We start from the raw sequence: 144179 nt of genomic DNA, 5'->3' as shown, positions 1-144179 counted from the left end.
AAAATATGCAGTTTTGCAGGCCCGAGGGGAACATTTCTAATGTTTCAAGTGGTGATTTATCAAGGCCCTAAAATTAGGGAACCAGGAAGGGGAGGACTCAAACATATCTACTGGAAGCGAGGGTGCCCGTATTATACCAGGACAATATTTCCCAGCAAAGTTCCCCAAACTGCAAATGTACAGTGTGTGGACCAAAAGGGGGATAAGAAAGGACACCATTTATCAGTGCGACACTGGCCTGTGTAGGAAGGATTGCTTCACAGCGTAACACTCATTTATGGATCATTTTACCCCATTATTATACCACCTGACTATGCCCCTGATGTACTCTGCCCAGCTTACATATGCCCCCACATTATAAACTGAAATACCAGTAATACTCAAAACTACTACCAAGCAAAATCCATGCTCCAAAAGCTAAATGGCGCTCCCTCCCTTCTGAGTGTGTGCCAAACAGCAGTTTACTTCCACATATATGGCATCGCCATACCCGGGAGAACCCTTTTAACAATTTTTGGGGTGTGTCTCCAGTGGCACAAGGTGGGCATGACATATTTCCCACTGAAATGTCACATCTAGGGAAAAATGGAAATTTTTACTTTTCACCAACAGCAGCGCAATCATTTATGGAAAAGACATCTGGGTGAAAATGCTCACTACACTCCTTAACCCCTTCCCGCCGCAGCCCTCTTTCAGATTTTCATTTTCGTTTTTTCCTCCCCACCTTCCAAAAGCCATAACGTCTTTATTTTTCCGTCTATATAGTACTATGAGGGCTTGATTTTTGCGGGACGAGTTTTCGTTTTTCTTAGCACCATTTATTTTGCCATATAATGTACTAGGAAACGGGGGAAAAATTATTTGTGGGGTAGAAATTGAAAAAAACAGCGATTCCTCCATGGTTTTTTGCGTGCCGTTTTCACGGAATTCACTGCAATTAAGACAACATGTTAACTTTATTCTGTGGGTCAATACGATTACGGCGATACCAAATATATATCGTTTTTTCTATATTTTACTACTTTTAGGCTGGAATCACACGAGCACATTACGTCCGTAATGGACGGAACGTATTTCGGCCACTAATCCCGGACCGAACACACTGCAGGGAGCCGAGCTCCTACCATCACAGTTATGTACGATGCTAGGAGTCCCTGCCTCGCTGCAGGACAACTGTCCCGTACTGAAAACATGATTACAGTACGGGACAGTTGTCCTGCAGCGAGGTAGGGACTCCTAGCATCGTACATAACTATGATGCTAGGAGCCCGGCTCCCTGCAAGTGTGTTCGGTCCGGGATTAGTGGCCGAAATACGTTCCGTCCATTACGGACGTAATGTGCTCGTGTGATTCCAGCCTTACAAGTAAAAAAACCTAAGAGAGAAAATTTATTGTGTCGCCAAATTCCGTGAGCCACAACTTTTTTATTTTTCCGTCGATTAAGTGGTATGAGGGCTTATTTTTTGCAGGATAAGCTGTAGTTTTTAATAATACCATTTTGGTGTATATGAGACGGTTTGATCACTTTTTATTTCATTTTTGTGGGAGATTAGGTGACCAAAAAATAGAGATGCTGGCGTTGACAATTGTAATTTTTTTTACGCCGTTCACCGTGCGGGTTAAATAATGATATATTGTAATAGTTCAGACTTTTACGGACGCGGCGATACCAATTATGTTTATTTATTTTTTTACTATGCTCTAGGTGTAAAATGGGAATAGGGGGGTTTTCTGAACTTATAATATTCTTTTTTTTTTTTTTTTTTTTTTTTTTTTTACACAAAAAAAAACTTTAACTCATTTTTACTTTTTTTTATTTTTTATTAGTCCCCCTAGGGGACTTCAACCAGCGATCGTTAGATCGTTTGCACGATATACTGCAATACTAATGTATTGCAGTATATCGTGATTCTGACAGGCATCTATTAAGCCCCGCCGGAGGCAGGGCTTAATAGGTGCACAAAGATGGTGCACCTGGGGTCCTTCATTAAGCCCCCAGGCAGGGAAAGCAACAATCGCCCCCCCCCCCCCCCCCCCCCCCCGCGATTGCGTTGCGGGGGGCGCCCCCCTCGTTCTAACGATTTAAATGCTGCGGTCACTATTGACCGCAGCATTTAATGAGTTAAATGAGGGGGATCGCGCTTGAGCGCGATGCCGCTCGTTACTCTGAAGTGTCGGCTGTAACAAACAGCCGACACCCGCATCGTATAGAGCGGGTTCACTCCGTGATTCCGCTCCATCCTTCCCCTACCCGACTTTGGCGTATGGATACGTCAAATGTCGTGAAGGGGTTAATAAATGCCTTGAGGGGTGTAGTTTCCCAAATGAGGTCACTTCTCAGGGGTTTCTATTATTATTTCACATCAGAGCCTCTGCAATTATGAAACAATAATGTGCAAGTTGCCAAATTAGGCCTCAACTTCGCATGGTAGTCTTTCACTCCTGAGCCTGGTCGATCGTCCAGGCAAAAGATTAGGGCCACATGTAGGGTGTTTCTAAAACCGGGAAACACAGCATAATAATTAGAGAGCTGTCTTGTTATGGTGGCACAAGCTGGGCACCACATATTGTCATATATATGGAAAAAATCCCATTTTCACTCTGCAACATCAAGTGCACACTAATTTCTGCAAAACACCTGCGGTGTTAACATGCTCACTACACCCCTAGGTGAATACTTTGAGGGGTGTAGTTTCCAAAATGGGGGTCACTTCTCGGGAGTTTCTACGGTTTTGGTCCCACAGGGACTTTGCAAATGCGACATAGCGCCCAGAAACCAATCTAGCAAAATCTGTACTCCAAAAGTCAAATGGCGCTCCTTTCCTTCTGAGCTCTGCCGTGTGCCCAAACTGCAGTTTATGACCACATATGGGGTATTGCCGTACGCGGGAGAAATTGCTTTACAAATGTTATTGTTCTTTTTTTTCCTTTATTTGTGGAGAAAATTAAAAATTTTGAGCTAAAGCTACGTCTTATTGAAGAAAAAGGCTTATTTTTTTTATTTTCACTGCCCAATTCTAATAAAATCTATGAAACATCTGTGGGGTCACAATGCTCACTACACCCGTAGATGAATTCTTCACGGGGTTTAGTTTCCTAAATGGAGTCACTTTTGGGGAAGTTTCCACTGTACTGGTACCTTAGGGGGTTTGCAAAAGCGATATGGTGCCAAGAGATCAATCCAGCAAAATCAGTACGCCAAAAGCCAAATGGCGCTCCTCCTCTTCTGATCCTTGCCGTGTGCCCAAACAGCAGTTTATGACCACATATGGGGTATTTCCGTACTCCAGAGGAGTTGCTTTACAAATGTTGGGGTTCTTTTTTTCCTTTATTTGTTGAGAAAATGAAAAATTTTGAGCTAAATCTACGTCTTATTGAAGAAAAAGGATTGTTTTTATTTTCACTGCCCAATTCTAATAAAATTGTATTAAACCCCTGTGGGGTCAAAATGCTCATTGCACCCGTAGATAAATTCCTCAAGGGGGTGTAGTTTCCTAAATGGAGTCACTTTTTGGGTGTTTTCTCTCTTTTGGTCCTTCAGGGGCTTTGCAAATGTGACATTGCCTCTCCAAAACATTCCTGCTAAATTTGAGCTCCAAAAGCCAAATGGCGCTCTTTCCCTTCTAAGCCCTGCCGTGTGTCCAAACAGCCATTTAGGACCACATGTGGGGTATTGTTTTACTCAGGAGAAATTGCTTTAAAACTGTGGTTGTGCTTTTTCTCCTTTAGTCCTTGTGGAAATGAGAAAAAATTAGCTAAACCTACATTTTCTTTGAATGAATGTAGATTTTAATTTTCACGGCCTACTTCCAATAATTTCTGCACTAAAACTGTGGGGTCAAAGTGCTCACTATACCCCTAGATCATTTCCTTGAGTTAGTTTCTCAAATTGGGTCACTTTTGGGGGATTTCCACTGTTTTGGCACCGCAAGAGCCCTTTAAACCTGACATGGTGCCTAAAATATTTTCTAATAAAAAGGAGGCCCAAAATCCACTAGGTGCTTCTTTGCTTCTGAGGCCTGTGCTTCAGTCCATAAGCACACTAGGGCACATGTGGGATATTTCCTAAAACTGCAGAACCTGTGAAATAAATTTAGAGTTACATTTCTCTGGTAAAACTTTCTGTGTTACAAAAAAAAATGGATTAAAAATTAATTTCTGCAAAAAAAAATGAAATTTGTAAATTTCACCTCTACTTTGCTTTAATTCCTGTGAAATGTCTAAAGGATTGATCAATTTTCTAAATGCTGTTTTGAATACTTTGAGGGGTGAAGTTTTTAAAATGGGGTGACTTATTGGGGGTTTCTAATATATAAGGCCCTCAAAGCCACTTCACAACTGAACTAATCCCTGTAAAAATAGCCTTTTTAAATTTTCTTGAAAAATGTGAGAAATTGCTGCTAAAGTTTTAAGCCTTGTAATATCCTAGAAAAATAAAACAATATTCAAAAAACAATGCCAATCTAAAGTAGACATATGGGGGATGTTAATTAGCAACAATTTTGTGTGCTTTAACTGCCTGTCTTACAAGCAGATACATTTAAATTTTGAAAAATGCTAATTATTGCAATTTTTCGCTAAATTTTGATGTTTTTCACAATTAAATACTGAATGTATTGAGCAAATTTTGCCAGTAACATAAAGTCCAATGTGTCACGAGAAAACAATCTCAGAATCGCTTGGATAGGTAAAAGCATTCCAAAGTTATTACCACATAAAGTGAAACATGTCAGATTTGAAAAATGAGGCTCTGTCAGGAAGGTCAAAAGTGGCCAAAGCAGGAAGGGGTTAAATAATAACGAAAAAAAAATGATAAACTCTCAGACAACCCATTTAACTTATTGTCAATTATTACAATTATAGGAAGTGTATTTATGCAATTAAAATCATGACCTCCTTGGTAGCTTGTCCATGAAGAACTCTGCACCCCAATAAATTATGCTTCAATATCGCTTATTAGAATGGGCAATCACAATGTAACGTTTTGGTCCACATACACACACAATGAAGGGCCACTTTATTAGAAACACCCATCCAGTAGCTCTTTGGAGTTCAGAACCACAGCAATTCAAGGCAAATATTCCAGTAGGTGTTGAAATTGTTATATTGGTCCATGTATACAGGTTATCTTCTCGCAGTTGCCACATAAGTCTCCTTCTGCCATAGGGTAAGCAACTGCCATGAAGGGATGAACTTGGTCAGCCACAATGCTTAAGATAAGTCTAGTGCCGCACCGGCCATGGGGCAAGGTGAGCCGACAGCCTCAGGCGGCGCCACCTAGACGAAAATGGGGGGAGGCATTTTATGCCAGGGACGGACTGGACCGGGGGGAGGGGGCATGCCTTATTTTACTGAGCAGACGTGCCGCATGATGGGCATGTCTGCTACTTTTTGTTTTGCAGGTTCCGCTGGACCTTTTGGACTACTTCGTCGATTCATTGGACTACTTCGCTGATTTAAGCTTTTTTTCTTAATAAAGTGGATTATGTGGAAGAGTTGTTATTTCAATAAAACATATTTTTTTATGTCTGTTTTTTTGATACTTCATTACCGCCTTAGTAATGGCAGTTGTCTGATTGAGAGCGTCCATTACTAAGAAGGGACTTAGTGTTAGCCAGTAAAAGGGCTAGCACTAACCCCCTATTATTACCCTGGTACCCACCGCCCCCAGGAGTACTGGGAAGAGCCGAGTACGATCCAGTACCCGACCATCTGAAGTGAAGGGCAGGTACTGGGGTGGCCGCAGACTGGTACAATCAGGCTGGGAAGGGACAAAAAACTTGGCCCTTCCCACCCTGGTAATGCTAGGCTGCTGCTGCTTTATTGTATCTGGCTGGTTATGAAAAATGGAGGGGACATCACGTTATATTTTTTCAATTATATATTTTTCAAAATGACGTGCGTTTCCCCCTATTATTCATAACTAGCCAGACACAATAAAGCAGCTGCAGCCTAGCATTATCAGGGTGGGAAGGGCCACCGTTTTTGTCCCTTCCCGGCCTGATAAAACCAGCCTGCGGCAGCCCCGCTGCCTGCCTGTCGCTTCAGATGGTTGGGTACTGGATCGTACTCTGCTCTTCCCGGTATCCCTGGCGGCAGTGGGAACCGGGGTAATAATAGGGGTTAGTGATCGCCTTTTTACTGGCTAATGCTAAGCCCCAGTCTAAAGGATCTGCCAGACACAGCTTCTGTGTCGACGCCCGTGAGTAATCAGTCTGCACCTGCTCCTAAGTCTGAGAGAGTGAAACGATCTTCTACCAGTCAGGCTGGGAGGCTGAGGAGTGGGAGAGCCTATCACAGCCTGGCCAGACGGAGCCAGCTCCCGCCCTCTGTCTATTTATACCTGCATTTCCTGCTCCTCCTTTGCCTGTGATTCTTTTCTGTTTCCTGGCTCTGCTGCTCCTGCTATGATTATTGACCTTGCTTCATTTTTGACCCTGGCTTTACTGACTACGCTCCTGCTCTGTGATTTGTACCTCGTGCACTTCTGGTTTGACTCGACTCGTTCACTACTCTTGTTGCTCACTGTGTTGCTGTGGGCAACTGCCCCATTTCCCTTAGCTTCTGTGTACCCTTGTCTGTTTGTCTGTCGTGCACTTATTGAGCGTAGGGACCGTCGCCCAGTTGTACGCCGTCGCCTAGGACGGGCCGTTGCAAGTAGGCAGGGACTGAGTGGCAGGTAGATTAGGGCTCACCTGTCTGTCTCCCTACCCCGTCATTACACCCAGCCTTAGTGATTGAACACTGTCAATCAGATAGCAGCCATTACTAAGGCCATAATAAAGTATTAAAAAAACAGACATAAGAATTTATTTTTTTATTGAAATCAAAATCATGCAACCCTTTTTCACCATTTAAAAAAAAAAAAAAAGTAGATCATCGAAGTAGTCCACTGAATCTACGACGTAGTCCAAACAGTCCAGCGAAAATTACCAAAAAAAAGTTCGCTGTATAAAAATTTTAAAAACGTACATTTTCCACAATAGAAACAACAGGTCAAGGAAAAATAATTCCCCTTCATGTAACTCTGCTACCTATCACCTGAAAAGTTATCCGCCAGAGGGAAAAATGTTTCCCCATGGCGGAGTACAAGAAAGTCTAATTCCCAGGTGAGGCTTTCTTGTACTCCGCCATCATGAAACATTTTTCCTCCTGGCGGATGATTTTTCCATTGACAGGTAGCAGAGTTCTTCGCAGCGGTGTTAGGGGGGGCAAACTCGCCAATTACCCAGTGCCCCCAGAATGGGCCGCTACTCTTGGGCCAGTGCTGTGTGCTCGCCCCCGAGACTAAAATTTGCCAGCCATTGGCTCCCTGCTCTGCCGTTTGCTCTTGTAGGCCACAGCCTGGTTTAGGCCAGAGGCCTACAAGAGATCTGGAGCATGCTGATGTCAACTGCCCGACACGATGACGTCACTGCATCATGCCATCCACGCCGGGCCACGGAACTCCGTTAAAATTCATAAGTCTATTAGGTAATAAAAAGGGGGATTAAAAAAGTGGCATACAAAAGGGGGCATCCTTATTGTGGGGGTATAAAGCAGGCATTTATACTGAGTGGGGGTATAAGGAGGCAAAATTACTGTGGGGGCATTATTACGGAGTGTGGCAGAAAAAGTGGCATTAGTACTGAATGGGGGCATAAAAGGCCGCATTACTACTGAGTGGAGACATTATCACTGTGGGGACATAAAGGGGATATTAGTACTGAGTGGGAATTCTATTACTGGGCGAGGGCCCTAAAAGTGTCTCTATCACTGGGTAAGGTATAAAGGGGACACTAACAGGGGAATAAAAGCTGCACTTACTGAGTGGGGCCTTTGGGGGAACAAAAGGGTGTGTGTACTATTACTGTGTGGGGCACCTAGTATAGTATGTATAGGGAGTTTGTGTAGAGGTAGGGAATAGTTAGGTAGTGTGCTAGAAAAGCAAGGAGCCAAAGACATCTGTGTCATATTCTGCAGGGCTTAGGAAATCGTGACGGGAGAAGTTGTCATTGCGGTCTTGGGTGGATGAAGAAGAAAAGGTGAAAGTGAGCGACTCCAATCTGAGAAGACATCACTTATGAGCCATTGGCTATAACTATACTGTAATCACTTATATGGTCTGCAGATCTCCTGTGTATAACTGTCATCTACCTCTATAAGGTCACTGTATGGTGGTAATATTGGTCTATATATAGTGTGTTTTATTCACTAACAGTATGGTGTTTTTTTTCTGACACTATGTTGTAGTAATATCTGATCTTGGTTTGGTAGTTTTATTCAGTAAAGTATGAAGGTATTATTCAGTAACCGTATGGGGGTATTATTGTCATGGTGGTAGTATGTTGTCATGATGTGGAGGTATTATTCAGTCACTATGTGGTGAGGGTGTGGTACTATTATTCAGTAACAGTATGGGGGTATTATTCAGTCACTATGTGGTTATGGTGTGGCGGTATTATTCAGTATAGGGGTATTATTCAGCCACTATGTGGTTATGGTGTGGAGGTATTATTCAGTAGCAGTATGGGGTATTATTCAGACACTATATGGTCATGATGTGGAGGTATTATTCAGTAATAGTATGGGGGTATTATTCAGTCACTATGTGGTTATGGTGTGGCGGTATTATTCAGTATAGGGGTATTATTCAGTCACTATGTGGTGAGGGTGTGGTACTATTATTCAGTAACAGTATGGGGGTATTATTCAGACACTATGTGGTTATGGTGTAGTGGTATTATTCAGTAACAGTATGGGGGTATTATTCAGTCACTATATGGTCATGATGTGGAAGTATCATTCAGTAACAGTATGGCGGTATTATTGGTAATGTTGGTCTTACAATCTATATAAATTACTGTGGTGGGGGCTGTGGGGAAGTGTGAGTGAGGCAGCAGATGATTAGGCTAAGAGACAGTCTGCAGAGTGGCATGTGATGTACTTTGACATGTAGGTGAGGCTTACGTGTAGGGTGTGGGCCCATAACTTATGTACAGCCCAGGGCCTAAGATCATATTAATCCACCACTGGCATTGAGCCAGCACAAGCAGACCACTACAATACAGCAGGTAGAGCAAAGAAACCAGCCCAGGCTGGCCGCTTCAAAACAGGGCTAAGTGCGAACCGTCCTGGGCCGGCTTGAATGTCATTTCAGAGAGTCACGCAGCAGAGGAGATTGGCTGCCGAGGAGAGATATGGGGCAGTGCAGTGCAGCCGACTATTTGCACTGCACTGATTGGCACAGCACACTTAGTTACCGGGGGGGTCAGTCTCGCTCTGTCATTTCGTCCCCGCCAGGTCACTTGATGACATTGAGGTCAGAAGGGAGCATGGTCAAAGCTTCTTTTCCTCACCCTCCCACCCGTGAAACTGTTTTCTTTCACTCCCCACCCAGCTCAAGGCAGGGCCTAGGCTCCGCTGTGGATTAGTTTAGCCTGTCTTGAGTGTCAGACCAGAGAGACCACCAAGACCACAAGTCACAGTCTCTGTATCACAGGCACAGCTAGTAATTGTCCCCAGAGATTCAACCAGGCTCTAGTCTTAGCAGGCAAGCATTAGTTTGTGACCCAGACACCCAGTCCCCTGCCAGTGCTCTTGTGCAATAAATTATATATATTATTTTTTATATATATTGTAATGTGGTGTTACATCATAGTGGGGATAAACAGCTCTCTAAGAACATAGTAAAAACTTGATATACAGATGTAGATTGTTTCTTTCCCTAGAAAATTACGCATACCAGAAAATGTAATAATGTCTGATGGACAGAAACGACTTTCTGGAGCAGCATACAAAAAGAAGAGGGAAGCCAGGGAGGCTGCTCTTTCAAAACAGAATGGAGCGATTGAGAAGTTCTTTATTTCGGAAACACAAGAATCCTCTGAAGGCCAAAAAGAGAGTGAAACCATTGGTTCTGATGTTGTAGCAAGTACTAGCATTCCTTCTAGCAGTCAGGCAGTAACTGAAGAATTGTCTAGACCTACATCTCCATTTTCACCGGTTTCATGTGCACCTGAAGTACACATCACAGCAGCAGCAAGTGTCGAATTGCTGGTTACTGCAGCTATACCAGAAAGTGATGTGAAAGTCACAGAAAGGACAGTTTCAACACCAACATTAGAAATGGATATGGAAGTTGAAGAATATAGAAGCGATGATGATGTCACAGAGGGGGGGGGGCAAACACCAAATGAAGCAGCCTCAGAATTCAGCAATTCACTTCTTCATGATCCTGGTTTGTGGTCAAATATAAGCAAGAAGTTAAGAGAATTCCTTGTTTTGAATGGTCCACAGCAGATTATGTCCTTTAGATTTCCAAAGGACAAATACAATAGAAGGTTTGACTGGAGACATTATTGCAGAGAATTGCCTAACCGTGAGATATCAGAAAGGCAATGACTGATATACTCAACAACCAACAATTCTGTATATTGCTTTTGCTGCAAATTGTTTCCACATAGATCTGTTGTATCTATGCTTTGCACGAAATTTGGCTAGTCATGAAAAGACGGAATACCATGAGAGACCTTTCCTCAAATGGAAGGACTTGGAGAGTAGACTAAGGCTAAATTTAACAATTGAGGATACAAACAAATAACTTATGGCATCTGAAACTCAGCATTGGCAAAATGTCTTAACCCCTTAGGGACGCAGCCTAGTTTGGGCCTTAAGGCTCAGAGCCCATTTTTCAAATCTGACATATTTCAGTTTATGTGGTAATAACGTCGGAATGCTTAAACCTATCCAAGCAATTCTGAGATTGTTTTCTCGTGACACATTGGGCTTTATGTTAGTGGTGAAATTTGGACGATATATTCAGTGTTTATTGGTGAAAAATTGCAAAATTTAGAGAAAATGTATAAAAAATTGAATTTTTCAGAATTTAAATGCATCTGCTTGTAAAACAGATGGTTATACCACCCAAAATAGTTACTAGTTCACATTTTCCATATGTCTACTTTAGATTGGCATAATTTTTTGAACATTCTTTTATTTTTCTTGGATGTTACAAGGCTTAGAACATAAACAGCAATTTCTCATATTTTTAAGAAAATTTCAAAAGCCTTTTTTTAAGGTACCTGTTCGGTTCCGAAGTGGCTTTGAGTTGCCTATGTATTAGAAACCCCCATAAAACACCCCATTTTGAAAACTAGACCCCTCAATGTATTCAAAACAGCATTTAGAAAGTTTATTTAACCCTTTAGGCATTTCACATGAATTAAAGCAAATGGAGGTGAAATTTGCAAATTTCATTTTTCTTGCTGAATTTCAATTGTATTAATTTTTTTTCTGTAACACAAAAGGTTTTACCAGAGAAACACTACAAATTATGTATTGTCCAGATTCTGCAGTTTTTAGAAATGTCCCACATGTGTCTCTAGTGTCTCGTGGACTAAAACACAAGCCCCAGAAGCAAAGAAGCACCTAGTGCATTTTGAGGCCTCTTTTTTTATTAGAATATATTTTAGGCAGCATGCCAGGTTTGAAGAGGTGTTGAGGTGCCAAAACAGTAGGAATCCCCCAAAAGTTACCCCATTTCGGAAACTACACCCCTCAGGGAATTAATTTATGGTTGATGTTACCATTTTGACCCCACAGTTTTTATACGGCACTTATTTGAATTGGGCTGTGAAATTTAAAAAATGACATTTTTTCCAATAAAATGTCATTTTTCATCAGAATTTCTTATTTTCACAGAGAAAAAAATACCCAATTTTGTTGCCCAATTTCTCCTAAGTGCAGCAATTACCCATTTGTGGTGATAAACTGCCGTTTTGGCCCATGGGAGGCCTCAGAAGGGAAGGAGCGTTGTGTGTTCTTTGGAGTGCAGATTTTGCTGGATTGTTTTTTGGGTGCCATGTCGCATTTGCAGAGCCCCAGAGGTATCAAAGCAATGGAAACCCACCAGAAGTGACCCCATTTTGGAAACTACACCCCTCAAGGAATTCATTTATGGGTGTTGTGACCATTTTGACCCCATAGTTTTTTCACAGAACTTATTTGAATTGGGCTAGGAATTAAAACAAAATTAATTTTTTCCAATAATATGTCGTTTTAGCTCAAAATTTCTTATTTTCACAAGAAATAAAATGCTCCATTTTGTTGCCCAATTTGTTCTGAGTGCCGCAATACCCCATTTGTGGTGAAAAACTGCCGTTTGGGCCCATGGGAGGGCTCAGGAGGAAAGGACCACCATTTGGCCTACTCCGGATTTTCTGGTGCGAAGTCATGTATGCAGAAGCCCCTGAGGTACCAGTACAGTTCAAATCCCCGAGAAGTGACCCGTTTTAAAACTACACCCCTTAAGGCATTCATCTAGAGGTGTAGTGAGCATTTTGACCGGAGACATACACCCCATAAACTGTAATGTGGGTTCTCACGGGTATGGCAATACCTTACATGTGGCTGTTATGAGCTGCCTGGGCACACAGCAGGGCTCAGAAGGGAAAGATGAGGGGGATAAGCTGTGCGGAGTGCATCAGGGTAAGTAAAAATGGGGTAGATTAAAAATCAAGGGATGTATGATACATTTTAAAACACTCTTTCATACAGAGCCCTGGTTTTTCGGGACACGTGTCACATTGATATATTGTGTCCTCCCTTATCCCCCTCTTATAGCAGACTTTGCACCTCTTTTGACTTTTTCCTTTCTTGCCAGTTTGGGGAACTTCTCCTGGAAAGTGTTGCCCTGGTGCAATGCGTGTGGCCTCGCTTCCAGAAGTACTGGGTGCCCCCCCTTCCTGGTCCCTAAAAATTAGGTTCTTGATAACCACCTCTTGAAATTCCAGGAAAGTTCCCGTCTGGCCTGTACATCGACGTAGCACGTACGCATTGTACAATGCCATCTGTATGATGTGCACAGACAGCTTCTTATACCACACCGCATGGCGCTGTAGGGCTTCAGGGCTTGATCTGACAAGTCCACCACTCCCATGTACCTATTTTAGTCCAGGATGCAGTCTGGTTTGGGGGCCTCTGTACTGGTACCTCGTACAGGTACATGGGTACTGATGTGGGCATGTATTGTTGTCATTACAAGGACATCTCTCTTGGCCTTGCACTTGACACACAATATGTTGCTGCTAGAAAGTGCCCTGCTCTCACTCCTTCTTGTTTGCCCAAGTAGAGTCTTAGGGAGGCCTCTCAGATTTCTTCTAGCAGTGCCGCATGCCGCAGTACTTCTGGAAGCGAGGCAGTTGAAGAGTGGGACGTTGGTATAAAAATGATTCAGGTAGAGGTGGTAACCCTGGTCCAGCAGTGGGTGCACAAAATCCCAAAAATTTTTGCATTAACTCCCAGTAAGTGGGGGGGGGGGGCATTATGGTGTTCTTTCCTTCATATATCCTAAATTTGTAGGTACACCCTGATGCACTCTCGCACAGCTTATACATCTTCACACCATTCCTTGCCCTCTTACCCGGCAGGTACTCGCGGAATTGAAGCCTCCCTTTAAAATGTACCAAGGACTCATCAATAGAAATACAATTCTCGGGGGTGTATGCTTCGGAAAACCGGGCACTGAAAAGGTCAAATAGGGGTCTCTGTTTATACAAATGGTCAAAACTGGGGTCATCTCAGGGAGGGCACGGCTCATTATCAGTATAATGTAAGAAGCGAAGTATTGCCTAATTTTTGTTATCTTTTTTTAGGTTCCAGTTCAGTTCTGAAGTTGCTTTGAGGGGCCTATATATTAGAAACCCCTATGAAACACCCCATTTTAGAAACTAGACCCCTCAAAGTATTCACAACAGCATTTAGAAAGTTTATGAACCCTTTAGGTGTTTCACGGGAATTTAGAGCAAAGTAGAGGTGAAATTTACATTTATTTTTTTTTGTCAGAAAATCCTTTTTATACCATTTATTTTTATAACACAAAAGGTTTTACCACAGAAACGCCACTCAATACTTATTGCTCAGGTTCTTCAGTTTTGAGAAATATCCCACATGTGGCCCTAATGCGCTAATGGACTGAAGCACCGGCCTCCGAAGCAAAGGAGCACCTAGTGGATTTTGAGGCCTCCTTTTTATTAGGCACCATGTCCGGTTTGAAGAGGTCTTGTGGTGCCAAAACAGTGGAAACCCCCCAAAAGTGACCCTATTTTTGAAACTTGACCCCTTGAGGAATTCATTGTAGTTTTCATGGGGTGCATGCAACTTTTTCATCAGTTTTTATTCTATTTTTAAGTGACGTGGTGACTAAAAAACAGCAATTCTACTATTGTTTTTTTATTCTATTTTTTTTACAGTGTTCACCGTACGCTATAAATGACATATTTACTTTATTCTGCGGGGCGATACGATTACGGCAATACCAGATGTTTATAGTTTTTTTTTTATGTCTTATGGCGTTTGCACAATAAAATACTTTTTGTAAAAAATCATTTACTTTTTGTTACCTTATTCTAAGAGCCATAACTTTTTTATTTTTACATCAATAAAGCTGTGCGAGGACTTATTTTTTGCGTAACGAACTGTAGTTTCGATCAGTACCATTTTTAGGTACATGCGACTTTTTGATCTCTTTTTGTTCCATTTTTTGGGAGGTGAAGTGACCAAACATTTGTGATTGTGGTACGGTTTATTATTATTTTCTTTTACGACGTTCACTGCGTGGGATAAATAACAAAATAATTTTGTAGTTCAGGCCGTTACGGACGCGGCGATACCAATTATGTATAGTTTATTTGTTTGTTTATATATTTTTATTAATAATAAAGGACTGATAAGGGAAAAAGGGAGATTTTTAGTTTTATTACTTTTAAAACTTTTATTTTCTTATTTTGACACATTTTTTGAAACTTTTTTTTTACTTTATTACTTTGTCCCACTAGGGGACTTGAGGGCAGGAGGCCCTGATCTCAATTCTAATACACAGCACTACATGCATAGTGCAGTGTATTAGAACTGTCAGCTACTCACTGACAGCAAGCATAGTGGGTCCTGACATAGCCGGACGCCATTGTTAGGTGCCCGATTGCCATAGTCACCATCGCCGGCCGCTATCGTGTAGCAGGCCGGCGATGGTTGCTTAAGCCCTAAAAAGCCAAGATCGGTATTGAACGCGGCTTTTAAGGAGTTAATCAGCGGGGACACAGCGATCGGTCCCTGCTATAGGAGCTGCGGCAACCGCTGTACAAGACAGCAGCTGTCACAGCTCCTGCATGTGTCGGGAAGACGGACGAAATGGCCGTTACTCCCCCAACGTACTATTCCGTCACTGAGCGCGAACGGGGCGGTCAGCAAGATGGAATAGTACATCGCTGAGCGTTAAGGGGTTAAAAAGGTTGATTGTTCTGATCAGAACAATGGCAGTTCAAAACGTTGCATTTCGTGGGAGATCTCAAAAGCTTTATAAAGCGAACAATGGCAACTTCCTCAAATTTGTGGAGGCAATAGCAGAGTTTGATGCGGTTCTTGAAAAACACATCAAGTGAATAACCAACCATAGCATTCACACTCACCACCTCGGAAGTGGCACTCAAAATGAGATTATCCAATTATTAGCTACACAAATCAAGCAGAAAATTCTTGTACGGTTATATGCAGCCAAATACTATTCTGTAAGGGTATGTTCACGCGGCTTATTTACGGACGTAATTCGGGCGTTTTACGCCTCTATTTACATCCAAAAATGCGCCTCGATAGCGTTGCCAAACATCTGCCCATTCATTAGAATGGGTCTTACGATGTTCTGTGCACACGGTCACTTTTTTTACGCCCCGCTGTCAAAAGGCAGGGCGTAAAAAAGACGCCCGCGTCAAAGAAGTGCCTGTCAATTCTTCAGACGTAAATGGAGCCGTTTTCCATTGACTCCATGGAAAAACAGCTACATTTACGTCCGTAATTGACGCAGCAAAAAAGCGCCTCAACATGCCATTACGGCTGAAATTACAGTGCTGTTTTCTCCTGAAAACAGCCCCGTAATTTCAGCCGTTACGGACGCTGCCGTGTGAACATACCCTAATTCTAGACTGCACTCCTGATATAAGTCATAAGGAGCAAATTACTTTGATGGTACGTTTCGTTACAGTCAAGGAAAGCTACGGAAATGAACAACCTGAGGTGAAAATAAAAGAACACAACACTTTTTAGGGTTCATCGAAAATAGATGACTCAACAGGAACAGGCATTAAAAAAGTACCCTTGCAAAGCCTTCAAGAAAATGGTATTGATATTAAAGGGATCCTGTCATCAACATCTTACCTGTCAAACTCGCCTGACCCCTCAATGGCCGCAGCTGTCCAGAGTGCGTTCCTGTTCTCTTCTTTCCTGAAGTCCTCCTCTGTCAGTAAATGTAGTCGTTTAAACTCTTCCCGCCTTTTATGGTAGTTAGTTTTACCTCTAGGACTCAGCTTCTTAACCCCGCCCACCGCCGGCATCTGTCCGGCCCTGACTGGCTAAGGAGCTGTCAATCAAAAAGAAGGAGGTGGAGTCCACTCTGAGATGCTGGAGGAATGAAAATCTGACTCTTTTCAGATGAAGATTTGACTCTTTTCTGCTCATTTGCATACGGCGTGGGACCACTGAAAAACGGAATACTAAAGCTACAGAGCTTACTTAGAACATATTTATAGCTTAGATGACAATGATTTTTCACCCACTTTCACCAGATATTGCTGGCTTTATAGCTAAAATGCTGGTGACAGGTTCCCTTTAAGGACATGTGAGGGCAAGGTTACGACAATGGCTCCAACATGAAGGGTAGAATTAATGGGGTACAAGCTCGTGTACGACAAATAAACCCACGGGCCTTCTATGTTCCTTGCAACTCTCATACTTTAAACCTTGTTGTCAGTGATGCAGCATCTGCCTGTGTTGAAGCTGTGGAGTTTTTCAACATTATTCAAAGCCTTTATGTCTTTTTTTTTGGTTTCCGCTCACCAATGGGCTATTCTTAAATATAACCTTGCGGTTAGGGCTATCCACAACCAAATCCCAAAGATAGATAATGCCCTTACAGATGTTATGGAGGACAGCACTCTAGAAGGAGCTACTCTTGCAAAAACAGTTGCGGAGATTAGGGGCATCCAGAAAAACATCTGTAACTTCAAATTTGTGTGTGGACTTGTTATGTGGTATGACATTTTATTTGAAATTAACATCACAAGTAAAAAAAACTTCAGGAGATTGACTTGGATATTTCTGGTGCAATGAAACAATTAGCGACATCTAAATTATGCAAAGCTACCGTTCAGATGAACAATTTGAAAATATTATCAGAGAAGCACAGAGCCTGCAGCAGAATTGGAAATTGAAGGAAACTTTACACCTGTGGAAAAAGGTAGAATGCGTTGCAAAAAGAGACACTTTGATTATGAATCACAAGATGAATAGATAAGAGATCCTAAACAATTATTCAAAGTAGGGTTCTTAAACCAGATTCTTGATTGTGCTATGCAGCCTGTTGAAAATCGCTTCTTGCAATTGAGAGAACACAGCAACGTGTTTGGAGTAATGTATAATTTAGAACAAACGTAAGTTTCCAGAGTTCGAAAGTTCCAAGGTTTCTTTTCAAATTAGTTTTATACAGAAGAAAGTTTGACTTCCAGTTTAAAGAAATTGATAAGTAGAGATGCTATACTTAAAAACCTTGTTCTACTACCCTGGTAAGTCTGTCTTAACATTTCCTCCAAGGTGCAGATTGTTAGCTATTTTTCCATAGAGGGACCTCTTTACCAGCAATAAGTGTAAGACCTGGGCATTTGTAGGGGTTTTCCAGTTTAGAAATCAAATTTTTATATACCCTAATAGGGAGTTGTGAGTAAATCGGAGAAGTCCTCTGTTCAGGATCCTTATCTCTTGGAGAGGGGTATCACGATCTGTGGGTATGTGGACCCACTATGCCGCACAGCCTTAGCGGAGTAACAGCTGACCAAACAACAGTGTATTAAGTCTATACAAAGTCCAAGCACAAGGGTACCTGTAATAGTCCAGACAGTAGCAGAGGCTTAGGCAGCAGGTACCAGGTGTGGCAGATGACACCAGACGTGGTGTAACACAGCAGGCGTAGTACACGGCACAACACGACTCCAACACTAGAGAGGGCACAGGAACAAATACAGCACGGGATACAGGATACAGGTAGCAGGGCACGGGAACACTGGGAACAGGATACGACTAAGGGACCATTTGCAAGACTAACATGGGAATACACAACGCTGTAACGTCCGTGGTCGCTGACAACAAACTCCTTCCATCCAGTCGAAGCCCTTCTCTCCAGAGATGTCTGCACATATGGCCGTCCTGTTCCACAGTGACCACTAGGGTGCGCTCGTGAGCTCAGTCCAGACTAAGCAGCCAAAGCGCACGCAGGTGGGAGATTGTGCTGATTGCTCTCAGAGCACCCTGGTGCGGGCGGATATGCTGGACCTCTGTTCTCGACAGGACCAACTCCTCCAGGCCTTGAACATTCTCGCACCTCGGCAGGAGGCACAAGCAGCCGTTCCTCCTACTACACCTCCTGGCAGTGTTGATCCTCAGACTACACCTCCTGGCAGTGTTGATCCCCGTTTTTCTTTGCCACTTCCTGACCGCTATGATGGAGATGCAGGTACCTGTCGTGGATTTTTGAACCAGTGCCAGATCCACTTCAGCCTGTATGGAAGGGAATTTTCATCTGATGGCGCAAGGGTCGCTTTCATCATCTCTCTCCTCACTGGCAAAACTCTTGCATGGGCGAATCCTATCTGGGAGAGACAAGGACCAGAGACCCGTGACTTCCAGGGCTTCCTCCGGACTTTTCGCATGGTGTTTGAGGAGCCTGGACGAGTCACATCTGCAGCGGCTTCCTTGCTAAACCTACGCCAAGGAGACACCTCCTTGGGCAAGTACACCATCCACTTCCGCACCCTGGCGGGAGAACTGTTGTGGAACAATGAGACCCTGGTGGCTACATTCTGGCAGGGACTGTCTCCTAAGATTAAGGACGAACTTGCTGCTCGAGTTGTACCGTCTACCCTGGATGACCTAATCCTTCTGTCCGCCCGGATTGATATGAGGATCCGAGAACGGCTCCAAGAAGCTCGTCGGGAGGGAGGCCTTCCTAGTCCGGTCCCACTCTTGCAGCAACCTCTGCTGTCCTCAGGTGCCGATCCTCCTAAGGAGTCTGTGAGGATGGACCAGTGTAAGCTATCCACCTAGGAGAAACAACGCAGACGCATTTCGGGACTGTCTATCTTGCGGCCTCGGAGGCCATTTGGTGCGTCTGTGTCCCCAAAAGTCCCAAAGCCTAGGGTTGCTAGGAGAGACAACCTTGAGTAAAAAAGGACTTCCGTCTAAATTGTCCATACCCGTGACCATAGTGTCCGGCGAGAAAACGCATTGGGTCTCTGCGTATCTGGACTCTGGATCCCCTGCTAATTTCATTTGTAGAGACCTCATGGATCTTCTTCAATTACCCACTGCCCCTCTGGAGAGGCCGTTGACGGTTGCATCTGTAAATGGACTAAATCTGCCAGACCCAGTTATAGCTGTGACCAAGCCACTGAGGCTCCAAGTGGGAGCTCTCCACTCAGAGCTGTAATCGTTCTTTGTCTTGTCCAAGGCCGTTAACCCCATGCTGCTAGGCCTGCCTTGGCTTCGATTACATGCCCCAATCCTGGACTGGAACTCTGTAGAGGTTCTCCTGTGGGGCACCGAGTGTCACAACCGTTGCCTGGGACAGATTAGTTCGGCTCAGCCTCCTCTGCCTCAGTTATTGGCAGGATTGCCTGGTCATTATGCTGCATTTTTGAACGTCTTCAGCAAGAGGGAGGCGGAGACTCTGCCTCCAAAGCGGGCGTATGACTGCCCTATCGAGCTGATTCCTGGTGCATCCCTTCCCCATGGTAGGGTATATCCTCTCTCCTTACCAGAGACTCTGTCCATGTTCGCCTATGATAAAAAGAGAACTTGGAGCGGGGCTTCATATGGAAGTCTTCCTCCCCGGCAGGAGCCGGGTTCTTCTTCGTCAAGAAAAAGGATGGTTCTCTGCGTCCCTGTATCGACTGCCGGGGTCTCAACCAGATCACGGGGAAAAATAAGTATCCATTGCCATTGATCTCAGAACTATTTGATCATATACGTAGTGCCAAGATTTTTTCCAAACTAGACCTGCGTGGGGCTTACAACCAAATCCGGATTCGCTGGGGTGACGAATGGAAGACTGCATTTAAAACCCGTGATGGACACTATGAATATCAATTAATGCCCTTCGGCCTGTGTAATGCTCCCGCGGTCTTCCAGGAGTTCGTTAATGACATCTTCTGTGACCTCCTCTATGTTTGTGTAGTAGTCTATCTTGATGACATCTTGATTTTTTCTTCAGATCCTTTGACTCATCAGAGACATGTCCGTCAAGTTTTGCTGCGGTTAAGGGAGAAATGTCTGTACGCTAAGTTGGAGAAGTACGTGTTTGAGAGAGATGCTCTACCCTTCCTGGGCTACATTGTCTCGAATCAAGGTCTTGAGATGGATTCTGAAAAGGTAAAGTTCGTCCTTGAATGGCCACGTCCTCAAGGCTTGAGGGCCATACAGCGCTTTCTGGGATTCACCAATTTTTACAGACAGTTTATGTGAAACTTCTCCTCACTGACATCTCCTATCTCTAACCTCACCAAGAAGGGCATGAACGCCAAGGTGTGGACTCCAGAAGCAGAGTCCGCATTCAATAGCCTGAAGAGTGCCTTCACGTCAGCGTCTATCCTCCATCATCCAGATGTTTCTCTACATTTCTCGTTGGAGGTGGACGCCTCCTCTGTCGGTGCTGCTGCACTCCTGTTCCAGAGAGTGCAAGTCAATGGTATGTGGATATTTCTCTAAGCTCTTCTCTTTCGCAGAACGCAACTACTCGATTGGGGATCGGGAGTTACTGGCCATCAAATTGGCTCTAGAGGAGTGGAGACATCTACTACAGGGCGCAGCTCATCCCATCCTAATTTTTACGGACCACAAGAATCTCACCTATCTCCAGACGGCCCAACGGCCGATCGTGTCTGTCGCCTACAAGCTTCGGCTGCCTCATAAAAGTAAGAACCTTTTATTTAGTAGATTGGAAGGGGTTTGGTCCAGAAGAGAGGCCCTGGGAGCCAGAATAGAATCTCAATGCTCCTACCCTCATAAGAGGTTTCTCTCTCGTTCTGGTCCCAAGAGGAGGGGGCGTAAGAGGGGGGATACTGTAACGTCCGTGGTTGCTGACCACGAACTCCTTCCATCCAGTCAACGCCCTTCTCTCCAGAGATGTCTGCACATACGGCCGCCCTGTTCCACAGTGACCACCAGGGTGCGCTCGCGAGTTCAGTCCAGACTTAAGAAGCCAAAGCGCACCCAGGTGGGAGATTGAGCTGATGGCTCCCAGAGCACCCTGGGCTATAAGGGCCCAGACCCTTCCTCCCATGCCTGAGTGTTGTTGTCGTAACCAAAGTTTGTCTATGCAAATGGTCTCCTAGTGTCTTCCAGTTCCCAGTGTTTCCCGTACCTGTATCCTGTATCAGACTTGAAAATGCCTTCATAGAGGAGGTAAAACGTTGTGGTTCCATGTTGGATGAATAAATTCACTTTATTTGAGTGCTGCTTCACGTTCTCTTTTTTGGATATCTAACACATAAGGAGAGGTCCAATCCTTTGCTTTTTTCTGTATCCTGTATCCCGTGCTATCCTGGTGAAGTGCCGTGCTGAGCTGTAGTCGTGCTGTGCTGCATACCACGCCTGTCCTGCTACACCACGCCTGACGTCTGCCTGCTGCCTAGTCCCAGCCGAGCCTGCCTTGCTACTGTCCGAGCTGACACAGGTACCCTATACGAACTATAGACTGTTACCTGAGCCCTGTTGGCCAGCTGCCATACCGCCAAGGCGGTATGGCACATGGGTACACGAACCCACCGTGACAAACGCTCAGGCAAGGAGTGAAAGGGTAGAGCCCTTTTCATAGTCCATGGTGATTAGGGCTAATTAACAACATTTTACATGTGCGGGACACTGCCGAGCAAAGCGGAAGTGAGTGCTGGCATCCTAGGAAGGAGATGCCGGCCAGCATTTACAAGTCCATGGCCGCCGCAGTCGAGGGGTGAGTAGGAACGACGGGAATGTGGACGTTACAAGGGTAAAGTTTTTAGCTCTGGAGGACCTGTCTGGTCTGGAATTTAACATATAACCTATTGAGGCAAAGTTTCCCCAGAGATTACAGCTTAACAGGGGGACACTTTGTCATCTGCCTATAGTTAGTTGCACCTTTAACAAGCATGGTTGTCCAAAACTGAAAACCCTTTCAAGAGTCGAACTTAAAAGCTTTTAGGAATTAGGATGATGTATTCATTTTAAATATGCATTGCAATGATTTTTAGTTGTGTATTTATTTTTTTTCATGCCGATTGTAGTTATTTAAGAGTTTGGCCAAAGACCTTGAAGTTTCACCTGGCAAGAAGATTTTTTAAACCATTTTCAGTGTTAATGCTGCGTTGTTGATCTATGATACTAAAGTAATACAGTAAGAAGAATTCTTAAAATCTTTTCTATACTTCAAACAGCACTTTAACACATAAACAACAAATGTTTTCCTATTTAATTTTTTTTATATATTGCGTGTTTGTTGTGTAAAGCTAGTAATGAGAAAACTCGGATAGATTGGGGAGGGGCGTCTTTTTATAGTTTGTCTCAGGCAGCAGAGGGGCTAGGTTCACCCCTGGTTAAGTCCTACTGTGCAATCGTCCATCCACAGGTATCAAAGGGTGTGCCAAGAAAACATTCCCCACACCATTACTCCACCTCCACCAGCCTGAACTGTTGACACCTGACAGGAAGGATTCATGCTGCTTGCGCAGAATTCTGACCCTCCCATCAGCATGGTGAGAAATCTGGATTCATCTGACCAGGCAATGTTTTTCCACACTCAGTGATCGGATTTTTGTGTTCTTTAGCCCATTGGCGTCTAGTAGCAAACTGGTTATCTGCTGTAATAGCTGCTATATCTGTGCTAAGGAATGACGAGTAGTGAGTTTGGACACCTTAGCTGGAGCACCAGCGGTTTATGCATCTGAAAGTTGCTTCACTATGCATCGACTATTCGTCAGAACAACTCTTGACGTTCTCCTCTGATCCCTTTCATCGAAGAGTTGTTGACGTCCTCAGAATACCCTTACGCTGGATGTTTTTCCTCGGTCACACCAGCCTCGGTATACTCCATTGCACAAAAAAAACAAAAACCCACAAGTTGGTCAGTTTTTGAGATCCTGCCCCCGGCTAGTCTAGCACCAGTGACCATGCCTCGTTTGAGGTAGCTGAGATCGCTTGATTTTTTTATTCAAATGTGACTGTCACAATCTGTGGGTATGTGGACCCACCGGGCCATACCACCATAGCGGGATAGCAGCTGGCCAAACAGTGTACCAAGTAAAGTCTATAGTCCGAGCAAGGGTACCTGTGGTAGTACAGAAAGTAGCGATGGCTAGGCTCAGATGGGACCTTGGCAGCAGACACCAGGCATGGTAACACAACATGACTCCAACTCTTTTAAGGCACAGGAACAAGGTAGCACGGGATACAGGAAGTAGGAACGGGAACACTGGGAACAGGAAAATACTACGGAACCATTTGCTAGACTGACACGGGAAAACACAACAATGCTCAGGCAATGAATGAAGGGGCAGGGCCCTTCTAATAGTCCAGGGTGATAATGGGTGATTAGACAATTCTAAACATGTGTGCACACTGGCCCTTTAGGGCTGGGACTGAGCTCACGCACGCACCCTAGTGGTCACTGCAGGCCAAGATGGCCGCATGTGCTGGCATTTCCGGGAAGGAAGGCGTCGGCAGGATGAGAGGAGTCTGCGGCCGTGGACGTTACAGTGGTTTCACACTGAGACAGATCCGCGGAAAACTTGCTCATTTGATTTTATGCTGCATTTCGAGGTTACGTGTTTCATTTCCATACAGGGAACATCTTGAAAGGGCAGAAGTCTCTAATAAAGTGGACATTCAGTGTAGGATCTTTGTAAAACTATAATTGCAAAAAAGCAAATATAGAACATGCTTCATGTACGATTGTCATACATTTATATAGTCACAAATTATATGACAAATCATTTTAAATATATAGAGAAAATTTTTACAATTGTATATATGAACTGCAGTGTTATGTGTTTTGTTTTAATACACATATATAACCCATAAGAGAAACAACATAATCACAGCTTGATCATACTTAATACATAGGTGTAAAATGATTTTATAGAGGCATTAACTAAGATTTTCTCGCTATTATGTTTATTCCATCAGCAAAGGACATTTAAATGTCGTCCAATATACAGCAAAATAGAACACATAATGAACGAGAAAACGTTACAAGACAAGGAGAAATAGGAAACAATTAGTAGTATTACACAAATCCAAATTATTATGCAAATGTTATTTTTCGTTGATTTTCCTAAATAGTCGATGCAAATGACAGTCAGTATAATCTTCAAGCCATCAACCAGTGAAGTATAATGCGAATTTAAAAGTAAAAAACTCAAAATGCACTGTTTCAAATTATTATGCACAACAGAGATCAAAACATTTTAAAGGTTGTAAAGAGAACTAAAATGGTAATTTGTTGAATTTGCAGTATCAGGAGGTCATATTTACCGAAATCAAAAGCTCTTTCAGTCAAAAAAAACTTAGCAGGCCAAGTTACATGTTAACATAGGAGCCCTTCTTTGATATCACCTTCACAATTCTTGCATCCATTTAATTTGTGAGTATTTGGACAGTTTCTGCTTGAATATCTTTGCAGGATGTCAGAATAGCCTCCCAGAGCTTCTGTTTTGATGTGAACTGCCTCCCACCCTCATAGATATTTTGCTTCAGGATGCTCCAAAGGTTCTCAATAGGGTTGAGGTCAGGGGAACATGGGGGCCACACCATGAGTTTCTCTCTTTTTATGCCCATAGCAGCCAATGACACAGAGGTATTCTTTGCAGCATGAGATGGTGCATTGTCATGCATGAAGATAATTTTGCTACGGAAGGCACGGTTCTTCTTTTTGTACCATGGAAGAAAGTGGTCAGTCATAAACTCTACGTACTTTGCAGAGCTCATTTTCACACCTTCAGGGACCCTAAAGGGGCCTACCAGCTTTCTCCCGATGATTCCAGCCCAAAACATGACTCCGCCACCTCCTTGCTGACGTCGCAGCCTTGTTGGGACATGGTGGCCATTCACCAACCATCCACTACTCCATCCATCTGGACCATCCAGGGTTGCACGGCACTCATCAGTAAACAACACGGTTTGAAAATTAGTCTTCATGTATTTCTGAGCCCACTGCAACCGTTTCTGCTTGTGAGCATTGTTTAGGGGTGGCCGAATAATAGCTTTATGCACACTCGCAAACCTCTGGAGGATCCTACACCTTGAGGTTCGCGGGACTCCAGAGGCACCAGCGGCTTCAAATACCTGTTTGGTGCTTTGCAATGGCATTTTAGCAGCTGCTCTCCTAATCCTATTAATTTGTCTGGCAGAAACCTTCCTGATTATGCCTTTATCTGAATGAACCCGTCTGTGCTTTGAATCAGCCACAAATCTTTTCACAGTACGATGATCACGCTTACGTTTTCTTGAAATATCCAATGTTTTCATACCTTGTCCAAGGTATTGCACTATTTCACGCTTTTCGGCAGCAGAGAGATCCTTTTTCTTTCCCATATTGCTTGAAACCTGTGGCCTGCTTAATAATGTGGAACGTCCTTCTTAAGTAGTTTTCCTTTGATTGGGCACACCTGGAAAACTAATTATAACAGGTGTCTGAGATTGATTACAATGATCCAAAGAGCCCTAAGACACAATACCATCCATGAGTTTAATTGAAAAACTAATAATTAAATGTTTATGACACTTAAATCCAATGTGCATAATAATTTGGAACATGGTGTAGTCCCTTATTGATTGTTGTAATAGTCAAGGGGAATCAAAATATGAAAATCCAAATAGGACAGTTCGTATCACGCTGGTTGTGGTGCTACAAGTTAGGCTTCGTTAACATCTGCGTTCGGTATTAACGTTTTTCTGCTCCTATGACAGAGCAATGAAAATACTGGAAGCACTGGATTCGTTGTATGACGAATACCATCAGCACCTGACTGAACTCATTGACTTTAATGGCTTCAGTTCAGTTTCCGCCATGATGTCCGTTGTTTTACCGGACAAAATAGCGCAGCATGCTGCGTATATTTGTCGGTAATTTTTGACTGGATCTGTGATGGAGGCCCCTAACAGAGCATCTAATACAGATGTGAATGAAGCTCAAGCAGGAACCTGTTCTATCAATGTGAATGTTTGTGGGTAGTCACATAATTACAACGCCAAGCGCTGTTATGTTAGGTCTGATGTAGATGAACAAGGCAGTAAAACAGATGAAAAGAACGGGCTCAATAAGTCACATGAGCAGCCCGGTGTGATGTACTTCCACAGGAACCAGCCTATTTTAGGCCTTAGGCCTTTATTCACAGGAACATGTATTACGTCTGTGATACGCGCGTGAAAATCACGCGCGTCGCACGGACCTATGTTAGTGAATGGGGCCGTTCAGACAGTCCGTGATTTTCACGCAGCGTATGTCCACTGCGTAAAACTCATGACATGTCCTATACTTGGTCGTTTTTCACGCATCACGCACCCATTGAAGTCAATGGGTGCGTGAAAATCACACACGGCACACGGAAGCACTTCCGTGTGATGCACGTGATTCACACAATAGTAGATAAAGAAATGAAGGAAAAAATAAAAGCACAAAATTATATAGATATTTTAGAAATGAAGGAAAAAATAAAAGCACAAAATTATATAGATATTTTAGATTTTAATACTTTTACACAGTAAAAACACTTTTTTTTAAAAAAAAATGTGTTTTTGTGTCTCCATATTACAAGAGCCATACATTTTTTATTTTTCCGTCGATGCAGCTGTATGAGGGCTTTTTTGCGGCTAGATCTTGTGCATCTAACCGCTGTGCAATGGAATTCACTGCCAGGAGGAGTTGGTCTTGTCGTGAACGCAGATCTCGTAGGTCTGCCTGCATCGCTTGAGACAACGACATAGTTTTAGGCGGACCAGCGGGGTCCATGGCCTGAGCTTACGGTCACGTAGGGTACGTGGACCCACTGGACCATACCGCCTTGACGGTACAGCTGCTGGCTAACAGGACACAGTTGAAAGTCTATAGTTCAATAGGTGTACCTGTGGTAACTCTCAGACAGTAGCAGACAAGCTCAGACGGGACTTTGGAAGCAGGGAGGCACCAGGCTTGGTGTAGCGGAGCAGGCGTAGACTCAGCGCAGCACAACTCCAATACTTCATGACACTTAGACCAGGATAACATGGGATACAGGTTACAGGTAGCAGGAATGGGGAACACTGGGATCTGGAAGACACTTAGGAGACCATTTGCATAGATGAACATAGGTTAACGACAACAAAGCTCAGGCAATGCAGGGAGGGGCAGAGCCCTTCTTATAGTCCACAGTAATCTGGGAGCAATCAGCTCAATCTCACACGTGTGCGCTCTGGCTCCTTAAGGCTGAACTGAGCTCGCGAGCGCACCCTAGTGGTGGCTGCTGAAAAGGACGGCCGCATGTGCAGACATCTCTGGAGAGAAGGGCGTCGACAGGATGGGAGGAGTTTGTGGTCAGCGACCACGGACGTTACAGGCAGGTTTCACAGAAAACCAGCAATTATTGCTTTGTTTTTCATTTTATTTTTTACAGGGTTCGCCGAGCGGGTTAATTAATGTAATAACTTTATAGTTGGGGTAGTTACGAACCAAATATGTGTAACTTTTTTTTTTTAATAATCAAGCATTTTGTATGGGGAAAAAGGTGGGTTTTTCATTTTTTTTTTCACTTATTCTTTTTATTATTAACTTTATTAAACTTTTTTTTTTAACTTTCTTACTAGTCCCACTAGGGGAGCCATGGCATAGCAGGCATTAACTAAAGGCAGACCCGGGGGCATCAAAAACACCGGCACCCTGCGATCTAATCGCAGGATGCCGGTGGGGTTAGAGGCAGCTCCCTCTCTCTCTCCAAAACCAGTCAGATGCGGCGCTCGCTATTGAGCGCCGCATCTGAGGGGTTAAACGAGCGAGATCGATACTGTTATCGAAACTCGCCTGTACGAGCAGGTCTGCTCCCTGCTCTCAATTACCTCTGTTAGCTGAGAACAGGGAGATTTAACTGCTCCCGGCGCTGTTTATTTATTCCGAGGCAGCGCTGTGAAAAGGCATATGCATTGGAATAAAGCATGTTAATGCCCGCCATGAAAAGACGTATTGGCGGTCACTAACGGGTTTAAAGTGTACTAATCACCAAGGTAAAAAACCCAAAGTCAATATATATTTAGTAGGCCAGATTAAATACAACTATGGATTTCATATTCCCTACTCACACCGCGTGGTTCAAGTGATTTCAATTAAATGGCTCTCTAATTTTAAGTCTCTTAGGGCCCTGTTCACAATTCTGCCTCCCATTCATTTCAATGGGAGTCGGACGTTTCTTTTTCCAGCTAGCTGATTTTTTTCAGCTAGTGGGAAAAAGAAGCTTCCTGCTCAATCTTTGGGCGGATTCCACCCGAACCTCCCATTGAAGTCAATAGGAGGAGGAATCTTCCTGCCGATTGCATAAATAATTCTGCGGTGGATTCTGCAACGGATCCCGCCACGCAAAGTCCACCGTGTGAACAGGAACTAAGTCTACCACCACCCTTATTTTAACTCAGGTACGGTATGTTGGAAATTGTAAAAGTGAGTAGGAACAGGTAAGAAAAGGTTTTTAGAGTGAATGGTGGATTTATGTTGCGACAAGTGGTTTCAAATATCGTGTTGTGGTTTCCTCAACATATATGAGACTGCATGGTCATTTAAAGACGTACGCCACGTAGCTACTATCACAGGTGAAAAAGCCTACTAAAGGGAAGCTTTCCCGTGTAGGGTGGAAGCCATTGTCGCGCTTTTGTACATTTGAACACTGCAAGCAGTGTAGGCAAGGGAAAGTACTTTTCCTCTGAGTACATAAAAAAGGCTGTTTGGGTAATTTAAATGTTGAACCTTCTTCGGCTTCCATCAACATTTCAAAGATTCTTGGGACATCTAGTACATGGTAGAAAAGGGGTCTTAAACTCCTCTAGTCTGAAATACGCCTTGCCCAATAGATGCCAATGACTATGTATGATATTGTAATGATAGGGGTAGAGAAACGGACAAGTGAGCCCTAATCTACTCGCCACTCTGTCCCTGCCTACTTGCAACGACCCGCCCTAGGCGACGGGGTACAACTGGGCGGCGGTCCCTACGCTCAGTAAGTGCACGAGACAAAACATACAAGGGAATATAAAGCAAAGGGAAAGGGGCAGTTGCCCACGGCAACACCGTGAGCAACAGAGTGGTGAACGAGCCAAGTCAAACCAGGAGAGCACGAGGTACCAAACGCAGAGCAGAAGAGTAGTCAGAAAGCCAGGGTCAGAATGGAGCAGGATCAAATTGTTAGGAGCTGTAGCTGGGCCAGGAAACCACACGGAAAGAATCACAAGCAAGGAGGAACAGGAAATGCAGGTATAAATAGACAGAGGGCGGGAGCTAGCTGAGTCTGGCCAGGCTGCGATAGGCTCTCACACTCCTAAGCCTGCCAGCCTGAGTGGTGGAAGCTGGAGTCAGTCTCAGAGAGATAGACTCAGGTGAAGACTGATTACCTAAGGAAGTTAACCCCGAAGCTGTGCCTGGCAGATCCTTTACAGATATGTTGAACTTTATTAGCAAATGGGTGATATCTATGGACGAATGGAATTATTTTCCCCTAATCTTTCTTGTAATGATGTTCAGTAGTCTGGCAGTCTTTTATTGTGCTAGGGGGGATACCCTCTTTCTGTGAATTTTTTATTAATTTCCTGTAGTCTCACCTGTTTGATTGGTTTACTATCAACAATCCCAGCCATGCGCTCAAATTGTGAGCGGGGAAGTGACCTTTTTGTGGCTAGAAAATGAAAACTAGAAAAAGATAAATGTAAGAGATTATTATGTCCATACTAAAAAAAGATTAGTAGATAGAAGGCCAGACAAATTGTAAAGGATCTACCAGACACAGCTTCTGTGTCAACGCCCATAGGTAATCAGTCTGCACCTGCTTCTATGTCTGTGAGACTGACTCCATCTTCCACCACTCAGGATGGCAGGTTTAGGAGTGGGAGAGCCTATCACAGCCTGGCCAGACGGAGCTAGCTCCTGCCCTCTGTCTATTTATACCTGCCTTTCCTGTTCCTCCTTTGCTTGTGATTCTTCTCTGCTGGTTTCCTGGCCCTGCTGCAGCTTTTGAACTACTGACCCTCTGCTTGTTATTGACCTTGGCTTTACTGACCACTCTTCTGCTCTGCGTTTTGTACCTCGTTCACTCCAGGTTTGACTCGGCTCGTTCACCTCGCTTGTTGCTCACGGTGTTCCCGTGGGCAACTTCCCCATTTCCCCGGCTTCTGTGTACCCCTGTCTGTTTGTCTGTCGTGCACCTATCGAGTGTAGGGACCGTCGCCCAGTTGTACCCCGTCGCCTAGGGCGGGTCGTTGCAAGTAGGCAGGGACTGAGTGGCGGGTAGATTAGGGCTCACCTGTCTGTCTCCCTACCCCATCATTACATAATCACAAGCCCATATACCTAGTCTACCCTTGTCCCTGACACTCTATGGACCCCCTTGAGACCCTGGCTCAGCAAATGCAGGGCCTCTCCCTACAGGTCCAGGCCCTGGCTCAGAGGGACAACCAGCCTGATGCTACCCTGATAGTGCCCCTCACCTCACCTCTTGAACCCCACCTCAAGTTGCCTGACCGGTTCTCAGGGGACCGGAAGACTTTTTTCTCCTTTCGAGAGAGTTGTAGGCTCTATTTTCGCTAAAAGCCCCACTCCTTAGGTTCTGAGAGCCAGCGGGTGGGTATAATTATGTCCCGGCTCCAGGACGGGCCCCAAGAATGGGCCTTCTCCTTGGTTCCTGACGCCCCTGAACTTTCCTCCGTTGATCTTTTATTTTCTGCTCTCGTGCTCATTTATGACGAGACTGACAAGACTGCCTTTGCAGAGAGTCAGCTGGTGACCTTACGTCAGGGTAAGAGACCTGTTGAGGAGTATTGTTCTGACTTTAGGAAGTGGTGTGTAGCTTTTCGGTGGAACGACCCTGCCTTAAGGTGCCAGTTTAGATTGGGTCTGTCGAACGCCCTGAAAGACCTGCTAGTTAGCTATCCCTCTTCTGACTCCCTAGATCAGGTTATGGCTTTAGCGGTACGACTTGACCGACGTCTCAGGGAACGACGACTTGAACGTTTTTGTGTTTTCTCTTCTGACTCCCCCATGATGCCTCCCGAGGTTCCGTTGCTTTGTTCTTCCACGGAAGACTCGGAGGTACCTATGCAACTCGGGGCCTCCGTGTACCCCCAACAACGTAGAGAGTTCCGCAGGAAGAATGGTCTCTGCTTCTACTGTGGGGATGACAAGCATCAAGTGAACAAATGTCCTAGGCGTAAGAATAACCAGTCGGAGGACCTTCCACGCCTAAGTGATCATCGGGCAGGTCACTTGGGCGCACAGGTATTTCCCGTAAAGATGAAACATAATAAAATCTTGCTTCCCTTTCAGGTCTCTTTTGGTGGTAGGTTTGCTACCGGCAGTGCCTTCGTGGATTCAGGGTCTTCTGCTAATATTATGTCTGTGGAATTTGCTTTGTCTCTAGCTATGGCATTGATTGATTTGCCTAAACCTGTCCCGGTAGTGGGTATCGACTCCACTCCTCTTGCTAATGGTTATTTTACACAGCATACCTGTAATGACGGGGGTAGGGAAACGGACAAGTGAGCCCTAATCTACCCGCCACTCTGTCCCTTCCTACTTGCAACGACCCGCCCTAGGCGACAGGGTACAACTGGGCGGCGGTCCCTATGCTCAGTAAGTGCAAGAGACAAACAGACAAGGGAACACAAAGCAAAGGGAAATGGGGCAGTTGCCCACGGCAACACCGTGAGCAACAAGAGTGGTGAACGAGCCGAGTCAAACCAGGAGTGCACGAGGTACCAAACGCAGAGCAGGAGAGTAGTCAGAAAGCCAGGGTCAGTATGGAGCAGGATCAAATAGTCAGAAGCTGTAGCTGGGCCAGGAAACCACACGAGAAGAATCACAAGCAAAGGAGGAACAGGAAAGGCAGGTATAAATAGACAGAGGGCGGGAGCTAGCTCCGTCTGGCCAGGCTGCGATAGGCTCTCCCACTCCTAAGCCTGCCATCCTGAGTGGTGGAAGCTGGAGTCAGTCTCAGAGACATAGACTCAGGTGCAGACTGATTACCTATGGGCGTATACACAGAAGTTGTGCCTGGCAGATCCTTTACAGTACCCCCCCTTTTATGAGGGGCCACCGGACCCTTTCTAAGTGGACCTGGTTTATTGGGGAAACGAAGGTGGAACCTCCTGACCAATACCCCAGACACTAGGTATATGGGCTTGTGATTATGTAATAACGGGGGTAGGGAAACGGACAAGTGAGCCCTAATCTACCCGCCACTCTGTCCCTGCCTAGTTGCAACGACCCGCCCTAGGCGACGGGGTACAACTGGGCGGCGGTCCCTACGCTCAGTAAGTGCAAGAGACAAACAGACAAGGGAACACAAAGCAAAGGGAAATGGGGCAGTTGCCCACGGCAACACCGTGAGCAATAAGAGTGGTGAACGAGCCGAGTCAAACCAGGAGTGCACGAGGTACCAAACGCAGGGCAGGAGAGTAGTCAGAAAGCCAGGGTCAGTATGGAGCAGGATCAAATAGTCAGAAGCTGTAGCTGGGCCAGGAAACCACACGAGAAGAATCACAAGCAAAGGAGGAACAGGAAAGGCAGGTATAAATAGACAGATGGCGGGAGCTAGCTCCGTCTGGCCAGGCTGCGATAGGCTCTCCCACTCCTAAGTCTGCAATCCTGAGTGGTGGAAGCTGGAGTCAGTTTCAGAGACATAGACTCAGGTGCAGACTGATTACCTATGGGCGTATACACAGAAGTTGTGCCTGGCAGATCCTTTACAATACCCCTGTTTTTGAACTCCTTGTTGGCTCCATGCATTTGGAGCAGTGCTCTGTACTGGTGAGGCAGGGATTATCGTCCGATTTGGTTTTAGGCCTTCCCTGGTTGCAGTTGCATAATCCCACGTTTGACTGGAATACTGGGGATCTTACCAAATGGGGTAATAAATGCATGACGTCATGTTTTTCTGTTAATTCTATTTCTCCCCCTGAGGAGGTGAACACTCTACCTGAGTTTGTTCAGGACTTTGCTGATGTTTTCTCTAAAGAGGCCTCCGAAGTGTTACCTCCTCATAGAGAATACGATCACGCAATTGATTTGGTACCAGGAGCTAAGCTCCCTAAGGGTAGGGCTGGGTCTAAAAATATTAAGGCTGATGCACTGTCGCGTAGCTTCATGGCCAGCCCTCCTTTGGAGGAAGATCCTGCTTGTGTTTTGCCTCCAGGTATAATAATTTCCTCTATTGATTCTGATTTAGTCTCTGAAATTGCGGCTGATCAAGGTTCAGCTCCCGGGAACCTTCCTGAGAACAAGTTGTTTGTTCCCCTGCAATTCCGGCTAAGGGTACTTAGGGAAAATCATGACTCCACACTATCTGGTCATCCAGGCATCCTGGGTACCAAGCACCTCATTGCCAGAAACTATTGGTGGCCTGGGTTGCCTAAAGACGTTAAGGCCTACGTCGCCGCTTGTGAAGTTTGTGCTAGGTCCAAGACTCCCAGGCCCCGACCAGCGGGCTTACTATGTTCTTTGCCCATTCCCCAGAGACCTTGGACCCATATCTCCATGGATTTTATTACCGATTTGCCTCCATCTCAAGGCAAGTCGGTGGTGTGGGTTGTAGTAGACCGCTTCAGTAAGATGTGCCACTTTGTGCCCCTCAAGAAACTACCCAATGCCAAGACATTAGCTACCTTGTTTGTCAAACACATCCTGCGTCTCCATGGGGTCCCTGTCAATATTGTTTCTGACAGAGGGGTACAATTTGTTTCATTGTTTTGGAGAGCCTTCTGTAAAAAGTTGGAGATTGATCTGTCCTTCTCCTCTGCCTTCCATCCTGAAACTAATGGCCAAACTGAGAGGACTAATCAGTCTCTAGAACAATATTTAAGGTGCTTTATCTCTGACTGTCAATATGATTGGGTCTCATTCATTCCCCTCGCCGAATTTTCCCTTAATAACCGGGTCAGTAACTCGTCAGGGGTCTCCCCCTTTTTCTGTAATTTTGGATTTAATCCACGGTTCTCCTCCGTTTCACCTGGTAGTTCCAACAATCCCGAGGTAGAGGTCGTTCATCGGGAACTGTGCACAGTCTGGGCCCAGGTTCAGAAGAACCTAGAGGCGTCCCAGAACATACAAAAGACTCAGGCAGATAGAAGACGTTCTGCTAACCCCTTGTTTGTGGTCGGGGATCTGGTGTGGCTATCGTCAAAGAACTTGCGCCTTAAAGTCCCGTCCAAGAAGTTTGCTCCCCGGTTTATAGGGCCGTACAAGGTCATTGAAGTCCTCAACCCTGTCTCCTTCCGACTGGAGTTGCCCCCGTCTTTTCGAGTACACGACATGTTTCATGCCTCCCTCCTTAAACGCTGCTCCCCATCCTTGGCTCCCTCGAGGAAACCTCCGGTCCCTGTTCTCACCCCTGAGGGGGTAGAATTCGAGGTGGCCAAGATTGTGGACAGCAGGATGGTCCAAGGCTCCCTCCAGTACCTGGTCCATTGGAGAGGATACGGGCCGGAGGAGAGGACTTGGGTACCCGCCCGGTATGTTCACGCTGGGGTATTGGTCAGGAGGTTCCACCTTCATTTCCCCAATAAACCAGGTCCACCTAGAAAGCATCCGGTGGCCCCTCATAAAAGGGGGGTACTGTAAAGGATCTGCCAGACACAGCTTCTGTGTCAACGCCCATAGGTAATCAGTCTGCACCTGCTTCTATGTCTGTGAGACTGACTCCATCTTCCACCACTCAGGATGGCAGGCTTAGGAGTGGGAGAGCCTATCACAGCCTGGCCAGACGGAGCTAGCTCCTGCCCTCTGTCTATTTATACCTGCCTTTCCTGTTCCTCCTTTGCTTGTGATTCTTCTCTGCTGGTTTCTTGGCCCTGCTGCAGCTTCTTGAACTACTGACCCTCTGCTTGTTATTGACCTTGGCTTTACTGACCACTCTTCTGCTCTGCGTTTTGTACCTCGTTCACTCCAGGTTTGACTCGGCTCGTTCACCTCGCTTGTTGCTCTGTTCCCGTGGGCAACTTCCCCATTTCACCGGCTTCTGTGTACCCCTGTCTGTTTGTCTGTCATGCACCTATTGAGTGTAGGGACCGTCGCCCAGTTGTACCCCGTCGCCTAGGGCGGGTCGTTGCAAGTAGGCAGGGACTGAGTGGCGGGTAGATTAGGGCTCACCTGTCTGTCTCCCTACCCCATCATTACACAAATCCTTGGACACCTGTGTATCTAAAAAAAATAATTCTAATTGTAAAGGATCTGCCAGGCACAACTTCTGTGGATACGCCCATAGGTAATAAGTCTGCACCTGAGTCTATGTCTCTGAGACTGACTCCATCTTCCACCACTCAGGATGGCAGGCTTAGGAGTGGGAGAGCCTATTGCAGCCTGGCCAGACGGAGCTAGCTCCCGCCCTCTGTCTATTTATACCTGCCTTTCCTGTTCCTCCTTTGCTTGTGATTCTTCTCGTGTGGTTTCCTGGCCCAGCTACAGCTTCTTACTATTTGATCCTGCTCCAAACTGACCCTGGCTTACTGACTACTCTCCAGCTCTGCGTTTGGTACCTCGTGCACTCCTGGTTTGACTCGGCTCGTTCACCACTCTTGTTGCTCACGGTGTTGCCGTGGGCAACTGCCCCATTTCCCTTAGATTTGTGTACCCTTGTCTGTTTGTCTCGTGCACTTACTGAGCGTAGGGACCGCCGCCCAGTTGTACCCCGTCGCCTAGGGCGGGTCGTTGCAAGTAGGCAGGGACAGAGTGGCGGGTAGATTAGGGCTCACTTGTCCGTTTCCCTACCCCCATCATTACATAATCACAAGCCCATATACCTAGTCTACCCTGGTCCCTGTCACTACTATGGACCCCCTTGAGACCCTGGCCCAGCAAATGCAGGGTGTCTCTCTCTACAGGTCCAGGCCCTGGCTCAGAGGGTCAACCAGCCTGACGCTACCATGGTAGTGCCCATCACCTCACCTCTTGAACCCCACCTCAAGTTGCCTGACCGGTTCTCAGGGGACCGGAGGACTTTTCTCTCCTTGCGGGAGAGTTCTAGGCTCTACTTTCGCTTAAAGCCTCACTCCTCAGGTTCTGAGAGCCAGCGGGTGGATATAATTATGTCCCGGCTCCAGGAAGGGCCCCAAGAGTGGGCCTTCTCCTTGGCTCCTGACGCCCCTGAACTTTCCTCCGTTGATTGTTTCTTTTCTGCTCTCGGACTCATTTATGACGAGACTGACAGGACTGCCTTTGCCGAGAGTCAGCTGGTGACCTTACGTCAGGGTAAGAGACCTGTTGAGGAGTATTGTTCTGACTTTAGGAAGTGGTGCGTAGCTTCTCGGTGGAATGACCCTGCCTTAAGATGCCAGTTTAGGTTGGGTCTGTCGAACGCCCTGAAAGACCTGCTAGTTAGTTATCCCTCTTCTGACTCCCTAGACCAGGTTATGGCTTTAGCGGTACGACTTGACCGACGTCTCAGGGAACGACAACTTGAACGTTTTTGTGTTTTCCCCTCTGACTCCCCCATGATGCCTCCTGAGGTCCCGTTGCTTCGCTCTTCCACGGAAGACTCGGAGGTACCTATGCAACTCGGGGCCACCTTGTCCCCCCGACAACGTAGAGAGTTCCGCAGGAAGAATGGTCTCTGCTTCTATTGTGAGGATGACAAGCATCAAGTGAACACCTGTCCTAGGCGTAAGAATAAGCAGCCGGAAAACTTCCGCGCCTAAGTGATCATCGGGGAGGTCACTTGGGCGCACAGGTATTTCCCGTAAATATGAAACGTAATAAAATCTTGCTTCCCTTTCAGGTCTCTTTTGGTGGTAGGTCTGCTACCGGCAGTGCCTTCGTGGATTCAGGGTCTTCTGCTAATATCATGTCTGTGGAATTTGCTATGTCTCTAGCTATGCCTTTGATTGATTTGCCTAAACCTGTCCCGGTAGTGGGTATCGACTCCACTCCTCTTGCTAATGGTTATTTTACACAGCATACCCCTGTTTTTGAACTCCTTGTTGGCTCCATGCATTTGGAGCAGTGCTCTGTACTGTTGATGCAGGGATTATCGTCCGATTTGGTTTTAGGCCTTCCCTGGTTGCAGTTGCATAATCCCATGTTTGACTGGAATACTGGGGAGCTCACCAAATGGGGTAATGAATGCTTGACGTCATGTTTTTCTGTTAATTCTATTTCTCCCCCTAAGGAGGTGAACACACTACCTGAGTTTGTTCAGGACTTCGCTGATGTTTTCTCTAAGGAGGCCTCCGAAGTGTTACCTCCTCATAGAGAATATGATTGCGCTATCGAATTGGTACCAGGAGCTAAGCTCCCTAAGGGTAGGATATTTAATCTTTCTTGTCCCGAACGTGAAGCCATGAGAGAGTATATCCAGGAATGCCTGGCCAAGGGTTACATTCGCCCCTCTACTTCTCCGGTAGGTGCTGGCTTCTTCTTCGTAGGGAAGAAGGATGGTGGTCTTAGGCCATGCATTGACTACCGTAACTTGAATAAGTTCACTGTAAGGAACCAGTATCCCCTTCCTTTGATTCCTGATCTCTTTAATCAGGTTCAGGGGGCCCAATGGTTCTCTAAGTTTGATCTACGGGGGGCGTATAACCTTATCCGCATCAAAGAGGGGGATGAGTGGAAGACTGCGTTTAACACGCCCGAAGGTCATTTCGAATACCTCGTCATGCCCTTTGGGTTGTGTAATGCTCCTGCGGTCTTCCAGAATTTCATAAATGAGATTTTAAGAGATTACCTGGGGGTATTTCTTGTAGTGTACCTTGATGACATACTGGTGTTTTCCAAGGACTGGTCCTCCCACATTGAGCATGTCAGGAAGGTGCTCCAGGTCCTTCGGGAAAACAAACTGTTTGCGAAAACCGAAAAATGTGTGTTTGGCGAACAGGAGATACCATTTTTGGGTCAAATCCTCACTCCTCATGAATTCCGCATGGACCCCGCCAAGGTCCAGGCTGTGGCGGAATGGGTCCAACCTGCCTCCCTGAAGGCGTTACAGTGTTTCTTGGGGTTCGCTAATTATTACAGATTTATTGCTAACTTCTCGGTCATCGCTAAGCCTCTTACGGACCTCACTCGCAAGGGTGCTGATCTCCTCCACTGGCCTCCTGAGGCTGTCCAGGCTTTTGAGGTCCATAAGAAGTGCTTTATCTTGGCCCCGGTGTTAGTTCAGCCCAACCAAATGGAGCCATTTATCGTGGAAGTTGACGCATCCGAGGTGGGAGTGGGGGCTGTCTTGTCCCAGGGTACCAGGTCCCTCACCCATCTCCGTCCCTGTGCCTACTTCTCCAGGAAGTTTTCGCCCACTGAGAGTAACTATGATATTGGCAACCGCAAACTCTTAGCCATTAAATGGGTATTTGAAGAGTGGCGCCACTTCCTGGAGTGGGCTAGACACCAGGTAACGGTCCTTACCGACCACAAGAATCTGGTTTTCCTAGAATCTGCCCGGAGGCTAAACCCGAGACAAGCTCGATGGGCGCTATTTTTTACCAGATTCAACTTTTTGGTTACTTATAGGGCTGGGTCTAAAAATATTAAGGCCGATGCACTGTCGCGTAGCTTCATGGCCAGCCCTCCTTCGGAGGAAGATCCTGCTTGTATTTTGCCTCCTGGTATAATCATTTCTTCTATTGATTCTGATTTAGTCTCTGAAATTGCGGCTGATCAAGGTTCAGCTCCCGGGAACCTTCCTGAGGATAAGCTGTTTGTTCCCCTGCAATTCCGGCTAAGGGTACTTAGGGAAAATCATGACTCCGCACTATCTGGTCATCCAGGCGTCCTGGGTACCAAACACCTCATTGCCAGAAACTATTGGTGGCCTGGGTTGCCTAAAGACGTTAAGGCCTACGTCGCTGCTTGTGAGGTTTGTGCTAGGTCCAAGACTCCCAGGTCCCGACCAGCGGGCTTACTACGTTCTTTGCCCATTCCCCAGAGACCTTGGACCCATATCTCCATGGATTTTATCACCGATTTGCCTCCATCTCAAGGCAAGTCGGTGGTGTGGGTTGTAGTAGACCGCTTCAGTAAGATGTGCCACTTTGTGCCCCTCAAGAAACTACCCAATGCCAAGACGTTAGCTACCTTGTTTGTCAAACACATCCTGCGTCTCCATGGGGTCCCTGTCAATATTGTTTCGGACAGAGGGGTACAATTTGTTTCATTGTTTTGGAGAGCCTTCTGTAAAAAGTTGGAGATTGATCTGTCCTTCTCCTCTGCCTTCCATCCTGAAACTAATGGCCAAACTGAGAGGACTAATCAATCTCTAGAACAATATTTAAGGTGTTTTATCTCTGACTGTCAATATGATTGGGTCTCATTCATTCCCCTCGCCGAATTTTCCCTTAATAACCGGGTCAGTAATTCGTCAGGGGTCTCCCCCTTTTTCTGTAATTTTGGGTTTAATCCACGGTTCTCCTCCGTTTCACCTGGTAGTTCCAACAATCCCGAGGTAGAGGTCGTTCATCGGGAACTGTGCACAGTCTGGGCCCAGGTTCAGAAGAACCTAGAGGCGTCCCAGAGCATTCAAAAAACTCAGGCTGATAGAAGACGTTCTGCTAACCCCTTGTTTATGGTCGGGGATCTGGTGTGGTTATCGTCTAGGAACTTGCGCCTTAAGGTCCCGTCCAAGAAGTTTGCTCCCCGGTTTATTGGGCCGTATAAGGTCATTGAAGTCCTCAATCCTGTCTCCTACCGACTGGAGTTGCCCCCATCTTTTCGAATACACGACGTGTTTCATGCCTCCCTCCTTAAACGCTGCTCCCTGTCCTTGGCTCCCTCGAGGAAACCTCCTGTTCCTGTTCTCACCCCTGAGGGGGTGGAATTCGAGGTGGCCAAGATTGTGGACAGCAATATGGTCCAAGGCTCCCTTCAGTACCTGGTCCATTGGAGAGGATACAAGCCTGAGGAGAGGACTTGGGTACCCGCCCGGGATGTTCACGCTGGGGTATTTGTCAGGAAGTTCCACCTTCGTTTCCCCAATAAACCAGGTCCACTTAGAAAGGGTCCGGTGGCCCCTCATAAAAGGGGGGGTACTGTAAAGGATCTGCCAGGCACAACTTCTGTGGATACGCCCATAGGTAATCAGTCTGCACCTGAGTCTATGTCTCTGAGACTGACTCCATCTTCCACCACTCAGGATGGCAGGCTTAGGAGTGGGAGAGCCTATCGCAGCCTGGCCAGACGGAGCTAGCTCCCGCCCTCTGTCTATTTATACCTGCCTTTCCTGTTCCTCCTTTGCTTGTGATTCTTCTCGTGTGGTTTCCTGGCCCAGCTACAGCTTCTTACTATTTGATCCTGCTCCATACTGACACTGGCTTACTGACTACTCTCCTGCTCTGCGTTTGGTACCTCGTGCACTCCTGGTTTGACTCGGCTCGTTCACCACTCTTGTTGCTCACGGTGTTGCCGTGGGCAACTGCCCCATTTCCCTTAGCTTTGTGTACCCTTGTCTGTTTGTCTCGTGCACTTACTGAGCGTAGGGACCGCCGCCCAGTTGTACCCCGTTGCCTAGGGCGGGTCATTGCAAGTAGGCAGGGACAGAGTGGCGGGTAGATTAGGGCTCACTTGTCCGTTTCCCTACCCCCATCATTACACTAATAGTATGGATATCGAAATGGATCACAAATTACAGTTTGGGCCAAATAGCCTCCAAGGAGTCCTGTGTAGCCTCCCCCCTTCCATATGCAATAGACATAATCAATATAGCAATTCCAAACCTTTGAATACTGCATAAAAAATGCATTTGTAAAGATATTCCTCTTCAAAGTTTACCATATAGAAGTTTGAATATGGTGCATATTGGCGGCCAAATTTGACCCCATTGCAGTATCTTGCCTTTGTAAATAAAAGTCATCCTGAAATAAAAAAGTTCTCCTTCAAAACTAGTGTCAGTTAATCAATACAAAGGGAAATGACCTTATCATCCGTATCACCCAAAGACAACATCTTTTGGACTGCATTGAAACCCTACTGATGTTCAGTGGGCGTATATAAACTCATCACATCAAATGCAACTATAATATCTCCTGGTGCGACAATATTAATATCCCTAATTACTTTAAAAAAAATAAAACACGTCAAGTAGGAATGATTTTATACATTTAACCAGGGGGGTGAGAATCTACTCCAGTAGCAGGAAAAGGGGTGACAATACGGAGTCTGTCGATGCCACCATAGGGCGTCCCAGAGGTTTGTGAAGTCTCTTGTGGACCTTGGGCAACGTGTAAAATACTAGAATAATTGGATTGTCAGGAAGGTGACTACTTTGTCATCAATGGTGCCCTCAGCCCAACAATGTGAAAGTCATTGAGCTGTTGTTCAGCGCCATTTTTCTGAATGGCAATCATAAATCATTCACAATTGGTGCGACTGAGAAGCTATTCTCCTGTCTGTAATTACATTAGTCCATTTCTTCCAATGTATGAATGACCCACTTTTTATGCATCTACAGTATGAGAATATGTGCTAGTATGCAGTTATCAATAAGACAGACACTCCCTGGAGCAAGTTACTAGATTTATTAAAGAGTTTTTTTCACTATGAATTTAATTTATAGACAAAAAAATAGTCCAACCACAGGGAACTTCCACCTATCCCAAAACTGGAGTTGCCCTGTTCCCCATGAAGATGTAGCCATGTGAGTACACTCACTAGTCATTGAAATAAATGGGATATGGAAAAATCCCAGTGAGTTTGGTTGGACCCCCAGGTCCCCTGTATAGAGTGTCTGATTAGAATGCCATAAAATGTCATTGTGGGAGCAGCGTCTCTCCGGCTGCTTCACAACTACAACTCTAAGCATGCCCTAAAACTAGGGCTGGGCGATTTTGCCCAAAAATAAAATCTAGATTTTTTTTTCTTCAACACTTTGAGTGATTTTTGATTTGAATCTCGATTTTCTTATTTTTTTCTGTTTATTTAACAGTAATACCAAGAGATAATTTAAGAAATTTTCTTTATATAAATAACGTTTTAACATATATTGCTATAATTATTGTACGTAACTCACAACTTTTAACCTCTGCTCTTTTTTATCATAAATACATTTGGAGAAATGTCCGTGTGTCCTCCGGATTTCCCAGCCCGACCACGGTACATGTGAACGAGACTCCTGGCATCATAGTCATTTAGGCTACAGCTACACGACAGTGAAAAAAAATGGCCACAAAAAAACTCATCAATTGTCAGTTTTTCATGTCTATTTTGCATCAGTGTCTCCAAATGCTCATCCATTTCCAGTCCGATTTTCCGCTTTTCATGGCCGTTAACAAAAAAAAAAGATGAATTTCATTTGTCAGGGTTTTTTGTCCCAATCCCCTGAGAACACCACAGTGCCCATGTATATAGTGCCACAATGTCCCTGTGGATAGTGCCACAGTGCCCACATATAGTGCCACAGTGCCCATGTAGATAGTGCTGCAATGTCCCTGTAGTTAGTGCCACAGTGCTCACATATAGTGACATAGTGCCACAGTGCCCATGTAGATAGTGCCATAATGTCCCAATAGATAGTGCCCACATAATGCCACAGTGCCCACATATAGTGCCAGTGCCCACATATAGTGCCACAGTGCCCTCATGCAGTGCCACAGTGCCCACATGTAATGACAGTGCCAGTGCCCACATGTAATGACAGTGCCCACATAGTGCCACCCCCCAATATAGTGCCACAGTGCCCATGTAGATAGTGCCCTCATGCAGTGCCACAGTGCCCACATGTAATGACAGTGCCAGTGCCCACATGTAATGATAGTGCCCACATAGTGCCACCCCCCAATATAGTGCCACAGTGCCCATGTAGATAGTGCCACACCCCTAGCAGATAGCACCCCACCCCCCTAGTAGATCGCAGCACCTCCTCCCTTGTAGATCGAAACCCCCTCCCTTCTGGATCGCAACCCCCCTTCCTTCTTGATCACGCCGCTGTAGCTGCCACTAGGAGCTGAATCTCCAGCCAGAGATTGCCGACGCTTTGGCCGGGGATTCAGCTCCTAGTGGGAGCTACAGCAGCGCAATCAACAAGAGGGGGGTGCTGCGATCTACAAGGGAGGGGGTACTGCGATCTACAAGGAGGGGGGTGGGATATGCAAGGTGGGTTGTATCTACAGCGGGTCGGTGTGGCTATATACTAGGAGTCTCTACTTCTCCATGGAACTGCTGTTCCGTACTGTATCATTGTGTTCACTACAGAACAGCAGTTCCATGGGGAAGCAGAGACAGAACGGGGAGGACCAGGAAGTGGCGGGACGGAGCTTCCTTCTGCAGCTCGGTGCGACGGCGCCACTACAGAATCGATTCAACGATTCTGTTAAAAAACGGAATTGTGAGAGCTCTTGGGGGCGAATTGAACTAATTAATTTGATCAATCGCCCAGCCCTACCTAAAACCTATAATCTGCCAGGGCATGCTGGGAGTTGTAGTTTTGCAAAATCTGGAGGGCCACAGCTCTGTTCACACTTGAGTCGTGGTTTTTGTTTATAACGGAAACTACGACGCATAGCTGGATTTTTCACCCAACGGATGACACTGGTGCTGGGCGGACTCCATTGACTAATGGGCTCCGTCGGGTTCTGCCAAGGTGTCCGAGCTTTTGACTAGAAAAACAGCACTATTTTTCCTGTCAAATCTGATGGAATCTGTGGTAGAGGAACCTCCAGCACAGATGTGAACATAGCCTTAGACACCTGCGTTGGTGTTTTCGTTGTTCTGTTCCGTCAGAGGAGCAGAACTAAAACGCCGGTACCGTTGTATGACAGACACGAATGTGAACATAGTCTTAGACCCGGTTCACACCTGCGTTGGTGTTTTCGTTGTTCTGCCCTGTCAGAGGAACAGAATAACTAAAACGCTGGTACCGTTGTATGACAGACACGAGTGTGAACATAGCTTTAGACCCGGTTCACACCTTTTGCGGTCCGTATATAACGGATCTGTAAAACATGGACAGAACATGGATGGCTTCTGTGTACTATCTGTGGTTGTTATGTCGCCATGCACTTGAATGAATGAGACTGAGTTGTAAACACAGACAGTAATAGTACCTGCTCTGAGTTTTGCCATTCGGTCTCAAGTCCCCCACATGGATCCATGAAAACCACAGTGGTTTGCATGGGGACATAGAAATGAATGGGTCAGTGAGCTGTGCATTAAAAAAAAACGGATAGCGGAAAACGGATAGCGCACAGACGAAAACAACGGTCGTGTGCATGTAGCCTTAGAAGAATATACTGATTTGGATTTGGAAACAGGAACTGCACCCAAAAAAAGGGACACTAAGGAGGCATGCACTGCTATGTAATGACAATTAATATTTGATGCTGGACATGTCAATATTTTACAAAATAATACCACTTATTAATGGAACTGAACATTGTAAGGAGCCGTGTATAACAGTGGCACTCAGTGCATATCTATCTGCGGCTTTTATAGAGTAAAGTGTAGATAGATAGATAGATAGATAGATAGTGAAACAAATATATCCAGCAGCACCAGTATACGGTGGGTGCAACTCCTCAGGAACAGACCACGTTCTAATTCCAATAATATCCAAAAAAGAGGCAGCACTCCGCAGAAAATATAGTAAAGGGTGTATTTATTGCCCCCTGTGCGTGCAACGTTTCAGCTCTATCCTCTGCTTGAGAAAGGCTCTAGAGGATAGAGCTGAAACGTTGCACGCACAGGGGGCAATAAATACACCCTTTACTATATTTTCTGCGGAGTGCTGCCTCTTTTTTGGATATTATTAGATAGATAGATAGATAGATAGATAGATAGATAGATAGATAGATTAGATAGATAGACATATAGTAGATAGATAGATAGATAGATAGATAGATAGATAGATAGATAGATAGATAGATAGATAGATAGATAGATAGATAGATAGATAGACATATAGTAGATAGAGAGATAGATAGATAGATAGATAGATAGATAGATAGATAGATAGATAGATAGATAGATAGATAGATAGATTAGATAGATAGATTTTGTTTTTTAAATATATCAGTGTTGGGGTGAGAATTCTACCCTGCAGCTAAACTGCAATGTAAACTATATACAGTGTTCCCTATAGAAGACGCAAATACAAAGCCCGCTCAGTTATACAGCTCAGCTGATAATAACCACACGTCCACACACTATTCACCGGGTACGAACCGCTTTCCCACAATCCCGTGCGAAGTAAAGTGCAGGAATCACAGGAAGACACAGCCAAAACGTGACTTCCGTGTCGCCATAGGAACTCAGTGTAGTTTACTGTTTGGTTGCTAGGTAACGCTCCTGGAGGCTGGTGTGCGGGCTGTTCCTTGCTGTAAGTAGGTTGTATAGGGGAGATATGTAATAATATTATTATTATTGTGATGAGTGGCTGAGCTCTCAGGGCTGCGTGCTGTACAGTATCTTCTTTAGAATGGGATCTGCCGTTTTCCTCTGTACAGACGATTATGATTGTTACGTTTATGGGACTAAAATGATCAGTTCTGACCAGTGGAAATATCTACTGGTTACTGATAAAATACTATGTAAATACCAATGGATTTGCAGCGATCTGAACGATTTTCTGTCCTAAATATTAGTCTGATTATTGTAGATATCTCACAATATTTCACTACCAGTGTGCTGAAAATTAGCAGAACTATGGTCAGATCGATATTTTTTCTCTATGTCCTATAAGAGTTTAGTGATTTTTAGTATGCATGTCTATATGTATAATGGCTATAATTCTTTATCTATTAGTCCAGGGCTCCACAGCGATTGAATGTGATCAATGATCAAACATGTGTGTGGCCCTTTAAATTGCATTGCAATATCGCATGTTATGTTAGTCTATAGGATCACATGACATAGCATGTGTACGGATGATGCTATGTGTCTGCGATTGTAAAACATTTAACACTGTTGCATTTTTTGAGATTATCGCCCAACTTCTTACTATGGGTATGTGCACACACACTAGTTACGGACGTAAATCGGGCGTATTAACCCCCGAATTACGTCCGAAATTACGGCTTGAATGCGTTGACAAACATGTGCCCATTGAAAGCAATGGGCAGACGTTTGTTTGTTCACACGAGGCGTATATTTACGCGCCGCTGTCAAATGACGGGGCGTAAATAGACGCCCGCGTCAAAGAAGTGACCTGTCACTTTTTGGGGCGTAATTGGAGCCGTTATTCATTGACTCCAATGAAAAGCAGCGCCAATTACGTCCGTAATGGACGCGGCGTTCAAGCGCCTGCACATGCCGTTACGGCTGAAATTACGGGGATGTTTTCTCCTGAAAACATCCCCGTAATTTCAGCCGTTACGGAGGCTGCCGTGTGAACATACCCTATCGCATATCGCATGTAAATTTGTGTTGAAATCTCATACGAGAGTACAATGCAACACATGGCATGCGGTATGTCGCTGTGGCCCTCTTGTTTTAGGCTATGTGTGTCAGTTTTTTGTCTTTTGTTCCTGACAGACAAGTCTTTACATCCAAGCAATTTTAGTGATGACCTTTTAGAGCTATTAGCATATAAAAAGAAATAAATATTTAAATGTAACTAAAATTATTTAGTAAACTAGGTTTGCCTGTGTCTTTACGCTATTTTTATATATATTATGTGTAGTTTAGGGGATTGGAGGTAAGGCTAAAAGGGTTATCTCAACAAGAGAAATAAGCCACCCCCATGATCAGGTGATAGCTACAGATCCGGAAACCCCCAGCGATTAGTTGATATGTTCGAGGGAAGTTGTGGCCATGGTGTCCATTCAAATTAATGAGAAACCATAATATAAATGGCTCTCCTCTCTGGCTTATAGCGCAAGGTCCTAAGCGCCCCCCCCCCCCCCCATGACATCAATTGCCCTATTAGGACCTACGTGTTGTTGCTGTTGTGAGACAATAAGCCAATTCTTTTAAGATTATGTTTACGGTCAATGTAGAGATGTATTTTTTTTATGTATTATTGTTTTTGCTGCTTTTTTTAAATCTCTTAATGTTCCTATATAATGTATTACCATACTAAAAAAAAGAAAAAACCTTTGTGAGACGCTATTATGACTGTATATAAACCAAAATTGCAGCATGGATCAAAGACACCCTGAACATGAAATACCAAAATAAATATATACACTACCGTTCAAAAGTTTAGGGTCACTTAGAAATTTCCTTATTTTTGAAAGAATAGCACAGTTTTTTTCAATGAAGATAACATTAAAGAGGCTCTGTCACCAGATTCTCAAACCCCTATCTCCTATTGCATGTGATCGGCGCTGCAATGTAGAGAACAGTAAAGTTTTTGTTTTTTTTAAAACGTTCATTTTTGGCCAAGTTATGAGCTATTTTAGATTTATGCAAATGAGGTTTGAAATGGACAACTGGGCGTTTTTTTTTTCGTTATGTCCAACTCGGCGTGTATCGTGTTTTTAACTGGGCGTGTTTATGTGTATGACGCTGACCAATCAGTGACCAGTCAGCGTCATACACTCCTCAACATCTGCACGCTCCTCTCCTGAAATATTCTGTGCTGCCTTAAACTCTGTGGACAGGTCAGGATCTGTGGGGAACCCGCTCGATCCACTATATAAGGCTGCGCCTCCATCCTCTTCTGCCCCAGTCACTTATTCCCAAGCACTGTAAACTTTCAGATTGGTTGCGCTGTGAATATTCGGAGAACGTGATTGGTTTATGTGCAGGGTAATGAACATACAGACAAGCAGTAGAAGACTGAATTCAATGAAATGCTCAGCCCTTAGTCAGTCTTCTACTGCTTGTCTGTATGTTCATTACCCTGCACATAATCCAATCACGTTCTCCGAATATTCACAGCGCAACCAATCTGAAAGTTTACAGTGCAGCATTTAAAAAAACAGGATCCTAACCTGTCCACAGAGTTTAAGGCAGCACAGAGTATTTCAGGAGCCGCGTTCTGCTCCCGTAGGTAAATGGGGTAGCTGCACTGCGAAGACCGCACGGAGAATTCACCGGCGATCAGGATACAACGTAGCAGCTAGATGAGGGGAACACACCCAGCTGCTAAGTGAGACACAGCAGGGCGCGCTGCCAACAAAACCGTGCTGTCAGCCGTGCAGTAGGATCTTGTGCGGGGTGGTGACTTGCCAATCATGTGAAGGTGTTATTGAGGACAGGAGTGGAGGAGAGGTAACAGACTGAGAGCTACGTAATGGTAAGAGTAGAGTTCACAGCAGCACAGAATATTTCAGGAGAGGAGCGTGCAGATGTTAAAGAGTGTATGATGCTGACGGGTCACTGATTGGTCAGCGTCATACACATAAACACGCCCAGTTAAAAACACAATACCCGCCAAGTTGGACATAACGGAAAAAAAAACGCCCAGTTGTCCATTTCAAAGCTCATTTGCATAAATATAAAATTGCTCATAACTTGGCCAAAAATGAACGTTTTAAAAAAAAACAAAAAACGTTGCTGTTATCTACATTGCAGCGCCAATCACATGCAATAGGAGATAGGGGTTTGAGAATCTGGTGACAGAGCCTCTTTAACCCCTTAAGGACGCAGCCTTGTTTTGGCCTTAAGGCTCAGAGCCCATTTTTGAAATCTGACATATTTCACTTTATGTGGTAATAACGTCGGAATGCTTAAACCTACCCAAGCGATTCTGAGATTGTTTTCTCGTGACACATTGGGCTTCATGTTCGTGGTAAAATTTGGTCGATATATTCAGTGTTTATTGGTGAAAAATTGCAACATTTAGAGAAAATTTTGAAAAAATAGCATTTTTCAGAATTGAAATGCATCTGCTTGTAAAACAGACGGTTATACCCCCCAAAATAGTTACTAGTTCACATTTCCCATATGTCTACTTTAGATTGGCATCGTTTTTTGAACATTCTTTTATTTTTCTTGGATGTTACAAGGCTTAGAACATAAACAGCAATTTCTCATATTTTTAAGAAAATTTCAAAAGCCTTTTTTTTTAAGGTACCTGTTCAGTTCTGAAGTGGCTTTGAGGGGCCTATGTATTAGAAACCCACATAAAACACCCCATTTTAAAAACTAGACCCCTCAAAGTATTCAAAACAGTATTTAGAAAGTTTTTTAACCCTTCAGGCATTTCACAGGAATTAAAGCAAAGTGGAAGTGAAATTTGCAAATTTCATTTTTCTTGCTGAATTTCAATTTTATTCAATTTTTTTTCTGTACCACAGAAGGTTTTATCAGAGAAACACTACTAAATATGTATTGTCCAGATTCTGCAGGTTTTAGAAATGTCCCACATGTGGCTCTACTGCGCTCGTGGACTAAAACGCAAGCCCTAGAAGCAAAGAAGCACCTAGTGCATTTTGAGTCCTCTTTTTTATTAGAATATATTTTAGGCAGCATGCCAGGTTTGAAGAGGTGTTGAGGTGCCAAAACAGTAGGAATCCTCCAATAGTGACCCCATTTTGGAAACTTCACCCCTCAAGGAATTCATTTATGGTTGTTGTTACCATTTTGACCGCACAGTTTTTTCACAGCACATATTTGAATTAGGCTGTGAAATGAAAAAAATGTAATTTTTTCCAATAAAATGTCATTTGTGATCAAAATTTCTTATTTTCACAGGGAACAAAATACCCCATTTTGTTGCCCAATTTGTCCTTAGTGTGGCAATACCCCATTTGTGGTGATAAACTGCCGTTTGGGCCCATGGGAGGGCTCAGAAGGAAAGGAGCGCTGTGTGTTCTTTGGAGTCCAGATTTTACTGGATTGGTTTTCGGGTGTCATGTCGCATTTGCAGAGCCTCAGAGGTATCAAAGCAATGGGAACCCACCAGAAGTGACCCCATTTTGGAAACTACACCCCTCAAGGAATTCAAATATGGTTGTTGTTACAATTTTGACCACACAGTTTTTTCACAGCACCTATTTGAATTGGGCTGTGAAATGAAAAAAATGTAATTTTTTCCAATAAGATCTCATTTTTTTTCAAAATTTCTTATTTTCACAGGGAACAAAATACCCCATTTTGTTGCCCAATTTCTCCTGAGTGCAGCAATACCCCATTTGTGGCGATAAATTGCCGTTTGGGCCCATGGGAGGCCTCAGAAGGGAAGGAGCGCTGTGTGTCCTTTGGAGTGCAGATTTTGCTGGTTTGGTTTTCGGGTGCCGTGTCGCATTTGCAGAGCCCCAGAGGTATCAAAGCAATGGAAACCTACCAGAAGTGACCCCATTTTGGAAACTACACCCCTCAAGGAATTCATTTATGGGTAATGTGACCATTTAGACCCCATAGTTTTTTCACAGAACTTATTTGAATTGGGCTGGGAATTAAAAAATAAATATTTTTTCCAATAATATGTAGTTTTGGCTGAAAATTTCTTATTTTCACAAGAAATAGAATACTCCATTTTGTTAACCAATTTGTCCTGAGTGCGGCAATACCCCATTTGTGGTGATAAACTGCCGTTTGGGCCCATGGGAGGGCTCAGAAGGAAAGGAGCGCTATTTGTTCTTTGGAGTCCAGATTTTGCTGGATTGGTTTTCGGGTGCCATGTCGCATTTGCAGAGCCCCAGAGGTATCAAAGCAATAGAAACCAACCACAAATGACCCCATTTTGGAAACTACACCCCTCAAGGAATTCATTTATGGGCGTTGTGACCATTTTGACCCCATAGTTTTTTCACAGATTTTATTTGAATTGGGCTGGGAATTAAAACAAAATTATTTTTTTCCAATAATATGTCGTTTTGGCTGAAAATTTCTTATTTCCACAAGAAGCAAAATACCCCATTCTGTTGCGCAATTTGTTCTGAGTGCCGCAATTCCCCATTTGTGGTGATGAACTGCCATTTGGGCCCATGGGAGGGCTCAGAAGGAAAGGACCACCATTTGGCCTACTGGGGATTTTCTAGTGCGAAGTCATGTATGCAGAAGCCCCTGAGGTACCAGTACAGTTGAAACCCGCAAGAAGTGACCCCGTTTTAAAAACTACACCCCTTAAGACATTCATCTAGAGGTGTAGTAAGCATTTTGACCGGAGACCTACACCCCATAAACTGTAATTTGGGGTGTCCCGGGTATGGCAATACCCTACATGTGGCTGTTATCAGCTGCCTGGGCACACAGCAGGGCCCAGAGGGGACAGACGAGGGGGGATAAGCTGTGCGGAGTGCATCAGGGTAAGCAAAATTGGGGTAAATTATAAACCAAGGGATGTATGATAAATTTTAAAACACTCTTTCATACAGAGCTCTGGTTATTCGGGACACGTGTCACATTGATATATTGTGTCATCCCTTATTGCCCTCTTATAGCAGACTTTTCACCTCTTTTGACTTTTTCCCTTCTTGCCAGTTTGGGGAACTTCTCCTGGAAAGTGTTGCCCTGGTACGATGCGTGTGGCCTCGCTTCCAGAAGTACTGGGTGGCCCCCCTTCTTGGTCCCTAAAGATTAGGTTCTTGATAATCACCTCTTGAAATTCCAGGAAAGTTCCCCTCTGGCCTGCACATCGATGTAGCACGTACACATTGTACAATGCCATCTGTATGAGGTGCTCGGCCAGCTTCTTATACCTCACATTTTTCTTTGCCACTCTGCCCTGAAGGCCAGCATCCCGGAGTCGCCTCTTCACTGTAGACGTTGACACTGGCGTTTTGCGGGTACTATTTAATGAAGCTGCCAGTTGAGGACCTGTGATGCGTCTATTTCTCAAACTAGAGACTCTAATATACTTGTCTTGTTGCTCAGTTGTGCAGCGGGGCCTCCCACTTCTCTTTCTACTCTGGTTAGAGCCTGTTTGTGCTGTCCTCTGAAGGGAGTAGTATACACCGTTGTAGGAAATCTTCAGTTTCTTGGCAATTTCTCGCATGGAATAGCCTTCATTTCTAAGAACAAGAATAGACTGTCGAGTTTCACATGAAAGCTCTCTTTTTCTAGCCATTTGGAGAGTTCAATCGAACCCACAACTGTAATGCTCCAGATTCTAAACTAGCTCAAAGGAAGGTCAGTTTTATAGCTCCTCTAAACAGCAAAACTGTTTACAGCGGTGCTAACATAATTGCACAAGGGTTTTCAAGTGTTTTCTAATCATCCATTAGCCTTCTAACACAGTTAGCAAACACAATGTACCATTAGAACACTGGAGTGATGGTTGCTGGAAATGGGCCTCTATACACCTATGTAGATATTGCATTAAAAACCAGACGTTTGCAGCTAGAATAGTCATTTAGCACATTAACAATGTATAGAGTGTATTTCTGATTAATTTAATGTTATCTTCATTGAAAAAAACTGTGCTTTTCTTTCAAAAATAAGGAAATTTCTAAGTGACCCTAAACTTTTGCACGGTAGTGTAGATTACAGCAGTGATTTTTATTTAGAAAAGCGATCATTTTTGACGGCGTTATGACCTAATTTAGCTTTATGCTAATGGGTTTCTCAATGGGCAACTGGGTGTGTTTTACTATATGACCAAGTGGGCATTGTGGAGAGAAGTGTATGACGTTGACCAATCAGTGACCAATCAGCGTCATACACTTCTCTCCATTCATTTACACAGCACATAGTGATCTTAATAGATCACTATGTGCAGCCACATACACACACATTAATTTTACTCAAGTGTTCTGACAGTGAATATACATCACTACCAGCCAGGACGGGATGTCTATTCAGAATCCTGACACTTCGGTAACGTTTGTGTGAAATTTACAGCAAGGCAAGCGTAATCTCGTTTTAAATGACAGTTTACAGCGTAATCTCGCGAGATTACGCTTGCCTTGCTGTAAATCTTACACAAACGTTACCGAAGTGTCAGGATTCTGAATAGACATCACGTCCTGGCTGGTAATGATGTCTATTAACTCTCAGGACACTTGAGTAATGTTAATGTGTGAGTATATGGCTGCACATAGTGATCTAGCAAGATCACTGTGTGCTGTGTAAATGAATGGGGAGAAGTGTATGACGCTGATTGGTCACTGATTGGTCAGCGTCAACCACTTCTCTCCACAACGCCCACTTGGTCAAAAAGTAAAACACGCCCAGTTGTCCATTAAGGTACTCATTAGCATAAAGCTAAAATAGGTCGTAACTCTGTCAAAAATGATCGTTTTTCTAACTAAAAACCACTGCTATAATCTACATTATAGCGCCAATCACATTATGTACAAGATAGGGCACTTATAATGTGGTGACAGAGCCTCTTTAAAGGCTAATTTTTTTTTTTACATTTCTTAGCCTACCCCAAAACCTTTTGTTTCTTTTTTTTTTGCGGGACAAATGGGGTTTCTTATTATTTAAAATTGGAACGGATATAAATACATTTTGTACTTTTTTTCTCATTTTATTTATTTTTATTTATTTATTTGTGTTAAGTTTACTATATTTATTTATTTTTTAATCATTTTTTTTTTCTATGGGGGCATAGGTTAGCAGGGAACACATTATTTATATGTTCCCTGTGGCCCCTATATATAGCGGCCCCTGATAACAGTGATCTAATAGTAACAGCCCATTAGATGCCTGTTACCAGTGATCTGTATAAAAAGACAGATAGAGAAGACACAGATCGCCTCTTCTCTGCATTCCTTTAAGCCCCCTCTATACAGGGAATCCCTGTGATGTCATTACTGATGTCCCAAGCCTCCCTAAAAACTGCAGAATGCAGAAGCAGCACTTCCACATTCAGTAACGCAGCGGTCAATATGAGCTCTGTGTTCAGGGGTTGTTTGTGACAGGGAACTGATTATTTCAGTTCCCTGTCAAAGTCCAGTGCTAATGGCACTGCATAATTACCGGCCTGCTGGAAAAGGTATCATGCCATTAGCCAGTTAATTTACGTGGGGCGGGCGGGAAGGGGTTATACAAACTTTAATGATTACAATTCCACTGAAACAATATAATCCAATGCAGAGCAAGATGTCTGAAGATAATGCTGATCTTCAAGAAGAAGAAATGTCCTGTAATGCAGTTGTCCAGGATGTCCTACTTCAAGTTCATGAAGAAGAAACTGGGAAGTGTAATGAAATTCAGACAATATCTCCCACCTCTGGGCCTTCTCAGGAGCAGTCCCCTGAAGCCACTAATGGAGAGTTGGAGGAGCAAGTAAATGAACCAGTAACTGAAGAAGAGAGTCCTAATGCTGCACTGGAAGAAATGTTTAATGATGTAAGAAAGAAGGAAGCCATTGAGGTAGAATTTACCATTTATTTTACATACTTTACTTCGAGGTATAGATCAGGTTTGTTGGGCATTGGGCAATGTTACTGTAAAATAGGGTTTAAAGGGATATTCCTGATTCAGCAAATAAATGTTATTTTTTGTATAATGGAAAGTTATGCTTTCATTTAAAAGGAACATTCATTGTTTACTTCATAGTTACATAGTTTGCGGGTTGGAAAAAAACCTAAAGCTGGCCATACACATTAATTGTATGTCGGCTGAACCCGACGATTTCGGTGGGTCTGGCCGACCGTCTAATTTGTATGGCGGTGTCTCCACTCTCTTTCAACAGCAGATGTCGGGGGATCGAAGAATTGGACTGTTGGATTCCAACATGCCCGGTCCTTTTGTTTGCAAGGAGATCACTCGCTGCCAGAGGAGTCTGGTAGCAGCTTTAGTCCTTCTCTCTATTAAGAACACATGCACGCTAGGCAATATGCATATGTATGGGGGGAGGGTCAGGAAGAATAGCTGTCAACCAAGAGTAGCCAGATTACGACCATGAAGTTTAACCTTTTTAAACTTACAAACACCAGTGGATCCAAAGGAAGGAAAAAAACACCCGTAGGCTGGGTTCCCACCGGTCGGATACACTGTAAAAAAACTGCGCAGCATATCCGACCTGGAACCCGCAGCACCTTCCGTCCGAAAAATCGCACCTCATTGTGGTGCGGTTTTTCGGACAGAATTTCCACTGCGTAAAAAGCGCTCATACTTACCCACTCCCTCCTTTGACGTCCGCTCCGGCCTCCGACGATGACGTTGCAGTCCATGTGATTGGCTGCAGCGGTCACATGGGATGAAACGTCATCCCAGGAGGCCGGACTGCAGGAAGAAGGAGGGTGTTCTGGGTAAGTATGAGGTTTTTTTTTCCGGAGTTGGGATTTTTGTGGTGTAATCGCTGCAAAATGCGCAACACTTGGCTTTCTGTTGCAGGTTTTCCACATTCAATTCAATGAGGAAAACCGGCAACAGAAAATTAACATAAATGCAGCATAAATTGACACGTTGCAGAATAAAATTCCGCACTGCAGGTCATTTTATTAACATTTACGCTGCGTATTTTTCCGTAATGTGGGCATGAGATTTTCTAAATCTCTGTAAATGCTGCAGAATTTCCGCACACAATTCCGTTGTGGAAAATCAGCAGCGTTTCCGCTATGTGGGAACCCGGCCTAAAAATGTTTTATAAAGGGGTAAGATAAGGCTGGGTTCACACGTGGCGGAATTTCACTTAAATTCCGCTGCGGACACTCCGCAGCGTTAATCCGCAGCGGAGCCGTTTCTGCATTGACTTCCACTTCTATTTAGAAGTGTTCGTTTAGACGATGCGTAACATTCCGCTGCGGAGCATAGGCTGCGGAGCGGAATTTGGTGTCCGCAGCATGCTCTGTCTGTTGCGGAGCAGTGGCGGACTCATGGCGGAATTTCTCCATTGACTTCAATGGAGATTCTAAGTTCCGCAATGAAGTCCGCAGCTGTCATGCACATGTTATGTGTGCTGCGGATACGTCTTGCTTTTTTGCCATGACATTTCTTCATTCTGGCTGGACCTATGTATTTCTAGGTCTACAGCCAGACTGAGGAAGTCAATGGGGCTCCCGTAATGACGGGAGCGTTGCTAGGAGACGTCTGTAAATAGTCACTGTCCAGGGTGCTGAAAGAGTTAAGCGATCGGCAGTAACTGTTTCTGCACCCTGGATAGTGACTACCGATCCCAATATACAGCAACCTGTCAAAAAATATAAGTTCATACTTACCGAGAACTCCCTGCTTCTGTCTCCAGTCCGGCCTCCCAGGATGACGTTTCAGTCTAAGTGACGGCTGCAGCCAATCACAGGCCAAGCACAGGCTGCAGCGGTCACATGGACTGGCGCGTCATCCAGGGAGGTCGGGCTGGATGCCGAAAGAGGGACGCGTCACCAAGACAACGGCCGGTAAGTATGAAATTCGTTTACTTTCACTAGGGAAAGTGCTGTCCCTTCTCTCTATCCTGCACTGAATAGGGAGAAGGGAAGCACTTTTCCCGCAGTCCGCAGCAGCTAGTCCGCATCAATTTTCTGCACATTTTGTGCAGATCCGCAGCAGAATCTGCAACGCAGATTCTGTGCGGCATTGATGCGGACAGTTGCGGAGGAAATCCGCCACGTGTGGTCATGCCCTAATACTTTCTTCTCTAGAATCCATGCCTTTCCTAATACAAAGACAATATCTGGTTGGCTTTTGATGTAACAGACTGGCATTACATGCTATAATTTAAAGTGGTTGTTCAGTTTTAACGAAAAGTTATACAATTTTCCAATATACTTTCTGTATTAATTCCCCATGGTTTTCAAGATCTCTGCTTGTTGTTATACATTGTTTACTTCCAGTGGATAGGATACTGTCCATGGTCATGTGATGGACACACAGGTGCTGGGATCATTAGAAGACACAGCTCTGATACACATACTGTAACTGTACGGGAATCTCAGAAAGTGTTTAATTCCTCTGCTGTTAAAGAGGCTCTGTCACCAGATTTTGCAACCCCTATCTGCTATTGCAGCAGATAGGCGCTGCCATGTAGATTACAGTAACGTTTTTATTTTTAAAAAACGAGCATTTTTGGCCAAGTTATGACCATTTTTGTATTTATGCAAATGAGGCTTGCAAAAGTACAACTGGGCGTGTTGAAAAGTAAAAGTACAACTGGGCGTGTATTATGTGCGTACATCGGGGCGTTTTTACTACTTTTACTAGCTGGGCGTTCTGACGAGAAGTATCATCCACTTCTCTTCACAACGCCCAGCTTCTGGCAGATCACGCTGTGACGTCACTCACAGGTCCTGCATCGTGTCAGACGAGCGAGGACACATCGGCACCAGAGGCTACAGTTGATTCTGCAGCAGCATCAGCGTTTGCAGGTAAGTAGCTACATCGACTTACCTGCAAACGCCGATGCTGCTGCAGAATCATCTGTAGCCTCTGGTGCCGATGTGTCCTCGCTCGTTTGACACGATGCAGGACCTGGGGCAGGAAGTGAGTGACGTCACAGCGTGATCTCTCGAGAACACGGCTGTGTCTGCACTGCCAGAAGCTGGGCGTTCTGAAGAGAAGTGGATGATACTTCTCATCAGAACGCCCAGCTAGTAAAAGTATTAAAAACGCCCCGATGTACGCACATAATACACGCCCACTTGGACTTTTACTTTTAAACACACCCACTTGGACTTTTGCAAGCCTCATTTGCATAAATACAAAAATGGTCATAACTTGGCCAAAAATGCTCGTTTTTTAAAAATAAAAACGTTACTGTAATCTACATTGCAGCGCCTATCTGCTGCAATAGCAGATAGGGGTTGCAAAATCTGGTGACAGAGCCTCTTTAACGAATGCGTATTTTATTTATTTGCTTTTGTTCATTTTATTTGTTCAATATTGATAGCAGGATGTTACAGATGAGGAGACTTCACAAAGAGGAAAAGATGAAAAAGAGGACAGAAATTCTGCACAGGTGTCATGTGAGAATTGTGACAATGACATAACAGAGAGCCTAGTGTCCGGTGAAATAAATAATTGTGTCTCAATATCTCATGATGTAAATGACAAAGAAGATGCTGAGGAAAAGGCAGTCATAGAGGTCTCGGCCGCTGAAGCCTCCCTTGTCTACACTGCCACCCCACGGACCGTGTTTGAAGATGAAAACTCAATTTCTACAGATAAACCTCTTGTGAGTGATAAGAATGGCCGGGTTTCATTGTCAGTACCCCTGTTTGACTATTGCTAGGTCTGGGCTGGGTCTAGATTTTTAATGAAGGGCTATGGGATAATCTGTATATTCCATATTATTTGCCATCCAGTTCTAAGATGCATTCATGTATATGCAGTACTAATGGTTATTGTGTTTTGTTTTCTGCAGAATTTAGCATGGTCTTTTGGTATGAATAGCAATATCCCAATTTATAATCTTCATGATGAAGAGCATCAAGTGGCTGTGTATGTGTCTGCTCATACAGCTGTTATCCATGATTTCACCCTGAATCGTCAGCGCCACCTACAGGTAAGGAATAGAAGGCGGTGAGCACTTTCCTAGGTTCACTACAAAATAGCATGGTCATCTTTTGTTCGAAAGACCCTGTAAGGGATTCTAAAGGGGAAACTCCACATCTTCCACCAGTCGGACATATAATCTTAAGGCTGGATTCCCACACAGTGAATTTGTGTGTTTTTTGTGGCGTTTTTAAGCCCTTAATGACGCAGCCAATTCTTTGTGGGGTGAATTGGGCAAAAAATTCCGCTATCGTTTTTTAGGTTTCTTTTTTATGGTATTCATCGTGTGGTAAAAACTACATGTTAACTTTATTTTACGGGTTGATACGATCATGGTGATACCAAATTTATAGATTTTTTTTTAAATATGTTTACCACTTTTATAAAGAAAAACCTTTTTTTAAAAAAAACTAAATTGTTTTGTGTCTCCATATTCTGAGAGCCATAACTTTTTGTATTTTTCTGTCAATTGAGCGGTGTGATGGCTTATTTTTTGTGGTGCGAGCTGTAGTTTTTATTGCTATAATTTTAGGGTACATGTGACTTATTGATCACTTTTTTTTACATTTTATGGAGAGCTAAGATGACCAAAAAACAGCAAATTTTTTTTTTTTTAAATTACAGCGTTTATTGTGTGGGTTTAATAACGTTATATTGTAATAGTTCAGACTTTTACAGACGCAGCAATTATTTTTTTTAACATTAGTTTAGGGAAAAATCGGGAAAAGGTAGCTTTTAGAACTTTTATTTTTTTATTTTTTTATAAGTTCCCCCAGGGAACTTGAGCCACCGATTGTTGGATCGCTTGCACTATATACTGCAATACTAATGTATTGAAGTATTTCGTGAGAATGGCATACCTGGAGGCCTTCATTAGGCCCCCAGGCTTCCATGACAACCATCGGCACTTCGTGATCACGTCCCGGATGGGGCTGATGGGCTGTTGGAGGGGGCCGCCCCCCTCGTTCTAACAGCTTAGATGCCGCGGTTGCTATTGACCGTGACATTTAGGTGGTTAAATGTGCAGAATCAAAGTGATCTTTAGATTCTTCCCATTGCAGTGAAGAACACCAGCTTGATATGGAGCGCGCTCAGCCCGTGAGCCTGCTCCATACTTCCCCTTGATAGCTGCTACGTGCATGTATATGGAATGTAGTTAAGAGGTTAATGGTGTTTTCAATAGCGTTTTTACGTCTTTTTTAAGTGCAACCAAATGTTAAAGTCTATAGTAAAATAAACGGCACTACATACAAATGCGTTTTAGTTTGTGGCGACTTTTTCTATATATCTTGATAGGCTTTTCTATAGGAATTTAAAAGTGCCAGAAGAAAAGTATATACAAAATGACACTAAATGAAAAACGCCATAAAAAACGCATATTAATAATGTTAGTGTTTTTAAAAGCGTTTTTTTGATGCAGTGTAAGCTGCCAGAAAAATTCTGTGCGTGAAGGAGGCCTTATAGTAGTTAAGAGGTGTTTGCTCTAGAAGCGGCTTTAGTCTGAGATACCACAGCTGAATAAGGTTATTACACAAACTAAAGGGACACTCCAGCCAGGAAACAGGAGAATCACAGGCAAAGGACAAGCAGCAAATGAAGGTATAAGTAGACCAAGGGCGAGAGCTAGAACCGTTTGGCCAGGCTGCGATAGGCTCTCCCACTCCTCAGCCTACCAGCTTGAGTGGTAGCAGATCGAGTCACTCTAGCAGACCTAGGAACAGATGCAGACTGATTAACCACGGGCGTCGACACAGAAGCTGTGTCAGGCAAATCCTTTACAGTTGGTGTCTGTATTTCTTAGTGGGTTTTTTCTACCAGTAGTTATCAGATGGAACCAGAGAGATAACTGACAGTGAACTGTTTCTTTAACAGGTTCCCGACCGCTGGCCGTAAATATACGGCCAGCGGTCAGGGTCTCTAAAGTCCGGCGTATAGTATATATACTCTCAATGGGAAGAAGGAAGGAGGCTGGCACTACCAAAACCGCACAGTCGGAATAGGAGTTTCTGAAAAGGTGCCTCCTATTGGAGAAAGGAAAGTTACTGTAGGTAATCTTGGCTTTAGTTTAAATGATAATTTTTCTGCTGAAGATAGAAAAATGTTACATATTTTAATGGATGTCCCTATTGAAGAAGTGGATTGTGAATCACAATCGTACAATATTGAGAAGTTTCAGGGTGGGAGACCATCCACCTTTAACCCTCCTTTACCTGCCGGTTCACAATTAGATTTATTTCAAAAAGAGGTTTTACGTGATGTAAAATGCCTCATTTATCCTTCAGCCATTCCTAATCTATCAGTAGAGGAAAGGAAGGCATTGAAATGGTTAAGTTCTAATAATAATATTATTTTAAAACCGGCAGATAAAGGAGGGAATATAGTATTACTGTCCAAAGAATATTATATTCAGGAGGCCCATCGTCAGTTAGATGACAATTCGGTCTATGAAATCCTCAAACAGGAACCAACTTCATTATACCTAAGGTTATTGAGATCACTATTGAGAAAGGGGGTTGAGGGTGGTTTCTTTTCTGAAAAATTCGGAGAGAAATTAATTATACCATTTCCCAATAGACCATACTGGTATTTCATCCCAAAGGTACATAAATCAATGGAATTTCCTCCGGGCCGCCCCATTATAGCGGGAATTGGATCAGTTACTGAGCCACTTTCACGCTATTTGGATTGGGTTATGCGCCCATTATTAAAGAATATTCCTTCCTATTTACAGGATACACAAGATTTCTTGTCAATAATTATGGACTTTGGTTGGCAAAAAGGATTTAAATTGGCTAGTATTGACGTCGAAAGCCTATACACCCGTATCCCTCAGGATGCCGGTGTACAGGCCGTTAGACGTCAATTGCAGTATACTAAAAGTGATCATGCATTTATTGACTTCATATGTGAGGCATTACAGTATGTGTTGAGTCACAATTCCTTTCAATTTGATGACATCTGGTATCGACAAAAGTCAGGAACGGCGATGGGTACTCCCGTAGCTCCGACTTTTGCGAATTTATTTTTAGCGGATTTTGAAGAACAAATGATATACAATCTTTCGAATCCCTATGCCAAATACCTACAGTTATACCTACGTTATATAGACGACATTTTTGTAGTGTGGTCTGGTACCCAGCAGGAGTTTCTAGACTTTGTAAAATACCTCAATGCAAATTCGTCAAATATGAGCTTTACACATAAATTTGGTAATCAAGAAATTGAGTTTTTGGATGTATATGTAACAATAGAGGAGGGAGTAATTCAGACTAAAGGTTATCGAAAACCAACAGCCACTAATACATTGTTGCGGTATGATAGTTATCACCCTAGACATATAACTAAATCTTTACCTTATGCTCAATTTTTGCGTCTAAGACGAATTAATAGTAGTGACTTGACATTTTATAAACAGGCAGATGAGATGAGTCAAAAGTTGGAAGCAAGAGGTTATCCGGTACAATTGGTAAAAGATGCTTTAAATAGAGCTAGTGTAATTAAACAAACATCGTTATTCCATCATAAAAAACATAGTCGAAAAACTCCTATGAAAAAAGATCAGAGATTTGTTCTATCCTTCGGTTATAGCCCAATGAGTGATGTTATTCGAACAAGTATTCGAAACAATTGGCACCTAATTGAGAATGATCCATTACTTATGGAAGTCGCAATTAGGAAACCAATTGTATCCTTTCGTAGATGTAAAAATTTAAAAGATATTTTAGTCAGGGGACGTTTTTCCCAAAAAGAGAAGTGCAAAGAAAATTGGTTGACAGCTAATAGTCCAAAGGGTAACCACAGATGTGGTCAATGCAATTATTGCAATTCCATAATACGTACAAGGAACCTGAATTTAGGGGGCATTACGTTTGAAATTAATGGATTAATAACCTGTAGGACTCAATATGTTGTTTATGCAGTAATTTGCGATTGTGGTAGATTTTATATAGGAAAAACTATACGACCTATGTATGTAAGATTTCGTGAACATATAAGATCACTAAATACATGTGAGGGATGCCCTAGGTTGATACAACATATGCAGGAGAAACATGAAAATAACGCTCGATGTATGCGATTTGTGGGTATTGTTCACATTCAGCCATTGGTGTTAGGAGGAGACAGACACAAATCTCTGCTGCAGAGAGAGGCAGAGATTATTTCTCTGACAGGTGCACTAGGACCGCTCGGTCTCAATGATCGGAATGATCTGAGTTCGTTTTTAACATGAACCTTATTTGTTTTTAGAGAATTTTTGTATTGTAATTTTGATATTCTAAGATTAGAATGTACTAATTGTATGAACCATCTAAGTATACTGTGCATTTCCCTGTCTTTTTTAATTTTTTGTTATGTAACAATGTGTACTAATTTGTGTATAAAAAGGCAGGTGAAGGAAGTGACGCTAGGGCCTTGAGAAAGCGTGTACCAGCACGTGAAACGGCCGTAGGCATTTCCACATCCTGACCTAGATCCTCTTTTGTAATAAAGAACGAATTTTTTGCCAGTTTCGGTGAGTGCCTCGATTATTCCTCTACATATAATATAGTATATATACGGCCGCACTTCAGAGACTGTGCACACGCGATCGCGTGCACACAGCTCTATGCCCTGGCTGTTGCTAACAGCCATGGGCACTGGGCAGAATGTCAGGGGTCAATCTTTTGGCCCCTGAACATGTGATCGCTGTGACAACCAATCACAGCGATCACATGCATTTCTGCATAGAAAACAGTGTGCACGCGATCGCGTGCACACAGCCCTGTGCCCTCGCTGTTACCAACAGCTCTGGGCACTGGGCAGAGTATCAGGGACCAATCTGATGGTCCCTGAACATGTGATCGCTGTGACAACCAATCACAGCGATCACAGCGATCACAGCGACCACATTTGTTTTATTTTGAGTTTTCTGGCAGTAAATCTCCTGCCTCTTTTCTTCTCCTCAAATATTGTTTCAGTTTGAGGAGAAAAAGAGACTCGGGAGAATTGCTGCCAGAAGATTACAGTGAAAAAAAAACAAACAGTTACACTATAAAACATTCTCTGTATAGATAGATTTCTATCTATCTATACAATCTATCTATCCATCTATCTTTTTTTCTATCTATCTACCTTTCTTTCTTTTATTCTATTAGAATAGGCAGGTAGGGAGTATATAATTATATATATATCCACATATATATAATATATATAGCAATAGCGGTTTATTTTTTTGTTAGCGGTAGTGTAGATATATATAGCAGTTAGGCCCCATGCACACGACAGCAAAAAACCTCCGTTTTTGCGGACCGCAACTGCGGTCCGCAAAAACTGAGCCATTCACTTTCATTGAACGCTGACACCTTTCAGTAGCACTACGGAAGGGTGTCAGTGCCGTGGAAATGTTCCGGGAATTATGGAACATGTCCGTTCTTTCGCATTTTGCGGGCCGTGCTCCCATACTTTGTATGGGAGCACGGCCCGAAAATGCGGCTGTCAGTCAGCGGCCGGCCGTGCCCGCGATCGCGGACAGCAATTGCGGGCACGGTCGTGTGCATGGGGCCTTAGTTTGTGTGTTTTATAAAAAAAATAAAAAAATAAAATTTGTTTAGTTAGTGTTAGTGTTAGTTACGTTATGGCGAGGAAGTTGTTTAGCGCCGAGGAGGCATACGCCATGCTGTGGTCTGAGTCGGAGACCGCATCAGAGATGGCGTCCGAGCTGGAACCTGTTTTAGGTAGTGACGATGACAGCGTCACTTCAGGTTCATCTTCAGGGGACGTTGTCCCTGATGCAGTCGAAACTGCAGAACATGAAAGCGCAGGGCCAAGTAGCGCTGTAGCACGGGACAGCCTGGTCCCTCCAGTCCAGGCTCTTGTATGGGCACCTGCCCCATCTTTTGGGCCTAGAATCCACGGATTTACGGCCACTCCTGGCATAACCGTGGACAATACAAATTTTGTCCAAATGGATTACTTCCATTTATTTATAACGGACGACATCCTAAATCAGATTGTCCACGAAACAAATTTATATGCCACGCAATATATAAGGCAGAAACCTTCATCCACCCATGCCAGAGATTGGACGCCCACCAATTTGCAGGAATTAAAAAAAAATTTGGGGCTCACCCTAAATATGGGTATTGTCAAAAAGCCCTCCATTAGGTCTTACTGGTCAACAAGACCCGCCCAAGCCACCCCAGTATATTCTGCAGTAATGCCCAGGTCTCGTTATGAGACAATAATGAGGTTCCTCAACTTCAATGACAACGCACAGGCCCCCCCAAGTACCGATGCAAACCGGGATCGGTTGTTCAAAATAAGACCGCTAATAAATTCCCTGAATAATTTATTTCTGCAACTCTACACCCCTGAGCAGAATGTAAGTGTGGACGAGCAGATATTTTGGAAGTGTTAGGGTATGTTCACACGGCCTATTTACGGACGTAAATCGGGCGTTTTTGCCCCGAATTACGCCCGAAAATAGCGCCTCAATAGCGCTGACAAACATCTGCCCATTGAAAGCAATGGGCAGACGTTTGTCTGTTCACACGAGGCGTATATTTACGCGCCGCTGTCAAATGACGGCGCGTAAATTGACGCCCGCGTAGAAGAAGTGACCTGTCACTTCTTTGGCCGTAATTGGAGCCGCTATTCATTGACTCCAATGAATAGCAGCGCTAATTACGGCCGTAATTGACGCGGCGTTCAAGCGCCTGCACATGCCGGTACGGCTGAATTTACGGGGATGTTTTCAGGCTGAAACATCCCCGTAATTTCAGCCGTTACGGACCCCTGCCGTGTGAACATACCCTTATAGAAACTCTGTTGAGTTTTGTAAAACCAGCTTTGAAAAAAAGCGATATGTGAAATAATCTTCTTCTATCGTCCGCCCTCCTACATCTCTATGTGATAAATAAGGCCCACATATTTAGTATCCCCATGCACGGGAGAAGTGGCAGAATGTGAAAGGAGATTAATTTTGTCCGTGGTCTATACCGTGTGTGAAAAATGCTGGTATAAACTGACGCATTTGCTAAAAAATTGCTAATTTTATTTTGTTCCATCTTATTCAAGAAACTTTCAGAAGAAAACTGGACTGTCTAAAAATATGATAAACCCCTTGAAGAAAACCTTGTGGGGTCTACTTGTGCGAATGAAGTCATTTATGGGGTGATTCTAATCTTTCAGCAGCATTAGGCCCCCCAGAAAACAGTATGCGGCTATAAAGTCAAGTGCAGAATTCCTGGACCGAAAAGGCCAAAAAGCCTCCTTTTATGCCAAGCCCTGGCACATGCCCGCACAGTGAATAAGGCACACATATTTGGTATCCCCATGCACGGGAGAAGTGGAAGAACGTGAAAGGAGATGAATTTTGGCCGTGGTCCATACCGTGTGTGAAAAATACTAGCCTAAACTGACGCATTTGCTAAAAAAGTGCTGATTTTATTTTGTTCCATCTTATTCAAGAAACTTTCAGAAGAAAACTGGACTTGCTAAAAATATGATAAACCCCTTGAAGGAAACCTTGTGGGGTCTACTTGTGTGAATGAAGTCATTTATGGGGTGTTTCCAATGTTTCAGCAGCATTAGGCCCCCCAGAAAACAGTATGCGGCTATAAAATCAAGTGCAGAATTCCTGGACCGAAAAGGCCAAAAAGCCTCCTTTTATGCCAAGCCCTGGCACATGCCCGTGAATAAAGCACACATATTTGATATCCCCATGCACGGGAGAAGTGGAAGAACGTGAAAGGAGATGAATTTTGGCCGTGGTCTATACCGTGTGTGAAAAATACTAGCCTAAACTGACGCATTTGCTAAAAAAGTGCTGATTTTATTTTGTTCCATCTTATTCAAGAAACTTTCAGAAGAAAACTGGACTTGCTAAAAATATGATAAACCCCTTGAAGGAAACCTTGTGGGGTCTACTTGTGTGAATGAAGTCATTTATGGGGTGTTTCTAATGTTTCAGCAGCATTAGGCCCCCCAGAAAACAGTATGCGGCTCTAAAATCAAATGCAAAATTCCTGGACCGAAAAGGCCAAAAAGCCTCCTTTTATGCCAAGCCCTGGCACATGCCCGCACAGCGAATAAGGCACACATATTTGGTATCCCCATGCACGGGAGAAGTGGAAGAATGTGAAAGGAGATGAATTTTGTCCGTGGTCTATACCGTGTGTGAAAAATACTAGCCTAAACTGACGCATTTGCTAAAAAAGTGCTGATTTTATTTTGTTCCATCTTATTCAAGAAACTTTCAGAAGAAAACTGGACTTGCTAAAAATATGATAAACCCCTTGAAGAAAACCTTGTGGGGTCTACTTGTGTGAATGAAGTCATTTATGGGGTGTTTCTAATCTTTCAGCAGCATTACGCCCCCCAGAAAACCGTATGCGGCTATAAAATCAAATGCAAAATTCCTGGACCGAAAAGGCCAAAAAGCCTCCTTTTATGCCAAGCCCTGGCACATGCCCGCACAGTGAATAAGGCTCACATATTTGGTATCCCCATGCACGGGAGAAGTGGAAGAATGTGAAAGGAGATTAATTTTGGCCGTGGTTCATACGTGTGTGAAAAATGCTAGCATAAACCGACGCAATTGTTAAATTCTTGCATTTTTTTCCAATTTTGCCCACTTTAGAGAAAAAAAAATAAATTATATATACTGACAAATGCCACTAAAACAAAGCCCTATCTGTCCTTTAAAAAGGGTGTAAAATTCAAAGATGAACTTTATTCACCTGCTGAGTTATAGTCATCTAAAGAAGCGCATAGCAAAATTGTGAAATTTGCTCTGGTCATTTAGCTGTAAAACAGCCTAGTCCTTAACCGGTTAAAGCGTACCAAACCTTTCAGATTACGCTTCAGAATAAGCTGTCATATGTGTGTACATGAGGAATAACACTATATCTGGCCATTATATGACTTGTAGTCTGCATTTTTTAGCAGTTTTCCTCTCCGCAGGCTCCATCTCTAAATCTCAGTTTTCCCTGAGCTAGTGGGCGGAGCCTAACTGCTATTATGTCTGCTAGACGCAAGAGCATATCCTGCTCCATCTCTATCTATCACATATAAGAAGCAGAAGCCAAAGCATGGAGGACATTATACATGAGTAATGAGCAGTGGGACTGTGAATTCTGCACTGGGGTGAGACAATAACACTTACCAGAAGCTGAAGCAGCATCTCTGGGTGTCTCTCTGTCTCTTTCTCACGCTGCTCCTGCCCCTCTCCCCACTTTATAGACTTCTATGAGCTTCTGTAACCTGATCCCTCATTGAGCTGATAGTCCGTCTTGATAGTGGCATTCTTGCATGTGTGACAGATTTGTTTGACAGTGAAGTAGCAAGTCTCCATTTTACATTTAATGCTAGTTATGTATCCTGTAAATTACTTCATTCATTTAAACAGATTATTTGTTTATCTATAATGCATATTATATTGCTAAGAATCTTGTTTCTGCTCCAAGACTATAACAGTAGAATTCATTTTGTCTTCTGCTTCCCAAACTAATAGGGCATTTATCTAGAATAATTAACCCATATTCCTCATGTCATCTCCTTACTTTTACCATATGCTCTTACAATTATACCATATGGTTCATGCCTACTGTGCGGCCTGAGGTTTTGGAATAAAATAGTGTGGTTTATAAACTTTTATGAAAATTAAAATTACTGTGAAACCAGAACATCTGATATTTTCATATCATCTAAATAGGAATGATTATAAATATTTTATTGCTGGCGAGACGTTGTTTTGGAACACCAGCTGCAACCAAATGCTCTTCCCCTTTAGAACATGTAGGGATTTCTGGTTAATTGTGTCATTTTAGCAGAATAAGGTTTCTAATGTTCTTTTGTCCTTTTCCTTTTAATGTTTTGCTGGCATATTGACTATGTACGAGAAAATATATAGACAAAAAATATTTTTATATTGCCATCTTTACTTAAAGGTGTTGTCCGGTTTTAGCAAATTAATGTTAGTTTTTGTATGATTAAAAGTTAAACAATTTTATATTTTCTGTCTGAATTCCGCACGTTTTTCAAGATCTCTGCTTGCTTTTTACTTAGTAGGAAGCTTCATTGTTTTCTTCCAGTGGATACAAATCTGTCCATGGTCATGTGATGTACACACAGGTGCTGGGATTGTTCGAAGACACAGCTCTGATACACATACTGTAAGGCCTCATTTACACGAGCGTGTGCGTTTTGCGCGCGCAAAAAATGCAGCGTTTTGCGTGCGCAAAAGGCACTTGACAGCTCCGTGTGTCATCCGTGTATGATGCGCGGCTGCGTGATTTTCGCGCAGCCGCCATCATAGAGATGAGGCTTGTCAACGTCAGTCACTGTCCATGGTGCTGAAAGAGTTAACTGATCGGCAGTAACTCTTTCAGCACCCTCGACAGTGCATTCCGATCACCATATCGAGTAACCTGTAGAAAAAAAAAGAGGTTCGTACTTACCGAGAACTTCCCGGCCGTTGCCTTGGTGACGCGTCCTTGGTGACGCGCCTCTCTTGACATCTGGCCCCACCTCCCTGGATGACGCGGCAGTCCATGTGACCGCTGCAGCCTGTGCTTGGCTTGTGATTGGCTGCAGCTGTCACTTGGACTGAATTGTCATCCCGGGAGGTCAGACTGGAGGAAGAAGCCGGGAGTTATCAGTAAGTCAGAACTTTTTTTTTTTTTTACACGTTCACGTATATTGTGATCGGAAGTCACTGTCCAGGGTGCTGAAACAGTTTAACTCTTTCAGCACCCTGCACAGTGACTGTCTCCTGCCGGGTTCGGTCAAAACGAGTTCGGCCGAACCCGGTAAAGGTCGGTTCGCTCATGTGTAAGACACTCCGTTCGGATGTTTGTAAACAGAAAAGCACGTGGTGCTTTTCTGTTTACATTCAGTTTGACAGCTCTTGCGCGAATCACGCAGTTCGCACGGAAGTGCTTCCGTGCGACCTTCGTGGTTTTCACGCACCCATTGACTTCAATGGGTGCGTGATGCGCGAAAACCTCAGAATTTTAGAACATGTCGTGAGTTTTACGCAACGCACTCGCGCTGCTCAAAATTCACGCATCGTCTGCACTGCCCCATAGAGTAATATAGGTGCGTACGACACGCGTGAAAAGCACGCGCGTCGTACGCGCGTATATTACGCTCGTGTAAATGAGGCCTAACTGTCATGATCCCAATACCTGTGTGTCCATCACATGACCATGGACAGAACTTTATCCACTGGAAGTAAACAATGAAGGTTCCTACTGAAAACCGTGAGGAATTAATACAGAAAGTATATTGGAAAATTTTTATAACTTTTAATTATACAAACAACAACATTCATTTGCTGAAACCGGACAACCGCTTTAATTATTAGAACATGTTCTTATAACACATATTTTAGTCCTTCTTGAAGATAATAACCTATCTCTGTATACCATTGATGGTCACACTGTCGCATCTTGTTGATTGAGGTGCATTCATTTGGTATTGCTTTATTCACTTTCCACTATAGTCTTCACTTAGTGAGGCCCCATGCACACGACCGTAAAAAACCTCAGTTTTTGCGGACTGCAATTGCGGGCCACAATAATGGACCCATTCACTTTCATTGAACGCGGACACCTTTCCGTAGCGCTACGGATGGGTGTCCGTGCCGTAGCACCGTGCCGGAAATTATGGAGCATGTCCTATGTTTCGTATTTTACGGGCCGTGCTCCTATACTTTGTATGGGAGCACGGCCCGAAAATGCGGATGGCTGTCGGCGGCCGGCCGTGCCCGCAATTGCGGGCCGTGATTGCGGGCACGGTCGTGTGTATGGGGCCTGAATGAACTATTGACCTCATTTTAAAAAAAATGTCTAACAGAAAAGTTGCCTATTGCAACCAATCACAGGGCAGCTTTCATTTTTCTAGTACAGTTTAAGAAATAGAAGCTGAGCTCTGATTGGTTGCTATTGGCAAATATATATATTTTTTTTGATAAATGAGGCCTTATGTGTTGTTCGGATTTGCTCTTTGCTGAGCAGTGGCATGAATATGTTTAGATAATTATTTATTAACCCCTTAACGACGCAGCCTTGTTTTGGCCTTAAAGAGAACCTTTCACCTCCCCAAACATGTGCAGCTGAGTGCAGAATGTTATAGGAAAGGCTTCACAAACCCTGTCTCACGTAAAATAATTTTTCTAACTCCCTCCGTTATTTACATATCGGTGCCGTTATATTTGGCGCCCGATATGTAAATAAGCCCCTGAACAGTCAATGGGGCGTTTCTAACTAACTAAAAGGCAAGTGGGCGTGATGTCTCCACTCTGTAACTGTCTAATCAGCTGCAGACAGTGTCAGGGCGGCTTGCGCTATGTTCCCTCCCACGAGAACACACACAGACTTGGTGTTTGTGCTGCAGATAGCGTGCGCCCGCCCTCACGCATGCGCGCATGGCCGTTTGCTCGCACATCGACGTCACCACTCCCGTCGCCACGGAACGAGAAGAGACGAGGAGAAGAAGCAGAGACGAGGGGAAGAAGGAGACGAGGAGGAGATCTACTTACATCCGTCGATATGCGCACGAACGGCCGTGTGCGCACCCACTCTATCTGCAGCACAAACACCAAGTCTGTGTGTGTTCTCGCGGGAGAGAACACAGCGCTAGCCACCCTGACACTGTCCGCAGCTGATTGGACAGTGTCAGAGCGGAAACATCACGCCTCCTTGCCTTTTAGTTAGTTAGAAACGCCCCATTGACTGTTCAGGGGCTTATTTACATATCGGGTGCCAAATATAACGGCACTGATATATAAATAACGGAGGGCGTTAGAAAAATAATTTTACGTGAGACAGGGTTTGTGAAGCCTGTGAAGTGAAGTGAAGTACTTCCGTGTGGTGCGTGTGATTTTCAGGCACCCATTGACTTCAATGGGTGCGTGATGCGCAAAAAACGCCGAAATATAGAACATGTCGAGAGTTTTACGCAGCGGACTCAGGCTGCGCAAAACTCACGGACAGTCTGCACAGCCCCATAGACTTTCATAGGTCCGTGCGACCCGCGTGAAAACCACGCGGGCTTCATGGACGCAAATCACGTTCGTGTGAATCCCCCCTAAGGCTCAGAGCCCATATTTTTAAATCTGACATATTTCACTTTATGTGGTAATAACTTCGGAATGCTTAAACCAATCCAAGCGATTCTGAGATTGTTTTCTCAATAGACATTGGGCTTTATGTTAGTGGTAAAATTTGGTCGATATATTCAGTGTTTATTAGTGAAAAATTGCAAAATTTAGAGAAAGTTTAGAAAAAAACGCATTTTTCAGAATTTAAATGCATCTGCTTGTAAAACAAACGGTTATACCACCCAAAATAGTTACTAGTTCACATTTCCCATATGTCTACTTTAGATTGGCATCGTTTTTTGAACATTCTTTTATTTTTCTTGGACGTTACAAGGCTTAGAACATAAACAGCAATTTCTCATATTTTTAATAAAATTTCAAAAGCCTTTTTTTAAGGTACCTGTTCAGTTCTAAAGTGGCTTTGAGGGGCCTATGTATTAGAAACCCCCATAAAACACACCATTTTAAAAACTAGACCCCCTCAAAGTATTCAAAACAGCATTTAGAAAGTTTTTTTTAACCCTTTAGGCATTTGACAGGAATTAAAGCAAAGTGGAGGTGAAATTTGCAAATTTAATTTTTCTTTACTGAATTTAAATTTTACTACATTTTTTTCTGTAACACAGAAGGTTTTACTAGAGAAACACTACTAATTATGCATTGTCCATATTATGCAGTTTTTAGAAATGTCCCACATGTGGCTTTTATGTGCTCGTGGACTAAAACACAAGCCCCAGAAGCAAAGAAGCACCTAGTGCATTTCGGGGCCTCTTTTTTTATTAGAATATATTTTAGGCAGCATGCCAGGTTTGAAGAGGTGTTGAGGTGCCAAAACAGTAGAAATCCCCAAAAAGTGACCCCATTTTGGAAACTACACCCCTCAAGGAATTCATTTATGGGTGTTGTGACCATTTAGACCCCACAGTTTTTTCACAGAATTTATTTGAATTGGGCTGTGAATTAAAAAATGTTTTTTAATTTTTACCAATAAGATGTCGTTTTGGCTCAAAACGTAAAAGAAATAAAATACCCCATTTTGTTGCCCAATTTGTCCTGAGTGCGGTAATACCCCATTTGGGGTGATAAACTGCAGTCTGGGCCCATGGGAGGGCACAGAAGGAAAGGAGCGCTATATATTCTTTGGAGTCCAGATTTTGCTGGATTGGTTTTCGGGTGCCATGTCGCATTTGCAGAGCCCCAGAGGTATCAAAGCAATGGAAACCCACCAAAAGTGACCCGTTTTTTTTATTATTTTTTTAAATTTAGTTTTTATTGAATTTTTTACTATGACATAAACAGAGAATGTATGCATCAGTTTAGTCAACATGGCTACAAAAGCAGTATTACTCATAATTAACATTATAAAGCATACAATGCAATATATGAAAACGAAGAATAAGGAACAAAGAAAATAACATTCATGGCTGCTTACACATGTAGTTAGACAGAGAAAAAGGATTGTATGTCCTATAATCAGGCACATAAATTTATACAAATGGTCAGGTCGGTAGAGTCTCACATCAAAGAGTGAAAGGCCCTGAAGAGAAGAACATGGGGGAACAGGTCTCTCCAGAGCTTATGATATGTTGGCTCGTATAGTTATACATGAGAATCACATAAATAAATAGGTCCGCATTTAATTACACAGAATTACATATATAAACGGAGGGTGAAACATTTAAAGAGGCTCTGTCACCAGATTTTGCAACCCCTATCTGCTATTGCAGCAGATAGGCGCTGCAATGTAGATTACAGTAACGTTTTTATTTTTAAAAAACGAGCATTTTTGGCCAAGTTATGACCATTTTTGTAGTTATGCAAATGAGGCTTGCAAAAGTCCAAGTGGGTGTGTTTAAAAGTAAAAGTCCAAGTGGGCGTGTATTATGTGCGTACATCGGGGCGTTTTTAATACTTTTACTAGCTGGGCGCTCTGAAGAGAAGTATCATCCACTTCTCTTCAGAACGCCCAGCTTCTGCCAGATCACGCTGTGACGTCACTCACAGGTCCTGCATCGTGTCGGCCACATCGGCACCAGAGGCTACAGTTGATTCTGCAGCAGCATCAGCGTTTGCAGGTAAGTAGCTACATCGACTTACCTGCTAACGCCGATGCTGCTGCAGAATCAACTGTAGCCTCTGGTGCCGATGTGGCCGACACGATGCAGGACCTGTGAGTGACGTCACAGATCTGCACTGCCAGAAGCTGGGCGTTCTGAAGAGAAGTGGATGATACTTCTCTTCAGAGCGCCCAGCTAGTAAAAGTATTAAAAACGCCCCGATGTACGCACATAATACACGCCCACTTGGACTTTTACTTTTAAACACACCCACTTGGACTTTTGCAAGCCTCATTTGCATAACTACAAAAATGGTCATAACTTGGCCAAAAATGCTCGTTTTTTAAAAATAAAAACGTTACTGTAATCTACATTGCAGCGCCTATCTGCTGCAATAGCAGATAGGGGTTGCAAAATCTGGTGACAGAGCCTCTTTAAGTTGAGGTAATAGCAGGCACAGAAGCTCCCGATGTCACACCATGTGGACCAATGACTTGTAAATTTGCCTACAGAATTAAGCCGAATCGCCACTATTTTTTCCATGGTGTAGTTGAAATTAACCAGATTAATCAGGTCTGCTACCGTCAGGGGAACATGGGATTTCCATGTCCGAGCAATGAGTAATCTAGCTGCAAAAATTATATGACCTACTACATAACGTAAATCCTGTGGAATTTCGCAAAGACCAATTAAACAAAGGGGTAGGGCCGGGGACAAGGAAACATTGAAATTAATTACTTTGCCAATAAAAGCAAATGTGGCTGTCCAAAAGGATAATACTAACAGGCAATCTCGCAAACCGAGCAATACCCCAAATTGTGCCAATGGTCACAGTGACTGATATAATAAACCAGAAAGAGAAGAATAGTCACGACCAAGTATTTGCAAAATTACAAACAATCTTTATTTCAGTCAAAAGTACACAGAAAAAACACATTACAACTATACACAGTAAAAAGAATGAACCCTCATAAAGAGATGGAATCCGAACATGAAAGCAGCCTGGTCCCCTAGATGTTTAAAATGGTCACAAGATCCCACAAAGAGCATAAATCAATATTTTTAGGCAGGTGTTAAGCATAGTACATTTGCACAGATAGATACCTAATAAAATACATGCAAAGTGCAGTCAAAGGCACTCCCCTCCCGGTCCTGATCTCATGCTCATTTTCCACTACGTAGGTGTAGGTATACTGCTCACTATTTTGCCTTTGACTGCACTTTGCATGTATTTTATTAGGTATCTATCTGGGCAAATGTACTATGCTTAACACCTGCCTAAAAATATTGATTTATGCTCTTTGTGGGATCTTGTGACCATTTTAAACATCTGGGGGACCAGGCTGCTTTCATGTTCGGATTCCATCTCTTTATGAGGGTTCATTCTTTTTACTGTGTATAGTTGTAATGTGTTTTTTCTGTGTACTTTTGACTGAAATAAAGATTGTTTGTAATTTTGCAAATACTTGGTCGTGACTATTCTTCTCTTTCTGGTTTAACAGGCAATCTCACCAAACATGTAGGTAATCTCCTACTTTACCGCATCCCCTCTAACACAAGGGAGAGAATGATAGGTTAATTCTAGCAATTTGAGAGGGTGTTCTATACCATCTAAGTAAAATTTTATGAGCAGTTTCCCAATGACTAGCACCTTTGGAGATTTTTTTAACCCAATGAATTGCAGAATACCAGTCTTGAAGAGAAATATTAAGGGCTAAATCTGTTTAGAATTTCTGAAGGTAGACCGGTTTTACCAATGTGTGAGGGTGTGTAACATTAGAGTAAAATAAAGAGATCCCCTCAAGCTTTGAATGTATACTGGTAAAGAATGTAAAGGCACTAGAGGGGAACATCGGGGTATCCAATCGTACTGTAAGATATGTCGGATTTGCAAATATTTATAAAAATCCTGTTTGGGTAAATTGTGCTGTTGCATTAAAGTCTGAAATGAGAGTACTGATGTGGAATCATAAAGGGAACCAATTTTAAGTATCCCCGCCTGCTCCCAACCATCAAAATTAAGATCAGGGGAATATGAATAAAGATAACGGAGTGGTAGCTGGGTCAACTGTATACATTCTGATGTAGGTGTAGACACTGTAAGATATTTCCAGGCAGTGAGTGATGCTGTAATTGAAGGGATACACTTATGTATTACGTTGTGCCCGGGTTTGTCAAGTGACAAGAGAGAGATGAGAGGAAACCCAGTGGCCACTCTTTCAATTTCCACCCATCGAAGGTTATTATGGGCTATCCACCATTGCTTTAAATGAGTGAGAATTGTGGAATAATAACATTTTTTGACATCGGGAACTCCCATGCCCCCGGATGCCCAAGGTCTAACCATAGTAGTAAATCTTATTCGAGGCTTTCTCCCAGCCCAAATAAAATTTGTAAGGATTCTCTGTAGTTTGGCCAGGTAAGTATTTGCAACTGGTATTACCACAGTACGGAATATATACAGTATAACAGGGAGAACCATCATTTTGACAATGGCTATCTTACCTGCCCAGGAAATCATGGGTTTAGAGAAACTATCCAATAGTTTGGTAACATTGGGGAGTAAAGGTAAATAATTTTTGGTAAATAAAGCTGAGCTTGGGCTTGTGAATGAGACACCCAGGTAAGTAATATGATTATCCTGCCATTTAAAAGGAAATGTATCAAGTAGTGCTGCTTTATCTCGCGGATTAACCCTTATATTTAAGATCTGAGATTTGGACGAGTTCACCTTGTAATAAGAAACCCTACCAAATTTAGAGATAGATTCCTGAATGGCAGGCAAGGAATTCAGAGGTTGGAAAATTGACAGCAAAACATCGTCCGCATAAAGTCCAATTTTGTGGACTGAAGGGCCTACTTGAATACCAGTTATATCAGGGTTAGTGCGGATCAAAAGTGACCCGATTTTTGAAACTACACCCCTCAAGGAATTCATTTATGGGTGTAGTGACCATATAGTTTGTGTAGTGACCACAGTTTTTTCACAGAATTTATTTGAATTGGGCTGTAAATTTAAAAAAAATGCAATTTTTTCCAACAAGATGTAGTTTTGGCTAAAAATGTCTTATTTTCACAAGAAATAAAATACCCCATTTTGTTGCCCAATTTGTCCTGAGTGGTGATAAACTGCCATTTGGGCCCATGGGAGGGCTCAGAAGGAAAGGACCACCATTTGACCTACTAGAGCTTTTCTGACGCTAAGTCATGTATGCAGAAGCCCCTGAGGTACCAGTACAGTTGAAACCTCCGAGAAGTGACCCCATTTTAAAAACTACACCCCTTAAGACATTGATCTAGAGGTGTAGTGAGTATTTTGACCCCGCAGGTACTGTGTAAAAGATAATGCGCAGCAGATGGTGCAGAGTGAGATTTGCATTTATATATATATATATATATATATATATATATATGCCTTGTCAGTGTCTGATATATTGTGCCAAGCATGTGCCACCGGAGATATACACCCCATAAACTGTAATGTGGGTTCTCTCGGGTATGGCAATACCCTACATGTGGCTGTTATCTGCTGCCTAGGCACACGGCACGGCTGAGAAGGAAAGGATCACCATTTGGCCTACTGGAGCTTTTCTGGTGCTAAGTCATGTATGCAGAAGCCCCTGAGGTACCAGTACAGTTGAAACCCCCGTGAAGTGACCCCATTTTAAAAACTACACCCCTTAAGACATTCATCTAGAGGTGTAGTGAGCATTTTGACCCCACAGGTACTGTGTAAAAGATAATGCGCAGCAGATGGTGCAGAGTGAGATTTGCCATTTTCTATATATATATATGCCATGTCAGTGTCCGATATATTGTGCCCAGCATGTGCCACCGGAGATATACACCCCATAAACTGTAATGTGGGTTCTCCCGGGTACGGCAATACCCTACATGTGGCTGTTATCTGCTGCCTTGGCACCCGGCAGGGCTCAGAAGTGAAAGATGAGGGGAATAAGCTGTGCGCAGTGCATCAGGGTAAATTAAAATCAAGGGATGTATGATAAATTCTAAAACAATCTTTCATACAGAGCCCTGGTTTTTTGGGACACGTATCGCATTGATATAGTGTGTCCTTCCTTATCCCCCTCTTTGAGCAGACACTGCACCTCTTTTGACTTTTTCCCATCTTGCCAGTTTGGGGAACTTCTCCTGGAAAAGGTTGCCCTGGTACTATGCGTGTGGGCTCGCTTCCAGAAGTACTGGGTGCCCCCCTTCCTGTTCCCTAAAGATTAGGTTCTTGATAAACACCTCTTGAAATTCCAGCAAAGTTCCCCTCTGGCCTGTACATCGACATAGCATGTACGCATTGTACAATGCCATCTGTATGATGTGCACGGCCAGCTTCTCACACCTCGTTTTACGCATGGCGCTGTAGGGCTTCAGGACTTGATCTGACAAGTCCACCCCTCCCATGTACCTATTGTAGTCCAGGATGCAGTCTGGTTTGGGGGGTCTCTGTACTGGTACCTCATACAGGTATATTGGTACTAGTGTGGCCATGTATTGCTCTCACCCCTTCTGAGTGTTTGCCCAAGCAGAGTCTTAGGGAGGCCTCTCAGATTTCTTCTAGCAGTGCCGCATGCTGCAGGACTTCTGGAAGTGAGGCACTTGAAGAGTGGGACGCTGGTATAAAAATGATCCAGGTAGAGTTGGTAACCCTGGTCCAGCTGTGGGTGCACCAAATACCACACAATTTTTGCATTAATTCCCAGTAAGGGGGGGCATTCTGGGGGCTGAATACTGCTGTCCTTCCCTTCATATATTCTAAATTTGTAGGTATACCCTGATGCACTCTCGCACAGCTTATACATTTTCACGCCATACCTTGCCCTCTTACTCTGCAGGTACTGGCGGAATTGAAGCCTCCCTTTAAAATGTACCAGGGACTCCTCAACAGAAATATACTTCTCGGGGGTGTATGCTTGAGCAAACCGGGCACTGAAATGGTCTAATAGGGGTCTCAGTTTATACAAACGGTCAAAACTGGGGTCATCTCAGGGTGGACACTGCTCATTATCAGCATAATGTAAGAAGTGAAGTATTGTCTCATAACGCATCCTGGACATGGCCATACAGTACATCGGGGTGTGGTATAACATGTCTGTACTCCAGTAGGTCTTAATGGACGCCTTTTTCACAAGCCCCATGTTCAAGAGCAGTCCCCAGAACTTGCCCATCTCTGCTGCGTCTACAGGAGTCCACCTGTGGGATTGGGCATAAAATGATGTGGGGTTCTTTGTTATATTCTGTTGGGCATATGAATTTGTCTGGGACACCATAAGCTCTATAAATTCATCCGTGAAAGAGAACTTGAAAAAGTCCATCTCACTGAGCCCTGCCGTGTTAAATTTTATCCCTGGGCTGCCAGTGTACTCAGGGATTTGGGGCTCGTAATTGTCTGGTGTGGTGGTCCAAATGGGGTCACTTCGCTCGGAAGTTTCAACTGTTGTGGGGTCACTTCTCTCAGGGGTTTCAACTGTTGCGGGGTCACTTCTCTGAGGGGTTTCAACTGTGGTGGAGGTCCTGGGGCGTCTCCTAGGGGGTCCCTCCTCTTCATCACTGGATGAGGAGGTTGATAAATAAAAGAGAGTCTCGCCATCTGACGAGTCCGTGTCAGAGGCAAGAAACGCATAGGCCTCTTCAAGAGAAAATTACCTTTGGGACATATTTTATTATTTATGTGTCACGCGTGTAAATTGTGTGCTTAGACACGTGTATACAGCAAAATGTGTTCTCTTGAACAGTACTTTTATTAGTACTTTTATTAGCACTGGTACAAGCAATAGACTGCTACCTAAAACTTTTTGGGGGGTTTTTATAGAACGATTCCCTGACACTAACAAACGCTAATACTGGCTGAGATGCTGCAGCTAACTAAATATCGAAACTTTTTTTTTATACATATATATTTTTATATTTTTTTTTTTGTTTTTTTTGTTTTATAGAACGAATGGACTTCCCTGACACTAAGGGGGGATTCACACGAGCGTGTATTCGGTCCGTGCGGGCCGCGTGGTTTTCACGCGGCACGCATGGACCAATACAAGTCTATGGGGCAGTACAGACAGTCCGTGCTTTTTGCGCAGCGTTTGTCTGCTGCGCAAAAAGCGCGACAGGTTCAATAACTCTGCGTATTTCGCGCATCACGCACCCATTGAAGTCAATGGGTGCGTGAAAACCACGCAGGTTGCACGGAAGCACTTCCCTGCGAACCGACTGAAACAGCGCACCAGCTGTCAAAAGGATGAATGTAAACAGAAAAGCACCACGTGCTTTTCTGTTTCCGAACATCCAAACGGAGTGTCTTTGCGATGAGCGAAGCCGGACAAGCGAACCGAACTTCACCGGGTTCGGTCGAACTCGTTTTGGCCGAACCCGGCAAAAAAATTATCGGTACGCGACGTCAGGAGATAGTCACTGTCCATGGTGCTGAAAGAGTTAAACTGTTTCAGCACCATGGACAGTGACTACCGATCCCAAAAAACATGAACCTGTAAAAAAAAACGAAGTTCTGACTTACCCATAACTCCCGGCTTCTTCCTCCAGTCTGACCTCCCGGGATGACAATTCAGTCCAAGTGACAGCTCCAGCCAATCACAGGCCAAGCACAGGCTGCAGCGGTCACATGGACTGGCGCGTCATCCAGGGAGGTGGGGCCCGATGTCAAGAGAGGCGCGTCACCAAGACGCGTCACCAAGGACGCGTCACCAAGGCAACGGCCGGGAAGTTCTCTGTAAGTACGAACTTTTTCTTTTTTTTCAACAGGTTTTTCGATATTGTGTTCAGCATTCACTGTCGAGGGTGCTGAAAGAGTTAGCTCTTTCAGCACCTTGGACAGTGACGGCCGTCGACTAGCCTCATCTCTATGATGGCGGCTGCGCGAAAATCACGCAGCCACGCATCAGACACGGATGACACACGCAGCTGTCAAATGGTTTTTGCGCGCGCAAAACGCCGCGTTGTTTGCGCGCGCAAAAACGCAACGTCCGTCTGTATCTGCCCTAAACCTAACTAGGGCGAGGTTTCCTAACACTAAACCTAACTAGATGTTATGTGAACTTCCCTGACACTAAGGCTGGGATCACACAACCTATTTTCAGACGTAAACGAGGCGTATTATGCCTCATTTTACGTCTGAAAATAGGGCTCCAATACGTCGGCAAACATCTGCCCATTCATTTGAATGGGTTTGCCGACGTACTGTGCCGAGGTACTGTGCCGACGACCTGTCATTTACGCATCGTCGTTTGACAGCTGTCAAACGACGACGCGTAAATTGACTGCCTCGGCAAAGAAGTGCAGGACACTTCTTTGCAACGTAATTTGAGCCGTTCTTCATTGAAGTCAATGAAGAGCAGCTCAAGATTTACGAGCGTCACAGACGCCTCGCATAATGCGAGGAGGAGCTTTTACGTCTGAAACGAGGCAGCTGTTTTCTCCTGAAAACAGTCTGTCTTTTCAGACGTAAAAGCCACTCATCGTGTGCACATACCCTAAACCTAACTACGGCGACAATTCCCTGACATTAAACCTAACTAGATTATTCCGAGCTTTCCTGACGCTAAACCTAACTACGGTAACGGGTGCCTGACACTAAACCTACCTAGATTATTCCGAGCTTTCCTGACGCTAAACCTAACTACGGGGACAGGTGCCTGACATTAAACCTATCTCGATTATTCTGAGCTTTCCTGGTGCTAACAACTGATTTTATGTAAACTTCCCTGACGCTAAACCTAACTACAGTGATGGATCCCTAACGCTAAACCTAACTACGGTGACGGATTCCTGACGCTAAGGCCTTATTCACACGAACGTGTTTAATGTCCGTGATCGCTGATTTTCACGCGCGTCGCACCGACCTATGTTAGTCAATGGAGCCATTCAGACATTCCGTGATTTTCACGCAGCGTGTGTCCGCTGCGTAAAATCATTACATGTCCTATACTTGGTCGGTTTTCGCGCATCACGCACCGATTGAAGTCAATGGGTGCGTGAAAATCACGCGCAGCACACGGAAGCACTTCGCGCAACAGCAGATAAAGAAATGAAGGAAAAAATAAAAGCACTTCCTTCATTTCTTTTTCTTAACATCAAAACCGCGTGTCATAAGGATGGCATATGCGTGAAAATCACGCAGCCACGCACCATTCACTGATGACACACGTAACTGCAACGTGCGCAAAACGCTGCGTTTTTTGTGCGTGCAAAATGCACACGTTCGTGTGAATAAGGCCTAAACCTAACTAACTGTGACTGATGCTAAATTCCCTGATGCTATACCTGACGGTTCTCTGACACTAACTAACCCTAATATTAAAGTATCTGTTGACTTTCTAAACTGCCTTTTTTTTTGTTTTTATTATATTTTATAAAGAAAATAAAAAAAATAATAATCCTCAGGGACCAGGGAAATGTGGTCCTGAAGACTCAAAAGTGGTCAGTGATAGAGATCACTGACCAGAAACGTGGGTGACAAGGGGAACACAAGGACAGGAGTGGGAAGTGGAAATGATATATTTGTTATTTTTTAACTGCTCTGCTCTGACTCTCTCCACAACCGCTCTCTTCGACTAACTAACTCCAACAGAGAGCGGGTGCGGCAGGATCTGAGGTCAGAGCAGGAAATTACGTATGCGATCGCTGCTATTGGTCGGTCGTCACTAAGTAACCTATAGCAGCGATCGCCAAGGCGGGACCACTATGATTGGTCCCTGCACACTGAGCTGTGATAGCCTGCTGTCGGAAACAGCAGGCATCACAGCTCGATGAAACGCCAGCGGAAAAAGGCGATGCATTTTCCCCTGGACGTACTATTCCGGCGCTGAGCGTGAACGATGCACTTAGCGCGACGGAATAGTACGTCGCTGAGCGCAAAGGGGTTAACAGAGGCTAATTCTTGTGGAAGGAGTTTAGCACTCTATGAAAGCTGGGTAAGAACCCCTGTCAGAGCTGTAAGGCCACGTTCGGACTTGGCAGAATTGCTGTTGAATTCCGCTGCGGACAGTCCGCAGTGGAATTCTGCAGCAGCCGTTTTTTACATTTGTTTCTATACATTTTTAGGAAACTTAGTTCAGACGTTGCGGAAAATAACTGTGCGGAAATTAGGGCTGCGGTGCAGAATTTTCCCTCCGCAGCATTCACATTATGTTGCGGAGAAGCAGCGGAATTTCACTGCGGATTTCAGCCTTTGCAATGCAAAAACTGAATCTGTGGCAGGTCCGCTGTGATATCTGCAATGTCTGAATTACCTGTAATTTATGCAAATGTTGGTGCAGATTCGTTGCGTAATTGCCCCGGATCTGCACCAACATTTGCAGCGGAAAAATTCTGCCACGTGTGAACGTGGCCTAAGAGGGCCATATTGCTTGTCCATCAGCTTTCCTAGAAGAAAATGTATGTAAGAAAAATGTCCTATGTATATGCCATCATGCCCTTAGAATTTAGTGGGAAAAATGTATGCCTCAAGGGTGTCCTTTTGGCATATTTTTTTTTTTTGTATATTTTGGTATCCCACAGCACAAACTGGAGTGGAAAACCTAGCCTGCAGCACTTTTTACTACAACTGTATACAAAGAAAAACAACGCATGTCTATATGTTCGGTGGGACCGAATGTATAGACACATTACAGCATTCTTTCAGATGAAAAAGATGCATGCAAAAACAGTGTAAACACAGTCATAGGAAAAAAACAGGGTCGGATCCGATTATGTAAAATCAGGAACGTTTTTTCCAAAGCTTTTTTTTTTTTCTATGGCTTTAAATATTCTACAGAATTAGGCCCCATGCACACGAACGTAAAAATGCCCGTAATTACGGGCCGTAATTACGGCACGTTTTTACGGGCCCATGGACTTCTATTGGCCACGGGTACCTCCCCGTAATTACGACACGGGCAGGCCCCTAGAAGTCTATGGGGCTCCCGTAATTACTGGTGACTACGTGTGTGCACCCGTAATTACGGGAGCGTTGCTAGGCGACGTCAGTGAATAGTCACTGTCCAGGGTGCTGAAAGAGTTAAACAATTGGCAGTAACTCTTTCAGCACCCTGGACAGAAACTACCGATCACAATATAGATCAACCTGTAAAAAAAAAAAGACGTTCATACTTACCCAGAACTCCCTGCTTCTTCCTCCAGTCCGGCCTCCTGGGATAACGTTTCAACCCATGTGACCGCTGCAGCCAGTCATCCAGGGAGGTCGGGCTGGATGTCGAAAGAGGGACCAAGACAACGGCCGGGTAAGTATGAATTTCTTTTATTTTTACTGCGGAAAGGGCTGTCCCTTCTCTTTATCCTGCACTGATAGAGAGAAGGGCTGCCGATTAGTGCAGTGCAATTTTGCAGCGAAAACGTGCCTGTAAATACGGGTGAAATACGGGTGGCACTGGACCCGTATTTACTGCCACGGGTCCGTAAATACTGGTGCAAAACGGGTCGAATACGTGTAACCAAGGACCCGTATTTACGCCAGTATTTACGGGAGGAAAAAAATACGTTCGTGTGCATGAGGCCTTAGAGAGGGTTTTTATAGTTCTTGAACTTCTGTATTGCTATGATTGTACATATCTGTGTTCTAGGGTCACTGTAGCTGCATTTCCTGTTTGTGTGTTAGTGAGGACAGACGATGGATTGCTACAGGTGACCAAGGACCAGAAAGTGTCATCATCGTATGGGATTCATTTTCAGGGTAAGTGGAGTTGTTTTGAATGTACATTTAACACTAAATAAACTGAATTTCTGCAGAGCTCATTGGAAAGTCCATATTACGTTCTTTAAAAAATAAGAAAAGCTACAATTTTACTTACATGTGAAACATTACTACATGGAGCATGAAAGCTATGTGAATAAATAGAGAACCCACTGTATATAATTTATATTAGATTTATTATCTACGTTCTTCTAATCAATTAAACATTTACAGAAATTCATTCCAGTAATACTTTTGTAATTATTACCGGATTAAGGTAAATAAAACGTATCAATTGTATAATGGAAAGTTATGCAATTTTCTACTAAACTTAATGGATCAATTTCTCGCGGTTTTCGAGATCTTTGTTTGCTGTCATTCAAAAGGAACTTGCACTGGTGCACGGCTTGTTAGAAGAGAGTACTGTAATGTTCTGTAACTGTAATGAGCCGTGCATCTGGGTGACCAACACAGATTTTCGATCCTGGAATTGAACAATTATGCCTCCCATCGAATGAAGCAAACAGAGATGTTGGAAACGAAGAGAACTTAATACAGAAAGTATATTAAAAAAAAATTAAAAATGTTTAATTATATAATGGTTATACTCAATTTGTTGAACCCGAAATACCCCTTTAAAGAGGACCTGTCACTTCTCCTGACTTGTCTGTTTTAGCAAATACTCCCCCAATAACAATTCTGGAACATATTTTCTAAGAACTATTTATTGTGCCGTTCCGCTGTTGTTCCTCCTAGAAATGTAGGAATAAATTGACAACTGGGTGTCACCATTCCCCTTGTCAAAGAAGCGTGTCCCACCACACTCTCATTCTGTCAGCACTGATTGTAAAATTTTACACCTCCAACTGATAACAACCAGTTGTCAACTTATTCATACATTTCTAGTAGGAATAACAGAGGAATGGCCCAACACAGAGTTCTAAGGAAGATGCTCCAGAATTGATATTTCAAGGGGAATACAATTATTTACTAAAATAGACATGTCAGGAGAGGTGATGGGTCCTCTCTTAACATACATATTATAAAATACAAGTAAAACTATGAAAACATTAGGTAAATTACACCTGTCGTCAAGTAAAAGGCAGTAAAAGGCAGCAGGAAGAATGAATATAGTAATTTCTACTTAGTTTCATCAGAGGGCACAGCACAAACAATAATGACACAGTTTTTTCTATGAATGGCCTTTATCAAGTGTTGCATAGCCAATGTGTATAATGTTCACACTTTGCAGGTTTTTTGCAGCTTTTAATGCATTTTTTTCTTTATTCAAAAGCTAGAGTAGAGTTTAAATAGAGGAGAAAAAACTTTGTATGTCTTATTTTTTATGTATCCATTCCTAGTTGTTGTTAAAAAAAGACTGCATAAAAAAATGGCATCAATTGGTGAGTGGATACGCAAGTGTGGTCAACTCTCTGTCCAAGAACAAAGTCTTGGGACCTCACATTCTCACTAATGGTGGGGTCCAGAGCTCCGACCCAACCTATCATACGTTTATAAAATGGACTATAATTCAGGATCAGCAATGCAATGTATTTACAAAGTTACTTGACTTTTTCTGTGGATTTATTCTGTATTCTATATGTAAACCGCAAATTGGTATTAAAAGGTGAACATATAGTTTAAGACATAAAGGAACTGTGAATAAATAGTATAATATGAGACAACATATGTCTTTAGTGATAGTGTCAAGACCTTTGAGTGTAAAAGTTTATACTGTTCTCCATACATGTATATATAGTGCATAACTAGCCATAGTATATCTGACTAATAAATGTTCATTTCATTCCTTTGCAGAATCCCTGTTCACACTATATTTCATAGTCATCCTCATGGCGGAGTTATTGCCATAGCTATGTCTCATAACGCTAAGTACTTGGCAACTATTGGAGGGGGTACTCTTCAGGTAGCCATTCATTATTTTTTGTGCCATTCTTATAGAGTACTTTATATATTCACTAGTCATCTGATTCAGCTTTTCTACTCTTAGAAAGTCTGCATTTGGGACTGGACATCAGGTTCTGAAAGACCCATTTGTACAGCTGAACTGAATGCACAGTTTGGCCTTCAGGTAAGACCCACATCTGATATTGTATTTTTTTATTGATAAAAGAAATTCTGGGGGCGGCCATATTGGAGCCACACACACTGCCTTCCTGTGTGTGTCAGCCTATTGTGACTACACTAATGGCCAGCGTGAAAACTGTAAAAAGATAAATAAATGTGCACGTTTTATGTGTATCGTAACAGAACAAAGTAAAAAAAACAGCAACAAATACTTTCAAAAATATATGTTTATAATAAAAATCGATTTTAAATTTATGGAATTTTCTTATATGTAAACTTTCTTTTTTTGCATTCCCTTTATGAATGTTAGCGGAATTAAAGGGGCTTTCCCACAATTAACAATTATCACCTATCCACAGGATAGGGGATAAATGTTAATTGTGGGAAAATGTATAGCCACTAGTAGTAGTAGTATTAATACCTGTTTTTTTTCTGAGAAATATAAATATTTAACATGTGCAGCTTTAAAATATAAAAACATTTTCTCTCTCTTCAGAAATACATTATATTTAATCCTGAAGTTGAGACACAACTGATCACCAACAGCGAAACTCAAGTCATATTTTATTCCTGGGTAAGTTGCAAGAGTCCAGTGTTTCTCTATGATCATTTAGGCCGGGTTCTCTTCTGCAACATTTGGTGGCCTAGAGTTGCGGCATTATCTTGATTCACACTAAACTTCAATGTTTCCCAATGGGGGAAAAAGTTTTGCAACTTTTTCCCTCATAGGAAAATACAGAGGTTGTGCATGAGTTGCCCAATAAAGCCCAATTTTACTGTGACTTGCGGGCCACCAACTGTCGTTGTGGAGTGCTAGCATAACTCTGTAGTACAAACTGTACCACAATCTTCCCAAGTTCTATAAGGTCTGTATGAAGACATGATACAACGGCATACAGCTTGTCCAATCTTGATCAACAACTAAGATGTTTGCTGAGTGGTTGCTAATGGAAACTGCACCACTTTTCTGTGTATGGGTTTTGATAAATCACGTTGTATTTATTAATGTCTTTCATTGAATTCTTTCTCAATTTGTTTAACAGGATAATTCCAGTCTGGAATATGTTGCACCTCCATTGAACGACAAGGTCAGTTCATTTTCTTCAAAGATCTGATAGTTAATTTAAACTATCACAAAATAGAGACCAATTCTTGTGGACCTGGACCCACTATTCAGTCCCTGTACAAGTGATATAGGGTGCAGTTCCATATGATCTAAAACTAAGGGGTCCAGTATATGATGACTTCGTTGGTAAGTGCCAAGTCCTTGGTGGCTTATTAGTACAGTGTCCACTTCCTGGTGACTAGTGGTAGCTTGTCCTGTCACTGGTGACTCAAAGGCAACATTTTAAGTCCCTTTCTTTCCATCCAGAGGTATAGGGGCACTTGTATAAAACTATCACAAATAATAAATGTGGTATTAAAAAAGGTACATGCACTTGTTCCATATTTATACAGCATCTGGCTTCTACTTTCCCCTCATATCCGCCATCTTCTGTGCCAAATCAACTGTTAGACTATGGTCTATGCCAGGCCAGACTGGGCACACACAAGTAAATGATGCAAAATATCCATCTTTCTCATCAGGCTGGTCACAATTTAATACGGCACATGTATGGTAAATTTTAAGCTAATTTACTGACTAAAAAATACACTTTTTATATATTACACTCCTCTTGATAAAGCCATAGGCAATACGTATGTCAAGTGCGCTGCCTAACTACAAGATAACATGTAATTGACTCGTTTCCTATTGTTCTTTTTTACTTTGGATCCTGTGAAAATCTTATGAATACAGTATCTTAGAATGATATATAGTACTACTTGGTTTGTGACGCTTTTGTTGATAATCACCAATACTTTATATAATCAGTATATTTTATATTAATTATATTGATACCCTTGCAGTCTGGCAAGTAATTTATGTGCTATTGTTGATTCTCCTTTGCGTTTTTAATGTTTTTAACATATGCTTAGCAAAAGCACATATTTTAAAATGTTCCAAAGTGCAATAAAATTGTGTTCAAATTTTGGCACAAAATATTGGTCCAAAGTAAGCCAACCAAGAGGTGGCGAAAAGACAAGAAAAGTGTCTAACATGTCTAGCAAAATACACCAAATGTACTATACAGAATGTGCCACTGTGCTACATTTGGAGCGTCTTCTGCCTGCCTGGTCTTGTTGTTCATTTTGTACAGTATATGTGTATGTACAGGCAATGGTTATTGTACATAATTTCCGTCTAGTCAAAGAAAATTTTTAGTATTTCCTCCAGTTTACTGGAAATAGCCTACATAATTGTGTGGTCTTTCATTAAGATTTCTGTAGAAAAGCAGTTATCCGATTATAAAGCCCTTGCTGTTGTCATAGCGTTGTAGAATTCAGATAAATGTCCATAACCTATATAGGAGTTTATATAGGAGTCTTGCATTGAAAGATGTCTGGAGTTTTAGAGAGCGTCATACTGGAATTTATAGAAGAGCAGATACTTTATGACCATCACCCCCCCTCCCCCGTAATTCCCTTTTATTGTACATACTATGTTGTTGTGACTGACTAAAAATTGTTATAGAACAATTCTGCATCTGCCCAGTACGACATAATTCACTGCATCCCGACTATGCATTTAATCTGAGATGAAATCTTCTGCTATATTCTCTCGCACTGTCAATATTGTATAACTTATTGTAATGCTATTATACACTTTTTGCAGACATTTAACAAAGCCGTGGGAGTTTTTAGCCAATCGGTTTTTGATTTCAGCAACGTAAGATCCTTGACAGCTACATCGGCAGGGAAACTGGTTGTCTGGGAGACCACCAATCCCCCATCGATCAGAACAAAGTCTCCCATAAAGCCACATAAAAAGAAAGCTTTAAAGTTGATGCATCTGCAGAAAGATGCCATTACTGTGCTCACTACCCATGACAGGTAATGAATTAATTTACAATCACACTATAGTAATTGCGTACATTCAGTAACCGTAACAGACACCCTGCCGTTGAGCTTTTAGAGAGTAATTTTAATTAAAAAATATTTTGCGACTTTTAAACTAGAACTACAGTGATATTTCTTTAATCAGACATCTACAGTGCCTTGCAAAAGTATTCACGACCTCAGTGTTTTTCCTGTTTTGTTGCATTACAAACTGGAATTAAAATGGATTTTTGGGGGGTTTATACCATTTGATGTACACAACATGCCTACCACTTTGAAGGTACAAAATATTTTTTTACTGTGACACAAACAATAATTAAGATAAAAACAGAGAACCTAATGTCCATAAGTATTCACCTTTGAAAGTCAATACTTTGTGGAGCCCGTTTTGCTGCTTTTACAGATGCCAGTCTCCTGGGGTATGTCTCTAGTAGTTTACCACATGTAGACACTGGGATTTTTTACCATTCTTCAAGACAAAACTGCTCCAACTCCTCTAGTTTCGATGGGTTGTGTTGGTGTACAGCGTCTTCAAGTCATGCCACAGATTGTCAATTGCATTGAGGTCTGGGCTTTGACTAGGCCATTCCAAGACATATAAACGTTTCCCCTTAAAGCATTCCATTTAGCTTCAACAGTCTATTTCGGGTCATTGTCCTGCTGAAAGGCGAATCTCCGTCCCAGTCTCAAATCTCTGGCAGACTGAAACCGGTTTTCCGCAAGAATTGCCCTGTATTTACTGTGATCTAGCTTTCCTCCAATCTTAACCAGTTTTCCATTCCCTGATGATGAAAAGCATCCCCACAGCATGATACTGGCACCACCATGTGGGAATGGAGTTGTTGGGGTGATGGGAAGTGTTGGGTTTGCATCACACATAGCTTTTCCCATAATGGCCAAAAAGTTACATTTTATTCTCATCTGACTAGAGAACCTTCTTCCATGTGTTTAGGGAGTCTGCCACAGGCTAATTGGCGAACTCAAAACGTGTTTCTTATGTTTTTCTCTAAACAAATACTTTTTTTTCTGGGCACTACTATAAGTAGTACACTCTCTGTGGACACATACTTCCATCTCCACTGTGGATCTTTGAAGCTCTTTCAGTGTTCTCGTAGGAGTCTTTCTTGAATCTCTGATTAATGCCCTCCTTGCCCGGTCTGTCAGTACTTAAAATCACTGAAAAAGGCCATACATACTCATACACCAGTTCCCAACAGGATGCAGACAAACCACAATGCTACATAGAGGGAGGTTGCTCACATGCAAAATACTGATTAACAGCCACTCTCACACCTACTATTCATCAGGGTGGCGGCTGCTTAGTATTATCATTGCACACAGATATAGCTTCTATAAGTGTGCCAGTCACACGGTTACATGTAGTGCACCATGCCAGATGCAGCCAGGCCTTGTAATGTTGGAGGAGAGTAGTGTGTCAGCACTTTGTGTGGTACACAACTTTGTCTCTGACCTGTTTGGAGAGCTCATTAGTCTTCATATTGCTTGCTTAGGCCAGTCTAAACTCTGACTTTTTGCAGCGGTACTGATTTATTTTAACTTTTGAGTGACAGCTGCAGTCCACAAGATTGCATGCAACTCAATGTATTTAATTGGATTGCAGCTGTAGCTCAATAGTTAAAATCAATTAGTAGCACTACAAAAAGTCTCAATGTAGCTCTGGCCTTAGTGGTGTTGCTTAGTGGTGTTGCAGACTCAGGAGCCTTTGAGAACAGGTGTATTTATACTGACAGGTGATCTATCATGTGACACATTGATAGCGCACAGGGGACCTTATTAAACGAATTATGTGACTTCTGAAGGTAATTGGTATTTTTTTTATTTTCAATGTTAGGGTATGTTCACACGCAAACTCAAAAACGTCTGAAAATACGGAGCTGTTTTCAAAGGAATCCTGATTTTCAGACTTTTTTGAGCAACTCGCGTTTTTCGCCGCGTTTTTTACGGCTGTTTTTTTTAGCTGTTTTTCTATAGAGTCTATGAAAAACGGCTCCAAAAATGGCCCAAGAAGTGACCTGCACTTCTTTTTCGCATCCGTTTTTTCACGCGGCCATTTTTCAAAACAGCTGCGTAAAAAAACGGCCCGTCGGAACAGAACGCCGTTTTTCCCATTGAATGGGCAGATGTTTGGAGGCATTCTGCTTCCGATTATTCGGCTGTTTTTCGGCCGTTTACGGCCCGAAAAACAGCCGAAAATAAGCCGTGTGAACATACCCTTACAATTTTGCACATTTTGCCAGGTTCATTACATAAAATCAAATTTAAAATCAATTTTAGTTCCAGGTTATAATGCAACAAAACAGGCAAAATACCCAGGGGATGAATACTTTTGCAAGGCACTGTAATAATCCAGACTGTTTGATAATCCAGCACTTGTTTCAAACATAGAACAGCAATATAATATGGAATCTCACAAAATTAGAAGCAGAAGACCAGATAGTGATAGTATAATTAGTAGTAAAAGGGTTGTCTGGGATTTTCTATTGATGGTTTAGTCTTATGATTGGCCATCAATGATTGATCAGTTGGCATTAAACTCCCAAAACCCCTACTGATCATTAGATCATGAGTGTGGCTGTGCCTGGTATTGCAGCTTAGGCCCACACATCCCTGTTCACTTAAAAGGGGCTGCGCTGCAAGGCCCAGCCACACTCTTATGGACATTGTTGTGCCTGGATAAACAATGAAGAGACCACGGTAATCAATAGAAAATCCCAGAAAAAATACTTTAACATTTTATTGGATAAAGTTGATTTTAATTCATTGACTTATTGACTTATTGAATGTATCAGGTTATTTCAACAGCCTTTGTCAGTGGGCAACAAAGCAAGTAGAGGGATTCTAGTAATGAAAAACTGTTGTTTGTACAGTACCCCAAATTGTAACTACTGCATTGCTCCACATTTTACTCCAGGTATTATGTTACTGGTGATACTAGAGGACATGTGAAATTCTACGATCAACAACTGCAGCTTGTAAATTGGTACAGCCACCTTAATCTGACACCTATCCATTCCATATCATTCTCAAAATGTCCCCCTATAGCAGCAAGTGAAAAGACAAGATACCCTGAAGATTGTTCTATCAAGGGGGATCAGTTTGCTATCAGGTGAATCATTCAGTACACTTAGCATTGGCATTTTTTTTTAATACTTGGTCATTGTTATCATGCATCTTTTTCTATAACATGTGTATAGTATATGTGTATATTTATCACTTCCAGATGAGATGGAGGAGAATCTGTCATGTGATGATCACACAGGTGCACAGCTCTACTGTAACTGTAGTGAGGTGTATATGTGTGTGTGATCATCACATGATCTGGTTAGGCTTTCATAGGCCTCATGCAGATACCATAAAGCCACAAGGCACTCAGAGCAAAGGTTCTTCTTGTATAACCCCCCCCCCCCCCCCCAAACATCTCATGGCCAACGGTCCGCAGATTTCAGCTGGATCGCTGGGTCTCCTAAGTGACCCAACAATGCAGCACTAGCAGCCAGGGGAGTCACTAAGGTCTTGAAACGCATGGGGAAATAGCCCCAATACATATACCCCCCCCCCCAAATGTGTGTGCATGTATGTACATGTGTATATATGAGACATCATATCTATAGCACTACGACCCTATAGCTATGGATAGGATTAGATACAGTGGCTCAGCAAACAGTATCACACATGATAGCATTAGATATAAGGCCCAGCAGACAGTATCACACATGATGGGATTATATACAGTGGCCGAGCAGACAGTATCACACATGATAGGATTAGATACAGTGGCTCAGCAGACAGTATCACACATGATGGGATTTGATACAATGGCCCAGCAGACAGTATCACACATTATAGGATTAGATACAGTGGCCCAGGAGACAGTATCACACATGATAGGATTAGCTACAGGGGGCTCAGGTTGCTGACATTGCGGCTCCAGCGCTGGACCCAGAAAAGGTAAGTATAAGAATTGTTTAGCTTTCGGTTGTTGGCCTACGTCGGATTAGAGGACTACTTCGATAACGGCATTTTTTTTATTCTCAATAAAAATGGTTAATCAGGGTTGTGTGGGATTTTTATTTCAATAAAATATTTTTTCTATGTCTTTGTATTTTTCTAAACTTTATTACTACCCCCTTAGTAATGGCCGCTGGCCCATTGACAGCATCCATTACTGAGGTGAGGCTTAATGTTAGACATGAAGAGGCTATCACTAACCCCCATTATTACCCCAGGAGCCACTGCCACCAGGGGTACCAGGAAGAGCCGGGTACGATCCAGTACCCGACCATCTGTAGTGATAGTTGGGCACTGGCACGGCTGCTGGCTGGTATTATTAGGCTGGTAAAGCCCAAAAACAGTGGCCCTTCCCACCCTGGTAATGCTAGGCTGCTGCTGCTATGTTGTATCTGGCTGGTTAAAAAATTGGGGGAACCCCACATCATTCTTTACAATTATTTTTTATAATGACGTGGGGTCCCCCCAATATTTCATAAACAGCCAGATACAACATAGCGGCAGCAGGCTAGCATTACCAGGGTGGGAAGGGCCACTGTGTTTGGCCTTTCCCAGCCTAATAATAACAGCCTGCGGCCCGCCCCAATGCCCGACCATCACTACAAATGGTCGGGTACTGGATCATAGGATCATACCCGGTTCTTCCCGGCACCCCTGGTGGTGGTGGGTACCGGGGGTAATAATGGGGGTTAGAGTTAGCCTCTGCAGCGGCTAACACTAAGCCCCGCCTTAGTAATGGATGCTGTCAATCAGCCAGCAGCTATTAATAAGGCGGTGGTAATAAAGTTTAAAAAAAATACAAAGACATAGAAAAAACAGGTTTATTGAAACAAAAAAAACACACACAATCCTCATTAACCATTTTATTGATAATAAAATAAGCTGTCATCGAATCCAATGTAGTCCAATGACCGAACCTTCAAAAAAACACAAACACAAAAAAATTTTTTTGTATGGGCCTGTTCACATCAGCACTGCCCTTCCGTCGGAGGTTTCCGTCAGGTAACCCCTCAACGGAAAGACAAACTGAAACCTCAGCTTCCGTCTCCCTCACCATTGATCTCCATGGTGACGGAAATGTTGCTAAAGGTTTCTGTTTGTCACCGTTGTGACAGGGTTTCGTTGTTTTGACGGAATCAAAGTGTATGTGGCGGCAAGCGTTGCAGGGTCGCAATAAAATTGTCCATAACTTGCACTAAAACTTTACTGTTTCCCAATGGGAAAAAAATCACAAGCCAACTTGCCACCACTGAAACAAATCCGACCACATTTATCCTATAGGTAATTAGGTATTACGGTAAGACAGCAATTTCTCTGTGACTTGCGGACAACGCTGTGTAGCTCTGGCCGTATCTTTATGCTACCAATGGTTGGATTATTAGAACATTATGACAACATAGAACAAGGTCACATAAATCCAGTTCAGGCTATTGTAAAGTACTTCACCTTCCTTAAGAAAATAAATTAACAGTATTATCCGTTAATCTCTCCATTTTTTTGTTCAGCAATTTCATTGTATCCACATTAGATGGTATGGTTCTGCATGTGTTTACGGATGGTACAATGCTGAAGAAGGTATTGCAGGAGCCTACTGAAGCTGTTCATGCACTTGCCTGTCACCCAAGCAAGACACAGATCGCTGTTGGAAGTTATAATGGAATCTTGAAGGTGTGGGATTATAAAGATCGAAAAAGCTTTGTCAGCAGGATCTTTGGAAACGACAAATCTTTACACTGCCTTGCTTATGACCCTAAAGGTGAATGTTATGTACCTTTAAGTACAGTACAGATGATGCAAAATCGAACTTGACTCTTAACGCATTAAATACACAGTTGCAGCAAACATTAAGTTGACTAGTTGATTATTTCAATGGCTGTAACTTTGTATTTAACGAGTTGAGTCAAATTAAACTTTGATACATCTGTATATATAAATATATTTGATGACCATTCATAAGTTACATTTATATACAAATGATAAATAGGCACATATGTAACATTGTCTACCCCTTAGGCTGGGTTCACACGACCTATTTTCAGACGTAAATGAGGCGTATTATGCCTCGTTTTACGTCTGAAAATAGGGCTACAATACCTCGGCAAACATCTGCCCATTCATTTGAATGGGTTTGCCGATGTACTGTGCAGACAACCTGTCATTTACGCGTCGTCGTTTGACAGCTGTCAAACGACGACGCATAAAAATACAGCCTCGTCAAAAGAAGTGCAGGACACTTATATACATTATATGCAGGACACTTCTTTCAGACATAATTTGAGCCGTTCTTCATTGAACTCAATGAAGCACAGCTCAAAATTTACGGCTGTCAGAGAAGCCTCGCAAAATGCGAGGAGGAGCAATTACGTCTGAAACGAGGCAGCTGTTTTCTCCTGAAAACAGTCTGTCATTTAAGCCTGCTACCGTGTGCACATGCCCTTAAAGTAGCATATATGCCACAAACATGCAGTGTTTCATTTATGGAGGAAGTTTAGTGAGTCGGGCCTGTATAGACAAAACTTCATGAACAAACTCACCTTACCTTTATGGAAAGTGCACCATTATTTTTTTTTTCTCCAGTTATCATCACAAATCTGCTTTCTATGTTAAACTTGTCAGTCTAGTACACTGTGGAAGTAAACATATTGTGACATGGTACCGTTAAACTCAAAAGTGTATTGCAGTCAGACTTTGCACAGCAGTAAGCAACCTCTGAAGTACGCAGTGCAAAACTTAAAACGACCCTAACTGTAGAGGAGCCCTATCTACAGCAGGACTGTGCCCTAATAAGTTTGATCCCACTATCAGGAACCTCCTAGTACCCCTGAGCGATCCTTGTTAGCATGTACTTGACCGGGAATTTTCCCGGGGGGGGGGGGGCTGCCGCTCCACTGCTCTGGGGCCGCTCTCCTATACAGTCCTGCATACATCTGTGTATGTGGGTACTGATCCGTGATATAAAGAAATCCACACATACACAGATGTATGCAGGAGCCCAGGGGCGGGCTGGGCCGGGGGGCATGTGCCACTCAGGCCGGCATATTACACAAGCTTTCCTGGCTGCCACGTTATAGCTTTAAGAAAAAAAAACAATTATCTCCTGTATGTAGTAGATGCTGCGCACTAGGCACATCTGAATGAAGATCGACCCCCTGACGCTGCCCGCCAGAGAGGAGCAGGAGACCAGAGAGCAGGAAGTCTAGCAGCAGCTTGGGGAGAGCGGCTTGCTTGGCTGGGACCCAACAGGTGGAACAGGAGAATATATGCAGAGCAGGATTGCTGGGCAGCCGTTACTTCAGCTTGTACTGCTGATGTGTGAAGCCCCTGAAGCGTCCTGCTCTGCATCTAATTCACTGCCCAGCAGCTATACAGGTCAGCAGCACCCTGCTCATAGTTGCCAACATTTGAATTTTTTTCCCAGGGATACTTAGGGTGTGGCCTATTTGGTGGGTGTGTATCATGGGGTGTGGCTTATCTGATGGGGCATGGCTTTCCAGAATTTCTGCATACAAATAAACAAACAAAAATTTCTGCACTAGTTTGGCTAACAACTATTTTGGTAGCCAGTATCTCTCTGGTTTTCCAGTTGTATACAGGCAGGTGATGTCTCACTTTATCACTAGGGTTAGGCGACATGTGCTGACCACTACTGGTAGTGTAAAAACCAGCGTAGATAGTGCCACACTCAGTGCCCCTTGTAGATGGTGCTCCATACTGCCTCCAGAAGATAGTGCCATGCACTGCTCCCTGTAGATAATGCCACATGGTCCCCCTGTAGATATTCACATAAACAACACATTCCAACAAAATGAAACAAAACGTGTATAAAGGTGTAAAAACGCCTGTGACTACAAATTTATACAGCACACAGGAAAATGACGACAGCACACTGCGAACACTAATGCCACCTAAGCCGCTAAATATAAATAAATATGCATTACTGCTAAATCTACTTACAATGAGGAGGTTCTTAGCACACATTTTGATGAAATTGTGTGAGCCCACCTGCTACCACAAGGCTCCTGTAGATATTGGCACGCACTGCTCCCTGTAGATATTGCCACGCACTGCTCCTTGTAGTTATTGCCATTCACTGCTTCCTTTAGATAATTCCACAGTGTCCCCTGTAGATAGAGCCACACAGCCCCCTGTCGATAGAGCCACACAGCCCCCCTGTAGATAGAGCCACACAGCCCCCTGTAGAGAGAGCCACACAGCCCCCCTGTAGATAGAGCCACACAGCCCCCGTGTAGATAGATCCACACAGCTCCCCTGTAGATAGAACCACACAGCCCCCCTGTAGATAGACACACAGCCCCCTGTAGATAGAGCCACACAGCCCCCCTGTAGATAGAGCCACACAGCCTCCCTTTTCGTGATGCCACACAGCCCCCCTGTTCGTGATGCCACGCAGCCCCCCTGTAGATGATGCCACAAAGCCCCCCGGTAGATGATGCCACACTGCCCCCCTGTAGATGCCATGCTTTAGCCAGGGATTCCTCTGCTGGAGGAGCCCCTAACGTCACTGTTTATAGACAGTGACGTCAGGGGATCCTCCTGGACCGAAATGTGATGTCAGGGGGCAACCCCAGAGCAGGAGTCCCGGACAGAGCGCTACTAGTTGGACACTTCAGCTACTACTTTCCCCTCTAGCAATCAGTCCCTGCCCCTGCTAAAGAAGTGAGAGGAGACTGAAGTTGCCAAGACTACAGGAGGAAGAAAAGTATCAGTATATGGGATCTAAAAGGGTGGCTGGAGTTTGCAATTACTGTAAGTACGTATGCATGTAGTGTGTGTGTGTGTGTGTGTGTGTGTGTGTGTGTATATGTAGTGTGTGTCTGCATATGTAGTGTGTATATGTAGTGTGTGTATATATGTAGTGTGTGTTTATGTAGTATGTGTGCAGTGTGTGTATGTGTCTGTCCAATGTTTATATGCATATGTGAAGTAGAGTGATATATGGGATCAGATGAGTTCTGGGAGTATGCGACCCCCGTTCTGACAAATGGTGGGGGTCCCAGTGGTCAGACAATTATCACCTATCCTGTGGATAAGTGATAATTTATGATTGTGGGAAAACCCCTTTAACGGCTCTCTGCTCTCGTTCATAGAGGAGAGGGGCAGGTGAACCCCCTCTCCTATAATATGTGTATTCCCCTATATGGCTACATTCAAACGTAGCATAATTGCTGCAGATTGTCCGGATTTGCAGGTGGAAATAGTTACAGTAGCAGCAAAGTGGATTAGATTTTAAAAATCTCATCCACACACTGAAGAAAATCTCTGTGCAGAAATTGGCCTACAGTGTAGATTTTTTAATCTACAAATTCCCAGAAAAAAATCGCAAGTAGTAAAAAGAAAAAAAAAAGAAAAATAGCACATACTTGCCTCCTGTGGCATTCTCATAGTGATGCATCACTCCTCCCCCTCTGGTCTCAGTGATGCCGGCCTCCTGGGATGCCCACTGCAGCCAAACACAGGCTGAAAAGGTTTCTTGGGAGAAATCGTCATCCCAAGAAGCTGGCAGCACTGGCACCATCCCTGGCAGGAGTGTCGTGTTGCTATGGGAGATCATGGGGAGGGGAGTATGACTTTTTTTTAAAAATCCCCTTATCTGGTGCCCACACCGGAAAATCTGGCCAAAAGTCTGCATCGCGTTAAACATGATTTGGTGCGAACTTTCGGCCGGAATTCCCTGTCGTATCTAGGTCAGACTAGTGTGAACATCCCTTAATAGTACTAAATGGCACTATTTGTTTTAGTTTTGTTAAATACGCAATATATTACTTTTTTTGGGGGGTGCCTTGTGACACTATTATTGAGAAAATTGATTTGGGTACTGTATAGCACAATTTTTCATGCCGCATGACACTAATAATCTATTATTATTTGTGCACTGCATGATTATTGGCATTTTTAAGAGCGTTTTTTTAAGGTCAAAAACCCTGCGGCCAGATGTTACCTTAAAGTTTATAGAAAATTAATTAAAAGTCTACATTAAAAAGCATTTCTATTTGTGGGGTCTTCTATTTTCAGGCTGATTTTAGAGCAGCCAAAATTTCAAGTGTTTTATGCTCAAAAATACACTTGAAATAAGCCTGCAAACAGTTTCGCATTGATTTAAATGGGAAATACACAGTGCTGTTCACAAGGCTTATTTTCGGCCATTTTTCGGGCCGTAAAGCGGCATAAAATTCGGAAACAGAACGCTTCCAAACATCTGCCCATTGATTTCAATGGGAAAAACGGCGTTCAGTTCCGACAGGGCGTTTTTTTATGCGGCCGTTTTGAAAAAGAAGTGCATGTCACTTTTTGAGACGTTTTTGGAGCCGTTTTTCATTGACTCTATAGAAAAACGGGCATAAAAAAACGCAGCGAAAAACGCAAGTGGCTAAAAAAACGTCTGAAAATCAGGAGCTGTTTTCCCTTGAAAACAGCTCCGTATTTTCAGACGTTTTTGATTTTGTGTGTGCACATACCCTTATTTTTACGCAGCTGAATTAAAAAAAATGCCTTGTAAAAAGAAGCCTCTTAAAAAGAAGTAGCATGTCACTTCTTGAGGCGTTTTTTGGAGCTGATTTTTAATTGGCACTATGAAAAACACCTCAAAAAGCGCCTCAAAAGAAGCTTCAAATTAAGGCTGGGTTCACACTACCTATTTTCAGGCGTAAACGAGGTGTATTATGCCTCGTTTTACGTCTGAAAATAGGGCTACAATACGTCGGCAAACATCTGCCCATTCATTTGAATGGGTTTGCCGACGTACTGTGCAGACAACCTGTCATTTACGCGTCGTCGTTTGACAGCTGTCAAACGACGACGTGTAAAAATACAGCCTCGTCAAAAGAAGTGCAGGACACTTCTTTCAGACGTAATTTGAGCCGTTCTTCATTGAACTCAATGAAGCACAGCTCAAAATTTACGGCTGTCAGAGAAGACTCGTAAAATGCGAGGAGGAGCATTTACGACTGAAACGAGGCAGCTGTTTTCTCCTGAAAACAGTCTGTCTTTCCAGACGTAAATGCCTGCTATGGTGTGCACATACCCTAAGGGTATGTGCACACGCTAGCTTGCTTTTACGTCTGAAAAGACAGACTGTTTTCAGGAGAAAACAGCTGCCTCGTTTCACACGTAAATGCTCCTCCTCGTATTATGCGAGGCGTCTGTGACGCTCGTAAATCTTGAGCTGCTCTTCATTGACTTCAATGAAGAACGGCTGAAATTACGTTGCAAAGAAGTGTCCTGCACTTCTTTGCCGAGGCAGTCAATTTACGCGTCGTCGTTTGACAGCTGTCAAACGACGACGCGTAAAATACAGGTCGTCTGCACAGTACGTCGGCAAACCCATTCAAATGAATGGGCAGATGTTTGCCGACGTATTGTAGCCCTATTTTCAGACGTAAAACGAGGCATAATACGCCTCGTTTACGTCTGAAAATAGGTCGTGTAAACCCAGCCTAAAAGAAGCTTCATTTTCAGCTTCAAAACCGGCTGAAAGTCAGAGGCTGTTTTCTCTGAAAACAGCTCCGTAATTTTCAATTGTTTTTGACTTTGTGTGTGAACAGGCTATGTCATGAATGTCAGATAGTTGCGGGTCCCACCTCTGTGACCCGCACCTATCTCCAGAACGGGCCCCCTAAACCCTGTCTAGCCCTCTGTGTTTTGCAGCTGAATGAGGTGAATTCTGTCCATGAAAATGGTTATATGGTCGTGAGTTACCTAAACAGCGTAACTCGCTGAGCTACTCTGTTCCGTAACCCCCATAGTAGTGAATGGCAGTTGCAGAAGCAGCGTAGCATGCGAGCTACACTGTTTCCGTAACTACCATTCAGTTCTATGTAGCTGTAGTATGTGTCATTTTTTAACATGGGCGCTTATGGGGGACGGACAGCAGAGACATCCGTATTTTAAACCGTTTAATACATCTCCTGGGAGCTTTATCAGCACATACATTATATTGATAGAAATACTGTGGTGTGAAAGCCGCCTAACAGCGTTCAATGCAGATGTGAACACAGCCCAATGCTGACAATAATAATAAGGCTGCATTATTACATCTATCACCAATGTGGCTACAGCTAACGGCTTGCTGACTCCGAATACTTGTGCTGGCCCCACCCACAACATGGGGCCACTTTTAGATTTTTTTTCCAGGGCTCCCAATCCGCCCCTGCCTATAAGAAGCTACAGAATATCAGAATGGCCACAGGGTAGCCTCTGACTGGCAGTACGAGTAGTAGGGTAAAAGTAAAAGGTAAACCAGAAACCACATAATAAATCCAGCAGGACAATAACCGTAAAAGAGCAACCAGAAAACACATAATAAATCCAGCAATACAAGTAAAAGATAAACCAGAAAACACGTAACAAATCCAGTAGGACAAATAAAAGGTAAACCAGAAAACACATAACAAATTCAGCAGGACAAGTAGAAGGGTAACCAAAACGTACGTAATAAATCCAGCAGTGCAACTAAAAGGTCAACCAAAAAGCACTTTAGAAATTCAGCAGTACAAGTAAAAGGTAAACCAGAAAGCATGTAACAAAATCGGGTAGGATAATATCCACACCACCCTAAAGCAAGAAGGACCCGGGTTCAAACAAAGAAATTAATCTGACAAGCAGAGATAATTCCATTACTCAAAGTACATAGATAAACGTAGTGAAATGTAATTGTTTGACCTGAACACACAGAACCGCACATAGAAATCCAGACTCAGCCGAGTCTGCACACAGGAAAAACAATATGAATATTTCAGAGTGAAATCAAACATCAAACAGAGACATCCAAACACTTAGATACTCGCAGAGTTGCATCAGCAGAAACCAGGCAGAATAAACAATTACTGGCACATGAGACCAGGAGGAGACGCTTTATATAGGGCGCTGCCAAATATGTGTGGAGGCCGGACCTGACCGCTGATTGATCCGGCGTCTCTGTACTCTAAAGGGCTGGCCTGATTATCTGCCTAGTCTGGAAGCAGGTGAGACTGTGACCCATAGGTGCTGTGTACTAAGAGACAGATACTTCATGTAAGTGATATAAGACATCAGTCCATCATAAATTGTCACCCAGAGGGCATCAGGGGAAAATAGATTGTAAACTGTACCAAAGGATTTTGAGTTTAATTGATGACCATACGATATTATGTAAATATTGTGCATGATACATGATTTATTTTGTCTAGAACAGTGCTCCTTTGTGTCTGAGAGTTATTGGATTATGTCTGTGGTTGTTGCGTTTATGATCTTGTGTCTTTGTGCATTATATAGCTTCTCAGGGTTTTTGACTGTCTTCCAGTTTGGTCATTCCCATTGTCTCTGTGGGCACTTATGGGTCTTATTCTTGAATTTCAGGTGTCTTTTTGGCAGCTGGATTTACAGATGGAAGTGTACTTATATTGGATGCTGTGACACTAGAAAATGAAACCAAAGAAGCTTTCAAGTATGCGAAAGGATCAATAACCCATGTCACATTCTCACATACTTCACATCACCTTGCTACAGCAGTAAGTATCTGAGGATCTGTGTAGATGTTTCTTTATTAACAAATGCTAAGGTATTCTGGATAGATACTGTATGCTAGCATGCTAAAGTCTGGAATCTGTAGAAAATGTCTTTGTTTTTTCAAGAATTGTTGTATTATAAGTATAGTTAGGATATTACTATTCTGGCAAATGATCATGGGATAACTTCTAAATAATTTATTATTCACAATACGTCAATGACCTAATGGCAAACTCCGTGAGCTAATCCCAAATTAATCATATTTAAATACCTGAAGTGGATTATAAAGGAAAATAATGTTTAAAGGAAGGACATTTATTTATCCTTTTGTATCCAACTTAATAGCATATAGTAAGAGCTCTTCAGGCTTTTATGCTGTCTGTTCCTGCATTGTGAAGATTATGCATACACATTGCAGGACTAGCCGGTCAGGGTACACATGTGGCGCAGCTGCCTTCCCCAAGATAATGATCAGGCATGAACATTTCTGTACACAGAATGCTCTGCCCAGAGGCGTAGATAGGGGTTTAGCACAAGGGGGATGAAACACATCTGTGTGGGCCCCAACCCAGTGGGCCCACACACGGTATAATGCCCCCTTAGTGTGCTCCACATAGTATAATGCCCCTATAGCTGCCCCCACAAACAGAATAATGCTCCCATAGCTGCCCCCACATACCATAATGACCCCTTAGTGTCCCCCACATAGTATAATGACCTCTTAGTGTCCCCCACACAGTATAATGACCCCTTAGTGGCCCACACACAGTATAATGCCACTATAGTGCCTCCCCACACAGAATAATGTCTCCATAGCTGCCCTCCACGCAGTATAATGCCCATATAGCTGTCCCCACACAGTATAATGCCCCTATAGCTATCTCCACACAGTATAATGCCCCATAGCTGCCCACATACAGTATAATGCCCCCATAGCTGCTCCTACACAGTATAATGCCCCATAGTGCCTTCCACACAGTAAAATGCCCCCATAGCTGCCCCCGACAAAGTATAATGTCCCATAGCCGTCAGCTCCTTGCTCCAGCATTGGATTCAACTGTATCTGCGTCCTGAGGCTGCAGATACAGTTTAACCCGGGACACACCACCACTGGGGGACCGGTCCTGGGCCCCAACATCTCAGTGGACCCAGAACCACCGCCCCCCTTCCCCCCGCTAGCTACGCTACTGGCTCTGCCCAACAATAAAGAACAAAGGTGCAAATCTTTTTGGAAAAACTGATCACTTAGTTGGGATCTGAAAATATGTTTTTTGTCATCAGTTACATGTATGATTGCTTTTGAGAAATAAGTAGAAAATGGAACATAACAAACTTCAATACATAATCTCCTAGGATCAAGAATTCACAGTGACACTATTTCAGCAAATAAAACAAAATAGTGGAGGACATACATCCTGGGAATACTTTGCCAGATATCGAAGCCATTATAAACCTATACAGAATTTAATTTTCGGCATACATCTGGATAGCAATGAACCAAGACTCCTATCGCTTGGCAGGGATCGGATGTTGGTTAGTATAATTGTTGTGTGTTATATATCTATCTATCTATCTATCTATATATATACATATATATGTGTATATATATATATATATATATATATATATATATATATATATATATATATATAGCTTCTGTTACATTTCTCCTACAGGTGGAATACGATCTTACAAATAGTAGTAAAGACCATCTTGTAATTCAGAGCAGTGACCGTATAGACCAGAGTACTGTTCCACAGTGTTTAGTTTGGTATCCTCCTCTCACCAAGGAAAGCTTTATTCTTGTTGCCAATGATGAGTACAAAATGAAACTTTACAATGCAACTACAAAAATGTGCAGGTAAGCAGAGGCAAATTCTCACTTTACATACAGTTTGTATGATGTCTGCCATAGGAAAAGTTTGAGAAAGTTTTTCCTACTTTCTTCTGATGAGGTCCACTCCCACTTTTGGCAAGAAATACACAAATTGTACATGGACCAAAAATATGGTCTTGTGAATGTGGTTGTAACCAAGTATCTATGAGTCAGTCATTATTCAGTATCTGTGTGATTTACAGCTGCTCTTTAACCCTTTGTCCATACTTCCCAACTTTTTGGGTAGACAAAAAGGGACACTTATGGTTCATTGTGTGAAAGATCCATTTTGCAAAATAGCTCTCCTCCAGAAGGAATAAAACTGTCTCTCTAGTATAGGTGACTACTCCATAAGTCAATGTCCAACCCTTTATAGAGCATTAAAACACGACTCTGTCATGCATGTCTATACGCTTATTTTGTTTTTTCATTTATATATATTTGCACAAAAATCATTTGAATATAGATATTTTTAATATCCAAATACCATCGAATCGTGAAATATTATACAAGGGGTTTAATATGCAGTTGGAAACCAGGCAGATGTTTTTCTGGAGCAACATAACACATTTATAATGCTGGTCTAGTTATTATTTTAGGTCAAAAAGAGGGACATTTAAGGAGGGACAGAGGGATTTAGGTCAAAAGTAGTGACTGTCAATTTAAAAGAGAGACGCTTGGGAGGTAGGCCTTAGCCTGTTGTGATACTTTCCACTACTCCTTTTTTTTGGGCTAAAACTCCTTGTCTAGCACATAAACAGTTACATTATTATGAATGGACATCAGGGTTTTTTTTTCCACTGATGATTCATTACACTTCATTAGTCCATCTCATTAAATAACTGAAGATATATCTAGTGATTGATTTTTGGCTGCTCTTTAATGATACACTTGTTAGTGAGTAGGAGGATGAGTAATACAGAGAATGCAAAACACTCTGCCCATATCTTTTCATATTTATATTGAGCTTGTCGAATGTTTATTAGACAGACTCCTTATTGTAGAAAACAGCTTCCCTTGTTACAGATAAATGTTTAGAAGGAACTACTGTCACAGACGCTAATGGAGCGGAATACTAATACAAACACGGAAAGAACGTTCAGGAAACTTCATTATTTCAAGGGGCTACAGAAATCAGCGAATTAGCTGAATACGCTGATGTTCACTAAAAATATTATTTCCCACAAATTTTGTATTTCGATGTTGGTTTCTCTGCAGGAAACATCCTAAGTGATGTGACACATAAATACGTTATTTCTTTTATGTCTGCAATTACTGGTTATAGGGAAACATAACAGTAATAAATTGTGTTTAATACAGATTTAATTGTAATGTGGAAGAAAGAAACATGATTGTAATATTATCCAAATGTACATTCCCTGCTATTGTAACTGGGCAGATTTGCCAATACTTTAAGAAAATTGGGTGACAACTTTGGTGAGAACAGTAATGGCAGCTATATTGGTGAACACCCAGTTTTCCTCCACAAAAAGCAATGTAACTAAGAAAATGATTAATATAATACTTAACAATCGGACACAAGAAGACATCTCATGGACTTACATTTACTTTCTCTTTAACCTGTATATTCAATTGGTGTTGATACTTATTCATAGAACCCTATAATGTGTTTTGCTTCTTCTTCCCTTCAGAAAGACCCTTTTGGGGCCAACATTTGGTTCTCCTATAAGGAAAATGGAAGTGTTTTCTTCTTATAGTCAGGACACGGGAAAAGGCTACCTGGTATATATTACAGATGACAAGGTATGTTGGGTAACATTTTATTAAAGGTGTTGTCTCACCACACACAACACCTTTCATATAGAAGCTGCTGTAGGTCTGGTTTTCAACACGCCCGGCAGCCAGCTTGAATGGTGGTCCATGTTATATTTGGACGTCTGGAAAATAAGTCTCTATGTCAGTTCACGATGGCTCCAGCAGTGCATGATAATATTTAAATTCCTTTTATCTATCTATTTATTTATTTATTGATTGATTTTTACTAACGAACTGAAATTAACAAACAGTTTGTGCCCAATGGACAAAGTCTCTTAACTAACATGTAGAAACTCATATTAACACATATTCAAGCTTCATATAAGGAAAGGGCTAAGCAGACTAGTGCTGTGTGGCTTAACAGGTGGTCGCAATATTTTCCTATTTGTCCACTAAAAATGGGGACTGGGACCTGCTTCTTGATATCAGGAAGAGGGGTCCTAGCCGGCTGACCCCAATTGTTGTTTTTTTTATGATGTGTCTGAATGACGTCACTCTAATTTTGCATTTAAAAAATAACGTCACTGCAAGCTTAGTTTTGTCCAATATCCCTGGTTAGGTTGGCCTTCAAATTCTACCAGTTGATGGAAACCCACACAAGACAATGGCTCTCATTTGCCATCCGGATGGGGTAGCCAATATTGTCTGCTCAAGTGATGGCCAGTATGTGTTTACTGCTGGAGGAAAAGACTGTACGGTAATAATGTGGAAAACAAACTTGCAGTAAGTACAAAAACATATTGTCAAAATTCTAAACTCTGTCAAAGTATGTTCATTACGCAGAAATATACTTTTATTTAGGTAACCAGTGGGGCCTGAACTGGTGGCACCCAAAGCCTTGCAAAACTCCGGTAAAAATAGCATCCCACCTGTTATTATTACAAATAAAATTTCATGTTGAAAGTAGAAACTCTTGAATGGAGACCAACAAAAGAACTGTATGGAAAGCCTTCTAATGTACTTTAACCCCTTCCCGCAAAATTACATGGCATCCCTCCACCCGAGGCCCAGGACTCTCCCTCCTCCCCTTTTCCTCGTTTGTCCACAGAAGACATAATGGACATGGAGCCAGACTTCTCCGCTCCAGAAATTCTCGCTATTATTAAGGAACTTCCGGGGGGAAGAGTCCGGGACCGGATGGATATACCTCCAAATTTTATAAACTTCTAGTTGAACAACTCTCACCCCTCTTACTCAAATCCTTTAACGCAACTACTCCTGAGGTCCTTTTTCCTCCTAACTCTACCCTGGTGCATGTCGCGGTTCTCCCTAAACAGGGTAAAGACGCCCAGCTATGTGTTAGTTATAGGCCCATCTCTCTACTTAATGTGGATTTAAAAATGTATGCCAAGCTGATGGCCAATAGACTGAACAAACATCTATCCACCTTGGTTCACCCAGATCAGGTGGGTTTTGTGCCTGGCAGGGAGGCCCGCGACAATACGCTAAAGACCCTAGACATTATCCATCATGCCCAATCCCATCACACTCCCCTCATGATTCTTTCATTAGATGCCAAAAAGGCGTTTGACAGAATCTCTTGGCCCGCTCTCCGCTCCACTCTCCAACATATAGGCTTAGGCCCTTCCTTCATTGCTAGAATTTTTGCCCTTTATCAATGCCCTTCTGCGCGGCTTAAAATAAACGTCTCTCTGTCGGAGCCTTTCACCATACACAATGGCACTAGGCAGGGCTGCCCCCTCTCTCCTCTTCTTTATGGAACATCTTATTGCTTCTGATCGGGGCAATCCGGACATACAAGGCATTTCTATAGGGGGAGTAGAATATAAATGCTCTGCATTTGCTGACGACCTTCTGGTCTATCTCACAAACCCGCATTTCTCACTTCCCTCCTTGATGTCGGAACTGTCTCGATTTAGAACCCCATCTAATTTCAAAATCAACTTATTCAAATCGGAGGCCCTAAATGTGTCATTACCAGACCCTCTAGTTGCCACTCTTAAATCTAATTTACCTTTTGCGTGGCCTTCTAAAGGCATAACCTATCTGGGAATGCGTATTATGGCCGACCTTTCGCAATTGTACCCCACTAATTTCATTCCCTTTAGGGCCTGTTCACATTAGCATTGGCTTTCCAGTCAGGGGTTCCGTGAGAGGTTTCCATCGGAAGAACCCCTCAATGGAAAGGCAAACGGAAACCTTAGCTTCCGTTTGCATCACCATTGATATCAATGGTGACGGAAACATTGCTAATGTTTTCCGTTTGTCACCATTCCGTCAGGTTTCCATTTTTTTTACAGAATCAATAGCGCAGTCGACTGCTTGAATGGTAATGCAAACGGAAGCTAAGGTTTCCGTTTGCCTTCCATTGAGGGGTTCGATGGAACCCCTCAACAGAAAGCCAACACTGATGTGAACAGGCCGTAATTGGCGTCTTTCCATAGAGATCTGACCACTTGGAATAAACTGGACTTCTCCTGTTTTGGGAGATCAACATTTTGAAAATGAACCTGCTCCCTAGACTTCTGTATCTCCTGCAGACCATTTTCATCCCTGCGTCCTTCTGGCCCTACATTGAAAGATGTTTAAGATCATTTATCTGGTCCTCCGGTCGCCCTAAGGATGCGGGTGGGGTAGGTCTGCCGGATTGCTGCCTTAATTATCTAGCCACAGCACATGCACGCAACCTTGACCTTTTCCATAACCAAGACTCTAAATTGTGGGTGCGCCTGGCCCAAGCTATTTACCCTGCTGCTCTCTCCACTCCCCCCTGGAAGCAGTACTTATTTAAAAGGCCTCCTTCACTATTTCACAAACTCCTATGATGCTGCATTCTATGAGGTCAGGTGGCTCCCTTATAGATACCTTGGGCCCACTGACCCCAATCACTGATATTACAAACTTCCCCCCAGGTCGAGCTCAATGCTCATTCCTTGGTGGTACCCTTCAACATCCTCTCCACTTTTCGCATGTTTTCGCATGACTCCTCTATACTTCCATTGGCCACGACACTACCAGATACCACGCTTTCCGTTAGACAGTTTTATGAATACAATCAGTTGAAACATTTCTATGTTGCCACTAAAAAACATGCAACCCTTCACTGTACTTTAAAGGGGTTGTCCGAGATTTATTTTTTCAGTAAATTCAAACACACATTGCACATATTTACAGTTGAATAATATACTTACCCGTGCAATCTTGCTTCTGTTCTCCGCTCTGGCTGTTCCTTTCTTCGGATCACATGACTTCTGACGTCACTTTTTCAGACACCTCCACTGTCGTGTCGTATCCCGATCACATGGTCTCGCCCCAGGGAGACCTCGGATGGGATACGACACGTCACTGGTGACGTGTCGTTTCGGCGTGTGCTGGTTGATTACTGCCTGTCCAGCCTATATAGCTTTTCACTGTTAGCGTGCCTATGACCCCAGTCAGAACGCCGTAATTTCCTGTCTCTTCCTAAAGCTGCTGCAGGTGTCCGACATACGGGGCGCCTGTCAGCAGCGATCAGCTGCTCTTCAGCGTGCGCCCCCCCCCCCTCCCGCGCCGCCGACAGGCGCCCCCCGTATGTCGGACACCTGCAGCAGCTTTAGGAAGAGACAGGAAATTACGGCGTTCTGACTGGGGTCTGTGACGGCCAGGGAGTGGACCAGTCCAGTCACCTTACCTGTCACCTGACCTCACGTCAGTGACACGAGGTCAGATGACTCAGGTCAGGGGACAGGTCCACTCCCGTGCTGCAGCCTTCCAGCTCTGCCTCTACTCTGTGCTCTGCTGTTACACATGCCGAGAAGCAGAAGAGGAAGCTCCGCCCACAGTCCGTCCTGACCTGTGATAGAGGCAGCACGGAGACATGGTGAGTGTCTGTGTGTGTGTAGTGTGTATACAGTGTGTCTCTGTCTTTGTATGTGTATATGTTACAGTGTGTGTGTGTGTGTGTGTGTGTGTGTGTGTGTGCGGTGTGTGTGTGTGTGTGTCTCTGTCTGTCTGTGTCTCTGCATGTGTTTGTCTCTTACATTATCTGTTCTCAGAGAGTTATCACTGTGTTATCTGTGATGATACATAGGACTGCAGGCAACATCTGCCACATTATCTGTAATCAGAATTATCATTGTGTTATCTGTGGTGTTACATAGGACTGCAGGTAACACTACTATCTGTACTCAGAGAGATATCACTGTGTGTTATCTGCGGTGTTACATAGGACTGCATGTAACATCTACATTACAGGGGATCATGGGTATGGTGGGTTACAAGACAGGAAACAGACAGTAAGGGATGTAAACAAACAGCAAGGGATGTAAACAAACAGAAAGAGCAGCAGTGACGATGGAAATCAAACAGAAACTGGTTAGAAGTTTAATAGGGGGTATTAGGGAAGGCAAACCAAGGCTGGGGGACACTTTTTAGAATTATTTTTTTCTGGACAACCCCTTTAACTGACTTTGAGTAGTTATGCATCTCCTCTACCCACTCCCCCCCCCCTTGCACACTATTTCCACACTTTACGACTAATTTCTCACCAATCGTTCACAACAGCCACTCTCATACTGAACAAACTATTTACTGATGCACAGTGGAAGCGCTGCTTCTACTTCTCCCATAAAGCCTCTTTGGCCACCCATGCTCAAGAGACCAGCTTTAAAATAGTCTCTTGGTGGTACCGTGTCCCTACCACACTCCATAAATGGTATCCCCTAGTACCTGACAATTGCTGTGGTGCACCCGGTGGCTCCATGACGCACATTTGGTGGAGCTTCCCTCTACTGAGGTCTTTCTGGGAAGCGTTACTTACATTTATCCACGAAACCACTGGATTTTTGGTTCCTGAGCCGACGCTATTGTTTATGTTCCCCATGCCCATGTATGCATACAAACGATCTCCTCATTAGACACTTATTACTGGCAGCGAAGTCAGTTATTCCATGCAAATGGAAACTAATAGAACCCCTACTTTGGATAATTGGTTCCAGGGGGTTGCATTGGTGCAGAGGATGGAGGATCTCATAGCCCAAACCCCAGAGGTGACCACTCGCTACATAAACACCTAACTTCAGTGTAACATTTTTCTGTCGTCCTCCATGTACCATACATTGGTTAGCTAATGGGAAGTGGTTTCTTGCTTCAGACCTTTTCTCTTCTACTGTGCCTCTCCCCTGGCAATTGTACTTGCATCTTTTACTGTCAATGTAGCTATCGGATGACTTTCTGCCTCCTTATTGTATTATTATCATTTCTTAGGTTCCGGGTTCATCGTGTCCCTACCTTCCTTTTCTATTCTGTAGTACTTTGTACTGGCCTCTTCTCTATCTCTCTTTTGTCCTTCTTTCTCTAAACAGGTATGATCCATCTGATTTCCCAGCGACCATTGCCAACATAGGCATACGTTGCCGGCACTTATTTTGTCTGGGTTACACTGGATTGGCCCACCTCATTAACCTCTTTCAGAGCCATCCTCTTGACTCTGATAGTTAGGTTGGACTGTCTATACACTGAAATTACTATGGATCTTTGCCTGTTCGCTGGAATTTATGTTTCTCGTATGCTTTTTGAATCTTTTGTATTTGTATCTTATTTCCTTTTTGTTGGTATAAAATAAAACATTCTTGAATTTGAAAAAAAATGACATGGCGTACATTGGCTGTATGTAGTTCCTGCAGGGTGTCGTACATCTACATCATCACTGATCACGCAGACACAACCAGCTGTGTCTGTGTGATTAAGAGCGGTAGTCTGGCTGTGATTGACAGGAGGCGGCTCCCTTTGTCCTGTCCCTGTCAGCCTTGGGCCAGGGACAGACCCTAGTAACTAGTCATAAACCTTAGGGATGCCCTAACAGATGCCTGTGCATTTTACATGCACAGGTATTAAGATACTATTATATAGACATATGACAGTACATTATGTTAAAAAAAAAAAAAGAACACAAATTCCCCTAATTGGAGTAAAAACAAATAAAAAAAAGTGTCAATAAAATAAATAATTAAAACAAATCATGCTGCAACACAAAAAAACTTTTTATTACATTAGACAAAGATTACTTACACATGTACTATCCTGCACATACGATATACGTGTGAAGTATTAGTTAAGCCCTCAACCATTTCTAGGGACTTGTTATAATCAAATTGTTCTGATTGAGACATGATCATTGCTTATTACACCTAGGGAACATTCAGCTAAAAAACCCACAAAAGATCTTATTAAATAAAAATTACAAACCGTTGCATACCTTGCAGGTCGTTATGTTTCTATTTGGATTGCAGGTCTTTGGAGGCAGTAGCTTCTCTTGGGGGAGAAGATCTGATTCCATTCTATGGAATGTTGCCAGGAGGAAGACATGGAGCATTATTCAAGGTTGGTTACTATCCATTAAAACATTTTTGGAGGCAGAGATTGGACTGTTAATGATTGGGAACCTGGGCAAAATAAGGCTATGTATACACTCTGTTTGCAGTGTATATTTGGAACACTCCCATCATATATGCCGAACGTATCCATAGGGCCCTATTGACATGACGTATGACAAAGTTGTGTCCTTTTTGTCCAGATACCCTTTTTTTCAACTGTACTGAAAAGCGTAGTGGACTATACTTTTCAGTGCAAAGGGACCCCCCCAAAGAAACGTATATAGCACAGTATACGTGTAATGACAGGGAAGGGAGACAGACAGATGAGCCCTAATCTACTCGCCACTCAGTCCCTGCCTACTTGCAACGGCCCATCCTAGGCGACGGCGTACAACTTGGCGACGGTCCCTACGCTCAATAAGTGCACGACAGACAAACAGACATGGGTACACAGAAGCTAAGGGAAATGGGGCAGTTGCCCACGGCAGCACCAAGAGCAACAAGAGAAGTGAACTACGAGGTACCAAACGCAGAGCAGGAGAGTAGTCAGTAAGCCAGGGTCAATATGAAGCAGGGACAAATAGTTCAAGCAGCAGCAGCAGAGCCAGGAAACAGGAGAATCACAGGCAAAGGAGGAGCAGGAAGTGAAGGTATAAATAGACAGAGGGCGAGAGTCTGGCAGATCCTTTACAGTACCCCCCCCTTTTATGAGTGGCCACTGGACCCTTTCTAGGTAGACCTGGCTTATTGGGGAACCGAAGATGGAACCTCCTGAGCAATACTGCAGCGTGAACATCCCGGGCGGGTACCCAAGTCCTCTCCTCAGGCCCGTATCCTCTCCAATGGACCAGGTACTGGAGAGAGCCTTAGACCATCCTGCTGTCCACAATCTTGGCCACCTCGAATTCTACCCCTTCAGGGGTGAGAACAGGGACCGGAGGTTTCCTCGAGGGAGCCAAGGACGGGAAGCAGCGTTTCAGGAGGGAGGCATGAAACACGTCGTGTATTCGAAAAGACGGGGGTAACTCCAGTCGGAAGGAGACAGGGTTATGGACTTCAATGACCTTGTACGGCCCTATATACCACGGAGCAAACTTTTTGGACGGGACTTTAAGGCGCAAATTTTTTGAAGACAGCCACACCAGATCCCCGACCACAAACAAGGGGTTAGCAGAACGTCTTCTATCTGCCTGAGTCTTTTGTATGCTCTGGGACACCTCTAGGTTCTTCTGAACTTGGGCCCAGACTGTGCACAGTTCCCGATGAATGACATCTACCTTAGGATTGTTGGAACCACCAGGTGAAACGTAGGAGAACCGTGGATTAAACCCAAAATTACAGAAAAGGGGCGAGACCCCTGACGAGTTACTGACCCGGTTATTAAGGGAAAATTCGGCGAGGGAAATGATGGAGACCCAATCATATTGACAGTCAGAGATAAAACACCTTAAATATTGTTCTAGAGACTGATTAGTCCTCTCCGTTTGGCCATTAGTTTCAGGATGGAAGGCTGAGGAGAAGGAGAGATCAATCTTCAACATTTTACAGAAGGCTCTCCAAAACAATGAAACTAATTGTACCCCTCTGTCAGAAACAATATTGACAGGAACCCCATGGAGACGCAGGATGTGTTTGACAAACAAGGTAGCTAACGTCTTAGCATTGGGTAGTTTCTTGAGGGGCAAGAAATGGCACATCTTACTGAAGCGGTCTACTACAACCCACACCACCGACTTGCCTTGAGATGGAGGCAAATCGGTGATAAAATCCATGGAGATATGGGTCCAAGGTCTCTGAGGAATGGGCAAAGAACATAGTAAGCCCGCTGGTCGGGACCTGGGAGTCTTGGACCTAGCACAAATTTCACAAGCGGCGACGTAGGCCTTAACGTCTCTAAGCAACCCAGGCCACCAATAGTTTCTGGCAATGAGATGCTTGGTACCCAGGATGCCTGGATGGCCAGATAGTGCAGAGTCATGATTTTCCCTGAGTACCCTTAGCCGGAATTGCAGGGGAACAAACAACTTGTGCTCAGGAAGGTTCCCGGGAGCTGAACCTTGATCAGCCGCAATTTCGGGGACTAGGTCAGAATCAACAGAGGAAATGATTATACCTGGGGCAAAACACAAGCAGGATCTTCCTCCGAACGAGGGCTGTACATGAAGCTACGCGACAGTGCATCAGCCTTAATATTTTTAGACCCAGCCCTATAGGTGACCAAAAAGTTGAATAAAGTAAAAAATAACGCCCATCGAGCTTGTCTCGGGTTAAGCCTCCGGGCAGATTCTAGGAAAACAAGATTCTTGTGGTCGGTAAGGACCGTTACCTGGTGCCTAGCCCCCTCCAGGAAGTGGCGCCACTCTTCAAATGCCCATTTAATTGCTAAGAGTTTGCGGTTGCCAATATCATAGTTACTCTCAGTGGGCGAGAACTTCCTGGAGAAGTAGGCACAGGGACGGAGATGGGTGAGGGACCTGGTACCCTGGGACAAGACAACACCCACTCCCACCTCGGAGGCATCAACCTCCACGATGAATGGCTCCATTTGGTTAGGCTGAATCAGCACTGGGGCCGAGATAAAGCACTTCTTAAGGACCTCAAGTGCCTGGACCGCCTCTGGAGGCCAGTGGAGGAGATCAGCACCTTTGCGAGTAAGATCCGTAAGAGGCTTAGCGATGACCGAGAAGTTAGCAATAAATCTCCTGTAATAATTAGCAAACCCCAGGAAGCACTGTAACGCCTTCAGGGAGGCAGGTTGGACCCATTCAGCCACAGCCTGAACCTTGGCAGGGTCCATGCGGAATTCATGAGGAGTGAGGATTTGACCCAAAAATGGTATCTCCTGCACCCCAAACACACATTTTTCGGTTTTAGCAAACAGTTTGTTTTCCCGAAGGGCCTGGAGCACCTTCCCGACATGCTCAATGTGTCCTTGGAAAACACAAGTATGTCATCAAGGTACACTACAAGAAATACCCCCAGGTAGTCTCTTAAAATTTCATTTATAAAATTCTGGAAGACCGTGGGAGCATTACACAACCCAAAGGGCATGACGAGGTATTCTAAATGACCTTCGGGCGTGTTAAACGCAGTCTTCCACTCATCCCCCTCTTTGATGCGGATAAGGTTATAAGCCCCCCGTAAATCAAACTTAGAGAACCATTGGGCCCCCTGAACCTGATTGAAGAGATCAGGAATCAAAGGAAGGGGATACTGGTTCCTTACAGTGACCTTATTCAAGTTTCGGTAGTCAATGCACGGCCGTCTTAGGCTACGAAGAAGAAGCCAGCACCTACAGGAGAAGTAGAGGGGCGAATGTAACCCTTGGCCAGGCATTCCTGGATATACTCTCTCATGGCCTCACGTTCGGGACAAGAGAGATTAAATATCCTAACCTTAGGGAGCTTAGCTCCTGGTACCAAATCGATTGCGCAATCGTATTCTCTATGAGGAGGTAACACTTCGGAGGCCTTTTTAGAAAAAACATCAGCGAAGTCTTGAATAAACTCAGGTAGAGTGTTCACCTCCTCAGGGAGAGAAATTAAATTAACAGAAAAACATGACGTCATGCATTCATTACCCCATTTGGTAAGATCCCCAGTATTCCAATTAAACGTGGGATTATGCATCTGCAACCAGGGAAGGCCTAAAACCAAATCGGACGATAATCCCTGCATCACCAGTACAGAGCACTGCTCCAAATGCATGGAGCCAACAAGGAGTTCAAAAACAGGGGTATGCTGCGTAAAATAACCATTAGCAAGAGGAGTGGAGTCGATACCCACTACCGGGACAGGTTTAGGCAAGTCAATCAATGGCATAGCTAGAGACATAGCAAATTCCACAGACATAATATTAGCAGAAGACCCTGAATCCACGAAGGCACTGCCGGTAGCAGACCTACCACCAAAAGAGACCTGAAAGGGAAGCAAGATTTTATTAGGTTTCATATTTACGGGAAATACCTGTGCGCCCAAGTGACCTCCCCGATGATCACTTAGGTGCGGAAGTTCTTCTGGCTGCTTATTCTTACGCCTAGGACAGTTGTTCACTTGATGCTTGACATCCCCACAGTAGAAGCAGAGACCATTCTTCCTGCGGAACTCTCTACGTTGTTGGGGAGACACGGAGGCCCCGAGTTGCATAGGTTCATCCGAGTTTTCCGTGGAACAACGAAGCAACGGAACCTCGGGAGCCATCATGGGGGGGGGGTCAGAGGAGAAGGCACCAAAACGTTCAAGTCGTCGTTCCCTGAGACGTGGGTCAAGACGTACCGCTAAAGCCATAACCTGGTCTAGGGAGTCAGAAGAGGGATAGCTAACTAACAGGTCTTTCAGGGCGTTCGACAGACCCAATCTAAACTGGCACCTCAAGGCAGGGTCATTCCACCGAGAAGCTACACACTACTTCCTAAAATCAGAACAGTACTCCACAACGGGTCTCTTACCCTGACGTAAGGTCACCAGCTGACTCTCAGCAAAGGCAGTCTTGTCAGTCTCGTCATATATGAGCCCGAGAGCAGAAAAAAAAAGATCAACAGAGGAAAGTTCAGGGGCGTCAGGAGCCAAGGAGAAGGCCCATTCTTGGGGCCCATCCTGGAGCCGGGACATAATTATACCCACTCGCTGGCTCTCAGAACCTGAGGAGTGGGGCTTTAATTGGAAATAAAGCCTACAACTCTCCCGAAAGGAGAAAAAGGTCTTCCGGTCCCCTGAGAACCGTTTAGGCAACTTGAGGTGGGGTTCAAGAGGTGAGGTGCGGGACACTACCAGGGTAGCATCATGCTGGTTGCCCCTCTGAGCCAGGGCTTGGACCTGTAGGGAGAGGCCATGCATTTGCTGAGCCAGGGTCTCAAGGGGGTCCATAGTTGTGTCAGGGACCAGGGTAGAAAAGGTATATGGGCCTGTGATTATGTAATGATGGGGAAGGGAGACAGACAGGTGAGCCCTAATCTACCCGCCACTCAGTCCCTGCCTACTTGCTACGGCCCGTCCTATGTGACGGCGTACAACTGAGCGACGGTCCCTACGCTCAATAAGTACACGACAGACAAACAGACATGGGTACACAGAAGCTAAGGGAAATGGGGCAGTTGCCCACGGCAACACCGTGAGCAATAAGAGAAGTGAACGAGCCGAGTCAAACCAGGAGTGTACGAGGTACCAAACGCAGAGGAGAGTAGTGAACGAGCCGAGTCAAACCAGGAGTGTACGAGGTACCAAACGCAGAGCAGGAGAGTAGTCAGTAAGCCAGGGTCAATATGAAGCATGGACAAATATTTCAAGCAGCAGCAGCAGAGCCAGGAAACAGGAGAATCACAGGCAAAGGAGGAGCAGGAAGTGAAGGTATAAATAGACAGAGGGCGGGAGCTAGCTCCGTCTGGCCAGGCTGTGATAGGCTCTCCCACTCCTCAGCCTCCCAGCCTGATTGGTAGAACGAGGGGTCACTCGATCAGACTTAGGAGCAGGTGCAGATTGACTAACCACGGGCGTCGACACAGAAGCTGTGTCTGGCAGATCCTTTACAATACGTTTCTTTTACATAGGAACCTAAGGTTACATATGTCACTGGTTTTTTTTCAATGACACCTTTTAAACCTCCTTTCTTGGTGTCCTGATCTTCCAGCAAGATGTAAACATTATAAAATCTATTACAAACTTGTTTTTCATTATGTCGGATTCTAATTGTTTTCCTTCACCGGGATGCTATGTATTGTTTTACAGCTCTTCTCATGTTATGTACAGGATATCGGGCCTTTCTTTTTTCCAATTTGTAGGTTGGATTGTTCGATCGGCTGTCTCGTGGTATTTCCTTTCTAGATTTAATGGCTCTTAAAATCTCCTCCATTAACGCCCATGGACTTAATAGTCCGTTCAAACGTAGTTTTTTATGGAAAGAAGCTCGTAGTTTAAAATGTGATGTTTTTCCTGGTTCAAGAGAAGTCCTCAGCCCCAGCGTGTACGCATAAGGCCTTCCCTCATGTTTTTGTCGCTTCAGCTGATATTAAGAAAAAGGGGGTGCTTATAGCGGTTAAAAATTTCTGTAGTCTTTGTTACTCATAGAGTGGTGTCGGACCCCTCAGGTCGTTTTCTTATATTAAGCTGTGATATTAACAATGTGAAATATACTATTGTAAATGTGTATTTTCCAAATAAGAGGCAAGGCAAGGCAAGGCAAGCCCCATGCACACGACCGTAAAAAACGTCCGTTTTTGCAGACCGCAACAACGGACCCATTCACTTCCATTGAACGTGGATACCTTATCATATCGCTACGGATGGGTGTCCGTGCCGTAAAAATGTTCCACGGGCCGTGATTACGGGCACGGCCGTGTGCATGGGGCCTAAAAGTGGAGGAACTTAACCCGTTAGTGACCGCCAATACGCCTTTTAACGGCGGCCACTAACGGGCTTTATTCTGATGCATATGCCTTTTTACGGCACTGCATCAGGATAAAGTAAACAGAGCAGGGAGCGTCAAATCTCCCTGATCTCAGCTGCTAGAGGCAGCTGAGGGCTGGGAGCGTCCCTGCTCTGCCGGGTGAGATCGATATTAGTATCGATCTCACCTGTTTAACCCTTCAGATGCGGTGCGCAATAGCGTGCACCGCATCTGAGTGGTTTTGGAGAGAGGGAGGGAGCTCCGTCTCTCCCCACCGACACCCGGCGATAAGATCGCCGAGTGTCTGTGTCTCTAATGGCAGCCGGGGGCCTAATAAAGGCCCCCAGGTCTGCCTGGAGCGAATGCCTGCTAGATCATGACTCTGGCATGACCTAGCAGATGCCTGCCCGTTTTAAACGGACAGGCAGTAATACACTGCAATACAAAAGTATTGCAGTATATTATAATAGCGATCGGAGAATCGCATATTATAGTCCCCTAGTGGGACTAGTAAAAAAGTGAAAAAAAAGTTTAATAAAGTTAATTTAAAAAAGAAATGTGAAAAAAAATGAAAAACCCAGCTTTTCCCCATACATAATGCTTTACTATTAAAAAAACAAAATAAAGTAAAAAAGTTACACATATTTGGTATCGCCGTGTCCGTAACGACCCCGACTATAAGTCTATTACATTATTTAACCCGCACGGTGAACGCCGTAAAAAATTTAATAAAAAACTATGGAAAAATTGCTATTTTCTGTGAATCCTGACTTTAAAAAAATGTGATAAAAAGAGATCAAAAAGTCGCATCTACTCCAAAATGATACCAATAAAAACGACAAGTCTTCCCACAAAAAAAAAAGCCCTCATACGACCGCATCGACGAAAAAAGAAAAACGTTACGGCTCTTCAAATATGGAGACACAAAAACAAGTCATTTTGAAAAAAAAGCGTTTTTACTGTGTAAAAGTAGTAAAACATACAAAAACTATACAAATTTGGTATCGTTGCAATCGTAACAACCCGCTGAATAAAGTTATTGAGTTATTTATATCACACGGTAAACGCCGTTGATTTAAGACGCGAAAAAGAGTGGTGAAATTTCAGGTTTTTTTCTATTCCCCCCCAAAAAAAAGTTCATAAAAGTTAATCAATAAATAATATGTCCCCCAAAATGGTGCTATTAAAAAGTACAACTTGTCCCGCAAAAAACAAGACCTTATACGGCTATGTCGACGCAAAAATAAAAAGGTTATAGCTCTTGGAATGCGACAATGGAAAAACGTAAAAAATGGCTTGGTCATTAAGGTCTAAAATAGCCTGGTCATTAAGGCGTTAAACAAGGCCGTCTTATTATTGCGGGGGATTTTAATGCTGTACTAGATGGTCACTTGGATTCCACTATGATTGGCAGGCGGCATGATTTTCTCTCGCATCAGGTACTTGAGGAAGGATTATTTGATGTATGGAGATGTCAACATGGAACTGAAAGGGACTATACGTTTTTTCCTCCCTAAGATTATGTTACTCACGTATAGATTACTTTCTCGTTGATAGGCAAATGTTAATGTTGACTAGATATACCTCTATAGGGGACATCACTTGGTCCGATCATGCCCCGGTTTCATTAATGGTTTAGGAAAGGTCTAGTCCCCCCCCCCCCCCCTCCCAGTGGAAGCTTAATTATTACATCTAATCTCAACCGGACTACCAGACTAGAATTAAGGATGCCCTCACCACCTACTTTGAAATCAATGCTCCATCTGTTACTAATCCTCATTCTCTGTGGAATGCACATAAGGCTTATATGAGGGGTATCTTCATTCAGGCATCTGCTAAGGCTAAGTGTATGAGGGAGGAAGATGACAGAGACGGTAACTAAAATTTCCCACATAGAGAGTCTTAATAAAGCATCCCCCTCGATATATTACATGCCCACTTTACGTAATTTGAGGATGCATTTACAAACTGTGCTACAGTCTAGATATGATTATACCCTGAGGAAGTTCCAGTTGAACTCTTATGTACATAATAACAGAGCTGGAGCTCGCTTAGCTCGGAAGGTTAAACATTTTGCTGGGAGGTCAAAAATTGCTCATTTAATAGGAGAAGGAGGTGAGAAAGTGTCGGACCCGAGGTTAATAGCAAAACAATTTCGCTCATATTATGAGGGGCTATATAATCTGTGTTCAGACCCCTCCACATATCATCCTTCACAACAGGAGATTTCTTCATTTTTAGACAGCGTACAGTTGCCCTCAATTGACTCAGAGTCCTTGAGATCATTATCCGATCCTATCACCACTGTAGAAGTTTCTAAGGCGTTTTTTTTTCACTTAAACCATTCAAAGCTCCTGGACCTGATGGATTCATAAATTTGTATTATAAAAAGTTTATTGATCTACTATTGCCCCATTTAGTAGCTGTATTTAACAAAGCCGTGGTGGATGGATCTTTCCCAGAGGAGATGCTATCTGCAATTATTGTTACTATCCCTAAACCTGGGAAGGCTCCTGACACCCCAGCCAATTTTAGGCCTATTTCTTTGTTGAACTCAGATCTGAAATTTTTTGCTAAGGTGTTATCTGAAAGGTTGCTCCATATCATTCCAGACTTTATATCCCCTGATCAAGTGGGCTTTGTTGCTTGGAGACAGCCACCTGAAGGTACCAGACGTTTCATTGATTTAATTCAATGGGTTGAGCACAACAAAACACCCTCTTTATTATTACCTTTGGATGCAGAAAAAGCTTTTGATCGAGTGAACTGGGCATATCTTTCTAACATCTTGGAGAAATTTGGTATTTCAGGTTATATAAAATCTGCCTTTCTAGCTTTATACTCCAAATCTTCAGCTAAAGTGTTAGTTTCTGGCTTCCTCTCTGAGCCCTTTCAGATTACGAATGGTATTCGTCAGGGGTGTCCACGCTCTCCACCTATTTTTGCTCTAGTGAGGGAACCTATTGCTACTGCAATTAGAGAGAATAGGGAGATTCAAGGTATACAGATAGGAGGGATGACTCACAAAATCGGTTTATATGCCCATGATGTTCTTTTAGCATTATCACATCCTGAGTCCTCTTTGGCAGCACTGCAGTCTACTTTGGAGGAGTTTGGCCGAGTGTCTTAGGCCTCATGCACACGACCGTATTTTTTCCCACCCGTAAATACTGGCGTAAATACGGGTCCGGTGTCACACGTATTCGACCCGTTTTGCACCAGTATTTACGGGCCCGTGCCTGTAAATACGGGCCCGGTGTCACCCATACTCCACCCGTATTTACGGGCACGTTTTAGGCTGCAAAATTACACTGCAGTAATCGGCAGCCCCTTCTCTCTATCAGTGCAGGATAGAGAGAAGGGACAGCCCTTTCTGTAATAAAAGTTAAAGAAATTCATACTTACCCGGCCGTTGTCTTGGTGACGCGTCCCTCTCTTCACATCCAGCCCGACATCCCTGGATGACGCGGCAGTCCATGTGACCGCTGCAGCCTGTGATTGGCCTGTGATTGGCTGCAGCGGTCACATGGGCTGAAACGTCATCCAGGGAAGTCGGGCCGGATGTCGAGAGGGACGCGTCACCAAGGCAACGGCCGGGAGACCGGACTGGAGGAAGCAGGAAGTTCTCGGTAAGTATGAACGTCTTTTTTTTTTACAGGTTGCTCTATATTCTGATCGGAATTCACTGTCCAGGGTGCTGAAAGAGTTACTGCCGATCAGTTAACTCTTTCAGCACTCTGGACAGTGACTATTTACCGACGTCGCCTAGCAAAGCTCCCGTAATGACGGGTGCACACATGTAGTCACCCGTTATTACGGGAGCCCCATAGACTTCTATGGGCTGTCCGTGCCGTTATTACGGCCTGAAATAGGACATGTTCTATCTTTTTCAACGGCACGGGCACCTTCCCGTAAGAAAACGGGAAGGTACCCGTGGCCAATAGAAGTCTATGAGCCCGTTATTATGGGTCGTAATTACGACCCGTAATAACGGGTGTTTTTACGGTCGTGTGCATGAGGCCTTACTATAAGGTTAATCCAAGTAAATTTCAAGTTCTGAATATGGGAATATGGGAGTATATAAAATGATTGGAAGGACCATCATTTTAATTAGCGCTATTCTACTGGCCCAGGAAATAAATGGAATAGACAGTTTCCCCAATTGGTTCGACACTCTAGAAACTAACGGAGAGTAGTTATAACCAAACAGCAAGGAAATTGGATATGCAAGTTTGATTCCCAAATACTGTATATTATCGGAATTCCACTTGTACGGATACTTAGAGAGAATCTGTCACCTCATTATAAGTGCCCTATCTCCTACATAAGGAGATCAGCGCTATAATGTAGGTGACAGTAATGCTTTTTATTTAAAAAAACGATCTATTTTTACCACTTTATTAGCATTTTTAGATTTATTCTAATGAGTTGCTTAATGCCCAAGTGGGCGTATTTTTACTTTAGACCAAGTGGGCGTTGTACATGGGAGTGTATGACGCTGACCAATCAGCATCATTCACTCCTCTCCATTCATTTACACAGCGCATAGGGATCCTGTTAGATCCTTATGTGCTGTCTTATACTTACACATTAACAATACTGAAGTGTTTAGACAGTGAATAGACATTCCACGGAATGTCTATTCACAATCTCTGCACTTCGTCACTCTGTCTGTGGTAGTTACAGCAGAGGACGCGTAATCTCGCGAGATTACGAGTAAATGACAGGTTACAACGAGATCACGCTTCCTCTGCTGTAACTACCATAGAAACAGTAACGAAGTGCAGAGATTGTGAATAGACATCCCGTGGAATGTCTATTCACTGTTTAAACACTTCAGTATTGCTAATGTGTTAGTATAAGACAGCACATAAGGATCTAATAGGATCCCTATGCGCTGTGTAAATGAATGAAGAGGAGTGCATGATGCTGATTGGTCAGCGTCATACACTCCCCTGTACAACGCCCACTTGGTCTAAAGTAAAAATACGCCCACTTGGGCATTAAGCAACTCATTAGCATAAATCTATAAACGCTAATAAAGTGGTAAAAATAGATCGTTTTTTAAATAAAAAGCACTGCTCTCACCTACATTATAGCGCCCATCACCTTATGTAGGAGATAGGGCACTTATAATGAGGTGACAGATTCTCTCTAAGTATCCGTACAAGTGGAATTCCGATAATATACAGTATTTAGGATTCAAACTTGCATATCCAATTTCCTTGCTGTTTGGTTATAACTACTCTCCGTTAGTTTCTAGAGTGTCGAACCAATTGGGGAAACTGTCTATTCCATTTATTTCCTGGGCCAGTAGAATAGCGCTAATTAAAATGATGGTCCTTCCAATCATTTTATATACTTTTCGGATGGTCTCTATACCCTTATCGACCTCCTTTATTCTCAAGATTACAAATGGAAATGTCCCAATTTATCTGAAGGAAAAAGCCCCCCAGAGTTAGGATGTCCACTTTGATTAGACCATGGCAGTTCAGGGGGATGGGAGTTCCTGACCTATATAAGTACTATATGGCGACTATACTAGATCAGGTTGGCAGCTGGTGGATGTCTAATAGTGGGAAACTATACCATTATTCTATGTTAGATAATGTTAATATTGACGCTTGGGAGTCTGCAGGTATGACGACCATTTAGTCTTTCTATAGTGAATCTACCTTTACATCGTTTGAGGATTTATCTTCTTGTTATGGAATTCCTAGAACAGATTTTTATAAGTATCTCTGTATTAGACATGCGCTTTCCTCGGTGGATATTTTTACCTCGCCTCTCCCACATCAGGCTGTACTCTTTTATGCTAATAAGCTTCCTAAGGTTAAAGGTATTTCTTTATTTTACGGCCTATTTACTACTTATTCCCCTACCGCTAAACTCTCCTATATGTCCTCATGGGATATTGATCTGGGGCTGGATATTTCTCTTCAAGATTGGTTTAAAGCATTGGCTTGAGTGAGAAGATCTTCCAAGAGTTCGATACATTGGGAAATGTCTCGTATAATTGCTTTCCGTTGGTATCTTACACCTGCACGTGTCGCTAAAAGGTCGGGTTCGGCTTCGGAGTCATGTTGGAGGGGATGTGGAGCAAAAGGTATATATATGCATATGTGGTGAGAATGTCCAATTGTCTTCTCCCTCTGGCTGGCTGCTTTCCGGCTCATCTCAAAAAATTTTAAATCTAAAATAACGGTCTCTCCTGGATTGGCTTTATGCTTCATAGGTGTGGACCTCTTTCCTCCCTCTGGGCGTATAGTTGTGTCACATATTATTATGGCTGCGAGACTCATGATAGCACGCCAATGGAAACTGGCTGACCCTCTGACTAAATCGGAGTTAGTTGATCAAATTCAATTTTCCTATCATATGGAGAAATCCTGGGCCTTTAAGACCCACTCGACAGCCAAATTCGAAAGAGTTTGGAAACTTTGGAGCGAATTTGCTCTAACCGTAGACTGAAACCCCCTCCCCTCTTTACCTGACTCTGAAGGTAGAATATGTATTTTGTCGGTTGCCCATATACCTTATATTGCCCTATCCTTTAGCCTTACAAATAGTTATATGTAAACCAATGCTGTATTTTCATATTTCCTGTATATTATACTGGATTATCTATGAATCCATGTGATGTTTGTTTTGTTTTGTATGTGATATTCTATGTCTGTGTGACGAGGAGATCCTCATGTTGAGCATTCTCCCTGTTTGGTTGTGTTTGTTTCTTTCTAAAAAATTCAATAAAAACGATATTGGAAAAAAAAATATATATATTACAATCATCCAGACAAACATTAGTTTAATGAACGTTCTCACGTTCATAAAAATATCATAAGTGGGACAACTGCTATATACAGCACTTCTTTTTTGTCAGATCTGCGACTTCTCATTATAATTAGTGAAATCTCACGATTTTACACTGTATGCCGCTGGGAATTATGGGACGGTATGCTGGGCATAAAGGATACAGCTTGACAGGCAGTTCGGTGCCGACATATGCAGTGAGCCGGCCTGTTTTCATAATGTGCCAACTCACCACAGGAACCCTGACCTCAACCTAACTGAACACCTTTGGGATGAATTGGAATGCCGATTGCGAGCCAGACCTTTGCGTCCAACATCAATTTCTGACCTCTCACATGCTCTTTTGGCTAAATGGCCAAAAATTCCCACAGACACACTTCAGAAAATTGTAGAAAGCCTTCCCAGAAGCATGGAGGCTTTTATAGCTGTAAGTACATATAGGTGTGATGGTCAAGTGTCCACATACTTTTGACAATATAGTGTACATTCCTTATAGGTGCATTAGGTGCCTAAATACAGTTGACATTTAGATATAAAATGATCTTCAAAAGTAACCTAACATTTTATTTCAATAACACAATTAGTACAATATATTACAACATTATATAATGTTTTTCCAATATTTACTACTGATTTACTACTACTACTACTACTACTACTACTACTACTGTAGATCCATACTGGCATTTTGTCATGTTGTTTTCTTTCTCTTTAGGAGCTGGAAGATTACTTTTACTATGCACAACTGCGTAACCAGGGTATTGATACAATGGAGACCAGACAAGTTTCAACTCATATTCCCTTGAAAGAAGTTCCTTTCATCATGCGAGCACTGGGATATTACCCAACAGAGCAAGAGGTTAATAAATACACCCAAACTGTAGAACTCTAGAAATTATTTCTTTGTATTAAGAATATTCTATAATGAAAATTAGTTATTATTTTGCAGAAAGTATTAGAAGATGTTTTATAAAACAATGACTTCTGTATTTTATAATTATGTCATTATAATATACAGGTTGGGCCATTTATATGGATACACCTAAATAAAATGGGAATGGTTGGTGATATTAACTTCCTGTTTGTGGCACATTAGTATATGGGAGGGGGGAAACTATTCAAGCTGGGTGTTGACCATGGCGGCCATTTTGAAGTCGGCCATATACTAATGTGCCACAAACAGGAAGTTAATATCACCAACCATTCCCATTTTATTTAGGTGTATCCATATAAATGGCCCACCCTGTATATTGCATACATGTGTTGTGCTTTTATATAAATAAGCACACAATTGAAGCTTGGAGCCACTTTAATGTACTAGGAAATTGTACTATGAGCAGATTCTCTACTAGTTACCGCCATGTGTCCACGGTATACGTTAAGATTATATTAATTCAGTTCTCTTTTCTTTAAGTTGATTCAAAGGTGGAGTCCTACTTTAAATGTATTCACCGTATGTAGTTTATGCTAAAATTGGTTTACTAATCAACAGAAAGTTGCTATTAGCCGATATGACGATATATGACCAATATTAGTCGTTTCCTCCCTCAGTGTTTAAAAAAAAATCACAATAGAGGATGTTACCCATTTTCCTTACTACTGAAAGGCAAATCTGGGAAAGTGACAACCCCTATAGGAGCTATAATAGCTGTCATTTTCTGTTGTTACTTTTGACAATTTGTGAAAACAAACAGTTTCAAGTAAAGTCTCATACACACAACCGTAAGGGTTTTTAATGTCTGCAAATACGGATCTGACGGCAACTGATACACATCCGTAGCCGTCCGCAATTGTGGAAGCGCCCATTCACTTTAATGGCCGGGTCCGTGCCGCAATTGCGGACAAGAATAGGACGTTTTCTATGTTTGCAGATCATTTCTACGGCATGGACACACACCCGTAAATATACGGAAAGGTGTCCATGGCCAATAGAAATGAATGGATCCGCAATTTAATCTGTAATTACGGATGAAAACTACGGTCAAGTGCATGAAGCCTAAGAGACGGCAGAACAGAATTTTAAAACTTGAAAGAAGCGTAAGTTCATGTTAGTGAGTAACAAAGAGGTAAATGTTGTTCAGCTATTTAGATTAATAATCAGATGATAAAAAGTTCATTCTATATACAAATTTTTCCAATGTGGTGAAAATTATTTGTATTTTTACATTGTTCTTCATCCATTTTTCAACTAACAGAACAAAATATTTTTTTCTGTAACAATTGGATTGACACAATGTACCAAAGTTCTGACCACTGAATAATGTTCACACAAGGTAATAGTGGTGCATTGAGATGGTCTTCTTAAAGGGGTTTTCTCATGAGGGACATTTATGACATATCCACAGGATATGTCATAAATGTCAGATAGATGCCAGGTCCCACCGCTGGGACCCGCGCCTATCTCCAGAACGGGGTCCCATAAACCCCGTTCTAGCTCACGCTGATTCCCAGCCACTTCCTGATTACATGCTCGGGATTTACGGAATCAGCGTAAGGGGGGATTCAAACGAGCGTGATTTAGCAGCGTGTAGGCCGCGTGGTTTTCGCGCGGCACGCAATGCCCTATAGAAGTCTATGGGGCAGTACACACAGTCCGTGTATTTTGCGCAGCGTTTGGTCGCTGCGCAAAATACGCGACAGGTTCAATAACTCTGCGTATTTCACGCATCACGCACCCATTGAAGTCAATGGGTGCGTGAAAACCAGGCAGGTCGCACGGAAGCTCTTCCGTGCGAACCGACTGAAACAGCGCACGAGCTGTCAAAAGGATGAATGGAAACAGAAAAGCACCACGTGTTTTTCTGTTTCCAAGCATCCAAACGGAGTGTCTTTGCGAGGAGCGAACCCCGACAACCGAAGCTAACTTCACCGGGTTCGGCCAAACTCGTTTTGGCCGAACCCGGCCAAAAAAATTCCGGTCCGCGACGTCGGGAGACATTCACTGTGCATGGTGCTGAAAGAGTTAAACTGTTTCAGCACCATGGACAGTGACTTGCGATCCCAAAATACATGAACCTGTAAAAGTGACAGCTCCAGCCAATCACAGGCCAAGCACAGGCTGCAGCCAATCACAGGCTGCAGCGGTCACTTGGACTGCCGCGTCATCCAGGGAGGTGGGGCCCGATGTCAAGAGAGGCGCGTCACCAAGGACGCGTCACCAAGGACGCGTCACCAAGGCAACGGCTGGGAAGTTCTCGGTAAGTAGGAACTTTATCTTTTTTTTTTACAGGTTTTTCGCTGTTGTGTTCGGCATTCACTGTCGAGGGTGCTGAAAGATTTAGCTCTTTCAGCACCTTGGACAGTGACGGGCGTCGACAAGCCTCATCTCTATGATGCCGGCTGCGCGAAAATCACGCAGCCGCGCATCAGACACGCATGACACACGCAGCTGTCAAATGGTTTTTGCGCTCGCAAAACGCCGCGTTGTTTGCGCGCGCAAAAACGCAACGTTCGTGTGAATCTGCCCTAACTCCCATAGTAGTGAATGCCAGTTACGGAAGCAGTGTAGAATGCAAGTTACGCTGTTTCCTATAACCACTATTCAGTTCTATGGGAGTTACGGAAACAGCGTAGCTGAGCGGGTAACGCTGTTTCCGTAACTCCCGACCATGTAATCAGGAAGTGGTCTGGAGGCAGCGTGAGCACCAAAAGCTAGAACGGGGTTTAGGGGACCCCGATCTAGAGATAGGTGCAGGTCCCAGAGGTGAGACCCGCATCTATCTGACATTTATGACACATCCTGTGGGTATATCATATATGTCTCTGATGGGAAAAGCCCTTTAATACGTCATCTTATTATATTTCATGCTAAAGGATAACTTGTGCCAGATCGTCGCCCCTGTTAAAGGGAGAGGTGTGCTACAATACAATGATTGTAGACATCTACGCTGAAAGATGCTGCTCAGACTAAATGTTAAACAACTACATTCCACAGATAGATGCAAAAAATTACTTGTCTCCTAAATATACTGTACATGTCTGTGTGTGTGTATATATATATATATATATATATATATATATATGCAGTATATATAGTTTTCCTGGTATAATGACAGGAAGGTCAAAGTTGACAACAACAAAAGTCAGAAATAGCTGCTCACTTTCTAGAGTAGAATACAGCTCAAAGCTCTTTGTCACCTCTGTATTCCATCTCACCTTCAATCACCCTGAAATCCTACCTTGGGTGCCCTCTCATTTCTCTGCTTCTACCTATAACAGCCTTTGTGAGCATTCTCTGTCTATGTGTGGATTGTGGAGGTTTGTTCAGACTTTCTAGCATAAGAACACGGGGAGAATGTCCAGTGGTAGCAAGATCGACTGAACGGCCTACAAACATTTGTCCCAAACAATTCAGTGTACTGTCAGTAGCACAGGGGTGATGTAACAGATGGAGGAAGTTATATCTTCTTCAAAAGACCTCTTTTCCATTTTTCTGTGGAGTGTTTTAAAGGTGGGAAATAGGTGGGAAGGTAAGAAATCTGAAATGAATATACATTATAATCCTGTAATGCATGCGTATCTTAAGTTTGTATGGAATAGCCCATTAAAATGTGTGCACCTCCTGCAAAATAATAACTTTTAACCAAAGATTGGGATATCACATTAACTGTATTGTCATCTTTTTTTTAGGTAGAGCATATGCTGAATGAAGTAAAATTTAGTGAATATGTAAATACCGGACAGCAAGTCACGCATATTAACCTGGGTGATTTCATAAAACTTTACATAAATCACAGACCTGCATTTGGATTATGTTTGAAAGAGCTACAACAGGCTTTTCAAGTTCTTGGTTTCACGAATGAAAACGGGGAACAGGCTATAAACAGAGGACATTTATTGCAGCTGCTGCAGACAAGGGGTGAGTATCTAAGACAAGTCTGGTTACGTTACATACACATATTATAGAATTACAGACATATTTTTCTACATATGTTAACTATGTAACCGAGTCTGGTGCAAGTACAGTAAGTAGAGTGGACTTTATAGAAAAACAAGCACAGACAAAAATGGACCCAGGACCCATAAACAACACATTCCAGCTTTAATTTTTCCAGTGCTGCTAATAAAAAGAAAGATATGATGTGATTGACTGCAATGGGCAGTCATTTTTACACATGGATCCAGTTAAGGACGGGCATAGGCAGCAGTGGGCCCCTGTGCAAGAACAGTTTGTGGGCCTCTTGCTCTTAAATCATAGAGTATCCCCCCTCAAGTCTCTCTCACGATCCACCAGTAATTGTGAGCTATGAAATGTATTAGCTCAGTCGTTTACATGCAATCTAATAGACAGTAGGATTCGACAAGCTTCTGTTAGGGTAGAAGGGGTCCTCCTTACCTGCTGGGCCCCTGTGCAGCTGCACAAGCCGCTCATATGCTATGTCCAGTATGATTTTCTTAAAATTGCTTACCCAACTGCACTGTCAGCAGCCTATTGTCAAAATGTTATAAGGAGTATAAAAGTTTATATCTGTGGTTTTATTTGTGTGAAAATTAAATATCAAACTGTTGAAAAAGTTGAAAAAAAAAAATAAACTCAATTTATTATACTTTCAACAAATAAAGCGGATTCTTTATATAATAAAAAGTTATACAATTTTCCAGTATGATTTCTGTATTAATTCTTCATGGTTTTCAACATTCAAAAGGGTCCTTTATTGATCACTTCAAGTGAATAAAAATCAATCCATGTGATCCTATACAATTAAAACATTGACTGCAAGCAGAGATAGTGAGGAATTAATACAGACAATTTATTAGAAAAACGTATAACTTTTCATTATACAAAGAATCAGGTTTATTTGCTGAAACCGTAATTAAAACCTCTTTAAAAAATAAATAAATGATCCATTCACTGGGAGAGGGATATGGATTGCTTACACTCTGTGTACAGCGCTGCAGAATATTTTACTGCATAAGACATGGGAGGTGGGAAACACAAAAAAATAGGTAAAAAAAATACACACAGAGGCCACACACAAAAAAACTGTAAGAGGCCATACTGTGCAATATGCTATGTATTTGCCATTACTGATATGGCCACAATGGAAACCAACTGACCTGGATTTTTAGCCTATTTTTGTTCTTGGAAGATGACTATGTAGACACAAGACTATAGCTATTGGCGTTTGATCATGAGAATTATTATTATCAGACAGAGAGGTTTTAACCACGAATTAGCCTCGATCTTGTGATGAGCATGGTCATTATGTGTACAAGGAGCAAATGATATGCAGTAGATATTACACGATACTATAAGCCAATCCTTCAGACCTCATTTTTGACCATATGAGTGTTGACTTGTTATATTTAAAGTGTAGCTAAACGTTTGACAAACTTTAGACATGTCATAGAGACATGTCAGAAGTTTGGATTGGTGGGGGTCCGAGCACAGAGACCCCCACCAATCGCTAGAACAAAGCAGCTGAAGCGCTCGTGTGAGCGTTCAGCTGCTTTGTGTCTGTTCGGCTTTTTCCGGAAAGCCGATGTATCGGTGTACAGGCCCATAGACTTTCTATTGAGTCCGTACACAGGTACATTTATTTCCGGAAATAGCCGAACAGACACGAAGCAGCTGAACGCTCACACGAACGCTACAGCTGCTTCGTTCTAGCGATTGGTGGGGGTCTCCGTGCTCGGACCCCCACCAATACAAACTTCTGACATGTCTCTATGACATGTCAGAAGTTTTTCAAACGTTTAGCTACACTTTAACAGTGATTACAGTGACAGTATTATATATTATGTTCACATAACTTCATGTCAATGCTAACAAATTATATACAGGAGAACATATGACCGAAGAAGAACTTGCAGATTATCTTACCACCTTGTTAGGGCTAAACCCAGAAGGAGGAAATACTGAAATAGGCAGTTCTAACTCTACAGGTAAGTAAAAAAAAAAAAAGAACCATGAAAATATATATTTGATGAATAGGTTTGCCGCATTAAAACTACACAAACACATAGGGGGTAATTTATCAACCTTTCTTCGCGAGTGCAAATTGAGGCTTTTTACCGTTTTACACCGTCCTCGCCTCTTTTGTGGAAAGGGGGCATGGCTTCGGAAAGGAGCGGAGCCATCGTGGTCCGACAAATTTATTATAATTTACGACAGAAACCTGGAGCAAATTATGGTGGAAATCTACACTAGCTCCTAGCTGGCATAGATTTCACTCTATGGGGCGTAGAGGCCTGCGCTGAGCCCCGACCTTGCCCCCTGCTTCCCCCATTGGATGAAACGGCAGTATGAAACGCAAGTCTTGCCCCTATAGCTTGCCACTAAAGTAAATTCAATTTCTGCCTCTGATGCAAGCAAGCACATAGTGAAATATAAGATCCTATCTGTGCCAGGAAACATGATTTAGAAGATGAATGTTTGAACCATAAAGAAAGCACATCTAGTATTTACATACAGTTGTACAGAGCCATAAAATACATAATTTTATTACTTATATATTCTCTGGAATATATATAGGCTGGAATCACACAACAGTTTTTGATGCAGTTTTTTTTTAGTTAGAGCCAGGAGTGGATTCAAAAGAAATGGGAAGTTAAAAGGAAGGACTTATACTTTTTCTTCCTTATGGATCCACTTCAGGCTCACAAAACTGCACCAAAAACTACATGTGTAATTCTAGCTTTACACTCATGTGGTTTCCAGTGACAGAAGTTGGACTGCTCACTTCTATTACAAAATGATTAGCGGGTGGCAAGAAAGAGTGGCTCCTGTTCTAGCTGACTTGGCACAACCTTGTATTATATTACACAGTCATAAATTCATTTGAATAGGCGCCATGTTTAGGGGCTGCTCGCTCCCAGCTTCCCCCAGAAATAGCAGACGATTACCGTGGGTTTCTGTAGCCAGACAGGTGGCAATCAGCAAATTGCCTGGGTGGCTTGCTTTTGAGAAGTTTTCGAGGACATAAACAAAATTGCCCATGGGCATACACAAGCAGTTGCGAATGATTGGATAATGTGGATGTCACGGATGTGGCATCCCAAGGACGACATGTACTATACATGCAGCCTAGTCCTTTACAAAAGCGAGGAGTGGAGGCAAAATTCTGATAGGGAATACAGTATATTGGTTAACACCTCCTTTTTTTATATTCGTAGTCACTTTATGACAAAAAAAAAAATGTAGCACCTGAAATAACTCTTTTAACCGCATGGCATAGTTATGGGAACTGTTAGAAACAGAAACACAAATAAGAAACCTGATTAACCTTAATTTTATAACCGTAAATATAACTAAATAATTATGGAACACACTTTCCAGCATCATGAGCGTAGTTCTAATTAAAGTTACAGCAAAATGTTACTTTATAGTAAAGCAAGGAGAGCTTTGATGTTGAGGCTAAATATTTAAAGCTCTAAAAGAATTGACATCTCTACGTCTCAGATATTCTAACAAAGCAAGCAATATTTTGACTTTATTAAAGTGGCAACACAGTTCTAAATCAGGGGATTAAGCGATAATTTTGTGCCTGGCAAAGAAAACATATTGCTGATGCATTAGTTGTGCTGATCCACTATTTTTATTAATTCGTTTTAATTTATAACTATTTTATGTTCTGAGGATTTATGTATGTAATATGGATGGTATAACTCAAACCACCAATAAAGGTATATTCTCATCTTATACATTTATGGCATGTCCAGGATACGTCATAGATGTGGGACCTGCACATATTACGAGAACAGGTGTTCTCCGACCCTTCCTGGTGAGACGACCGCTGGGCACCACATACAGGCGGAGACTCAGTGGCAAGGTGGTCAGGAGTACGAAAAGAGCCGTGCTCGCTTTGTTACACGGTTTTTGTAACTCCCTTAGAAATTAATGGGCGTTCCAGAAACAGCGTAGCACAGTGAGCTTGGCTGTTTTCATAATATATCATAAATCTGCGATAGGTAGGACCCCTTTGGGGAAAACGGAGGTCCTCTGACCCCCATTCCACCAAGTGAGGCATCCACAGACTGAATGAAGAGGTGGCCACACTCTAAGTCTATGGGAGTTACAGAATTGCTAAGAAAGTCTCTGGGTTGCTCACATGGCACATATGAAATGTATGTTGTCCACAACTTAGTAAGAGTACATTTTAATATTACCAGAAAATATGAATTATCTTGTATAAATGTATCTGATATTACAGGTATAGCAGAACTGCTTGAACAGGAAATACCAGAGGAAATCTCAACAGATGTGTTGGCTGCAGACATTCTTGGTTTACCAGTTCATGGTTTTGATGAGTATGAAGAACAGTCACAAAACCAAGAGGTTGCATCTTAACTATTATGGGGATAATGTCTTTTAATGTTAATGGACACACAGAACCAACACTTACGAAGTATTTGTATAATATATCATCATTACTTATGTGTAAATTATATTAAAAATACATAAAATAGGTTTAATGCTTGTTTTTCTTATATTTGATGGTAAATGGCCTTATTGACCTACAACGTTAAATCATAACATCCAGGGTGCAATCCCACACTGCGGTGGCTGCATGCAAAAGAAACCACACCCGCATGCAGTGGCTAATGGCCAAACTATTTTGCCAGTAACACTAGTATTGCCGGCAAAATCATGCGGCCATTGGCCACCGTATGCGGCCGCTGCAGCATGAGAATGTTGGAAGCAGGAAAATTAGCAAGCGTAAGGATTGGAGCGAAAAGGGCCAAATTGTGATGGTTAGAAGAGTGGGTTACAGCATCTACAAAACGTCAGGTCTTGTGAGGTGTTCCCGGTATGCAGTGGTTAGTACCTACTAAAAATGGTCCAAGGAAAGACAACCGGTAAACCGGAGCTCAAAGTTCATTGATGCACGTGGGTCTGATGATAGAAAGGTGTCAGTAAATACAGTGCATCGCAGCTTTCTGCGTTTGGGGCTGCGTAGCTACAGACTAGTCAGACTGCCCAAGCTGACCCCTGTCCACCGCTAAAAGCGCCTACAGTGGTCACATGATTAGCAGAACTGGACCAGGGAGCAATGAAAGTAGATGGTCTAGTCCAGGGGTGGGCAAACTTTTTGACTCGCGGGCCACAATGGGTTCTAAAATTTGACAGAGGGGCCGGGCCCGGAGCATTTGGAGGGAGTGTTTGGGCCGGATATACTAAAGCATTAAATGTAGTGTGTGCAAACCTCATAGCACAGTAAGAACACTACAACCCAATTTATTAACTGTCTTTCAAATGTGAAAAATAGCCCTTATCAGTTAATAAATTTGTCTCAAGGAATATGCAAGATATGGCATTTACATACTATTTCGCAGATACTGGGAGGAGGAAATGTAAATAGATTAAAATAACATACGCACTGTGATTTATCAAGAAAAAAGTTCTGTTGACTCTGTAAATTAGCTGCCAACCTCTGAGCAGTAGCCGCCCGTTCTTGTGTTGACTGCTTGCTAGCATAGTTTGCATGCTTCGTGGCAAAGTGACGGCTGATATTGTACTCTTTGAAAACCGAAGGGCTTAATGGTGACGTGAAACGAAGTGAAAATTAAAGTGAAATAAAGAGAAATACGCGCCATATTAACCCCTTAATGACCGGGCCATTTTGCACGTTAATGACCAAGGATTATTTTTTGTTTTTTCATGGTCGCATTCCAAGAGTCGTAACTTTTTTTTTTATTACGTCGACATAGCCGTATAAGGGCTTGTTTTTTGCGGGACGAGTTGTATTTTGTAATTGCACCATTTTTAGATGCTTACAATATATTGATTAACTTTTATTAACTTTATTTTAGGAGAGAATTGAAAATAAGCAGCTATTCCAGCATTAATTTTCACGTTATAAATTTATGCCCTTTACTATGCAGCATAAATAACATGTTACCTTTATTCTACGGGTCGGCACGATTACGAGGATACCAAATATGTAAAGGTTTTATATGTTTTCCTATGTTTGCACAATAAAAACCCTTTTAGAAAAAAATTACTTGTTTTTGCATCGCCGCGTTCCAAGAGCCGTCATTTTTTTATTTTTCCGTCGATGTGACCGTATGTGGGCTTGATTTTTGCGGGCCAATGCGTAGTTTTCATTAGTACTATTTTGGGGTACATAGGACTTATAGATTAACTTTTATTTTATTTTTTATGGGGGGAATGGGAGAAAAGAGAGAATTTTGCCGTTGTTTTTTGCGGGTTTTTTGGACGCCGTACATCCGGCGGTTTCATTAATGTGTTCATTTTATTGGTCAAGTTGTTACGATCGCGGGGATACCATATATGTGTATGTGTTATTTGTTTTGACACTTTTACTGAATAAAACCACTTTTTGGGCAAAAAAAGTAGTTTTATTTGATTTTGACTGTAATTATTTTATTTTTTTTCAACAAACTTTATTTAACTGATTGACATTTTTTTTTTAAGTCCCACCAGGGGACTTCACTATGCGATGTGCCGATCGCATATATAATGCTTTGGTATACTTAGTATACCAAAGCATTATTGCCTGTCAGTGTAAAACTGACAGGCAACCTGTTAGGTCATGCCTCCGGCATCGCCAAACAGGCAGTTGCGGAAGACAGACCTGGGGGTCTTTGTTAGACCCCCGGCTGTCATGGAAACCCGACGGCGACCCGCGATTTGTTTGCGGGGGCGCCGATCGGGTGACAGAGGGAGCTCCCTCCCTCTGTCAAACACATTAGATGCCGCTGTCACTATTGACAGCGGCATTTAATGGGTTAAACTGCCGGAATCGGAGCGCGCTTCGATTCCGGCAGTTGCAGCAGGAGCCAGGCTGTGTATAACAGCCGTGCTCCTGCCGCTGATCGCGTGGGTACACTGGCAGTACCCGCGCCATCACAGGACGGATATATCCGTCCTCCTGCGCGAACTAGCAGCTGCTGAGGACGGATATATCCGTCCTTCGGCGTTAAGGACAACGGTCAATGTGTTTTGAGTGCGCCATCTATTGGGAAAACGTGGGCATTGCAGGGAAAGGGGAAAAAAAAGGAGGTTTTTACTATGATTTGGACAAGTTCGGCGGGCCGGATTAAAAAGCCTAACGGGCCGTATGTGGCCCGCGGGCCGTAGTTTGCCCATGTCTGGTCTAGTCTGATGTATCACATTTTCTTTTACATCTTGTGGACGGCCAGGTGCGCGAGCGACGCTTATTTGGAACCAGGATGCACTATGGAAGAAGGCAAGCCAGCAGAGGCAGTGTGGTGCTCTGGGCAATGTTCTGCTGGGAAACCTTGGGTCCCGGGATTTGTGTGGATGTTACTTTGACATGTACCACCTACCTAAACATTGTTGCAGACCAAGAACACCTGTTTATGGCGTCAATATTCCCTAATGGCATTGGCCTCTTTTAGCAGGATAATGCGCCCTGCCACACTTTAAAAAATTGTTCAGGAATGTTGAACATGACAAAGTTCAAGGTGTTGAGTCGGCCTCCAAATTCCCCAGATCTCAATCCCATCGAGCATCTGTGGGATGTGCTGGAAAAACAAGTCTGATCCATAGAGGCCCCACCTCGCAAATTACAGCTTACTCCTTACTACCAACTTTTTCTAACATATTGGAAAATCTTCTTGTAGTGTCATCAATTCTTGCTTTTCTGTTTGCTAAATCATGAGATATCAAACATTTGGAATCACAAATTTGGCTTCACACGAGTATGCATCTTACCATCCATTGGTGTGAGACATCTGCATGTTTATGATCAGACTTTACTGTTGAATAATTCATATCTTTTTGTCATTTCTGTAATGCACATTAAAAAGTAAAATGAAAAAAAGTAAATGTAAAAATAAAAGTAACATACTTGGTTGCAACTTATGGGAATTACATCATTTGGTAGGGTATCCCAAAGGCAGAAGCAACTGCTTCTACATTCTGCTGGTTGCTGTAGAAGCCTGTGATGTCATAATGATATCAAAAGGAGATGCCAGGTTCACATGATCTCTATCTTCCTACATTGCTATACATACACTATAGGAGCACTAATAATAGTCATGAGTAGATCAGTAGTATTAGATCACTGTTATCTGTGCTTTGTATATAGGTGAGTACAGGGGAAAAACACAGAACATTAAAAGCCAGTTCACAGAGAGTTTTTTTTACGCGGAAACAGCGTCGGAAAACGTGCCAAAAATGCCTCCCATTGATTTCAATGGGGGGCGGAGGCGTTTTTTCCCGGCGCTCAATAGCTGCGGGCGAAAACCGCCGTGAAAAACGCGGCAAACGGCGTGCAGGCAGATCAAAATCTGCCTCAAAATTCCATACGGAATTATTAGGCAGAATTTTCTGCCTGCAAAAAACTCCATGTGAACATAGCCCAATATTTCTACTCTGAGCAACTGAGTAGAAAAGGTAAATAAAAAAGGTTAAATAACAATAACATTAACCCCTTCAGGACCCAGCCACTTTTGGACCAAATGACACAGCCTCATTTTTTAAATCTGACGTGTGTTACTATATGTGGTAATAACTTGGGAATGCTTTTACCTATCCAAGTGATTCTGAGATTGTTTTCTCGTGACATATTGTACTTTGTTAGTGAAAAAATTTGGTCGATATATTCAATATTTTTGTGTGAAAAACACCAAAATTTGGAGAAAATTTGCAAAAAATTAGAATTTTCTAAATCCAAATGTATCTGCTTGTAAGACAGATGGTTATACCACACAAAATAGTTACTAGCTAACATTTCCCATGTGTCTACTTTAGATTGGCATCATTTTTTGAACATCCTTTTATTTTTCTAGGACGTTACAAGGCTTAGAACTTTAGCAGCAATTTCTCAAATTTTCAAGAAAATTTCAAAAGCCTATTTTTTTTAGGGACCAGTTCAGTTCTGAAGTGGCTTTGAGGGCCTTATATATTAGGAACCCCACAAATCACCCCATTTTAAAAACTGCACCCCTTAAAGTATTCATAACAGCATTTAGAAAGTTTCTTAACCCTTTATGCGTTTCACAGGAATTAAAGCAAAGTGGAGGGAAATTTGCAAATGTCATTTTTTTTTGCAGAAATTCCATTTTAATCAATGTTTCCTGTAATACTGAAGGTTTTTACCAGAGAAACACAACTGAATATTTATTGCCCTGATTCTGAAGTTTTTAGAAATATCCCACATGTGGCCCTAGTGTGCTACGGGCCTGAAACAAAAGCCCCAGAAGCAAAGGAGCACCTAGTGGGTTTTTGGGCGTTCCTTTTATTAAATTATATTTCAGGCACCATGTCAGGTTAGAAGAGGTCTTGTGGTGCAAAAATAAAGGAAACACCCCAAAAAAGACCCCATTTTGGAAACCACACCGCTTGAGGAATTCATCTAGGGGGGTAGTGAGCATTTTGACCCCACAGGTGTTTCATAGATTTCATTAGAATTGGGCAGTGAAAATGAAAAATTACATTATTTTCCAATAAAATTTAGTTTTACCTCAAAATTTTTATTTTTTTCAACAAATAAATGAGGAAATCACCCCAACATTTGTAAAGCAACTTCTCCAGAGTACAGATATACCAAATGAAGAAAGGGAGAGAACCTCCAGCTCACCAGTGTGCGTCTCCAGACAGCGTCAGTCGGATCCCCGCGACGGCCCGCGGTGTAAGGCAATGAATGTAGAGAAGAATTGATCCAGCGCTGATGGTAAGTTAAAAGGGAAACCGGAGTCCCATGTTTATTGGAGAAAAAAGCATAAAACAGAAGGGAGACGCAGTCCCAAGGTGTGAGTAGTACAGATATACCAAACATATGGTCATAAACTGCTGTTTGGGCAAGCGGCAGGACTCGGAAGGGAAGGCACGCCATTTAGCTTTTGGAGCGCTGATTTTGCTGGATTGGTTCCTCTGCACCATGTCGCATTTGTAAAGCTCCTAAGGTACCAGTACAGTGGAAACCCCCCAAAAGGGACTCCATTTAAGAAACTACACCCCTTGAGGAATGAATCTAGGGGTGTAATGAGCATTTTGACCCCACAGGTGTTTCATAGATTTCATTAGAATTGGGCAGTGAAAATGAAAAATTACATTATTTTCCAATAAGATCTAGTTTTACCTCAAAATTTTTATTTTTTTCAACAAATAAATGATGAAAAGCACCCCCAACATTTGTAAAGCAACTTCTGCAGAGTACGGAAATACCAAACATGTGGTCATAAACTGCTGTTTGGGGAAGTGGCAGGACTCAGAAGGGAAGGCACGCCATTTAGCTTTTGGAGTACAGATTTTGCTGGTTTGATTTCTCTGCACCATGTGGCATTTGTAAAGCTCCTAAGGTACCAGTACAGTGGAAACCCCCAAAAGTGACTCCATTTGGGAAACTACACCCCTAAAGGAATTCAACTAGGGGTGTAGTGAGCATTTAGACCCCCCAGGTGTTTCATAGATTTCATTAGAATTGGGCAGTAAACATTAAAAATTAAATTTTTTTCCACTAAGACGTAGCTTTAGGTAAAAATGTTTCATTTTCTCATCAAATAAAGGAGAAAATCACTGTAACATTTGTAAAGCAACTTCTCCAGAGTGCGGAAATACCCCATATGTGGTAATAAAGTACTGTATGAATACACATCACGGCTCAGAAGGGAAGGAGCGCCATTTGGCTTTTGGAGAGCAGATTTTGCTGGATTGGTTTTTCTGTGCCATGTCGCTTTTGCAAAGCCCCTTAGGTAGCAGTACAGTGGAAACTACCCAAAAGTGACTCAATTTGGCAAACTACACCCATTGAGGAATTAATCTAGGGGTGTAGTGAGCATTTTGACCCCACAGGTGTTTCATAGATTTCATTAGAATTGGGCAGTGAAAATGAAAAATCACATTATTTTCCAATAAGATGTAGCTTTACCTCAAAATTTGTATTTTTTTCAACAAATAAATGATGAAAAGCACCATAACATTTGTAAAGCAACGTCTCCAGAGTACGGAAATACCCAACATGTGGTCATAAACTGCTGTTTGGGCAAGCAGCAGGACTCAGAAGGGAAGGCACGCCATTTAGCTTTTGGAGTACAGATTTTGCTGGTTTGATTTCTCGGCACCATGTCGCATTTGTAAAGCTCCTAAGGTACCAGTACAGTGCAAAAAAAATGTCTCCATTTGGCAAACTACACCCATTGAGGAATTCATCTAGGGGGGTAGTGAGCATTTTGACCCCACAGGTGTCTCATATATTTTATTAGAAATGGGCAGTGAAAATGAAAAATTACATTATTTTCCAATAAGACGTAGCATTAGTTAAAAATTTTTCATTTTCTCATCAAATAAAGGAGAAAAAGCACCATAACATTTGTAAAGCAACTTCTTCAGAGTAGGGAAATACCCCACACGTGGTCATAAACTGCTATTTGGACACACAGCAAGGCTCTAAAGGGAAGGAGCGCCATTTAGTATTTGGAGTGGAGATTTTAAAAGATTCGTTGTTTGACACCATGTTGCATTGAGCTATAGTACCAGTACAGTGGTACCCCCGATAAATTACCCCGTTTTGGAAACTAGATCCCTCAAAGAATTTATCTAGGGGTGTAGTGAGCATTTTGACCGCACAAGTGTTTTGCAAAAATGAGTAAACAATAGATGTTGCAGATTGAAAATTGCTGTTTTCCACAGATATGCCATTTCAGTGCCCAATGTGTTGTGCCCAGCTTGTACCACCGTAGACACACATCCCATAAATTGTTAAGCGGGTTCTCCAGAATACAGTAATACCCCATATGTGGTCATAAATTGCCGTTTGGGTATACGGCCAGGCTCAGTTGGACCACCATTTGGCTTTTGAAGCGCAGATTTTGCTTGGTGTTTTAGTGGTATTTTATCTTATAATGTGGGGGCATATGTGAGCTGGGCGGAGTACATCAGGGTATATGTAAGCTGGGCGGAGTACATCAGGGTATATGTAAGCTGGGCGGAGTACATCAGGGTATATGTAAACTGGGCGGAGTACATCAGGGTATATGTAAACTGGGCGGAGTACATCAGGGTATATGTACACTGTGCGGAGTACATCAGGTCATAATAGTATGATGTAATAATGGGGTGAATGGATAATCCATGGATTGGTGTGGTTCGCTTTGAACCAATTCTTTATGCACAGGCCGGGTTTATTGGGTATTATACAAAATATCTGCGCTCCAGTATTGCCTAATCTTTGACTTATAAGCCGCACAAGGCCCTAAAGTTTCCTCATCACCGCTGCGTCCATGGGGTCCACCTGGAGGGTCCAGCAAATGACGATGTGGGGTATTTAGTGAAATTCTACTGGACCTAAAAATGAGTCTGGGCCGTCATTTAGAATCATTTTGCATCATTGCGTTTTGAGAGTCATAACGTGTTATTTTTCCGTTGACGGAGCTGTGTGAGGGCACATTTTTGGTGGAACGAGCTGTAATTTTTATTGGTTCCATTTTGGGGTACATGCGATTTTTTTTTATCACTATTTATTCAATTTTTTGGGAGATGAGGAAACCAAAAAACTGCAATGCTAGCACGTTTTTTTGTTTACAGTGTTCACCGTGCAGTATAAACAACATGTTAACTTTATTCTGCGGGGCGATACGATTACAGCGACACCAAATTTATATTGTTTTTTTACGTTTCACTGCGTTCCCACAATAAAAATACTCTTTTCTAAAAAAATCATGTTTTAGTGTCGCCATTTTCTGACAGCCATAACTTTTTTATTTTTTCGTTAATATCGCTGCGGGATGGCTTGTTTTATGCGTGACGAACTGTAGTTTCTATTGGTATCATTTTGCGTTACTTGCAACTTTTTGATCACTTTTTATTAAAAAATTTTTGAGACAAGATGACCAAAAAATAAAATACTGTCATTGTTTTTTATTAAAAATTTTTACGGTGTTCACCGTGCGGTAAAAATAATGTGATATTTTTATAGATCAGGCCGTCCTGAACGCGGCGATACCTATTATGTATAGTTTTTTTTCATGTTTTCATTTTTTTTCTAATAATAAAGGAGTTGATCAGGGAAACAGGGCAAGTGTTGTTTTTATTATTTATTTATTATTTATTAACGTTTATTTATTTATTTTTCTTTCACATTTTTTTCTACATTTTTCACTTTTTCTTTTACACTGACCTGGGGGCTTGAAGATCTGGTCTTCTGATCCCCGCTACGATGCACTGCACTACTTATGTAGTGCAGTGCATCGTAACTGTCATTTTTCATTTGACAGTTAGCCGATTAAGTCCTGCCTCGGGCAGGACCT

General features: G+C 43.1%; 1 protein-coding gene and 1 long non-coding RNA gene across 4 annotated transcripts; one reads left to right on the top strand and one right to left on the bottom strand.

Moving 5' to 3' along the window:
* Positions 1–45468: 45468 nt before the first annotated feature.
* Positions 45469–135411, top strand: CFAP251 (cilia and flagella associated protein 251). 2 transcript variants are annotated; one of them, XM_075834285.1, is made up of 22 exons: positions 45469–45566; positions 54119–54397; positions 57855–58136; positions 58326–58466; positions 84181–84290; positions 86106–86214; positions 86299–86379; positions 86872–86949; positions 87419–87463; positions 89089–89306; positions 92245–92439; positions 94847–95097; positions 102696–102847; positions 104199–104378; positions 104522–104706; positions 106374–106485; positions 107057–107220; positions 112728–112818; positions 126718–126861; positions 130632–130860; positions 132786–132887; positions 135155–135411. In XM_075834285.1, exons 2-22 carry the CDS (start codon positions 54125–54127, stop codon positions 135289–135291), a joined length of 3279 nt encoding a protein of 1092 aa, XP_075690400.1. In that variant the 5' UTR covers positions 45469–45566; positions 54119–54124; the 3' UTR covers positions 135292–135411. The 2 variants fall into 2 exon arrangements, with proteins under 2 accessions (XP_075690400.1, XP_075690393.1); XM_075834278.1 differs by having other exon boundaries at positions 57852–58136.
* Positions 106292–138874, bottom strand: LOC142658689 (uncharacterized). 2 transcript variants are annotated; one of them, XR_012850156.1, is made up of 5 exons: positions 138803–138874; positions 138643–138717; positions 134149–134188; positions 106524–106619; positions 106292–106405 (listed from the first exon to the last, which is right to left on the bottom strand). It is a non-coding gene; the product is annotated as an uncharacterized LOC142658689 (long non-coding RNA). The 2 variants fall into 2 exon arrangements; XR_012850157.1 differs by lacking the exons at positions 106292–106405; positions 106524–106619 and adding an exon at positions 133713–134065.
* Between the last annotated feature and the right edge of the window lie 5305 nt (positions 138875–144179).

This window comes from Rhinoderma darwinii, chromosome 1 (genome assembly GCF_050947455.1).
Source record: "Rhinoderma darwinii isolate aRhiDar2 chromosome 1, aRhiDar2.hap1, whole genome shotgun sequence".
Classification (NCBI taxonomy): domain Eukaryota; kingdom Metazoa; phylum Chordata; class Amphibia; order Anura; family Rhinodermatidae; genus Rhinoderma; species Rhinoderma darwinii.
This window is presented reverse-complemented; position numbering and strand designations above follow the sequence as displayed.

What these genes read in the sequence shown, in the direction of transcription:
- CFAP251 (XM_075834278.1), top strand. Translation starts at nt 54,125, where the DNA reads ATGTCTGAAGATAATGCTGATCTTCAAGAAGAAGAAATGTCCTGTAAT. An exon ending in AAGTCATATTTTATTCCTGG is followed by an intron (nt 86,950 to 87,418) that starts GTAAGTTGCAAG and finishes TTTGTTTAACAG; the next exon opens with GATAATTCCAGTCTGGAATA. An exon ending in GCAACTACAAAAATGTGCAG is followed by an intron (nt 104,707 to 106,373) that starts GTAAGCAGAGGC and finishes TCTTCCCTTCAG; the next exon opens with AAAGACCCTTTTGGGGCCAA.